The sequence below is a fragment of the Aquila chrysaetos genome, chromosome 15, assembly GCF_900496995.4.
Source record: "Aquila chrysaetos chrysaetos chromosome 15, bAquChr1.4, whole genome shotgun sequence".
Lineage (NCBI taxonomy): Eukaryota > Metazoa > Chordata > Aves > Accipitriformes > Accipitridae > Aquila > Aquila chrysaetos.
This window is the reverse complement of record NC_044018.1, coordinates 29,497,388-29,631,022: the sequence shown is the minus strand read 5'-3', so window position 1 is coordinate 29,631,022 and position 133,635 is coordinate 29,497,388. Positions and strand designations below refer to the sequence as shown.

Here is a 133,635-nt window from a genome sequence, read left to right as displayed (position 1 = left end):
TTCGTCAGCTCCCTCTCGGCTCTCTCGGTCAAGGAAGGTACGGGCTGCGTCCCCCCTGGCATGACCCTGGCACTGCCCGGGGACCCATATCCCCCCTGTCCCAGGAGCCCTGCAGCAATCCTGAGCCGTGCTGGGCACCCAGGCACGGGCTTGTGGGGCAACGGGGAGATGGCAGCTCCTGGGGATCCTGTGGAGTGGGCACTGCCACCCCAAGACTGGCACCCCCAAACTGGCACCCCCAGGACCAGTACCTCCAGATCAGCACCCCCAGACTGATAGTCCCCCCAGCCCCCTCCCCACAGCCATGTCTCCCCACGTTTCTATTTCCCCGCAGTTGATGACAAGGAGCAGTTCGATTTCACACCGCTCCGCCTGGACTGGTTCCGGCTGCAGGTGCTGTCGCTGTCCCTGTCCTTGTCCATGTCCCTGTCCCCATCGCAATCTCCATGCTTGTTCCCGTCCCTGTGCCAATCCCCTTCCTCTCTCCCCATCCCTGTCCCCATCCCCTTCCCTATTACCGTCCCCATCCCTGTCCTTGTCCTCGTCCTCTTCCCCTGCCCTGCCATGACCCTGAGCCCGCTGTGCCCCCAGGCCTACACCAGCGTGGCCAAGGCCTCGCTGCCGCTGGGCTCCAACCACGACGTGGGTCGCGTCATGAACCTCATCGTCTTCCACACCAAACTGCTCGACTCCCTGGAGGACCTGCTGGCCGAGGCGTCCGACCTCTCCGACCTGTGGTGAGCGCAGTCACCTGCTCTGCCTCAGTTTCCCCACAGTCACGGGGGGTGACCCTGGCTGGGGCTCTTTGAGCCGCATCCTGCACCCCAGCACACACGGAAAGGTGCCCATGTGTGCTGGGTGACGGGTGTGGGAAGGGACGGAGGTGGCTGTGGGGGACGTGTCACCCGTGGGAGAGGTTGGGCAAGGTTAGGTGACATACACATGGACGCGGGGACAAGGACGACACGCACGTGGCACAGGAACGGCGTGTCCAGGAGGACAAATCCCCTCTCCTGCCCTGCCTGCCCCCTCCTTCTGCCCCTCTACCCCCATCCTTGCAGTTTCTACCCTCGCCCCGTGGAGAAGATGTTCGTGGCAACGATGGAGGAGCCCTCGATGCTGCGCTACAGCATCGCCTTCCCTCTGCTCTGCAGCCACTTCTCCCGCTGCATCCACCCCATGTGCCCGGAGGAGGTGGGTCCTGCTGCCCAGGGGAGGGGGACACGGGGGTCCATGTGGAGCCAGCCATGGCTGGCTGCTGCCCTGCCACCTGCAGAGGGGACGATGGCAGCCCCGTGGCCTAGGGGCAGCTGGTGGCACGCTGCAGATGTGGCCATGGTCCGCAAGCTGTGCCGTGACAGTAACCGTGGCTTTCTCCCCACAGTATCCCCACCTGAAGGCCATAGCGCTGGGGCTGTGCAACAAATTCCTGGAGGAGATGGCCCGGCAGGCCAGCGCCTGCGTCATGGATGCCTGTGCCGAGCAGCACAACCTCAGCGAGCAGGTGAGGGTTACATCTCCAGGGCGTCAGAGGTCTTCGTGGCCTTTGGGGTTGCCGTGACTTTCAGGATCTCTGTGGCCTTTGGGGTCTCCAGGGCTTCTGAGGTCTCCGTGACCTTGAGGTCTCCATCACCTTCAGGATCTCTGTGACCTTAGGGGTCTCTATGCTCTCCAGGATCTCTGTAGTCTTTGGGGTCTCCAAGGCTTCTGGTGGCTTTTGGTGGCTTTTTGTGGCTTCCAGGGTCTCCATGGCGTCTGGGGTCTCTGTGGCCTCCTTGGCCTCCACGTTCTCCAAAGCCTTGGGACGGCTTTGCGGGGGAAGACCTGGGAGGGTGTCCCCCCCAGTTCAACCTTGGGGATGGTGGCCTCTGGTCCTGGAGGCCCTGCTTGGGCTGTCCTCGGTGCCACAGCTCGTGGTAACCCGCTGTCTGTCTCTGGCAGCTGCTGCCCAAGCACTGCGCCTCCACCGTCAGCAAAGCCCGCAACAAGAAGACCCTGAAGCAGCCGGCCAAGAAGGGGGAGCCCGAGCGGGACAAGCCGGGGGCTGAGAGCCAGAGGAAGGACCGGACCCTGACCACCAAGTGAGAGCCAGCGGGGGCCGGTGAGGGTGGGCAGGGGACTAGCAGGCGGTGGTGGCCACCAGCCGTTGGGTGTGGGCATGGCGTGACGCGGGGGCACGGCGTGACCGTGGGGTTGTCCCCACGGGTCCGCGGTGCGGCTGACCCTGCCTGTCACCCCGACGCCAGCATGGACAAGCTGCACCTGACGCTGGCTGAGCTGTCCCTGAGCCTTAACCACGTGCCCAACTTCACCGTCTTCGAGCACACGGTGACGCCGGCCGAGTACCTCAGCAGCCACCTGGAGACACGCTTCACCAAGTAGGGACCGCGCCAGGGACGTGGGACGCGGCAAGGGTGGGCTGTGGGCGCTGCCGGGGAGGGGACGCTTGGCCACGGCTCTCCAGACAGACCCCCTCCTGTCCCCGCAGGGCCATCGTGGCCATGGCGGGCTACAGCCAGGCCACGCAGGAGGTGGCCCGACCCTCGGAGGTGCTGGTGGGGCTGAGCGCCTACATGACCTTCATCCAGTCGCTGGGGCAGTTCGTGGGCTTGGACACGGGGCGCATCATCCGCAGCGTCCTCCTGCAGCAGACGCAGCCCCGCGACGCTGCCGGCGAGCAGACGCTCACCACCATCTACACCAACTGGTGGGTGCCGTGCCGGGACCGGCACCTTCCCTCCCTCGTGGGAGGTGGCCCTGCGGTGCCGTGGGTCGCGGTGCGGGACGGCGGCAGCAGCTCGGTGTCCACAGGTACCTGGAGGCCCTGCTGCGGCAGGCCAGCACGGGGGCCATCATCCTGGCCCCAGCCCTGCAGGCTTTTGCCACGGTGCCCCGGGAGGGCGAGCCCCACTTCAGCGCCGCCGAATTCTCCGATGTCTCAGGTGAGGGATGCGGGGACGCTGCGGGGAGGGGATCGTCACCCCCCCCTCGACCACGCTGATGTCCCTGTCCTTGTCCCCCCTCCCCGCAGAGATGCGGGCGCTGGCCGAGCTCATCGGGCCGTACGGCATGAAGTTCCTGAGCGACAACCTCATGTGGCACGTGGGCTCCCAGGTCACCGAGCTGAAGGTAGGGCTGGGGGCTGGGACCAGGGTCGGGGGACTGAGACCAGGATCAGGAGACTGGGACCAGGGTCGGGAGACTGAGACCAGGATCAGGAGACTGGGACCAGGGTCGGGGGACTGAGACCAGGATCAGGAGACTGGGACCAGGGTCGGGCTGCTGGGACCGGGCTCTGGAGCATGGTTTGACAGGGCAGGCAGGGACACCCTGGGGACCATCCCAGTCTCCTGCCGTGTCCCTTGGGCTCGCTGGCCAGTGTGGAGAGCGGGCAGAGGGGGCCAAGACACCTCTGTCCCTCCCTGGCCGGCTGTGGGCTCGCCGTGTCCCTGGTGCCACCAGCTCCACGTCCCCTGCAGAAGCTGGTCAACGAGAACATGGACACGCTGGTCCAGCTGCGCTCCAGCTCCTGCAAGCCCGAGCAGATGGCGGCTCTGCTGCCCCGACTGACCTGTGAGTCTGGGGTGGCACTGGGCACGTCGAGGGGGGAGCCTGGGGCTGGCACACATGGGTGTGCGCACACACGCGTGTCCCCGCTGACCCCTCTCCTGCAGCGGCCGAAAACGTCCTGAAGCGCATGACCATCATCGGGGAGATCCTGAGCTTCCGTGCCATGGCCCAGCAGGGCCTGCGGGAGGTGGGTGCCCCCCGCCCCATGGGTCCCCCAACCCCATGGGACCCCCACCCGCAGACCCCACAGCCCAAGAGGTCAGCAGGAGCCCTGTGAGCATCCACCTTCTCTCTGCAGGTCTTCTCCTACCACTGCCCCTTCCTGATGGGCCCCATCGAGTGTCTGACGGACCTTGTCACCCCCGACACCGACATCCAGGTGGGCACGGAGGGGGTCGCGGACGGGGTGGCACCTCCAGTGCTTGGGACAGCTGTCCCCAGGCAGGGCTGGTTGCTGCCGTCCCGTACCCTCCGCGTCGTGCGGCACTGCATGGTGCTACAGGGCACTGCCCGGCATCGCGTGGCACCGTGTGGCATTGCATGGTCCCCCGTGCCCGGCTGCACCCCATGTCCCCAGTCCTGACTCTGAACGTCCCCGTACCCCCAGATCACCCTGAGCATCTTTGAGCTGGCCTCGGCTGCGGGGATCCCCTGCGAGGTCGACCCCGCGTTGGTGAATGTCCTCGCTGGCAGCAAGACAGGTACCGTGGGGGTCTGCTGGGTTCGGGGGGGGGGCTGTCCCCGAGATCTGTGACCCTGCCAGCTTCCCCCACCCTGTGTCACCTCCCTGGGTCCTCTGGGGTCCCCTCTTGGACCCCTGTCTAGTGTCACCTCCCTCCCTGGCAGATGGCTCATCCCCGGAGGAGGACTACAAGGTGGCCTGCTTGCTCCTGGTCTTCGTGGCCGTGTCCCTGCCCCTGCTGGCCTCCGACCCGGCGTCCATCTACAACACCGAGGTGGACGGTGAGGCTTGGCCGTGACCCTGGCAGCTTTGTCCCTGCGTCCCCAGTCCTGGCTGTGTCCCCATGACCGTGATCCCACACTGCCCCAGTGTCGCACCTTGTGTGTGCTGGGATCCCCGAGGTTGTCGGTGCCCCATAACCGCAGCTGAGGGTCAGTGGGGACAGCGGGACCCCAGGACTGGCAGGGCTGGTGCCCCATAACTGCAGCCAAGGGAGGTGGGCACAGCTGAGACCCTGTGCTGTCCCCAACCTACCCGCGTCCCCAGGCTACAACAACAACATCCACTGCCTGGCCAAGGCCATCATCCACGTGTCGGCCGCCCTCTTCACCGTCCACAACAAGAACATCGAGACCCACCTCAAGGAGTTCCTGCTGGTGAGAGCGGCCGGGGGCCACAGCTGTGCCTGGCCGGGGCCACAGCTGTGCCTGGCCGGGGGTGGGCACCCTCCCTGGGGTGGGCACCGTCCCCAGTGCTGATCAGGGTCCGTCCCTCAGCTGGCCTCCGTCAGCCTCCTGCAGCTCGGCCAGGAGACGGACAAGGTGCGTGCCAGGAACCGCGACTCCATCTCCCTGCTGATGCAGCTGGTGAGTGACGGCAGACCCCCGGGTGCTGCTGCGTGGGCTCTGGGCTGTTTCTGGGTGGGCACATCCCAGCTCTGTATCTCTGCTGGGCTCCAGCTGTGTCCAGGCTGCTCCAGCCCCCAGACCGCAGCTGGCTCTGGGTGCTTAGCCCTTGCCCAGCTCTGGTTGGGGCAAGGTGGGGGGGCTGGATCCAGCTCTGACACCCCCAGGCAGAGGCTGGGCTGACTGGGTGGGGGCCACACACCCACCACCCAGGATTGGTATTCAGGGAACGCTTGTCCTCGCTGCAAAGCAATTTAAATGCAAATATTTCAATCTGGAGCTGGGGCACGGGAGCCATCTGGGGAGGGAGCACCCAGCTCTGGCAGGGAGGGGCTGGGGGCTGGCTCCCCGCTCTGGCAAGGGGGGAAACTGAGGCAGAGGCGGCTGCTGATGCTGTGTGTGTCCTCTGTTTCAGATCGTGGCAGAGTCGTCCTTCCTGACAGTGGACATGCTGGAGACCTGCTTCCCCTACGTCCTGCTCCGCAACGCCTACCGTGAGGTGTGCCGGGAAAACATGCTCAGCAGGGTCCCCTCGCATTGAGCCTGGCCCCATGTTGCCCCCTCCCCTCAAACCCCTGCAATTACCCCGCGTCGGGACCCCCAGGTCCTCCCTCAACTGCTGGATGCCACCACGGTGTCCCCAACCATCCCCATCCTATCCCCCAGCCATCGCCACCTTCACTAAACCATTTTTCCCCCAACGGCTGTGTCTGACTCGTGGCTGGGGGGGACTCGGGGAATATTTGGGGTTGGCTCAGCCCCAGCACCCTAGGGTGGGTGCCCAGCCTCGTGTCTCCAACAGGAATAACCTCCTGCGGGTCCCCCATGGGTATTTGGGAGAGTCTGGGGATGGCGGAGGCCTTGCGGGGCTGGGACATTAAGGGACTGGAGCTGCTGGCAGGATTTACCAGCTTTAATTAAAGCTGCCACTTCTCATGGCAATGATCCTGGCCGGCCTTGTGCCTCAGTTTCCCCTCGCCTGCCCAGCTGGGGACGTTTCAAGTCACGTTCCCCCCCCCCCGGGCCACCCCTTTCCCCCGTCTCAGGGTGTTTATTTTTCTCCCGTGCAGCATCTTGGGGGAAAATTAATGGGGCGAGGGAAGGAGGCGGCGGGGCGGCCGTTGCCATTCTGCTCACGGCCGGCTGCTCCGGGATGAGTCACCGGCCGTGCTGGGAGTTGGGGGGGGGGGCAACGGCGGCTGCCGTGGCCACAAGCCCCCCTCGGCAGAGCCCCCTTGGCAGGGCCTGGTGGTACCAGGGCTGGGGGGGAGGACGAGCGTGCGGGCCCCGGCAGCCAAACTGAACCGCAGCCGCGATGGCACGGTCGAGCACAAGCATGCGGCCGCTTCATCCGGCACTAATTGCTTTATTAATTCATCCGGGGGGGAAAAATTGCTCCGGAGCGGGCTGGACTCCCCCGCTGCCCCCCTCCGGCTGCGCTCCCGGGGGGCTGAACTCCCCCGAATTAACGCCCAGAACCTGCTGATTATTCCAGATTGCTGCAAAAGTCTATTTTCGCGCTCATCAATCACGATATTAAGTGGTAACGAGCTACCGAGGCTCCCCGCCGGCAGCACGGCTTTGTCTCGCGCGCATCTCTGCCCACGGCCTCTCCCGCGCCCGCCGCCCCCCGTGCCCCCCGCCTCGGGCTTCTCTGCGCCATGGGGTGCCCCCCTTTGTTCAAGACGCTGCCCCTAAGCTGGCTTTGAGCCCCCCAAAAGTTTGAGGACCCCAAAATGTCCCCAGCGGGGTATGGGAGCTCCCACGCCATGTGCTGGGGCTGGCAGCCCACTCTGCTGACCCCAGCATGCAGATGGGGGTCCCATGGGTGCCCCCCCTGCACCCACGGGGCACCCCACCGAAGTGGGGAACCCCCATGGGAGGGGGTACAGCCCCCTTTTTGGAGGCTAAACGGATGCATCCCTGGGCAGCACCCATGGGTGCTAGCCGTTGAAGGCCAGGAGGTGACATGGCCTGGCAGGCAGGGACCTGGCTGAGCCACTGGGGACAGCGGGCCAAGGTGGGGGCTTGGGGATGGCACCCTGGGGGGGGGGGGGGGGGGCCCACCTGGTCCCCCGGTGCCGTGGTGGTGGGTGCTGCACACACCTACGGCATTACATAAGGGCTTATTAATATTCCCCGGGGGCTGCAGCTCGGCGCGTGCCGCGGGAGGCAGCGCGGGTGCTGCTGTGCCCCCCCCAGCTCGCTGGGACCCACCCGGGGCTCTGGCACCCCGATATCCCCCCCCACCGTGTGTGCCCAGAGCCCCCTGAGCCCTCAGCACCGGTCCCTGCACCCCGAGGTTTCCCAGTGGGACACAGATGGCATGGGGGGGGGGGCACAGGGTGGGGGACAAGCTGTGTGTGGGGCAGGGGATGCAGGGGGGCCTTGGGGCAGGGATGGGGTCCCCTCGAGCTCAGGCTGCTCCCAAACCCCCCCACACCCCCCAGCCCAGGGGGGTGATGCCCTAATAGGCAAGAGGCCCAGCAGCCCCCCAGGTTTGGGTAGGTCCTACAATAAGTCGGGGGGCTGCCGCTGCCCCGTGGCCGGTGGGAGGGGATGGTCCCTGGTGTGCGTGTCACCGGCCGCGGTGACGTGTGACGAACGGGGCAGGTCTCGGCAGGGAGCAGGGGGCCTGGGGGAGGTGGGGGTCACGGTCCCCCCTGCCCCAGCCTGCTGCTCGGAGCAGACCCCCTGTGTGGCATGAGGGAGGAGGCCACGGCCCCTGCGTGGGGGGCACCGAGCCAGGGGTTCTGACTCCTTCCCGGGCTGCCAAACCCAGTGAGAGACCCCCAGAACCCCATGGGGGTCCCGGGGCATCTGCCCCCCCATAACTCCACAGGGATCCTGGGGCACCTGAGGTCCTGGGGGACCCCCCCATAGGGGTCCTGGGGTACCACCCCTATAGACCCATAGGGGTCCTGGGGGACCCCCCCATAGGGGTCCTGGGGTACCACCCCTGTAGCCCCATAGGGGTCCTGGGGGACCTTCCTCTCCCACAGCCCTTATGGGGGTCCTGGACACCTCCCTCCCCGTGGGGGGGTCCCGGGCCATCTCCCCCTCCCCAACATCGCCCCGTGGGGGTCCCGGGGCACCCGCCCCCGCCAGTGCCGGGGCTGAGCGGGGCGGCGGGGCTGGGCGGCCCCGGTTCCCGGCCCCCGCCCCCGGCTCCCCCCCGCCCCTCCCCGCCCTCCCGCCGGTGCCTGCTCGGGGAAAGTTGCGGCGAGCCCCGGTCGGCGGAGGCAGAACCGGCAGCAGCGGGAGGACCGGGGTACGGCGGTACCGACTGCACCGGCGGTACAGGCAGCACCGGAGCACGGTAGAACCGGCGCTTCCCGGCCGAGCATCCCCGGGTAGGAGCGCGCAGCATCCCCGGTCCCCCCTCCCACCGCGCCGCTACGCCGGTTCTCCCCATCCCCGGTGCTTCCCTTACCGCTTCTCCCCATCCCGGTTCTCCCCTTATCCCTTCTCCTCATCCCCGGTGCTAGCTTCCCCATCCCCGGTTCTCCCCATCCCCGGTTCTCCCCATCCCCCGTTCTCCCCATCCCCGCTGCTTCCCCATCCCCGGTTCTCCCCATCCCCGGTCCCCCCCCATCCCCGGTTCTCCCCACCCGCCGTGCTCCCCATCCCGCTGCTCCCACCCCCGGTACCCGGGATGCCATCTTAGCTCCGCCGCCCGGGCCGGTGCTGCCTGCGCAGCCGCCGGGTACCGGGCGGGGAGAGAGGCCGCTGCCGGGGCTGCGGGGTGAGACCGGCGGCTTCTCGGCCGCGGCCAGCCGGGCCCCGGGACCGGCCGAGGGACTGACGGTACGTCCCCGCCGCCGCAGGGGCCATGGAGCCGCCGCGGAGCCTCCCGGGGCTGGAGCCCGAACGTGAGGCGCTGGACCCGGCCGGCGGCTGCCCGTCCCCGTTGGAGATCAAGTCGGTCCCCAGCAAGAAGATCTGGGTCAAGCTCCGGGCGCTGTGAGTGACACCCCCCCCCCCCCCCAAAAAAAAAAAAACCAAAAAACGGGACCCCCCCACCAACAAACTGGGACCCCTCAGCCCCAAACTGGAACCCCCAAACTGGGAACCCCCAAATTGGGAACCCCCAAACCGGGAACCCGCAAACCAGGACCCCCGAGCCCACCTGAGCAGCACTGCCCCACCAAACACCCTGACACCTCCTCTAAGAGCCCCCCGGTGCCCCCCACCCTGCGTCCCCCCCACTCCAGGCGGGACCTCCTGGGACCTTCAGCTGCACCCAGGAGCCCTTTGCCCCTGGGACCGCCCCGAGTGCCCCGCATCCCATTCATGCGCTGCCCCCCCCCGCCATGTAGGACCCTCCAGTCACCCTCGTGACCCCCTTGCACCCATTGCAACCCTGTGGGGTGGGGGCACCGGGACCCCCTCAGGCTGGGGGCACCCACAAGGCCTGGGTGGGTCTGATGAGGCGCCTCTGGGGGTGCTGGGCGGGGGCCCCCCGATGCAGCCCCCAACACCCCTCGCCCCGGGTGGCACCGTGGGGTGGGCAGAAGGCTGGGGTGCCCCCAAATCTGGGGCAGCAAAGCGGGTGCCGGGGTGCCAGCCGGCCCCGGGATGGGGGTGACACCCTCTGACACCTCAGGGTGCCACCCTGTAGCCCCCCCCGCCTCGCCGGGGAGCTCTCGGTGGCCCCAGAGGTGCCACCCCCTCGCCCGCGTGCAGTTGTGCTCACGCGTGGGCTCACGTGCGCGCGTGCCCCCTCGCGAACCTGCGGCACGTGCGCTCGCGCGGGTCCTCGTGCGGTGGGCGCAGGCGTGGGCGTGCAAGGGGCGTGCACGGCCGCGCGCGCACACGTGCGCGAGGCCGACCCGCACGTGGCGGCCGGCGAAGGCGCGCTTGTGCACGGGTGCACGCTGGCAGGGGTGTGCACGGTGCCAGTGTGCGGGGGGGGGGGCACGGGGACAAGGACGGGGGCCGGGTGCCCGTGTTGCACGCTCGCTGGCAAGCCGAGCTGCTGAGCGTGTTTCACACGAGCCCAAGGCCGCGGCGGGACTCAGCCGGGGCGTGAAATGTTGGTGCCAGAGTTCTCAGGGTGCGCGCGCAAGCCTGAGCGTGCAACAGGCTGCGCGCATTGGTGTGGGCGTGCAAGCGCTCGGTGGGAGCGTGCACACGCGCGTGCAAAGGTGCGTGCGGGTGGGAGCAGGGGCGCGTGCGCGTGTGCGCACGCGGGAGCGGGCGAGCGTGCACGGGAGCGCGAGTGCACGCCCGTGTGCCGGAGCGCACCTGAGCGTGCACTGGGGAGCGTGTGCACGCGCAGGTGTGCGAGCGCGTGGGCTGCGCCGCGCTCCCGCTCCCCTCGCCTGTCTCCCCCTCCCTGAAATTGCCGGCGGCCGCCCCCGCTGCGGAGGCGTGCGAGGGGCTGGGGGGTCCCTGCCTGCACTGTGCCTGTGCCCCCCCGCCGGGTCCCCCCACCCGCTGCCAGCACCGAGGGGGCAGTGGGGACCCCAGCTTGGGGACGGTCCCCAGCTCCCAGCCAGGGTGACTGGGGTGGGGGGAGCAGTGGGGTGTCCCCAGGGTGCAGGATCCCGGACCCCCCGGAGTGTTGGGGACCGATGGGAGGTCCCCAGGGTGGGGATCAGCTGGGATGGGGACCCCCGGGGGAGGGAACTGGAGGGGTAACAGCACCCATGGGTGCTCGTGGGGTTGCAGTGTCAGTCCCGGGGGGGTCCCCAGTGCTGACTGAACCCTGAGGCTGACCCTGCAGCCCTGCTTGGGCACGGGGTGGCCCTGGGGGCACTGGTACCACTCCTGGGGACCGCGGGGTGCCAGCGGCTCTGCAGGCACCGTCATCCCTGCAGCAGGCCTGGGACACGGCGGTGGCGGTGGTGGGGGGGGGGGGCACGGGGGGGCTGGCAGCAGTGGGGGGCCGTGGGTGGTGACAGGCAGCCCGTGGGGACCGTGGGCGCGGGCATCACCCGCCCGGCAGTGTGACGCAGCGAGACCCCTGCTCCCGCTGCCGGCTGGTGGCCGTCCCTCGTCCCCGGGCTCCGCTCGGGGGTCCCAGCACCGTCCGTGATGGGCGAGTGACGCAGGGGTCCCCAGAGGGTGAGTGACCCCAGGGATAGGTGTCCCTGAGGACGGGTGTCGCCAGGGACGGGTGGCGGGGTGCGGGAAGGTGACAGCCACCTTTCCCAAGGTCACATTCCCCCGCAGCCCGCCAGGCTCGGGAGCTTCGCGCTGGCTTTGAACGTGACGTCTGGCCGCCCCCCGGCCCCCCTCGCTCGCTGGCAGCTGTCACCGTCGTCACCTTGGCCAGGGGACGCGATGGCCCCCACCCGCCGAGCTGGGTCTGATCGTCACGCCGGGGCGAGGCGTGGGGGTGCGCACCGGCCGCGCGCGTGTGCCCTTGCACGCTTGCACGGATCCGCGCTCGCTCGCCTGCCCTCTGGTTTACGGCCGCGCTCACGCGTGCGCTTGCGCACGCGTGCGGACCTGCACACGCGTGCAGACGTGCACAGGCGGGTGGGCTTGTGCCTCTATTTGCTCGCTTGCCCGCACACGTGTGCCAGCTCACGGGGGGTCTCCAACGCCTGCCCACGCGCACACGCGTGTGCACGGGTCGCTGCGCGCTGTGCAGCCAGGCCGGGGCGATGCTAACGAGGCTTGGGAGGTCGTTAGGTGCTGAGAGGGGTGGGGAGGAGTGCGGGGGCCGTGGGACACAGAGGGGGACCCTGTGGGGGACCTGGGGACGCTTTTGGGGCGTGAGCCCTGCTGCGGTGCGGGTCCCCTGGCGCGGGGCGGCGGCCGCTAATTAAAACAAATTGGAATCATCAGCCCGCAGGAAATCCCGCGGGAGCCGAGGCGGATGCCAGCGCTTGCCAGCTCTCCTCACCCTCCCCGCTGCCAGCACCCCGTGTCACCCAGCCGTGGGGACCTGGCGGCTTCGTCCTCCCACCGGAGCGGTGGCGGGGTCCCCTTGTCCCCCCCGTGACCAGGAACGCTGTCCCCACGCGGTCCCACGGCCCCGCTGGCCCCTGCGGTCCCAGCGCTGGTGCCGGTTCCTCCCGGGCCGGCCGGAGTCACGGCACTGTCCCCTCCTGGGGACTGTCCCCCGTGTCGGGGACGAGCGCCGGCATCTCCTGTGTCACTGCCGGTCACGTCCTTCCTGTGGGATTTGGAGCCGCGGGTGGCTGTCCCCAACGCTGGGGGACAGGGGACACGGCGTCTGTTCTCGGCTGGTGACCTGCGGGTTTTGGGGCTCGTCCCCGAGGAGCCAGCGTGGTGGGGACCCCGTGGCCCCGGTTGGGACCATTCCCGTGACCCCCATCCCCCTGCGCCTCAGCCCCTGCTCGCGCCGTGCCTCAGTTTCCCCAAGGGACCGGGCTGGTGGGGACAGCGTGGCTGGGGGCTGGCTGGCCGGGATGTGCACGGCCACGTGCGGTGTTGGACGAGCGCGTGTGACCTCGCGCAGCCTTGCACGAGCGTGTGTGACCTCGCACAGCCTTGCACGAGCGTGTACAGGTCTGTGGGGTCTCGCCTGGCAGGTCCCTCACGCCCGCTGCCAGATCTCGTTAGCCCTAACGAGGCACAGGGCTGCCGGAGCAGCCGTCTGGAAGCCACCGTCGTGTTGCTCCCCCCCGAGGTTTTCACTCGGGGCTGTGACTGGGGTGACGTCCCCACCGCGGGGACACGGGGTGACGGTGCCGGGGATGCCACGTCCCGCCGCGGGGGTCGGCGCAGGCGGGGGGCTGGCCTCTGCCCCGCGGCCACGTGTCCCCGTCCCGTGGGACTGTCACCGCATGCTGTCCCCCTCCCCACGGCCGGGTTTCTGGGTCACCCCGAGGCGCCCCCCGAGCTGCGGGCTGGGCTGGCAGCGTCACGGGAAACTGCTGGCAGCGGGGACAGATGCCACCAGCCTTGGGGACTGTGCACCCGGGTGGTGGGGACTCAGTGGGGGCCAGGTGGGCAGTGATGGGGACCCAGTAGATACCAGTGGGGACCTGCTGGGTGCCAGGTGGGCAGTGATGGGGACCCAGTAGATACCAGTGGGGACCTGTTGGGTGCCAGGTGGGCAGCAATGGGGACCAGTGGGTCCTGATGGAGACCCAGTGGGTGCTGTGTGGCAGCGATGGGGACCAGCGGGTATCGATGGGGACCTGTTGGGTGCTGGTGGCAGTGATGGGGACCTGCTGGGTGCCAGGTGGGCAGTGATGGGGACCCAGTAGATACCAGTGGGGACCTGTTGGGTGCTGGTGGCAGTGATGGGGACCTGCTGGGTGCCAGGTGGGCAGTGATGGGGACCCAGTAGATACCAGTGGGGACCTGTTGGGTGCTGGGTAGCAGTGACAGCGAGGCCTCTGCGAGGGGATAGGGTGGCTGGAGGGCTCAGCCGGACCGGGACAGGGACCAGCGTCCCACCAGGGGCCAGCCGCTGCCCTGTCCCCCCCCCCCCCCCCACCATCCCTCGTCCCAGCCTGGGAGGGAGCTGGCAGAGCCCTGGGGGGCCGTGCCAGCCGTGCCAGCCGGTGTGCGAGCAAGGCGGCTGCAGCGGGAGACATGGCTGCGGGGGCGACGCTTTCCCGGGCAGCCAGATGGGATTCCCCCTCCCCTCCCCGCCACCGCCTCCGCTCCCCCCGCGCCACGACAGACACACGGACACACAGACAGATGGCCGGGGGCCGGCCGGCTGCAGGCACATGCGTGTTCAGGCGTGTGTCAGACGGGGAGGGCTTGCCCCGGGGCAGGGGGGGGGGAACTGGGGAAAGGAGCGTACCCCCGTGTGCACGTGTGTGCTGCGTGCACGCGTCCGCATTGGGGGAAAGCTGTGCACCCGTGTGCTGGTGTGCACGCGTGTGTGCGCGCGCGTGTGTGCGTACTGTGGGTGGGTATTTGCAGGTGTGGGCACATGCGGTGCGCGTGTGGCTGTGCCAAGTGTGCATATGTGTGCTTGTGTGCACCATATGTGTGCGTGTGTGTGCATTGTTGGGCAAGCGCGTGTGTGCATGCCTGTGTGCACACACGTTGTACGTGTGCATTCAGGCATGTACGTGTGCGTGCACATACGTGTGCACGCTTGCTGTGCGCGCAGATCTGGGTGCTCTCTCTGCCAGGGTTTGTCCCCGTGCCACCCCAGGGCCCTGCGCTGGGACGCTGCCATGTCCCCGTGTCCCCCCCATCCCCCTGTCCCATGCAGGTGTTGCAAGTTGGCAGGGGGGAAGGCGGCGGCCACAATGGGCTCCTGTCCCCACATCCCCATGCTGCTGGGGCACCCGTGGGTGCTGCTGCCGTCCCCCCCCCATGGCAGAGCCCGTGACCCTGCGCAGGGCCCACCTGCGGGGCCCCATCCTGCGGTGAGTCCCCGGGGACCCCTGGACCCTCGGCACTCAACGTGGGGGAGGCTTCTGGGGGAGGGAAACTGAGGCACGGCAGGGCCTGGGGGGTGCTGAGCACCCTGACCCCGCTGTGGGTCCCCAGAGTGCAAAGCCACCCCACCACGGAGTCCCCCCCACCCCAGGCTGTGTGTGTCCCCCCCCTTTCTGGGTTTGTCCCTGTCCCCACAGACGTCCCAGCTGCCACCGTGGTCCCACTGACCCAGTGGGCTGGTGAGGACTTTGTGCCCGGTGTCACCCGGGGCTCCAGGGTGGGTGACGTGGTGGGGGCAGCCACCCTCCGGGCTGGGGACAGGGTGACCCCCGAGCTCGGGGTGCTGGGGGGAGCCCTGTGGCCTTTTGGGCTTCTCCAGTGTGTGGGGGGAAACCTGCCACCCCCTGCCTGCACCCCTGCCCGCACCCTTGCCCTTGCCCCTGCCCAGTTCCCACGGGGGGGGGGGGGTGCCCCCTCCCCAGCGCTGGGTGCTGAGCTCCAGATGCTGAGTGCAGGATGAGCCGTGGGTGCTGATCTCTGGGTGCTGGGTGCAGGAGAAGCTCTAGGTGCTGGATGCTGAGCTCCGGCTGCTGCGTGCAGGATGAGCTTTGGGTGCTGTGTGGGTGCAAGCTGAAGGGTTTTCGGTGCAGGCTGAGCTCTGGGTGCAGGATGCTGGGTACTGGGTGCAGGACACTTTTTGGACACAGGGTGCTGGGTGCTCTGGCTGCCCCCCGCATCCCCCCCCCAGCCGTGCCATGGCCGCGCTCCCACCTCGACCCTCCCCTTGCTGCCACCATCGCTTTGGGGGGTCCCCTGGGCGGGTGCCCACCACCCCGCACTGACACGGGACACGTGCACACACGTGCACGCCTACCTATAGGTGCCGCCCACGCGTGTCAGGGCGTGTGCGTGGGCACATCCACTTGCAGGGCAGCTGGGGACCCCTGCCGCTGCCCCCCGCTGCCACCTCCATCCCCGGGGTGTGGGGGGGGCCGGTAACGGGGTGCCCGGCTGCCCGCAGGCTGCGTTACATGGTGAAGCAGCTGGAGACGGGTGAAGTGAACGTGGAGGAGCTGAAGAGGAATTTGGAATACGCCGCCTCGCTGCTGGAGGCCGTCTACATCGACGAGACGAGGTGCGGGCGAGGGGCCGTGGGGCGACAGGGGGACACGGGGCGGGGGGGGGATGATGCCCGCCCCGATGCCACCCCCCCCCACCCCGTTGCCATCCCGTAGGCAGATGCTGGACACAGAGGATGAGCTGCGGGAGATGGGCTCGGACGCGGCGGTGCCCTCGGAGGTGCGGGACTGGTTGGCGGCCACCTTCACCCAGCAGGCGCGGGCCAAGGGGCGCCGGGCAGAGGAGAAACCCAAATTTCGCAGCATCGTTCACGCCGTCCAGGCTGGCATCTTCGTGGAGAGGTGGGTGCTGGGTGGCACACCCCCCCGGGTGGATGGGGAAGTTGAGGAGGGGGGGGGCATGGCTGGGATGGAGATGGTGATGGGGGGGTGGGAGTGCGGTCCCCAGCTGTCCCATGGCAGCCAGGGGCTGTGCCCAGCACCCAGGTGGGTCCCCAAGCACCCGGACTGTCCTCAGCAGCCAGGTTTGTCCCCAGCACCCAGCTGAGTCCCTGAGCACCCAAGTCTGTCTCCTGCCCCCCAGGGTTTGTCCCCTGGCACCCAAAGTCTGTCCCTGACCACCCAGGTGGGTCTCCAAGCACCCAGCTCTGTCCCCCAGCACCCACATCAGCCCTGACTTACCCCCCCCTTGCAGGATGTTTCGGCGGACGTACACGGCCGTGGGGCCCAGCTACTCCACCTCCGTCCTGAACTGCCTGAAGGTACCGGGGGGGTGGTGGTGGTGGGGGGGGCACCCCAATACCCCACGGGGATGCTGCCCCGCTGGCACATTGCCCTGGCCTGGCAGCGCCTGGGCACGGCTGCCCCATCCGCATCACTGGCTTTGCAGGATATGGCCCGGGTTGCCCAGGGGAGATGGCACCCGGCGCTGTGGGGCATGGCTGGGCATTGCCTGGCACGGCTGGGTGTCACTGGGCATCACTGGGTGTCACTGGGCATTGCGCTTGCCCCGCTGCTGGGGTAATGCCCCCATCTGCCCCCAGAGCCTCGACCTGTGGTGCTTCGATGTCTTTGCGCTGAACCGGGTGACGGACGATCACTCCCTGAGGACCATCGTCTTCGAGCTCTTCACCCGACACAACCTCAACAGCCGCTTCAAGGTGCGCCCATGCCCGTGCCCCCCCCACCCCCCGGGCCGGGTGCCTGGGACGTGCCGGTGGCTTTGCACGCGCGAGTGCATCCGCGAGCGCGTGTGCCCGTACCGCAGATCCCCACCGTCTTCCTGACGACGCTGCTGGATGCGCTGGAGGCCGGCTACGGGAAGTACCGGAACCCTTATCACAACCAGGTCCACGCCGCCGACGTCACCCAGACCGTCCACTGCTTCCTTCTCCGCACCGGCATGCTGGTACGGGGGCGTGGGGGGACCCACGGGGGTCCCACGGGGGTCCCGGGCCGTGGCTGGGCCCTGGGCTAGTGGCCGGTGCTGGGTGCTGGTCCAGGCGATGCTTGTTGCCACGGAGACGGTGCCACCTAGTGACTGTGCTGTCACCATGGAAATGTCACCGGGCTGATGGAGGGGACAGGGTGACCCCCGGCTTGGGGGGGACGGGTGGGCACACGTGGGGTAACACCTGGCACACGCGTGTGCCCTGTCGTCCCCGCACGGCTATCACGCTTGTCACAGGCGCATGCACACGCTCGTGGTGTGTCCCACGCGTGTCCCGGACAGGTGTGCGTGGCCGTGCACGCGTGTAGTCACACGCAGTTCTGCAAACACACACGCACACGGAGGACCCCACAACCGTTCAGCCCCATGCCCCTCGCGGGGGGGCACTGGAGCAGCCGGTCCCCGTCCCCCTGACGCCCGCGTCCCCCCAGCACTACCTGACGGAGATCGAGGTCCTGGCCATCATCTTCGCTGCCGCTATCCACGACTACGAGCACACGGGCACCACCAACAGCTTCCACATCCAGACCAAGTGAGGGCGGGTGGCACGGCGCGGGTGGCACGGCACGGCGCGGGTGGCATGGCGTGGGTAGCATGGCATAGCATGGACAGAACAGGCAGGGCTGGGGACCCTCTTGTGGGGACACTTGGGACGCTGTGGGGCATGGAAAGGACTGAATAGCACCCTGGGGACACCCAGGACACCTGGTGTCACCTAGATGGCTGGAATACAGATGTGCTGGCACCTTGGGGACACTCGGTGCCAGCGATACGGCCAGGATACAGCTGTGCTGGCACCCTGGGGACGCCCAGGGCCACTGATACAGCTGGGATACAGCTGTGCTGGCACCCTGGGGACATCCCTCTCCCCGGGGCGGGGGTCAGCCCGTCCGCCACCGTGCCGGGGTCCCACCGTCCCCTGCGTCCCCAGGTCGGACTGCGCCATCCTCTACAACGACCGCTCGGTGCTGGAGAACCACCACATCAGCGCCGTCTTCCGCATGATGCAGGACGATGAGATGAACATCTTTGTCAACCTCACCAAGGACGAGTTTGTGTAAGGTCCCCGTCCCTGTCCCCGGGACTGTCCCCAGCTGGGACGCGGGACCCTGACAGCGTTTCCCCCCTTCCCTGGGGCGCAGGGAGCTGCGGGCGCTGGTGATCGAGATGGTCCTGGCCACCGACATGTCCTGCCACTTCCAGCAGGTGAAGTCCATGAAGACGTCCCTGCAGCAGCTGGAGAGGTGAGTGCAGGTGCCCACCCGGGTTGTGGGGGGGTTGTGTGTGTGTCCCAGAGGTTTTGGGGACAAACCTCAGCACCGGGGTCCCCTCCCCAGGATCGATAAGTCCAAGGTGCTGTCGCTGCTGCTGCACGCGGCCGACATCAGCCACCCCACCAAGCAGTGGTCGGTGCACAGCCGCTGGACCAAAGCCCTGATGGAGGAGTTCTTCAGGCAGGTAGGGCGCCCGCGTCCCCCAGGATGGGCGGTGGGACGTGGGGACCACCCCTTGGGGACATGTCTCCCTTGCCTTGCCAGGGGGACAAGGAGGCTGAGCTGGGGCTGCCCTTCTCGCCCCTCTGCGACCGCACCTCCACGCTGGTGGCCCAGTCCCAGATCGGTGAGTGGTGGTGGGTCCCCGTCCCCACCCTGTCCCCAGCCACCAGCCTCGCCGTGGGGCGGCGGGGGGGTGTCCCCATTGACTCCGTGTCCCTTCCCCACCGCAGGCTTCATCGACTTCATCGTGGAGCCCACCTTCTCCGTGCTGACCGATGTGGCTGAGAAGATGGTGCTGCCCAACGCCGAGGACGGCACCAAAGCCAAGGGCAATCCGGTGGCCGGCCAGCAGGCCAGGTCAGCCGCGCCGGCCTGCCTCAGTTTTCCCCTTCCCCACGGGGAGGTGGTGGGGTTCAGCCTGGGGGTGGGGGACAGCCGCTTATTTTGGGACCTGGGAGGTGGCAGTGGTGGCTCTGCCCTGCTCTCAGCCGTCCCCGTCCCCGCAGCTCGCAGTGGCGGCAGCCGTCCCTGGACGAGCACCTGGAGCTGGGGGATATCAAAGCCGACCTGGCTGGGTTCCGCTCCACCTGGACCAAGTACATCCAGGAGAACAAGCAGAAGTGGAAGGAGCGGGCGGCCAGCGGTAGGTGACGGCCACCACGGCCATCGGGGAGGGGATGGGCACCATCCCGGGGATACGTGGGACCAGGTCTGTGCCGAGCATCCCTGGGTGGGGAGGTGGCCCAAGCACAGAGTGGGTGACCCCCCCCCCCCCCCCGGGTGGGGAGATGAGTTGGGGGGGGGGTCGCAGCCCCCGTGGGTGGTTGGAGCGACCCCCCCCCAGCCCCACGTCCCGCCGCAGGCATCACCAACCAGGCGTCCATCGAGGAGCTGTCGCCCTGCGAGGAGCAGTCGCCCGCGGCCCCCAGCCGGCACAGGCAGAACGGGGACGTGGAATAGCACCGGGAGGAGCGAGGTGGGCACGGGGCGGGGGGGGGGGGGGGCAAACTGTAGAAGGTGTGTGTGTGGGGCGATTGGTGGCATTGCCGTGACCGTCCCTCCCGACAGCAGGTCCTCGTCCAGCTGAGTGACGCCGTCTCGCCCAAAGTCTTCGACGCCATCGAGTTCAGCACCATTTGCAGGGAAGGAGCCGCCCGGGGCCGCAGGAGGATCAGTGCCAACCTCCGCGCCAGGAGCATCCCCGGGGCCGGCAGCCCCCCAGCCCGGCCAGCTCCGGGTGCCTGTGCCAAATCGGCCACCGAGCCGCGTGGCCTTGGGCCACGGGTGACGGTGACGCCGCTCCTCTCACTGCCACGCCAGCGGCTGCCCGGCGCCTCCCCCCACCGGGTTTTGTCCTTACGGCTTTTTAAAAAAGCTTCTTTTTGCCCCACTGGGGAGCTGGGGGAGGCGGGGGGGGGGGGGGGCTGGGGACAATGATGGTGGCCCTGGGGATAGCAGGGGACCAAGGGATGGAGGAGCCATGTCAGACACGCTGTCACCCTGAGAGCACCGCAGTCCCCTCTGTGCCTGCTGGGGCTGTCCGGTGACACCGTGATGGGTGGCCCTTAATGTCCCCCTGTGCCCCCCCCCCACCTGTCCCAAGCATCCCTATCCTGGGATATGTGTCTTTTTGTCACCTGGGCTGGGGACACATCCCTGTAGGTCCTGTCCCCAGGTCCGCTGGCCGCAACGGCACCTCAGAGTTTCCCCTCGGGGTCCTGCCCTACGCGGTGTGGGCAAGGCTGGGAGCTGGGGGGGGGCGGGCAGCGAGGCGGTGGTGGGGCAGCATGTGTGGGGCAGGAGTAGCGGTGGGAGCTGGGGCTGGGGCACAGCAGGAGGGCAGAATTGGGCCAGCCCCTGGCTCCGGCATCCCCCAGCTCCAGGGTGCCTCTAGCAGCTTCTGGCTCCGGTGTGCTTCCAGCATCGCTGGCTCCAGCGTGTCTCCAGCATCCTTCAGTTCCAGCATGCCCCCCCAGTATCCCTCCCCTGCTTGCTCTGGCTTTGCTGTGCCTCCGGCATCCCAGCTCCAGTGTGCCTTGAGCATCCTCTGGCATCCCAGCTCCCGGTGTGCCTCGAGCATCCTCCAGCATCTCGGCTCTGGTGTGCCTCACGCATCCTCCGGCATCCCAGCTCCGGCGTGCTTCGAGCATCCTCTGGCATCCCTGGCTCCAGCGTGCCTCGAGCATCCTCCGGCATCTTGGCTCTGGTGTGCCTCGAGCATCCTCCGGCATCTTGGCTCTGGTGTGCCTCACGCATCCTCCGGCATCCCTGGCTCCGGCGTGCCTCGAGCATCTTCCAGCTCCGGCATCCTCCTGCTCCGGCATCCCAGCTCCGGCCGCCCTGCCCCGCCGCGTCCATCGCCCAGCCGCCGTGGCACGGCCCGTCTGTGTTTGTACTTTTCTACCCTGCGGTAACGCGTCGTGTCCCCACCCGGTCACCGCTGGCAGAGCTACACCTCGCGCCCACCCACACACGCATGTGAAACCAAGCGTCGCCGCTAACGAGCAATTAATAAACAGTACACCACCACCAGCCCGGCTCCTGCACCCTCAGCCCGGGGGACCTGGCTTGACCCCAGTGCTGGGGGGGGTGATGGGGGGCCAGGATGCCCTCCTGGGGGGACAGTGGCCGGGGCCTGGGGACGGCTGGGAGGGGGACAGAGGGGGTGGCACGGCTGGATTGGACCCCTGGGGGGGGGGGCTGAAGCCCGGAGGCGGGTGCTGCCCCCCAGCACCCAAAGGGGGGGTCCCATGCCCCCCCCCGGCGCGAAGGCAAGGAGGACGCGGTGGGGAGAAGGGATCCCTTTAATACCGGCTGAAGCGGGGGGGGTCCCCGCGCCCGCCCAGGCGTGTGCACGCGTGCTCTGTGTGTACGCACATGGGCGTGCATGCAAATCACATGTGCAAAGTGCGCGGGCTTGCCCCCCCCGCCCCCCGTGTCCATATGTGCACACGTGTGTGCGTGCAAACGCCCGGGTTTCCCCCGCGGGTGCATGCATGTGCACCCCCCCGCCACACGTGTGCAAGCGTGCACACCTTACCAGCGTGTACATGCACACATGCGTGTGCATGGGAAGGATGGAGCGCCCCGTGTCCCTGGGAGCAGCGGGGCCACACGTCCCCCAGCCTGGGGGGGGGTGGTGGTGGTGACAGCGGGGTGGCCGGGGGGGGGCCCTGGGGACACCCCGGGGCTGGCAGTGAGGGGGGGGGCGGCATGAGCCGTGCTGCAGGGGTGCTGCTCGGTGTCCCCAGCGTCACCTGCCCTGGGGACCTGGGAAGGGCGAGGGGACAGGGTGGGCAGCCCGGCTTGCCAGCGTCCCCAGAGCCCCCCCAGGGGGGACCTGCCCGCGGCAGTAAAAAAAAAAAAAAAAAAAAAAAAAAAAATCCTCCGGAAGCCCCAAAGCAGCCGTCGAAATCTTAGAAAACGATCAGATAAAAAAAATAATGCAGCGTTTGGCTCCTTCGGCCCGGCCGTGGCCTCGTTCCTGCCGCCGCTGGCACCTGGGGACAGAGGGGAGCCGTGCTGGGGGACGGGCACCCTGCGGTCGAAGACCCCCCCCAGCCCTGCCCCATCCCCAGCAATGCCAGAGCCACGTCCCCGGTGCCACCCGCGCCCCGTGTCACTGTCCCCTTCCCTGGCATGCTGCCCAGGATACCTCCATAGTGTCCCAGTACCTTCCCCAGTGCCCAGTATCCCCTGCAGTGTCCCAGCAGAGTATCCCTGTACACCCCCAGTGCCCCCAGTACCCCACCAGTGCCCCAGTACAGTGTCCCAGTACCTCCCCAGTGCTCCAGCAGAGTGTCCCTGTACACCCCCAGTGTCCCAGTACCCCCCCAGTGCCCCAGTACAGTGTCCCAGTACCCCCCAGTGCCCTAGTACAGTGTCCCAGTACCTCCCCAGTGCTCCAGCAGTGTCCCTGTACACCCCCAGTGTCCCAGTACCTCCCCAGTGCCCCAGCAGAGTGTCCCAGTACCCCAGTACAGCATCCCAGTTACCCCCCCCAGTGCCCCAGTACGTACCTACTGGCTGCTGGCAGCACCCTTGCCGCTGGCCTCCTTCGGTGCTATATGGGTGCCCTCCTCGGCCAGGCTTTGCCGCTCGTCTCCGTGGGTCCCTGCGGGTGCCGTGGGGCAGGGGGTGAGCTCAGCGCCCCCCCCACCCCCCCCGCTGCACCCCACAAACCATCCCAGCACCCCCAAACCCCCCAATTCCGGGTGCGTGGAGGCTCGCGGGGCTGGGAAGGAGAGGTACTCACGCTCGCCGGGACCGGGGCCACCCTCGTGCGTGGCCAGCGGGCAGGTGCCACCGGGACTGTGGCTGTGCTCGGTGTCACTGTGGTGGCAGCGGCCAGGGCCACGCTCCTGGCCGGCGGCGGCGGCGGCTGCCTCCTCTTCCTCGTCGCCCTGCGCCTGCTTGCACAGGTGATGCTCCACCATCATCTGCAGCTCTGCCAGGCAGGGAGCGGTGCTGGGGTGGTGGTGGCGGTGGTGGCGGTGGGGGGGACGACGACGACGCGGTGACCGTCCCCACGCTCCCGGTGACACCGGGGAGATGTAGCCCGGCAAGCTTGGTGGCCTCCTGTCCCCTCTGGTGGCATTTGCCACGGCTGGACCCCGTGTGCCCACGGGCACAGCCACGCTCCTGACCTGGGCACGGCTGAGCAGGTCCAAGGCCAGCGCAAAGGTGGTGGCATCCCTCCCGCTCGTCACCGGGGGGGGGGACACACACCGTCACCCCCTGTGTCGCCCCCCCCCCCCCCCCCAAAATACCTTTCATGGTCGGGGTGGTGCGGGAAACTTTCTTCCTCTGCCTGGGTGACATGGCCAGACCCGACTGCGAGGGAAGGGGAGGTGCGTGAGTGGGGGGCACCCTGGGGGCACCCCGAGGGGCTGGGGGCTTCCCCGCAGCCCCCCACCATGGCAGCAGCACCTACCTTCAGCAGGGGGTTAGGCAGTCGGTCCTCGTCAATCTCTGGGGGGGACAGCCGGGGGGGTGGGGGGGGGGGGGCAGAAGGACCAGAGGTCAGCGGCGGGAGCGGGGTGCTGGGCTCCATCCTGCACCCCCAACGTGAACCCGGCCCCGCTGGGTCGGCCCATCACCCGTGGGTGCTCGGCGTGGCTGTGGGTGCCATTGGGACAGTCCCGCTCCCCCCCCCCCCCAGCATCGCCATGCCCCCCACGTTGCCACGGGAACCAGCATCCCGTCCCCTGCTGTGTCCCTGTCCCCACCAGGCTGGCAGCCCCCCCCCCCGGCAGCATCCTGACACACCCCCCCCCCCCCCTTCCCCGGGATGATGCTCAACCCCGTGGAGCTGATTTATTCCCAGCCGGAGCCTGCTGCCCCGAGTGGGTACGGGGTTTGGAGGTGGCACTTGGGGACAGAGTCTCCCAGCCACCGGGGTGTCCCCAAAGCAGGGGACAGATAATACCACCCCCAGCTGGGGGGGGGGGGGGGGGGCAGGGAGGCCATGACACAGCTGCCAGCCGGGTCAGACCCCGTCCCCAAAGGCCACATGCCTGGTCGGGCCAGTGACCGAGAAGATCTTAAATGTCACAGCTGGTGTCCCCTGCTCCCCGTGCCAGCAGGGGTGGCCCCGTGCCGTTGTCCCCAGTGTCCCTGGCACGGTGTCGCGGGCAGCTGCTTCTCCCAGAGATGGATGGGCTGAGCGAGACCCGGGGCCGGATCCTGGAAACGCAGCCCTGGAGCAGGGAGGGCAGGGGCTGAGCCGGGCTGGGTGACACACAGGGACAGTCCCAGGGTGGGGGACACAGGGTCCTGTTGTGGCAGGGTGCAGGATGAGTCCCGCTGCAACCAGTGTGCTGTGGACCTCAGCATCATGTATGGGGGTCCCTGAGCATCATGTATGGGGGTCCCTGAGCACCCCCGGGTGGGCTGCAGCCTGGGGTGACAGGGTGACACGCGCAAGGACCCACCTGGGGACGACTGGTCGCTGCTCAGGACCAGGTTGGCAGGAGTTGGTCGGCGCCTCCGGATCTGGGGGGGGGGACGGACGGGAAAGAGTCGGGACCTGCGGCTGTACCCCGAATCCCATCGCGCCCACCCGGACCCCCACCAGCACCGAGACACCCCCCCCCCCCCCCGATGTCCTCGTCCCTGGGGCAGTGGTGGCCCCATGGGGATGGAGGATGCCGGCCAGGGCCCCGAGCCCAGCGGCTCCCGTGGCCGGACACATGTGTCTTTTAAATCACCATCTCCCGGCCAGCCCTAATGACAGCCGGGAGCTAATTATACCCCAGCCCCAGGAAGCGCTCGGGGACATCGGTGTGGTGACACTGCCGGGGCCCTGCCCTTCCTTTGCGGGCACAGTGTCCTTGCCCAAGGTCACCTGGAGCATCCCGGGCTGCTCCCACCCCACGTCCCCCGCTCAGCGCCTTCAGGGGGATTTTGTGGCCCCGTTGGAGGATTCGGTGGCCGTGGCGTGGCCGTGTCCAGTGGCAGGAGTGGCAGCGGTGACAGCGGTGACACGGTGCCCTGCGGGTGCTCCCTCGCCCCCTTTCCCCGCTGACCCACTAACTGAGTTGCTCCGAAAAAATGAATTTCCCAGCGAGGATTCCCTAATGAGGCGGAATGCCTAATGAAATGCTGATGAGATGCTAATGAGGCGGGTGAGCGGCTGGGCGGGCGGAGGAAGCCCCCTCCCCACCTCCCCCGGCCCCAGCCCACCCCCGGCCCCCCGCAGCATCTTCTCCGTGTCGGCCCCGTTGCCATAGAAACCCGCGATCTGGATTTTAAACGGAGATTAGAGGGAGCCGGGAATTGCCGGGAATTGCCCGGAATCGCCCTCTCCCCGTCAGGGACCTGCTGACGAGCCCCCCACTCCGGGGCTGGGGTCCAACCACCGCCCCCCCCAGACACCCAGCGATGGGGCTGGGATGGGTCAGGCAACCCCCAGAGCTGGATCCGGCCCTGCAGCCCCTACTGATGGACCCCGGGGAAGCCAGAGCCACCTCCGGGCTGCTCTAGCACCTCCAAAGTCTCCCCTAGGTGTGGGGCAGGGCTGTGCCCCACAGACTAGCCCCCCGGCTTGGGGATGGAGTGGGGGACAACGGTGCCACCCACTCAAGGTCACCCAGATAGAGCTGAGCACCCCAAGCTGCACTCCCCTTCCCGCTCCGGACTGGGTGGGGGACCCAGGCATCTGGGCGGCTCCCGCCCCGACGCCCTGGGGAGGGATGCTCCGGTCCTCCCTCCGTCCTTCCCTCCCTCCCTCCCTCCCTTCCCAGCTTGGCCAGGGCATCGCGCTCTCCCGCTGCCGCTATTTTTAGATCAATCTCCACCATCGATTAAGAAGCGCCACGGCCGAGAGCGGCAGGAGCCCGGCCCTGGCAGCCTGCGGCGGGCACAGCATCGCTGGGGGGCTGCTCCCACCGGGCCTGGGGTGGGGGCTGATCCCAGGGCGGAGCTGGGATGGGAACGGGATTGGAGACCAGAATGGGATCAGGGATGGAAACGGGATGGGCCCAGCTCATCTCTAAGCGTGATGGAGCAAACACCCCTGGATCGTCCCCTCCAGCCTTGGGGACACACTGTGCTGAGGGTGGAGTTGGGCACCCAGGCAGAGATGCAGGACAAAGCCCTGGGCCAGGCCTGGCACCCATGGGTGGCATCCAGGAGGGCCAGGGCAGATGGATGCTCTTGGCAGAGATGGGGGTCAAGGAGCCACAGGGCCTGTGGGCACACAGGGGACTCCAGAAGGTCCGTGGGGACGAGGTCCTTTTGGAGGGTGGGGCTGGACAGGCTTGGGGACAACCCTGCAGGACACAGGGACACCGTGCCACAGCCTGGCAAGGGGCTGACACAGCCAAGCCCTCCAACAGTGTGAGCCCCCGATGAGGGGAACCCCCATCAGGTCTTCCCCTGCAGGGACACCCCAAAAAAGGGGAGCTGTAAACGCAGGGAGGGGACATCAGCATCGTCACCTGCTGCCACCGCCCGAGGCTGGCTGTCGGGGCCCTGCCACACCACCAAGTGCTCCCGAACTGGGGCTCCGACAGGCGCCGAGAAGTGGCTGAACTCCCCTGGGAGGGGAAACTGAGGCAGGGATGGGCAGGGGACTCCCCAGAGCAGGGTCATGCCCAAGCCCCCCTGTAACCCGGCCATGACGGGAGGTGGGATGCGGGCACCCGTACTCCTCACTGCAGCCGAGGCGGGTGCTGGGGGTCTCACGCCCACCACCCAGCAGCCCCCCCCCCGGCTCTCGCCCTCGCTCCTGGGGGGGCCGCGCTGCAAATGAGCCGTGCGGCAGCCCCAGATGGTGCGTGGCCGTATTTAGCGACAGTGAGATGCTCGCCGGGGAGGCGGCCCACGCTCGCCTCCGTGCCGCTGGCATGCAGGGGCTCCTCGGCCAGGAGCCACCCGCCTGCCGGGGACCCCCAGCCTGGTGGGGGGACGGCTGGGACCCCCCCCCCACCATCAGCATCCTCAAGCCCCCACAGAGCTTCTCACGCCTGGTGATGATGGGGACCGTGGTGTGGCCGGGTGGTCCTTTCAAAACCCCTCTTGTCCCCTGCAGCCCCCAGGGTTGGGGGGCACAGCCAGAGTGGGGTGAAGTGGGCAAGGAGAGGGGGTCGGGCTGCCCGGGGCGGGGGGTGTCCCCGGCTGCCTGTGGGCATTTCTGCCGTGTCCCCCGGCCGGGCCGTCCCGTCCCCGCTGCTATTCTGGGATCCCCTCCAGCGGGAACAGGGGTTGAGCAAGGGCTGGAGGGCCCCGGGGGGGGCCCGTAACCCTACACCCCCCCCCCCCTCCCCGGGATGGCCCAGGAGGCATCGTGCTGAGCCAGCACATGGCCCTGGCACTGCCACCCCGGTCCCCACGGCCACCCCGGTCCCCACGGCCACCCCGTCCTGCCCACGGCATCAGGCAGCCCCGAGCCCACGGAGGTGCTTGGGGTGCAGCGGGGGCTCCTCCGCGGGGGCGGTGGGGGGGGGTGGCACCGGGGGTGTCCCCGGTACCGGGGGCGGTGTGGGGGGGCTGCACCCACCTGGCAGCAGCCAGGCGCGTCCTTCCACGCCGCAGCCGTCCCCGTGTCACCCACCGCACCCAGGGGTGCCCCCACCGCCCCAACACCGGGGAGGTCGCACCGGGGCTGCTCGGTTGTCGTCCCCCCCCCGCCCCGGTCCGTGCCCTTCCCGTGTCCGCAGCCTCCCACACCGCCCGGTACACCCCCCCCGCGCCCCGGCCCGGTCCCCGGCAGGACCACCCGGCTCTCCCCCAGCCGCGCAGCCCCGGTGTCGTCCCCGGTCCCCGGTCCCCGGTCCCCCCCTCACCTGCTCGGCCGCCTCCGGGTCGAGGTGCGGCTCCAGCAGCGGCACCGTGAACTGGATCTTGCGGGGGCTGTTGGGTTCCATGGCGGGCGGCGGCTCCGGCGGCTCCCGGCGGCTCCCGGCGGCTCCCGGCCCTGCCCGGGCCGCCCCGCCCCGGCCCCGCCCCGGCCCCGCCCAGCCCCGACCCCGCCCCCGGTCCCCCGGTCCCCTCCCGGTCCCCGGTCCCCGCCGCGGCGCGCGCGGACGGACGGTGGGACCTCCCCGGGAGAGACGCAGGGACACGGGGATGGACACTGGGACCATGCGCTGGGAGACTGGGATGGACACATGGACGCAAGGACGGACACGCGGACAGACCCTGGGCACAGGGACAGACACGCAGACACATGGACGGACACACAGAGACACACGGGTGCACCCAGGGCACAGGGACAGACACACGGACAGACCTTGGACACAGGGACGGACACGCAAACGCAAGGATGGACACACGGACAGACCCTGGGCACAGGGACAGACACGCAGACACATGGACGGACACACAGACAGACCGCAGGACAAAGGGACAGACATGCAGACGCAAGGATGGACACATGGACAGACCCTGGGCACAGGGACAGACACACAGACACATGGACAGACACACGGACAGACCCCAGGACACAGGGACACACAGACACAAGGATGGACACAGGGACAGACCCTGGACACAGGGACAGACATGCAGACACAAGGACAGACACATGGATGCACCCAGGGCACAGGGACAGACACACGGACAGACCTTGGACACAGGGACAGACACACAGACACAAGGATGAACACACAGACAGGCCCTGGGCACAGGGACAGACACGCGGACACAAGGACAGACACACGGACAGACCCCAGGACACAGGGACAGACACACGGACACAAGGATGGACACACGGATGGGCCCTGTGACACAGGAACAGGCACATGGACACAAGGACGGACACAGGGACAGATCCCAGGACACGGGGACAGACACGTGGGCACAAGGACAGACACATGGACAAACCCCGGGACAAAGGGACAGACACACAGGCACAAGGACAGAGTCCAGGACACAGGGACAGACACAAGGATGGACACACAGACAGACCCTGGGACAAGGGGACAGGACACACGGACACAAGGATAAACTCCAGGACATGGGGACAGAAGGGAAACAAGGACGGGCACACAGGCAGGCCCTGGGACAGACAGAGAGACAGCAGGACAGACACTGGGACAGACACCGGGGCGCAGAGGCACATGGACAAAGGGACACCAGGACAGACCCGTGGGTGACACACGGACACAGGGACGGACACACAGACAGGGACATGGACACAGGGGCACACACCTGGACTGCCAGACACCAGGACACGCACCCGGACATGGGCATCGGGACTCGGTGACACGTGGGGACAAACACACGAGCAGCGGGACAGTCGGACACAGGCAGATGGACACCGGGACAGACGGACACAGGGACAGACGCCGACAGGCGGGCGCAGGCTCTTGCACACTCGGACACGCACACGTGCAGACACGCGTGCGTGCACACGCGTGCACCCCCGTGCCCGCACACGTGTCGCAGCCTGGCAGGGACGAGGCAGAGCCACCTCCCCGGGGTGGGTGACAAGGACAGGGACAGGCACCCACCGAGGGGGGGGGGGAGACACACACGGGACTTTCCGTCAGCCCCCGGTGGGTGCAGGCAGGGCGCGGGCAAAGTCCGGCAGCGCCCGTTTCGACATGGGGCGGCTTTCGCATCGATCGCCCGCGCTCGGCCTCCCGGGGTTGGGGACACGGCCAGCGGCTCTCGGGGACTGTGTGTCCGGCCAGCCCTGCGCCCCTTTGTCCGTCTGTCTGTCCTAATGAGGCCGTTAATCGCAGGATAACGGGGCGGGGGGGCTTGATGCGGTGTTGGCCCCCCCCGCCGGCTGCGTCTGAGGAGGGATGGCGGTGGGGTGACGGTGGTTTGGCCCCGATGGCCCGGGAGGGGACGTGGGTCGGCCCCTGTGCTGGTGGCCGGGACAGACAGACGGACAGACAGAGGGACAACACGGACGCTGGGGCTTGGGCATCCCGGGGATATGGATGCTGTGGGCAGCGAGCTGGCGGGGACGCCCTAAAAAAGAGGATATTTAAGGGCAGGGTGGGGGTGGGCAGCATCCCTGGGGGGGGCACAGGGTGGGGGAGGTCCGCGGGGTGGGGGTCTGCGGGGTGCCCCCACCCACACGGGGGGCTGCCGCCACCCACCCTGCCCCAGGTCTCCGGCATAGGGCTGCATCCCCAGGCGTGATGCACCCCCATCCCCTAAGAACCCCCCAACCCCAACAAAGCCCCCAAGACTTGGGGCAGGGAAGGGAGAGCCCCAGGGGATGCGGGGGGGGTCGGGGAGGGCCCCCCCCCCCCCGCAACAGCCATAAATGCGTGTCCCATCACTTATTCATGCAGGCAGGAGGCCCGGGCGGCTGCTGCCGGGATCTGGCAGGAGGAATTTGCTAACTAGGTCAGGCAGGAGGGGCGGGGGGGGGGGGGGGCAGCGGCAAGGGCTGCTTGATCCCCTGGGTGCCCCGGCTGTGCCCCCCACCATGCACAGAGTGGGTGCTGGGGGGGGGGGTCCCCATGGAGGGGGGCACCGGGGCATCGTGGAAAGGGGATGCTGGCAGCAGCGTGTGGCCTCAGGGTGCTGAGTGTCTGGGCAAGGGTGCTGCTGCTGTTGGAGGAGCGGGGTGCTCCCTGGCCTGGTCCAGGGGGTGAAAAGGCAGCGGGACCCCCCCAAACCCCCCATGACCCCCCTCTGCACCCCCCTATCCCGGTGGCTCCCCAGGGCCGTGTCCTGGTGTCCTGCTGCGCCGTGATGCAGCCGCTGTTAATTATTGATATAAAAAGCACTCGCTGAAGAGCTGCTTCGTGCCACCGTGCCCACCCCTGGATCCCCGCACCAGCAGCCCCCCCGGTCTCCCCCCGCTCCTCCGGCTCTGCTTGGTGACCCCCCCCCCCCCATGGGCTGTCCCTGCTCCCAGGGTTTAATCCTGCCCGGTCCTGGGTGTCTCCCCGCAGGGATGCTCCGTGCAGCGGCCAACCCTCTCCTCCACCCTGAGGGTCAAAGCCCCTTCGGCTGCTTTGCCTTTGGGGTCCTTGCTCCTCTGGGTGGGGGGTCCCCCTCCTCCCCAGGGACCCCTATGGTGAACGATGAGGGGGGGTCCCCATCCCTGCGCATCCCTCTGCCCGCCCGTGCTCTGCCCGTAGCCATTTCGCTCCTCGATGGGCTTTTACGGGAAAACCCTTCCCGGCTTCGATCCAGCCTAAGCATCCCGGCTCCCCACGGCTGGGGCTGCTGCTGCGGGGGGGGTGGGGAAAGGCTGGGGCGGGCCGGCGGGGAGGTAAAAGCATCTTCAGAGCATTGCATGCACCCAGCGAAGGCGTTTGCGGGGGGGGAATAACTGGTCGAGATGGAGGATGGTCCATGGGCCGACTCCTGCTTGGGGTTTGGATGCCATCAGCACCAGAAATATCAATATTCAGACCCTGGTGGCATCCTGGGTCCCTTGGCCATTAAACGAAATGTCCCCTGGCCCTTGGGGTCTGTGCCCCCCCCCCCCAGGCATCCCTGCTTGGTCGTGGGCGCTGGATGTGACCAGGGAGCAGAACGAGGTCTTTTTCCCGCTCCCACCCCGGAGCGGAGCCAGACGAGGGGCGATGCTGAGCAGGCATGTGGCCCATCCTTCGCAGGGGATGTGCTGGGCGAAGCGACTCCCGAGTCATCCGGGCTCCCCCCTCCCCGAAACCCTGGGCAGGCTGAAGGAACGGTTAATTCAGGGCTTTATCCGCAAACACTCGCGGGCTAAAAATATCCCTCCCGCGGGCAGCACCATTCCCAGCCAGCGCCGTGCCGGGTGCTTCCTTGCCTTTTTTGACGGGATTGTGGCTCACGACGGGGCAGTGCCCGGGCTCCCGGCTGAGATTAGCACAGAAACCCGGCTGCCGGGGGACCCGGAGGGACGGATGAGGGACCAGGGATGTCACCTCGGTGGCTGTGATGTCCCCGCTGGAGGTGAGTGCTGTCCCTGCATCAGGGATGTCCTCGGTGGGGCCGTCCTTGTCACCGGGTGCTTTTATCCCGGTGCTGGAGGAGATGCTGGAGGGTGGGATTGGAGGTGCCATCCTGACTTGGCAAACAACCCATGGGGACAACTGCCTCCATCACCCCCTTGTCACCCTTCAAACCTGGGGTGGCTTCACCCGTCACCCCAAGAGCCACCCCATCAGCCCAACCCTGGGCAGTGCTGCTTTGGGTCCCCTTATCGGGGCCGCGCTGGGCTAGCCTGGCCAGCGGGCAATAAGCCACGCGTGCCACACGCCCGTCCAGCGCTCCTTTAACGGAGCGGTGGCATCGGCAGCTTGGCACGGCGTGCTGGACCCTGGGATGCTCGGCCGGGAGGGAGCCGGGCGCTGCAGGGTGTGAAGCAGAGCACCCTCCTCCTCCTCACACCCCCCGTGCAAAGCCCACCCGGCACCTTGTGCTGTTTGGGGACCCGGTGCCGGCCACCGAGGAGACCTCGGGGCCTCGGGACTCCCCATTGGGGTGTCCCAGCCACCCTTGGAGCAGGCGGGGTGCAGGGGACCCCTCTAGAAGGTGGGTGCCCTCTCGCCCACGGCAAGGGCGACCTGGGTGGCTTGCTTGGCACCGGGGCTATTATTAGCCACCCTCGCCCACGTCGGCAGCTCATTAAGTTTTTCCCGTTGTGGTAGCGGATGTGGGTCAACGTTTGAGGTTTCGCTGTTGATTTTTTTAATTTCCTCTTCAAAACAGATGAGTTTCCTCCCTCCTTGCTGACGACAGATGCCGCCGGGGGCCGGGCGCGGCGGTGGGGCGGCGGGATGCCACGGCTGATGGCCCCTCGCCGGAGATAGGCAGCGCTCGGTGGGGCTGCCCGGCTGCCCCCCGCGCTGGTAAGTGCCGGAGCCACACGGAGGGATTTGGGGGTGGTTATTGCCCCACGAGGGGTTGCAGGGGAGGGGGGAGGGCCTGGGGGGCTGTGGGGATGGAAGGCGGAAGAGCAGGAGGTGGATGGACCCGGGTTTGGGGGGGAAGAGATAGGGCCATGGGGGTGATGGGGACTCCAGGCGTCCGGGAGAGACAATTCCTGTACCTGGAGCAAATGGAAAACTCTTTCGTGGCAGCAAAGGGACAAGGAGCGGAGTGGGGACCAGAGGGGCCGAGGGGGACGGGGCTGGGGGCGGCAGGGGACGGGGCTGGGATGCTCCAGGACGCGGCAGGACAAACAAGCCCTGGCGTCCCAGCCCCCGGCCACGTGCCCTGGGTGAGCTGGATGTGGCCTCAATGAAGAGCTTGGCTACAAGGCCACTGTTCCCTGAGCCCCCCCCCAGCCCCCCCCCCCCCCCGGCCTGATTCCCGGAGGTGACATCCCAGCCCTGAGCATCACAGGGGTCCGGGGTGGCCCAGATGGGTGCTGCTGCTGGGTCCTGCCCGGGGCTTCACCCCGTCCCGCACCCTGCCCGGCAAGAGGTGAAATGGGGAAATGGTGACAAGGTGCCCTCCCTCCGCCGGGGACTTTCGGCGCAGCTGCGGCACGGTGCCGTGGGGTGGGGGATGAACCGCGCTGGCCTTGGGGCTGAGGGGCCGGCACCGTGGTGGCTCTGCAAAGGGTTTCCCTTCCCATCGGTGAGGTGGGTGATGGCTGGACCAGGATGCTCCTGCTCCAGTAGCGTTTGGGTGATGGCTGGACCGGGATGCTCCCGCTCCAGCAGCGCTTAGGTGATGGCTGGACCGGGATGCTCCCGCTCCGGCAGTGCTCAACCGTGGGGACGCGTGGCTGGAGCAGGCGGGTGGCTCAAGTAACCTGTCCCCTGTGGCTGCAGGGGTGCGGTGGGGGTCTGCCCAGGCTGGGGGGGGTCCTTGTCCCCAGGCAGAACCTGTGCTGGGGAGGGCAGAGGACGAGGGACCAGGTGTCCTCAGTGGGTGCCATGGAGCCATGGAGGAGCTGGATGCCGGGAGCTTGGAATCCTTCAGGTCCTTCAGGAACAGGGGACTCCCTGGGGACATGGTCCCTCACTTTGCTCGGAGGGTGTGGGATGAGGATGGGATGTGAATCAGCTCCCTAAGGGAGCCAGGGGGGAGAGGTGCCAGTTGCCCAGCAGGGAATCTCCGGGTTCTGGAGATCTGCATCATCTGCCCCAAAGCGTGCCAAGCCGTGGTGCAGCTCCGTGTGCCTTATCTCAGCCCCGGCAGCTCTTCCGTTCGCTCCAGCAGCTCCGTCCCTGTCCCCCTCCAGCCCCTGGGTGCAGCAGGCACCCATCGGCACCCAGGGCAATACCTGGGCAGGGGCAGAGCATCCCTGGGATGCCCAGAGCCCACCCTGCACCTGCCCGTGGAGCACCCAATGGTCCCACCCCATGGGCAGGAGGTGGAGGAGACCCCCCCCCCCATCTTCACGGCTCTCCTGTCCCCTGCAGGGAGACCCCCGGCCCAGCCGGTGCTGCGGCCATGGAGGGCTCGTCGGTGCTCAGCCCTTCCTCATGGGAGAAGCGGCGTGCGTGGGCCAGGCAGAGCCGGTGCTGGCGGACCACCGTGGTGGAGGAGGAGGCGGCCGCCGCCATGCAGGACGTCCCCGAGCTGCAGCCACCCCACTTGGATGACGTCTTCCTCGAAGGTCAGGGGGACCCCAGGGTTGCACATGGGACAGGGGTCCCCACGAGCTGGGGGTCATCTCACGGGTGTTTCTGTCCCCCCCCCCCCAGGAAGCCCCTCCAGCAAGATAGAGACGTGGCTGCAGGAGTGCGGGTGAGCCGGGGGGGGCAGGCGAGGGCAGATCTGGGGGTCCCTCTGCCGCGATGCCATTCCCACGGGGATTTCAGTGTCACCGCGGGGGTGGTGAGGGTGGTGGGACAATGCTCACAGTTGGTCTCCAGGGTCTCCCGGGGGTTTGGGTTCCTTGGGATTGGGGGTCTGCCAAGGGGACCCCCCTTTCCGAGCATCCCACCGTGGCGCACCCACCTGCAAGCCCGGCCGCTGTCCCTTTGCTCTCACCCTGCACTCCATCATCTGCGTCCCTGTCCCCACTGCCTGCCCCACTGCACTCAGGTCTCCTGTCCCACCACCAGCCCCCCTGGTACGGGGACAGGGGGATGTGACCGGGGTTTTGCTCTGGCACAGGTCATCGGTGGAGGTCCCACCGGAGGAGCTGGGCTTGCCGGGCCCCTACGGTACGTCAGCTTTGCCCCCGTGGGTCTCCCAGAGTGCTGAGGCTGGTGGTCCCTGTGTGGACCACTACCCACAGGGTGTGTGTGAGGTGCAGGGCGACGAGCAGGGACGTCTTTGAGGACCTTGAGACCTGTCCCCAACTCTGGATGTCCCTGCACCTCACAAGGCTTTGCTCTCTTGCAGTGTGTGGCAGCAACGGGACCAGCTTTGAGGATGACTTGACCCTGGGAGCTGAAGGTACCAACCACCTCCGGGCACGCTGGGGTGTCCCCTCCTGCGGTGTCACTGTCACCCCACGGGCAGAGCTGACCCGGCGGAGACCGGGGAGCTGGGGACAGTCGGGAGCAGACCCAGAGGGGACTGTCCCCACGCTCTCCATCCCCTGGGGCTGCGGGCTGTGGCTGCAGGGGAGAACATCTCCCAGGGTGGCGAGTGTGGGACCAGTCCCCAAAACACCCCGTCTCACTCCCTGCCGCCTCTCTGCTCCCTTTTCCCAGCTCTTTTGCTACCGGGCAGCGACAAGGCCACGGGCAGGTGAGGTTTGGGGGCCTGGGGGAGGCTGGCGGGGGGCCTGGGGGCACCGTCCCCGTGCATCCCGCTGGCAGCATCCCCTTCGCTCAGCCTCGTCCCCCCTCCCTGCCCGCAGAGCTCTGCGGGACAAGCACCTCAACCTGGGGCACAGCATGGCGTCCAGTGCCCTCTCCAGCCTCACCACTAAGACCAGCTCCAGGTAGGAGCTGGGAGGGTCTCTGAGGGGGTTGTCGGGTCACCCCCTCATGAGACCGGTCCCTGTGGGGCTGAGCTGGGGCTACCCCCCCCCCCCCACCCCGCAGCATCTCCGAGGTCCTGGACTGGTGGCAGGCGGACGCCGAGGAGATCCTCTACAACCTGGGCTTCGTGCAGAGCGAGCCGGAGGCCGTGGCCCGCATCCCCGCACGCTTCTTCTCGGCTCCTTCCCGTGCCAAAGGCATCGACTTCCAGCTCTTCCTCAAGGCCCAAGTGCGGCGCATGGAGATGGAGGATCCCTGCCTGATGCTGGCCAGTGAGTGACACCCGCGTCCCCAGGCCCCCCGCCCGGGGAGACACCGACACATGGGGTGGGATCCACCGTGCTGGTCGGGCTTTGCTCTTTTGAGGTGGTGGGAAAGACGCTCCCGTGCCTCAGTTTCCCCATGCATGAGCTGGGAGAACACACCCAGCCCACCCTGCCCCTGCTGCAGCCCCCTGCCTCACCGAGCGTCCCTCACCCCACAGCCCCCCCCCGACACCCCCCCCCCCCCCAACTCCTTCTGGCCCCTCCAGGTCGCTTCCAGCAGGTCCAGGCTCTGGCTGCGACGGCCGACGCTTTCTTCTGCCTCTACTCCTACGTCTCGCGGACCCCCGTGCAGCGCATCTCCCCCTCCCGCCTCGCCTGGGCTTGTACCGACGTCCCCGCTATCCGCGTCGCTCCCACCCAGCCCAGCACCCTTTCGCCCGTGGAGCGCCTGAAGAAGGCTGTGTCCACCATGTGCCTCTACACGTCCCCGCGGGACGAGGACAGCCCACGGGGGACCAGCCGGCTGCCCACCGTGCCCACCAGCCAGCCCAGTGCCATGGGGAAGGTGGTGCAGGAGGTGCTGGAGCGGGCGAGGGAGGAGAGGTTTCGGTTCGATCCGGCCGATGTCCTCGAGGGCTGGGGAAGGGATGGGGGTGCCGGGATGGCGCAGCACCAGCGGGGAGCAGAGGGGACCCCCCCGGTGCCACCGTCACTGCGGCCGGTGCAGGGCGTCCCTGCGTGTCCCCGTCACGGTGGTGTGGATGCCCTGGCGTGCTGCGGAGGGGAGCGGGAGCCATCCCCGAGGCCAGCCCCAGCGGGGACACCGGTGGGTGCTGCACGGGGACACCTGGAGCGGTCCTGTCCCCATGGCGGGGGGAGCGGTGACAGCCCTGCGGGGCTGGCTCAGGGGGCCGGGGATGCTCCGTGCCCCGTGGGAGCAGGACGGATCAGCACGGAGGAGAACCAGCCAGACGCCGCTGCGAATGTCACCTCGTCCGCAACGCCGGCTCCCGTGGCCCCCCACTCCGGCCAGATGTGGGTCACCCCTGAGCACCCAGAGGGGCTGGGATCCGAGGGGGACTCCGGCTTCGGCTCCGGCTCCTGGGGGACCTCTCCCAGGAGGAAGGCAGGGTACCGTGGGTGCCATCCGGATGACCCCCTGGACCCCGCTGGGGCACGTTCCCCCGGCTCAGAAACACCAAGAGCTGGAGGTCACCGGGCTCGGCGGAGCAGGGGCTGGCGCCGGGGGGGACCCCTGAGGGACGCCGGGTGGCAACAAGGCGACGCATCGGGGCTGCAGACCCTTGGGAAGGGCCCCTCGCCCCACCGTCCCAGCCGGCAGGAACCTGTGGACTCCTTCGAGATGGAGGAGGTGAGGGTGCGATGCCCAGGTGATGGGCGCAGAGGGGTGGGGGGCAGGAGGGGGCTGGGAGAGGGGGGCAGCAGCACAGGGGGTCCCTTCGGCTGGCAGGTGACGCTGGCTGAGCCAGCGTGCGGTGGGAAGGAGCTGGAGCGGGAAATGTCCCCGGAGTGTTCTCAGGCTTTTAAGGTTTGAATGATTTAGAGCTTCAAATGGAGCCTCTTGCAGGGGGGAGCTGGGGTCACGGGCGCAATGGCCGGCTCTTGTGCACGCACGCACGCACACACGCCTGCGTGGGCTCGCACACACACACAAGCATCCTCGCACACATGCACAAGCATCCTTGCACGCACACACACGCACACAGAGGGATGCATGGGTGTACACACGCGTGCTGATGCACTTTTGCACGTGCATACTTGTGCACTGACATGCTCACCCGGTGCAGCTCCTCACCCAGCCCCGCCGTGTCCTGCCTTGCAGGTGCTGAGCGCCAGTGAGGAGGAGGATGATGATGACGGCGATGCCCGCGAGGAAGCCGTCCGGTCCCTCCATCCCTCCATCGGGATCCGAAGAAGTAAGTTGTGGGGGTTTCCCACCCTCTTGGGGGGCACCAAGGGCAGTAGTGCTGCCAGCCCAGCGGGTGCCCGGTGCCAGTGTGTGTGTCCCCCACCGTGTCCCCCCTGTCCCCCTGCTCCAGGCTTCATGCTGCACACCAGCAGCGGGCAGTCCGACAGCAGCGGCTTCGTGGAGGAGCCGGTGTCCGGCCAGCCGCCTGCTGCCCGGCTCCATGGCACTGACCAGACGGCCTGAGGCCACCGCAGAGGGACCTGAGTTTGTCCCGGCTCCGGCAGGAGCCACGGCTGCGTGCCGGATGGACCGTGCCGTACCGCTGCGTTTCGGACACAGAGACCATCCTCAGCTGAGGGCTGAGCACTGCGTGTACACGTGTGGGTGTGCGTGCACGTGTGGGTGTGTGGGTGCACATGTGGGTGTTTGGCACAGAAAACCTTTTGACTCAGGACTTTTGCCCCAAGGGGCACATGCGTCCCCCCTCCACCCAGCCTGCCGGCGCTGGGGCTGCGGCTGCACCGGAGAAGCGCCGGGGACATCTCGCCCGTGCCTTGCTCTTGGGGACATCGCTCGCACTTTGGTCACGGTCGGTCGCTCGTGCTGCAGTGCCTGTAACACTAGGACGGGGGTTTGCTGGGCAGAGCCAGCAGCACGCTGGAAATAAAGTTCCCAAAGGGATGATGGTGGCTGTGTCCCTGCCTGGAACTGCTGGGGGGGGGTGTGGAATCCAGCCCTGCCCACCCCCTCTGGGGTGGAAACCCCCAGCACAAGCCCTCCCAGTGCCCCAAAGGGGCCTGAGCTGGGGGGCTCTGCTCAGCTCTGGGTCTTCCCAGGGGACAGAGGAGCTGCCACCGAGGCTGGGGCGTTCCTGCCCTACAGACCCCGCGTACCATCCCACCCCTGCTCAAGGGCTCACGGTGGGGCTGGGGACCTGCGGTGCCTCCCACGGACACGTGTGCCCCGGCTGGGGTGCAAGCCCGGGGGTAGGACTGGAGTGGCGGGTGCTGCTCGGGACTTTTTTGGCCTCTCCATCTTCTCTCTCCCTTGCTGAGCCTCCCTTCTGTCTCCTTATCGGGGTACTTCATGGCTCCAAGCCTGCTCTTCATCTTCCTGCCACTTTATCTTTCTGGCTCGATGTTCTTCCCCTCCGCACGATCTGGGCATCTGAAGGAAACCGCACTGAGATGATGCTGGGTCTGTGCCGGCAGCTCCTTAACCCCTCCGGCGCCACTGCCGCTGCACGCCCAGGCAGGACACGGGCAGATTTATTGGTGGCTTTTGCCCTAGGTGATGTGGGCATCGAGCACGGGCACGGCCCTGAATTGGGTGGTGGAGGGTGGTGGGTCCTGGCTGGGCACCCCAGCAGCCTTCCGCGGGGCTCGTCCCAAAGTGGCCACAAGCCACAAATTCAGGGTCCGGCTCTGCTCCTGCCCCTCCAGATCTACCCAGGGGACAGGGACAGGTCACAGGTCACCCCAGGCCAGTGCTCCATGAGGTTAGGAAGGAGCCACCATGGTTCCCCTCCTTCCTGGACTCTCACGGTCCCCATCCCGGCTGCCCACCACAGCGGTGGTCCATGACCCTCCGCTGTCGGGTGCAAGGATGACACCAGCCCCAGGGCATCAGCGCTGGAGTTACTGGAAAAGAAAAGTCCTGTTGGATAAACAAACCCCAGGGCTTCCCCATGGAGAGCAGCCAAAGACGGGATTATCCTGGATTAGCTCCACGGCCCCTCCGGCACCAAGGCTGGCTCCCACAGCCCGTCCTGGCTGTGCTGTGGGTCCCGTGGGGGGGGGGTGGGGGGAACGGTCCCAACCTGCCAGGGCTGCTCCATGCTGGTTTGAGCTGCTCAGGGCTGCGCTTTATCCTCCTCCTTGGTCTCTGCAGAGGGGTCCACAGGGGACCCTCTAAACCTGGAGCTGTGGCAGTCACCCCCAGGCACCTTCCTGGTCCCCTGGCTCTGCCCGTCCCCAGCTCATCCGAGGAATAAACCCACCTCAGTCCGTGGACTTGCCGGGCAGGTCCTGCATGGGGCTGTCTGAAGCCTCCTGAGAAAGCCTTGGTGGAGCACAGCTGGAGCTCAGGGCCGGGTTCCCCATCCCTGGGGACACCCGAGGCCAGCCCCATCCCGACCAGGAACCAGACCGGGACCTGGCTGAAAACCAGTGCAGTGAATGGAAGAACCACTGGAAACAAGTAGCTGGTGATGGGGCTGGGGACACGGTGTGACATTTTCATCCAGCTTTGCTGCCAAATCCAGGGAAATGAGAGCAACAGTTTCATCACGTTTCATGCAAATGTTGAAGTCTTTGGTGCTTCTGAGACCAGAACTGGGGGTTTTTAGGGCGGTGATGAATTAATCCAGTGGGATGGAGTACCTTGTAAACGGTACGAAATGAAGTTACACTTGTGAGCACACGTGCTCCCTGGCCTCCCCACGTCGGGGTATTTGGGTATTGTCTCCCTGAGCCAGGATCCCAGCTGTGACCTGCTCCCCCCCGGGAGGGTTTGGCTCTGCATCCTGCTTCTGGGTGCCTGAAATCCCACCCCAGGGCAGAGCTGGGCACTCCCACGTTCTCCTCTCCCCACTGGGAATGAACAGGGTGCCCTGAGAAGCCGGGTAAGTGGCACAGATCCTCCCTCGGGCACTGGGCAGGAGAAATGCATGGAAAATACCGAGGATTTATCCCCCATCTCTGAAGCCAAGAGGCAGCGAAAGCTCTGCCTGGGACCAGGGACAGTGATTTATGGGTGCAAATGGATAAGTATCCTCTTGTCTGAGCTCTGGGCTCTTGCAAAGATGCCACGCAATTTCTGAGACACCACCTGAGCAGGGACAATGCGATTTTCCAGGTTTTAGACTGAAAATAAAAGACTTGAGACTGTGCAGAGCATTTAAATTCAGGGATGAACAACCCACAGCCTGATGCAAAAAGAGCTGGGAGCATTTGCTTGCCCAAGGGCTGAAGGAATGATGCGGCCAAGCCGTGGGAGCACCTTCCCACGGGGAGCATGAGCTGTTTGAGATGGCAGGGGAGAGGGCAGGAGCTGCAAGCATCGACCATGTCCTACATCTGGGTACGCTACGGAACCCCACCACCCCCGCAGTAGCACCCCATCCACCCCCCATCCAGGACCCAGCATCTCCTGCTGGAGCATCTCCTGGGGTACACCCCCGGTACCCCCCCTGCCAGCCCAGGGACCTGCTGTCGGTGCCTCCGTAAAGCTTTCCCTAAAGTTTCACCTAAACCTTTTCCCTGCGTTTTCAGCCTGGAGGTCTGAAACCACCCAGGCGAATCCCTCCCGGCCGTGCCGTCAGCGCTGTCTGTGCCGGCATCGCGGCAGGTCATGCTCGGCTGCTCCATCCGTCCGGGCCGTGGTGCGATGCTGACGCAGGGCTGTCGAGCCGGGCTGTGCCGGCACCGTGCTTCCCTCCTGCCTTACATGTCTTGAAAGACATGACATGGCTCCCTCCCTCCCCGCCTCACGTACGCTCCGGATGGGGTTTGTTTGCTAAGCAGTGCCAGGGAGATTATTCATCCAGGTTTTTTGCAGTTCACGGCAGCCTCGGCTCTCCCCGCAGAACCATGGCTTGTCCTCATCTCGTGCGGCTCGTGGTCCCTCCCGTGCTCCGGCCCATGCCCTTAGCCTCAAAGCACCAACCCCCTTTGGCTCAGCTAATCCCTTTAATCAGTAAAGAGGTTCTGACCTCAGCCCACATCCCCAAAAGGGGAGAGAGATGCTCTGGCCCACTCATCCCCAAAATGAGGAGGAGCTGGGGCCAGACTGGACCACCAGGATGCTCCCGCAGCATCCTTGTCCCACTGCCACCCAGCGAGCACAGCTCTGCCCCAATTCCCGAGCGGAGCCATCCTCCCCTCGTGTTATCTCTGTGTTTCAGAGGCTGCCGTGTATCAGCGTGATGATCCCCATCATCACCTGCCCTGTGCATCCCCACTCCCTGCCTGGGGCTGGGACCGGGCTGCCTTCATGTGCCCCCCCCGACTGCACTGCTCCCGAACATCCCCTCCCTGTCTGTTATCTGTCAAGTGGTGAGAAATAAAGTGCTGGAGCCGAAAAAGTGCTCTGTGATGAGCAGGAAAGGTCTGCGGCTGGGGGGCTGGCAGTCGAGGAGCGTATAGGGGCTGGGGAGTGAGCAGGGGGCTATGGAGTGAGCTGGGGGGGGCTTGGAGAGTATGGGGTGTGTGGGAGGGCATGGGAGGCTTGTGGGGTGAACAGGAGTGTACTGGGGGACTATGGAGTGTACTGGGGTGGTATGGAGTGCACTGGGATGATGTGGAGTGGGAGCCATGGAGCCACACGAGCTGTTGGGGCTTTGAGGACTCGGGAATTGCTTGGAACATAGAGGGCTGGGAGTCCTGGGAATGGGGCTGGGGCTGGTTTGGGTGCTCTTGGGGCTGGCAGCAGGACCGGCTGTGCTGCCCGGAGGGGCTGCGGGGCTAATCCGGGCTAATCCTGCCCCTGGCGGGGCGCCCGGGCACGGGCATCTTCCCACACCTGGAAAATCCCATGCACCTCCGAGCCCTCCCAGTCCAGGCCGATTGGTGCCTGCTGCCTTTATAAGGGACAGACCCCAGCCCGGCTCATCCCTGGGTGGCCCCCGGCTGTGGTCGTCACCTGAAATCCTCCGGGATGATGAAGCTCTGGGTCACCTTGCTGCTGGCCGGGCTCGTCTGCAGCCTGGCTGCTGGCCGTGAGTCGGGCATGTCCCCGCGGGAATGCGGGGTGACACTGGGGTGGTCGCCGATGGGGTGCAGGAGGGGGGGGGGTCAGGCCATCCAGATGTGTGCAAGGGGCTGGGTGCAGAGTGGGGGGTGTCCTGTGTGCGGTGGGGGGTCCTGACACCCCACCGAGGTGGGTGATGCCGTCTCTCTCTTCCTCCTGCAGTTCCTCTTGATGAGACGTCTTCAGGAAGCTCCGGTGAGTTAGGGGTCCTGCATGTGAATCCTGCTCACCCAGGGGGTCCGGTGGCCAGGCTGCAAGGCAGAGCTTTGGGACCCCCCCTCAAAGACCCCGAGCGCTCCAAAAAATGGCAAATCTTTGGTTTTTTTCTCTTGTTCTGAAGGTGGGGTTGTTCCTGGAGGGTGAGGATGCTCCTGCATCCCTCTCTTCCCTCCTAGGCAGGTGGGGAAACGTGTGGGTCGGACCCGCATGGCACAGATGGGGTCTGAGCAGCTCCGGCTCCCTGCAGACCCCGCAGCGAGAGGCAGCTCCCTTGGGGCTGGTGGCCTTGGCCAGGGTGTCAGCGCAAGGGTCAAGACGCGCCGGGCGTCAGGGCCACCGGTTTCGGTGGGTGGGTGGGAGGTACCGTGGAGGGGAGGAGGAGCGCCCTGTTCGTGGCACATCGGGGTGCTCGGGTAACCCCGATTCTTCCCGCAGATGTCGAGGCAGCCAAGGAGGGTGAAGGAGGAGTGCTGGCCCTAACCGTTGACCTGCTGGACACACTGGTGAAGGGTCTGAGTTCCAGCCTCATCGGGTGAGTGGGGAAGGGGGAGCAATGGGGGACGGGAGGGCTCTGCCGCAGTCAGCGGGGACGGCGATGCTGCCGCCCCGAGAGGCGTCCCTGGCTCCTTCCCACCCCGCTGCACTGGGTGCTGGTGGGGGTTGTAGCGGGGTGGGTGCTGGGGGGCCGGCTGGGTGCTCCCATGAGGGTGGGATGGTGGGACTGGGCCAGGTCTTACCTCTTAGGTGTTTCCTCTCTTAGGTGTTTCCTCTCTTCCAGGTGACCAGCAAGCCAGCACAGTAAGTCCCTTCCTTCCCGGGGGAGTCTGGGGACACGGCGTGTCCTGTCACTGGCAGGGATGCAGCTCCAGGGCTGGGGGTTGGGTGGGGGGATGCTCTCCTGGGGGCACTGGGAGCCCCCACCACCTCCCATGGCTGCCCAGGACCGTGCCCAGCTCCTTCTCTGCTCCTGCCCTGAGCACTGAGCATCTAAATCTCCCTGCCATCCCACCAAACCTCCCTGCCATCCCACCAAGCCACCCTGCCATCCCACCAAACCTCCCTGCCATCCCACCAAACCTCCCTGCCATCCCACCAGACCTCCCTGCCATCCCACCAAACTCCCTGCCATCCCACCAAACCTCCCTGCCATCCCACCAAACCTCCCTGCCATCCCACCAAACCACCCTGCCATCCCACCAGACATCCCAGCTATCCCACCAACCCTCCCCTGATCCCACACCAGGGACCTCCACGTCTCTGTGTGTCACGGCAGCTCGTCTGGAGTCAGCGCTGGGCTGGGAGGGCTGACTCAGAGCAGGTTTTGGGGCAGTGGAGGACCCAGGACTGGCTCCCCCTCCATTGTGCAATTTGGGCTCCCTCCCAGGGTTGGCCCCGGGTGCCAGCGTGCTCCCTGGGGAGCAGGATGCGTCCCTCTCCTCCCTCCCAGCATCCCTGGCTCTGCACAAGCATCGCGCAGCTCCCTGACGCCAGGTCTGGTTGCCTCCCAGCTCATCCCACGGCTCTTCTTGCACCACATGCATGCATCGCTCCAGACCAAAGCTACCAATAAAGCAAACCCCTAATTGCTGCCTGTCTCATCCTGCCTGGTGTTTGCCTGTAACCTGTGGCCGTGAGGGATTGAAAGCCAGCCCAGCTGTGGTCTAGTCCAGGGTACGATCCTGCTGCCAGATGGAAGCAGCTGCTTTAAATGAACCGAGTCTCCCTCGACTCGGTTCAGGTGCCCGTGGCGGGGACTGGTGCCAGCTGAGCCCCAGGGACCCATCCCACACGTGGTGGTCCCAGGACACCCACCAGCCCTATGGTCACGGTCTTCAGTCCGTATCTGGCATGGAGACCACCCCGCTGCTTCCCAGGCCTCCTGGGACCCCTCCAACTGCAGGGGCTCAGCTGGATCCAGCTGTGCCCAGCTGTGCCTTTAGCCTGTCCTGCAAAAAACAGACCCCAAGACCCCAACCCACAAGATTTCTCTGTCCCCAAGCTCTCATTCCCCTTACAGGGCTTGAGTGCCAGGCGCTCTGTCCCTCATTAGCAGAGTTCGTTAGCTCCCGGGGCTCTTCCCTCCCCCTTCCCGACTGACACCTGCCACTCAGGCTGCTGGTGGTCCCCAGCTCGGTGTCCCCACTTCTGGTGCAGGGGATGATGATGACGCTCTGGGGAGGTCCTGGTGCTCTGGGTATGAGTAGGGCTGGGACACAAGGTGACATTGGGTGGCTGGGGCGTGCATGGGGACAGGCTGGCCACCCCTGCCACATCCAGCATCTTCTGTCCTCCTTGGGGCTAACGGCTTTCACCCCTTTCCCGTCACTCATCATCGAGGGGGTGGTCACCAGCCCTGGGGAGGGGGGTTCTCCTGCCCAGGGTCTCCTTGTCCCCAGCTGTGGACCACCCTGGCCATGGCCCCGGGTCCAAAATGCAGCTGTGTCTGCCCACCCCCCCACCCCGCATGGAGGTCCTGTGGGGACCGGCGTGTTGGATTTACAGCTCTGACATCCCCCCCTGCTCTGCCAAAAACCTGCCTGTGGCGGGGCTGGGGGGGGGGGGGGGGGGGCTGCCTGGTTGCCATGGCAATGAGGATGATGCTGGCAGCTCCGTGGGAAGCGGGTGATCTTCCCGGGGACATGGGGGAGGAAGAAGCTCTGTGTCTTTTCGGAGTCGTGGGATGCTTCGGAGAGACACGGCTCCATTCGGGATAAGCCTGGAGCGGTCCTGAGAAGGTCTCAGCTCCATGGGGTGCAGCTTGTAGTTGTACCCCCAAATCTGCATGCAACCAGGGCATGCTGCTGAACCAGTGCTTACTGGTTTCCACCTTGGCAGACCAGTGGGAAAAGTCTCATGTCTTTGCTTCTGCTTGGAGGACAGACAAAACCTGGTTGCCCATGACCACCCCATCTTACCTCTCCACCGGTGGTGGGATGTCCTAAATGAATGATTTCCCCCCCAATAAACTCCTTCTAGGAATAAACCCAGCACCTCCTGGAGCAGGCAAATGCCTCATCCCCGTGCGAAGAGCTGCCTCCTCCTCCTCCTCTTGGCTGGCAGCTCTTCCTCCAGTTGGGCTCAGGGGTGCGTGCTGCTGCGCACATCTCACCACCACCTCCCCCCTGGCATTTCTGGGCAGCTTTTTGAGTAAATAAAACTTTTTTTTTTTTTTTTTTTTTGACGGTTTCGCAGGGGAAAGGTGTGTTGTGCAAGCGCATAGGAGCTTTCAGATGGCAAAGTCCACCTCCGAGCTGGCCAAGGGAAGCGTTGGGGGTGGATAAATGTATGCAGTGACAACTCCAGCAGCCACCTCCAGTTTCCCACCGCAGGTGAGATAAATCTCAGCTTAAAAAACAGCTTTTTTTTTTTTTTTTTCCCCAGGAAAAGGCTCCTGACGGGGACGCCGAAAGCTGGGACGTGGCGGCGCTGCCACTCTCCGCAGAGTGGGATGTCCCTGGGGAGACAGCACAAGTTATTCCTGACAGCTCCTCGCCCTGTAATTGTTCCCCGAGGTGGGTTAGTGCGTTATTAGCGATGGATTTGCTGGGGATGGAGTGGAGCTTCAATGAGACTCCGGCTGACAGAGCCCTCCTGGGTTTGTGCTGGGCGGTGTAATTCGGCGTGAAAGGCTCGCTCGTGTTTGCCTATCGCACAAAGCGAGGTGTGGCGTTGTCCCTAAACCTCGAGGATTGACCTTAAAAAGGGACTGGTTTTTCGCTGAGCAGAAAACCTCTGCGCAAAGATGCTCAGGGCTGTAAGGGCCCGGCTGGATGTCACCTCCCGGGAGGTGGTGGCTCCAAAAGACTGAGGGGTTCCCAGTAACTGGAGTGGGGGGCACTGGGAGGGTACTGGATCTGGAGGCCAATGTCCATCCAACAGCTCTGAGGCTTCAGGGCATCTTTTTTTTCTGGATCTGAAGCAGCTGGAGGTGGGAGATGGGTATGGATGTGGTCCCGGGGCGCAGCTCGCAGAGGGTCTTTGGCTCTCCATCCTTTTGAGGAGCAGGCAGATGGCATCAGGAGACACCGCAGTGTCCCAGGACGTCGCCTCCTGCTCCGGTCCCCTCAGAAGAACCCGTGGCCGCAGCCTCCATGTGCAGTTTGAATTTGGAGCTCGGAGCCGTGCTGCGCCTGGAGCCAACCCAGCTGGCTGAGAGACGTCACCGCGATTATTTCAGTTAACTCGATTTACTGCTATTACTGTCAGCCGGACCTAACGACCCGACACGGAGCAGCAGCCCTTAGAGGACCCATTTCTAATTAATTTTAGCTCATAAACTAATTAATGGATTTACTTGTAAATTCTCAGAAAATCCATGTTCCCCGCGAAGAGCAACCCTTGCTCCCCAGGGAGGCCGGGCATCCTTGGGGATGCTCTGCCCTGACCCTGGCGAACATTCCCCTCTGTTCTTCCTCCAGCAAAGTCACCCCTTGGCTGGATCCTGGCGTCCGTAGAGGTGCCCGGACTCCTCTTCCCTAGGGATGCTTTCCCTGAGCCGGCGCAGATCCATACAGCCCTCCCGGGGATGCTAGCAAATCTCTACGTCTGGGTCGGGGCCAAGCTGGACCAGGTGCCGCGGCAGCTCCTCGCCCGTCGTCGGTCCCGAGGGATGGTCCAGGGATGCTCCGGGGGGGACGGCAGCCGGAGGAGAGGGGGCGGCAGCTGGGCGAGGAGGTTGCCAAACGGGCAGAGACGGCGGCTCCCGGCAAAGCCGTGCCCGCAGCTCAACATCTGGGGCCCGTGGTCGCCGTCCAGGCAGCAGTGTCACCGCCTGTGCCAAGGCATCTTCCTCCTCCTCCTCCTCCTCCTCCTCCTCCTCCTGCAGAGCCTGCCCAGGGCCAGGGGGACCCAAGACAAACCGCCAGCCTCTGGGGACTTTGGGGCAGGCTCTGGACAGACCCCAGGAGGGTTTTTGCTGGGATGAATCTGGTCCCAAGAGGCCAGGACCACCGTGCCGATGCCCACACGGGGTCCTTTTGTCCCCACCCTGAGGGTTTAAGGGGTGGAAGTGGCCGCAGGCAGCTGCGGGGGGGGGGTGTCTCTGGGGATGCTGCAGGGGGGCACGCAGGGATGGGGGGGCTGTGCGGTGCACAGGGCAATGCCCATCCCAAAGTCCTGGGCCCTGGGGCTGTGCTGTACCCCATGTTCTGGAACCCCAAATCTCTCCTGTGACCCCAGAACTGTGCTGTACCCCATGTCCTCATCCCCCAAATCAGTCCTGTGACCCCAGAACTGTGCTGTACCCCATGTTCTGGAACCCCAAATCTCTCCTGTGACCCCAGAGCTGTGCTGTACCCCATGTCCTGGCCCCCCAAATCACTCCTGTGACCCCAGGGCTGTGCTGTACCCCATGTCCTGGAACCTTAAATTAGTCCTGTGACCCCGGGGCTGTGCTGTACCCCATGTCCTGGAAACCCAAATCTGTCCTGTGACAACAGGACTGTGCTGTACCCCATGTCCTGGCCCCCCAAATCTGTCCTGTGACCCCAGAACTGTGCTGTACCCCAGGTCCTGGAACCCCAAATCAGTCCTGTGACCCCAGAACTGTGCTGTACCCCACGTCCTGGAACCCCAAATCTGTCCTGTGACCCCAGAACTGTGCTGTACCCCATGTCCTGACCCCCAGATCTGCCCAGCACCCCCAGGACTGTGCTGCCTCCAACCCTACATGCTGGGGGACGCAGAGGTTTGCACAAGCCCTCCCGCTCGAGGATCTCTGCGTGGCCAGGCTCTCATTTCCCCCAAATTTGTGGCGACGCCTGGACGCGGGCCCGGCTCGCACCCCGAGCGGGACGTGGGGTACCCCACGGGGCTGTGGGCTGCTGAGGTTTCTTACCAGCAGATGTCAGCTCCCGCCCGGGGATGCGCAGCCGGCGTTCTCCCAGCTCCACTTCTGGCTCTGCACCCTCACACACGCGTGTGACGGAGCTGCAGCCTTCCCCGGGTGGGAGGTCACGGTCCCCAGGGGCAAGGGGGGGGGGGTCACGCAGCGGCCCCAGGGCCGTGTGTGCCATCACCGCTGCAGCGACCTGCGACAGTCCGTGGCTTTTCCTCTGGGAGCTGGGCAGCTCCCGCTCGTGACTCGGGCCTGTTTGGGGCTGCTCTGCAGACGTCATATAAGAAAATATCTCGTTATTAAAATGACAGCCTGCAGGGGAGGGGCTGGGCGCTGAGCTGAGCATCCCAGGGAGCAGAGTTTTGGAGCAAGCAGAGGAGCAAGGGGAAAATGATGGTGCTGCTTGCAGGCAGCCTGGGAGGGCGAAGGGCTGCCCGGGGCTGGAGACCCCCCCCCACCCCGAGCTGTCGAGGAGTGATGGAGCGGGGCTGGACCAGCACCCCCAGACCATGAGCAGCCCCCGGCCCATGAGCAGATGTCGCCTGAACCCCCGCACGCCCAGCGTCCCCTCCGCCGAATTATGCCAACCTGGGAGCCTTCATTGAGATGCAAAGCAGGGGCTGGGGACGACACGCCGACTGCTCGTCCCAGACACCTGCACCCCGGCAGCGGGTCGGGGTGCTTCGCCTGCACCCCCAGTTTGACGGTGCCCTCCGGGGCACCTCTGTGCAGGAACCGCTGTGCCACGCTGGCTGCCCTCGGCGTGGGGACCCCCAGGACCCTGCCTGGCACGTGCATGCGTGGGGCAGGGGGACTGGGACGTGGTGGGTTGGATCCTGCTCCTCAGCAGCCAGGTTCATGTGTCCCCCAGCCCACCCAGGACACCCCCACTATGAACCTGCTGGTGCGGCCCCGCTCCCAGCAGGAAAAGCCCGTCTCGGGGCTGAGCCTTAGGGGGTTTCTGCCCCAGCAGGGCTGGGGAAAAGGTTCTTTCCCTGCTCTGGTAAACCGTTTTCTGGAGAAGGTGCTGGGCATCGCACCCCTCTCTTTTCCAGAGACCTCTGGCAATGGGGTCCCCACTGAGCCGTGGGGACGTCCTGGCTTCACCCATACTGATGCACCCGGTGATGGCACGGCTGGGGTGTCACTCGCTGTCCCCTGCGTGCGATGGAGATGTCTTCCCTAAATAGGGACCATCCCCAGCATCCCCCAGCTCCGGGGTGTGCCCAGCCCTGCTCTCGGGAGGAGGATGCCTGGGCATCCCTGCCAGCTCCATGGGGCCGGAGGCAACCGGGAATGAATCTGGGCTTTCCCAGCTGTGCCCGCAGCCGCCGCGTCCTGCGGGCAGCCAGGAGCCCAGCGAGCCAGCAGCCGCTCTGGGAACAGCTCCCACGCTTGCTCCTGGGGGGGAACAGCGGGGTAGTGACCCTTCCCTCCCCTCTTGCTGGGGGTACTTGAGCCCCTCTCTGCCTCCCGGTCCATCTGGGCATTCAGCATCCCTCCCACACCTGCCTCCTCGACGGGGGACCAGCCCTGGGCTGGGCAGGGGAAACTGAGGCAGGGAGCCGTGTGAGAGGCTCAGCCCCGTACATCTCCAGAGCACCCTGAAGCATCGGGACACACTACGTGCCCTGTACTCTGTGCCCCATGTCTGGGGGTTTTTGGTGGGGGGGGGGGGAGGAGGCAGCCAGCAGGCAGGAGGAGGGCTGGGGACACGGCTGGTCCCCACAGCGTGTCCCCAACCCCTGACATGTCCCTTCTCCAGTGCCAACAGCCACCAGGATGGTGAAACACCCTCTGCAGCCAACTGGACCCCATGGTTGGGCCACCAGGACAGTGCTCGTGGGGCTTGGGAGACCCCCAAAACGGAGCTGCCGGGGGACCCCAGGGACAGTGTCCCTTTGTCACAGCCCCCCCCCGCCACCTCTCCCCAGTGCCACCATCGCTCAAGTTGACAAACACGGGTCAGCGAGCGCTGGCCGCATCTTCCCCGGCCCCTCGCTGCCCCGCCGGGCCCCCCAGCCCCTGATTTCTCTTTAATTGCATTCCCCAGTGTCATGCAAATCAGCCGTCCCGGGCGCAGCTGCTGGGATTAAATTAGACCCCGTTAATACGCGGTAATTGCGTTTCCGCACAGGCCCAGGAATGCCAGCCCGGGCGTGGGGGCGGTGGGCGGCCGGCACCGGGGCGGCAATCGGCTTTCACAATATTTACTCTGGCAATTACCCTCCCTTCCAGGCCGTGGCCTCTCCGAGGCCAGGGGCTGGCAAGTGGGTTAGGGGACGGAGAGAAATGCTGGGGTGGGCGGCTGTGGCCTGGGGTGCTGGTGGGACACGGGGACAGGGTTGGGATGTATCTCCCCCCTTCTCATCATCCCCAAATTTTGCCCGTTGTATGTGCAGGTTTGTGCCCTGCCCGGAGCATCTGAGTGGTGGCTTCATTTGCTTTCCAGGTGGAGCATCATCGAGGTGGAACATCTCAGGATGGAGCATCATCAAGGTGGAGCATCCTAAGGTGGAGCATCGAGGTGGAGCATCCTAGGGTAGAGCATCGTCAAGGTGGAGCATCATCAACATGGAGCATCCTAGGGTGGAGCATCATCAAGGTGGAGCACTCCAAATCTAGCTCCTTTTGGCAAGTCCTGCAGCCATTGGGACAACCTGCTCCAGGTCCCCCCGAGTCCCCCCCATAGTGCCAGCCCCACCGGGATTGCAGCTTGCCCCCCTCTGTGATCGCAGCCCCAGGATGTGGAGCATCTGAGAAGGATGATGCTTTCAAGGGAGATTTCCTTGCACAGTGCCAGGGAAGGGCGACAGGGTGAGGGACATCTTGCGTGTGACCAACAGATGGGGGTAACGTGGACAAGCTCAGGACCTGCCACATCTTCTCTAGGTGTCACGGGGACAGTGCAGTCTGTTCCTCATGGTCTGCACTGCTCGGAGCCCCACAGCAGAGAGGGAAACTGAGGCTCAGGATGAGCAGGCATGGGTGGGAATATGCTGGGTGATGGGGACCCAAGCCGTGCCCCTGAGCTGAGATGGGTGTGGGGTAATGAGCCGGTGTCCGGAGCCACCAGTGCCTGGGGAATGGAGAGCTGGGGAGGGATGTGGGACGGTGTGAAGGTGATGGGGGGGTGGGATGAGATGTGGGGGACCTGCAGGGCATGGGAGACCTGAGGGGATGACCCCTGAGAGGTGGGAGGGTTAAATGAGGGATGGAGGATGTCTGGGAGGGATGGAAAGACATGGAGGGGGATGAAAGGGCTACGCGGGGGGGCGTTGGGGAGGGGGGGACACAAGGAAAGGACACATGGGGGCGGGAGGCTCGTGGGGTGGACACAGCTTGGGGTTTGGGGTTCACCAGCGTGGCCCTGGTTTGCCGGGGGCTGGATGTGGGGCTGAGCCCAGCTGGTAAACGGTAACGCCTGGCTGCGCTTCCCTCCCGTCCACCTCAGAGACCCCCAGCACCCACCTGGGATGACACCTCCACCCCAGCCGCAGCCCCCCATCCTCTGCCCACCCAGGTCCCCATCCCGGGTTTGCGGTGCCCACCCCAGAGCTGGCGACGGAGGCGGGAACGGGAAGGTTGAACATCTTGCGAGAGCGGTCCCGGGGGGCCAGAACCGCCCGTAACCCCAACAGATGCAAAACCCCCGCACAATGGGATTAGCGAGCGGCACGTGGCCGGGCGCTGAAAAGCGGCGAGGCCGGCAGACAATACACCCGCCATCGCCCCGCTCGCTCCCGGGGGTCATTCCTGCTCCCGGCATCTGAGGGCCACCGCCAACCCCGGGGGAGGTTTCGTCGTGTCTTCCCCCCCCCCTCCTTCGGGCGCCCACCGGCCTCTTTGTGCGGGTGCCCGGACCTGTTGGAGCCATCTGTCAGGGAGGGGACGAAGCCGTCGCCGAGCCGGGCAGTGTGGCAACAGGCAGATTTATTGGCCGCAATCTGTTCCTGCCTGCCCTGCCCGTCCCAGCCTGGCGGTGGGAAGTAAGCCATGAATCCACTAATGAATTAATTAGTATTCCCTGTAATCCCAGGCTGCCAAAGACATGATTGCAAGCGCTCTAAATTAATGTGAAGGGTCCTGCGGGCTGGCGCGTGCGGGGAGGCTCCCACGCAGCGATGCTGAGCTCTGGGATCAGAGTCCGGGCAGGGATGGAGGCGGGGGGGGGACAAGACTTTTGGGGTGCCACCGCTGTCCCCCGCTTCCAGCCCTGCTGTTGCAGAGGGTCCCAGCCCAGCCCCTTCCCCAGGCCAGGGGGCAGAGCATGGCAACCCGTAATGCCCGTCCCTTAATTAATGGGGGGGTCTTTTTCCATCGCCCCCTCTCATCGGCCGGGGGCTGTGGAGCCTGGGGCCCCTTCTCTTGTCTGAGCGGCAGAGAGCTCAGCCGGGCCCCTTCTGGCCCTACCAGCCACTAATTACTCCCCCTTGCACTCTCATTACAGCTGGGAGGGAGCTACGGCCCCCGCACCCACCCCCAGCACCTGGGCCGGAGCCAGCATTGCCCAGGGCCTGCCCCCCCCGGCTCTCCCCGGCACCGGCATCGCCACGGCAGTGCCCGGCCAAGGGGGGTGGTGGGTGATGATGCCCGAGTCTGAGACCCCGGCAGCCCCGTGTCACTGTCACATCATGCTTGGCCGTGCCCTGTCGGATGGGGACCCCCTGGGGGACTCCCCCCGTGGAGGGAGCTGTGTTGGCAGGGTCTGTCCTGGTGCTGGGCAAGCTGGGGTGCTCATCCAGGGGTGCCCATCCATGGGTGCCCATCCAGGGGTGCTCATCTAGAGATGCCCATCTTAAGGTGTTCATCCCAGGGTGCTCATCCAAGGGTGCTGGTCCAGGGATGCTGATCCACAGATGCTCACCCAAGGGTGCCCATCTAGGGTTGCCCATCAAGGGGCACCCATCCAGAGGCACCCATCTAGGAGTGTCCATCCAGGGGTGCCCATCGGGGGGTGCTCATTGAGGATGTTCATCTAGGGATGCCCATCCTAGGGTGCTCATGCAAGGGTGCTGATCCAGGGACACTCACCCAAGGGTGCTCCTCCAGGGGTGCTCATCGAGGGATGCCTATCCTAGGGTGTTCATCCCAGGGTGCTCATCCAAGGGTGCTGGTCCAGGGATGCTCATCCAGGGATGCTGATCCAGGGATGCTCACCCAAGGGTGCCCATCAAGGGTCACCCATCTAGGAGCGTCCATCCAGGGGTGCTCATCTAGAGATGCCCATCCTAGGGTGTTCATCTGCTCATCCAAGGGTGCTGCTCCAGGGGTGCCGATCCAGGGATACTCACCCAAGGGTGCCGATCCAGGGGACCCGGCCAGCGTACCCGCTCGAGGATGCTTGTCTAGGGACACCCATCCAAGGTTGCCCAGGGACCGGGGGTGCCCACCGGGGGGGGGGGGACACGCATCCAGGGGTGCCCGGGGTTGCCGTCGGGGCCCCGGTGGGGTGGCGGGAGGAGCCGGGCTCGGCCACCTCCCCCCCGTGGGAGGAGCCACGCGTGGTCCGCGACCGGGCAGGAGCCGCCGGCAGAGCGGAGCTCTCAAAACCGGCCGACAGCGGAGCTGCCCCGCTCCCGGTGCCGCTCCCGGTGCCGCTCCCGGTACCGCCACCGCCGCGGGAGCTGCCCGCGCCCCCGGGGCTGGAGGCACCATGCGTCCGGGCAAGTGACAACGGGGACTCGCTCCGGTACCCAGGTAAGGGCGGACCGGGACCCCCGGGGGTGTTTGGGGACCCGAAGGGACGTGTCGACCCCTTCGACGGGGCTCCCGGTTCCCCGGGCCACCCTCCGGGACGGTGGAAGGGGCGGGGGGGGGGTCTGCCCCGACGGCGGAGCAGTGGGACCCCGTCCCGGGGGGACTCTGCGCCTTTCGAGGGGTGCGGGGCGACGGGTGGGATGGAGCCGGTGGTCCCGAGCTCCAGCCGCCCTCCCCGCCCCGGTTCCCCGCAGCCGTCGGGGATGGAGCCGTAGCCCCGGGGCCGGGGGGGGGGACACCCCGGTGCTGGGGGGGGGTCTTCCCTGCCTCGGAACTGGGCACTGGCTGGCAGCGGGGCCGGCCACCCTTGGCCACGTCGGGGCTAGGTTTTTGCTGGGGCTGGAGGTGATGAAGGTGAAGGAGGTGATGAAGGAGCTGCCCCAAATCCCGGCTTTTGTTAATCCGCTCCTGGGGGGGGGGGCAGCCCGGGGAGGGCAGCCCGGTCAGGGTACCCGGTGGTCTGCAAGCACAGCCCCTTCCCCAGCTAGTCCTGCCCGGGGCTGGGACCCCAGCAGGGAGGAAAGCAGCATCCCTCACCTTCCTCCTCCTTTTCCAGGTCTGTGTGGTTGCTGCAGGACTGCCCTTCAGCAGATTCCCCCCCTCCGAAAAAATGTCAGCCCATCCTCTCTCCCCTGCCCCAGTTGGCTGAGGGTGGGACTGGGACCATGAGTGGGACTGGGAGCTCTGGGCATCCCCTGGTTCAGGACTCAGCTGACACCGTGTCCCCAAAGCCACCTCGTTGGCTGTGCTGGAGCTGATGGAGCAGCTGTAGGGTTTTAATCCGCCCTGCAGCCAGAGCCCACTGGCTCCACGTACAGCTGGGCCACATCCTGCTGCGTTCCCAGGCAGGATACGGTGCAGAGGTCTCAAGTAAATCCTAATTTTCATGGTCTGCTTGGGGGTGTCTTGATCCGCTTGCCCCTCTCCATGATGAATTCCGAGCCCCAGCTGCCCACTTTGACCCTGGCTCTCATGCCAGCACCTTTCCTGCATCCCCGTCCCCAGCCCTCTGTGTTTCTTCGGCTTTGGGTGGCCGTGTCTGGGGTCAGGGTCTACGTGCCAGGGGCTGTGCAGGGCTGGAGTTGGTGAGTCTTTGTCCTGAACCAACTGTCCTCCTTTGGGGGATTGAGTCCATTGGAAGGAAACCAGTGGAGGGCTAAAACCCAGTTCCTGGTCCTACAGGAAAGGAGAGGGAATTGAACCCACTTGTTTCGGGATGGGAGCTCGGTGCCTGGTGACACAAAGGGAAAGAGAGCATCTGCCTCTGCTCTGAGCTGAGCCATCCCTACTTGAGAATTAAATTTTCAAGCCTGCTACGGCAGGCTTTTTCCTGCAATGGGTTTTTTGTGGTTCTTTTAGACAATGTGGGCTGGAGATGTTTGAAAATGAAAGGTATCCAAAATAATGGGCTGGATAAACTTCCCATTCCACAGTGGGTTCCCACCGTCTCCTTACTTGGGAAACTGGGAAACTACCAGAGTGACTTCATCAGGCAATTCCCTCTCTTTCTACTCCCCCCCCCCCCCCCCCCCCCCCCCTTTTAAAATATCAGTATTCTGGAGAAAGAGAGCAAAATCCCTACAAATTCAAACTGGATTTTCAAAAAGACAACCTCTGGAAACATTTCCATGGGAATACTGCACCACAAAGTGCAGGGAAGGGGGGAAGACACTGAGCTCGCTCCTTGAACAGAGCCCCAAACCTGGTGATTTTCTTCTGGGATGGATTCTGGTGGACAAGACCAGCAAGGGATGAGAGCTGCAGGCAGGGATGCTGCATTTGGGACAGGTCCCCAAGGGTGGAGTGAAAGTAACCCTCAGACTGCAGCCTGGAGGGGTTTTGGAGCAGATCTGAAGCTGTTTCTGGGCTGCTCTCAGCACACAAGGTAGGTGCAGCCCTGCGGTCCCACCAGGATGCTGGCAGAAAGTATTTGGACCCGCTCCATCCCCGCTTAGCCAAACCCATCCATTCGTCCCAAAGATGGTCCTTCACCACCTTCGCCCACCAGATTTCCCAGCATCTGACAGACCCCTATTACTCTGCCGAAGAGCTAATTGGGGCCACATGGTCCTCTGGGGATACGATGGCTGTGCGCAGCAATTAACACCCTAATCCAGCCCTCAAGCCCCATCACGCATATTAAAAGTGGGATTTTCCAATGGGGTGGACAGGGGCAGTGGAGCCAGGGCTTGGGCAGCACACTTTCAGCAAAGCTGCTTAGATGCTAAGCTTTATTAAATGAGTCAGGCACGATGACAGGATTTGGGGAGCTGATTAACATGAAACCTAGGCTGGTTTGTGCGGTGTGACTGCATTCGTTATGGCAGAGGGAAACGAAGGTTCAAGCAAATGTGCTCGGGTTAGAAGAGCTCAGGCAGGAAAATCTCCAGAGGCAGCTCAGCAGAGGACCTTTAGTTTCAGGCTCCCTTTTGCAACCCACAATGTGACAATCAGGGTTGAAGCCATGAGGGGAGGGACTCATGACTGGGAATAATCCCAAAATTGAATTGCTGGAGACCCTGAGCCCTGGAAAAGAGCTGATGGGCCCCAGGGAGAGGCTTCAGTGGCTCCCCCAAAAATTCAGCAGAAATTATTGTAGATAGCTAAATAGGTAGATGATGGATAAATAGATTCTGTAGGTACCACTGGTGGACAGAAAGCAGTTGATGCTTCTGGAAGATGATTTTGACGTCAGTTCTTAATGCCCTCAGTTCTTAATGCCCTCAACATGTTGAGCAACTCTCCTGCTGGAATTCGTTAACGTCTCCTTGTCCCTTTGTTGCAGAGATCAGAGATGACCAAGACGTATGCCAAGCCCAAAGAGATGGCGGAGCTTGTGAGCACCCAAGCCTGGATGGACGAAACGTTGAGCTCCAAAGATGAGCTGAAGGAAGAGGACAGCAGGCAAGGTCCTTTTGGATTGATGTCTGGCTTGAATGAAGAGCATGACAGCATTGAGGAAGAAGAGGAGGAAGAGGATGATGGGGAAAAGCCGAAGAGAAGAGGACCAAAGAAGAAGAAAATGACCAAGGCGAGGCTGGAGCGGTTCAGGGCCCGGCGGGTGAAGGCCAATGCCCGGGAGCGCACACGGATGCACGGTCTGAATGATGCTCTTGACAACCTGAGGAGGGTGATGCCCTGCTACTCCAAGACTCAGAAATTGTCCAAGATTGAGACACTGAGGCTTGCAAGGAACTACATCTGGGCTCTGTCTGAGGTGCTCGAAACGGGGCAGACTCCTGAAGGGAAGAGCTTTGTGGAGATGCTCTGCAAGGGCTTGTCCCAGCCCACCAGCAACCTGGTGGCTGGCTGTCTGCAGCTGGGACCGCAGACCTTGTTCCTGGAGAAGCATGAAGAAAAGTCCCCGGTGTGTGAATCGGCCATATCCAGCCACTCCTTCACCTACCAGTCCCCGGGGCTCCCAAGCCCACCCTATGGGACCATGGAAACACATCTGCTGCATTTAAAGCCTCCGACCTTCAAGAGCTTGGTGGATGCTTCCTTTGGAAACCATCCCTCTGACTGCACCACTCCCCCCTATGAGGGTCCCCTGACGCCGCCCCTGAGCATCAGCGGGAACTTCTCCTTGAAGCAAGATGGGTCTCCAGACCTGGATAAATCCTACACCTTCATGGCCCACTATCCCTCAGTCAGCCTGGCTGGAGCACATGGACATGCCTCTCACTTCCAAAACACAGTGCCCCGCTACGAGATCCCCATAGACATGAGCTATGAGTCCTACCCACACCACGTGGCCGGGCCTCAGCTCAACGCCATCTTCAACGAATAGCAAAGCAGAGTTAGACCCAAATTCTTGATGCAGAGAGAAGTTCAGCTGCATCGTGGAACTGTTTCTAGAACGGACACAACTGGAGTGAGGATATCACCACTACGGGGTGAGAGACTTCTGAGCATCTCTGCAGGACATCGCTGTGGAAGGTTCAGCTGGCCCTCCTGTCCTCTCCCAACACGTCTGCACTGGTGCCACCTTGCTGATTTCTGAGCTGTCCCCAGGAGCCACGTGAACCCTTCCCGACAGCTGAACTCTGAGCAGCCACCGCTGAAAGCTGAGCTGTTGCCTCCCGCTCCCTCTCCCCCAGAGATGCTCATGAAGGTGGCTTCACCCTGCAGGACTTTCTGCCCGAACGCACTCCAGCACTTGGGATCCGCCATTGCCAAGATGTTACGGCTTCTTTTCCTCCCTCCTTGGGGTGGTGGGGCATGGGCACACCTCTGTCTCGCATCACGTGGAGACAAGCCCCTCCTGCCCCTTGGGATGACCAGTTCTCCTTCCACACGGTCTGATGGGGTCGTGGTTTTCCCAGTCCAGCCATGCCCAGGCAGGCTGGCAGAGGTGGGAATGATCTGGACCGCTCGCAGAAGACCAACACGGTTGCTCCTCCTTGAAGCTTCCCACCCAACGGAGAACCTTATCCTTGCTGCCACCGTATCATCCAGGGATGGCATGGTCCAGCCAGGCTCAGAGCTTCTCCGTGATGATCCCTCCACCGCTCTGCTCCTGTGCTGAGCCCTGCTGCCCGTCCTCTCCTCAGCCTCAGACCTTGCCTGTGCCCTACAATCAGCATGAGATTATCAGCACACAGATCTTGAAACCTCGTTAAGGGACTGTTGATCTTTCAGAGCACAAATATCCCGGCTGGATGAGGAGCTCTCAGCTGAACCCTTGCCCCCGACCAGGGCCACATCTTCTTACGGTTTGTAGTGTTATTTATCATGATCTGTGTCCTGAAGACATCCTGCCAAAGGAAGTGTGTCTTAATTTCCTGTTTTATTTATTATTTACTGTGTGTGGGGGGGTCTAATTTATTTCCTTCCATTTTACATGAAATGTGGAATGTGCTAAATAACCTCCTCATTTTCCAATTGACTTCCAAGTGCTTAGTTGGAGTTAGCTTTGTGGAGACGTGTGGTTTTTGCAGTGCTGTTGCTCCAGGATTATTTATTAGCCATTATTTATTTAATTTATTTTCTTCCTGCCCTCACGGTCTATTTTCTGTTGATGAAACCAAGTATTTAACCAAGGGGTTACATATTTAATGTTGAAGTACATATTTAACATGGCCATTTCTTGGATTTCGGAGGCTGATTGTGCCCAGCAGCTCCCAACTCATCCCTTGTATTTCTATATGAGCAATAACTTTTAAAGGCTATGCAACTATTTTTGTTTTCAAGAAAATCCAGGCAACTATTTTTGATGTCCCACTGGCCTTGCGAGCCCGGCTGGCCAAACCTCCCTGTTTTGCAGAGGTGTTTTGTATAGAGTTGGGAATTTGGAGATGACTTGAGCTCCAGGGGTCCCTCCCAGCCCCTGGGTCCTGGGGCTTCTTCCCTTTTGTACTGAGAGCAAATGTTTATCCTTTTGTAAAGAAAGCAGAATTGGGTTTTTAGCTCAAATAAAGTTGTGGTCTTGTTTCAAGCAGCATCGCCCCAGGGCTGTCGTCTCCTTTTCTGTGGTCTTGAGCATGGTGGTGGTGGTGAGGGGTTGCTTGGGGGGAAGCAGATGACCCGTGCTGGGGTCCAGCTGGGATCCCTGACCCGAGGGCTTGGCTGCTGGTGGCTAGTGCTGGCCATGGGACCAGCACTGGCCAATGGGACTCCCTGGGAAGGGACTCCCTGGGAAGGTCATCTCCAGAGGCATGGGGGGTGATGGGTGGCGGTGGGCTCAGCTGCGGGGCGAGGGTGGGTGCGTTTTAACATGGAGCTGCTGCTGGCTCTGCCCCGGGGCTCTGCCTGTCTGGCCCCGGCTTTCATGGGATGCACGTCAAGAACACATGCTCACACAGGCATAGACACACACGCAAACATGCACCGTCACACACACGTGCTGCCCCAGACACGCACACATGTGTGCACCTACATGGATGTGCCCATACAGGCACGCACACACGAACGTGACGCGCACACGCACAGACGCGTGCAGGCAACCCTTTGCACGTGTGCACGCTGACGCACCGCGCACATACATGCCGACGCGTTGTCCTGTGCAGGTCTGCGTGTGCGCACGCTCTTGTGAGCAATGCCTAAATGCGCACGTGGAGACGTGCACGTGCAAGCACACGCGGGTCGGCTCCGCGCCGTGCAGAGACATTGGGACGCGTCCCGCCTGCTCCGTGAAAGCAAGGCACAGGGGACGTGGGCGTCCTGACTTCACCCCCTCTACGCCGTCCCCCCGACCGAGAGCGGGGGTGTGCGTGACTCTGCCCCAACAGCACCCATGAGTCCTCATTTCCCAGCTGCGCTAAAAACCCCAAACAGCTTCTGGCTGCCATCGAAACCTCTCCTCCCCGCGGCCCCTCGCACGGGGACCCCACGCTCCACGTGTCCTCGCACAGCTCAGTGCCTCTCCGTCCCCCCAGCCTCGCACGCCGGCTGCTGCCGGGAGTCCGGTGGGAACTGCCGAGTGCCTCGTCCCCGCAAGCTGTGCCCGGCACGTGGCTGGCCCGTGCGGGGCGAGGGGCTCTCTGGGGGGACCCGCAGCTGCAGCCGTGCTGCAAAGGGCTGGGGGAGATGCTGCGGCTCCGAGCTGGGACAGGGTTGAGCCGCACGGGAGGTGTGAGCAGGGCAGGGGGCTGGCGAGGAGAGGGGATCTCGTATATTTTGGATATTAGGAAAAATTTCTTTACTGAGAGGGTTGTCAGGCATTGGAACAGGCTGCCCAGGGAAGTGGTTGAGTCACCGTCCCTGGAGGTGTTCAAAAAGCGCGTAGACGGGGTACTCCAGAACACGGTTTAGTGGGCATGGATGATGGTTGGACTCGATGATCATGAAGGTCTTTTCCAACCTAAATGATTCTATGATTCTATTCTATGATTCTACGTGTGTGTCCCCCAGCAAGCGGGGAGTGGGCTGGAGATGCACCTACCTGGGGATGGGTCTTATCCTGCCCCGGTCTGTGCCGTGGGCTGGGAGTTATTGCAGCCTGTGGAAGCAGGGAGACCCTTGCCAGCACGTATGCACGACATATATATGCACACGCACATCCAAAACACTCCAACGCTTACACACGTATGCGCGCAGGGACAGCTGCACGCACAAATAAATGAGTACAACATCTGTGTGGGCACACACAGGCTCACGACCCTCCTGCACGGCGCTGTGCTGGATACCTACGGCCGTGCACAAACGCGCGCGCGTGCACGCAAACCCACACGCCTCCCTTACACCCACACCCCGGGCACCTCCGGACACGCACGCGTGTGCGAGCACCCACAAACACATCCCCGATGGCAGCGTGACCCTTACACCGATGCTCCGGGAGCAGCGGGATAAGGACAGCGGCTGGCTGCCCGCTGGTGCCAGGGTCCAGCTGTGCCCCCGGGCCCCCCCCTTCCCAGTCCGCCCCCCCCGGCCCTTTGCTTGCTGGCCAGTGGCCAAGCCCTGCTCTGTGCCAGGTCCCCCAGGCGCGTGTGTGCCCGACAGCAGGGGAATCGCCCCTTCCAGCAGCCCCAGCCTGTGCCAAGAGGGCAGGGAATTGTGCCAGGCTGGGGCAAACACTGCCCCGCTCCTGCTCTGCCACCCCCCCCCGCCCCGCCTGGGGGGGCTGCGTGTGTGCACGGGCGTGCGAGAGCACAGCTGGCCCCCCCCGGTACGTGTGCGGGGGGCGAGGGAATACCCCAGTGTGTGTGCACGCAGGGTGAGCAGTCCATGAGGAGCCCCGGGGTTGTGGCTCCGCTGGCTGGCACTTGGGCTTGTTTAAATCCCCCGTGTCTCTGCAGGACGCGGGGGCTTGGCACTGGTGAGGCTGCTGGGATGGTGTGGAGCTGAGAACTGACGTGCTCGCTGCACCACACGCTCCCCACCACTGGCATAGCCTGGGAGCCGATGGTGGCCCAGGTGAGGTCCCTCTCCACCCCATGCCTCGGTGGGTTCCTGCAGCTCCCCCCCCCCCCCCACCTCCTCCCAGTGTGGGGGGAGGCTGGGAGAGATCCCACAGCTGGGGCAGGGGGACGGGGCAGGCAGGGTCTGGGTGCTGGGAAGGGCACCTGGGACAGTAACCCCACTTCTCACCAGCCCTAGTGAAGACCCACAGAAACACTGTGGTGCCCAGGAGCTGAGTCCGTCAGCTGCACTTAGGTAGCCTTGATGACTAATTAGCATCTAGGACAAAGGAGCCCTTGTTAAAGACTCTCCCCTTCCTACAAGATGACACAGATGGGATTAGAGGATGCTCTTTCTCCTGGAAGAAGGACCAGGGAGGCTGGAGCAGCTATTGGGAACCTCTGATGGTCCATCGTCTTCTCATGCTCCAGCTCCTGCATCTCCAATAGCTGGGTGAGCATCGGTTTTGGATGCAGAGCAGAGACAGCTCCGGACATCTCTTGGACTTCTAAAGCTTTGCTTTAACTCCACCAAGGTCTCCATCTGGGTCCATGTGGAGGTCGGCTTGGATGGCAGAGCCAGACCCTCTCTGGCACCCCAGCAGCCAGCCCCATCCTTGGGGGACCTGGCCGAAAACCAGGACTCTTTTTTTTAAGGATACTGGAAGGAGAAAGCTGTCTGGGGAACGTGCAAGCTGAAGGATGACCATCAGATCTGAAAAGGCCAGCTGGGAACAACCTCCTACACCGTCCCTCCCTTGGCAGGTGGAGAAGACCCCAAGGGAGGGATGCTTCATCCCCCATCCCACATGAGGTATTGCCATGGCAGCGGTTGGGGCATCCAGCACCAGTTGGACACATGGCTTGGTCAACAGTGGTGGTGTCCATGGAATGGGTCTCCCCACCTTTGGGAAAACCACAGTTGGGAGCAACACTTTGCTCCGAGGGTCCTGACTCCAAGTCGCCCTGGTTTCCACAGTGGGGTGGGAGTGCCCAGAGCTCTATAATTGCTAAGTCTTTTTAAACCCCAGATTTAAAAGCTGTAATTCTGATATTGTTTGTAATCTGATAACACTGTGAGCCACTGAGCTCCTAATGTGCCCAGCTTGGGAAACCACAAGGATTTTCCCACTAAGCCGAAATATCAGACTGTTGATTCTTGAGTTAATCGTCTTTTCCCCCTTGGGGACATCAGATTTTGGCAACTAACTTTCTTGCTGATTAGTGTGGGACAGTGGGAGAGGAGCCATGCGTGGCCCCAAGAGGATCAACGTGGTAGCACCATGCTTGACCCTGGGGAAAATGGGATGTGCCAGGACGCAGCTTGTCTGCACCCAGCAGGCATCGAGGGTTAAATTGGGCTTGTGCAAAGCCGTGACCCCCAGGCTCACGCTGTGTGTTGGAAACCAACCCACCATTTACATGTTTGCAGCCTTCAGGACCAGTCTCTTCTTTCCATGAGTCCAAGCTGTTGCTCCTGGACATGGTTGTGCAGGTGGGTAACTCCTGTGCATGGGCTGTCCCCATCCCTGCAGCATCCAGCATCCTCCAGTCCATCCTCCCAGCATCCCACCAAGCCCTGGAGCGGTGTGCTTGCAGCTCCGGCCACCCGGGTCCTTGGAGCATGGGACCAGGCAATGCCACAGCACAGGAGATTGATCCCCTTGGATGTGCTGTGGGGATGGATGCCTGGGAGAAGAGCCTGGCCAGCCTTAGCTGCAGTGCAGCACATCCCAAGCTGTGGTGTCCTGTGAGCTTTCCAAGGCTGAACCTCACCCATCTAACCGGGGATCCGTGGCTGCCCCACCACCCTGCTACACCCCCTGCACCCTACCCGGGCCAGGGGACCCAGGGGACGGCAAGGTCCCCTTCCCACATCCAGCCTGGTGGAGATGGGACCAGGCTCCCCATCCTGCCGGCTCCTCCGGAGCCTCCCACCAGTGCGGGGCGGGTAATTCGTACAAATCCTGGCGCTGGCTCCGCCGAGCCCCTAAGCTCTTTGCTGCGCTCCAGATCAGCCGCGGTTCAATCTGTTTGCAAAGCTGTACAGAGTGTTTACGCAGCGGGGACCGGTCCAGGGGATTAGGGGAAACGCTCCCCCGGCATCTGCTCGGTCCAGCCGCAGCCAGTGCCGGAGCATCCTTTGCCTGGGGGAGCCATCCCGGCTCTCCCAGCCTTCCCCCACCCTGCCATGGGATCCAGGGAGCGTGCTGGCTCCATAGGTGCTGCGTGTCCTCCTGGCACCCAAAGGGATTTCGCTGCTGGCAAAGGGTCCTGCTCGTAGTGGAGGACCTCATGGTCTTACCCCAGGGCTGGCATAGGTCCTGGTGGGCTGGCTGACCCCGAGGGGAGCTCAGGGTGATAAAGAGGGACTGTCATGCAGCTGGGAGAGGTGTCACCCCTTCCCCTGGACTCTGGGGGGTCTCAGGACATCCCTGACTGATGAACCCATGGATACCTGGGCAATACTAACCCTGTGCCAGCTTCCAGCAGCAGAAGGACCCTCTCACAGAGTCCTCTCCTTCCTGAGCCCCTCTTCGGTGTCCAGAGCGGAACCAGAGTGCCGTGACCATGCAGAGAGAAGGGGATGCAGATGTCACCATGAACTGAGTCTTACCCCGGCTGGGCTCGCAGGGAGCGGTGGCCGGGATGAGGGAGGACCACGAGGTCCCTTCAGAGGATGCCACACGTGGCACTTCAATCTTCTCCCCCCTCTCCCACCATCTGCTCTGGTCTGGAAGCTTCAGAGATCGTGTTTGAGGGGTGTTCCTGGGGTGTCACTTGGACCTGAGCCCTGACGCGCCAGCACAGGGGATAGAAAAACCCTGGCCCACCAGAAGAGCTCGTGGGAACGCGGCTGCTCATCCCGGAGCTGTGCCAGCCCGCAGCCATCCCCCAGCCCGCTCTGCTGAGGGCTGCGGTCACCGGCCGGGCTGCTGTTGGGGTGGTAAATCATGTCCTGCAAGACCGGAGCACATCGCTGTCCTGCACGGAAGGATCTGGGCTCCCGGCAAGGGCTGGCAGCCTGGAACATCCCAAAGTCAGCCTGCGGGATGGGACCAGGGCTGCACGCCCCGTCCCAGTGGCTGAGCAGCTCCGTCGGGACTGGCAGCAGCGCAGGCAGGGACAGGCAGGGACAGGCAGCCCTGGGCAATCCCCGGAGCCCGCGCTGGCATCTGGGTGGCACCGGGCGTTTCATTCAACCCCTTCCCTGGCTGAGACGTGGGAGATGGCAGCTGTCATGCACTGGCCAGCACACACACACACAGGGTTGGGTTTTTTTTTTTATATTATAATACAAGTTCAGGAACCTCCCAGCTTAATCCCCACCAGATAAACTAACAGCGGAGAGATTTGGAGTTATTGACGAAGTCTTGCTGCTCGGGTGAGATTAGAGCTCGGCTTAATCTTGTAGCAGGAGGGTTTGGGGATGGTTTAATCAGAATTTGTACAGGAATAATCCCGTCTTTAAACTCGTCCCTGGCCCAATCCCTCCCAAGTTGTAATCAGGCAGGAGCCTCTCAGATGAAGAGGCCTCGGGGGGTATTTCCAGCCCAAATGATGCAGGGGGAGTCCCAGAGATGTGAGCCAAGGGCAGGCAGGTGCCGAAGACCCCACATGCACCCCCCCAGGGCACTGCCACCCTCTCCAGCCCTTCCCAGAGGGGAAACTGGGGCAAGGACCCCAGTGAGCCCTGAGGCTCCGATTCTTGCTGTCCTCCTGCGTGGTGACTCGAGACCAGTTTCTGCAAAGGATTAAGCTTGCTGGATTCGGCCACGTGCCCACAAGATGCCCAAGCCAGCATCAGCCCTGGAGGTACCTGCAGGCTGGGGGACACTGAGATGTCACCTGGCCAGAAAAGCTTGAATTTCCCCCCCCCAGGCCAGAGGATAGGCACTGAAAGGCAGGTGGCACCAGGACCAGCCCAGCCCTGAGAACTAACCCAAAGCTCGGGGGCTCATCCTGCTGCCCACAGCCCCCCCAGATGAGGCCCTGAGCAAGCAGCCAGGCTGGGCTATTCAAAGGAGGTCTCCTGTGCAAGCAGCCCTGCACAAAACCCACTTAACTGACAAGGAAAAAATTAAATCACCTGCAAATGAGGTTACAGCCAGCATCGAGAGAGCTGGCTGCACGCTTTTGCCCTCCAACCCCTGCCCTGCGTGCCATAAGCTGCTCCCTTAATCGTGGCGTGCCTCAGTTTCCCCCGCAGGGCTGCCGGACTCACCGGACCCTGATGCAGCGCCAGCGCCCGGCGGGGACGCGGCCGCTTTTGTGCCACGCCGGCTCTTTCAGGGAGCACAAAGACGGGACACGGCGGCACAGATGGACCCTTTCAGAGGGGAGCGGGCTCCTTTCTCCGTCTGCCGCCGGGCTTTGCCTTCCGTCGCAATCCCCCTTAATTGAATCCGCACTTTCATAGCTCATTACCCCCCTGATGGATTGGATTAGCCCGAGCTGCAGCCCGCCAGCCTCTGCGGGGAACAGTTGGCTGCTCGGCGTCCCTGCGGGGAGCAAAGAGAAAGGTGCGGAGGGGGCCCAGCGGGCTCCCGGCCGTTAGCCGAAGCTCAGGGGCAACGGACGCGACCCTCGGCTTGCCTCTCCAACGGCCGGACCCAGCTGTGGTCCGGCAGCACAGGCATCCCTGCCCGCTCGCCGTGCCGTGGCCAGGGTGGACGGCCAGTCCTCACCGTGCTCCCACCGTGGTCCTGGTTTTCCCCGGTGGCATTTATTTGATCATAGGAAGAGCATCCCTGGGATGGGAGGGATGCAGGAGGGATGCGGGAGGGATGCGGGAGGGATGCGGGAGGGATGCAGGAGGGATGCAGGAGGGATGGGGGGGACCAGCTCCGGCTGGGGGCATCAATGACCTAACCCTGCATCTCGCGTGACTTGTGGCAGCGCAAGAGGAGAGGGGGGCCCTGCCACCCCAAACGCGGGGCAGGACGCCGGCACGTGCCGATCCCCCCCCCCGCTGCCGCCAGCGCTCGCGTGTCCATATGGGCTAACGGCCGCTGCCGCGGCGGCTCCCAGCCCCACTCGCTCATTAACCTCTGCTCCGGGGGTGGACCCCCAGCCCAGCTGCCAGCGATGCTCCATGCACCCTCCCTGGCTGCTCGGGGGGGGGGTCAGGGGGGGCTCTGCTCTCCCCTACCCCTTTCGTCCACAGGATGAATCGGTGTAAAAGGAGGATTTACCATACCTAAACCCTGGCTGGCCTCTTACACCAACCGTGGCAGGATTTGACCCCTCTCCACTGCATTCCCCGTGGGCTGGGGGAGAATGGGGATGCTGCCCAGGGGTCCCTTCCAGCCCGTTGCTCACAGACCCTGCCGTGCACGCAAGGGCTGGGTTGTTTTGGGTCATTTTCTCAGTTAACTTGTGTTCAAGGCTGGGACAGAGGGTTTCTGAGCCACCTCGGAGTTTCCCATATGCAGGACAGCATCTCCCTCACCATACAGCTGAGTATCACAGCTGTGCGCCGAGCTGTGCCAGGGATGGGGCAGAGCACGGGGCTCATCGGTGGGGGGCATTTCTGCCCCCGCTTAAGGTGCTGAGCCCTGGAAAAGGGAGGTGGCTGCATCCACACTGGGCTTTTTGCAGGAGTAGCCCAGCGGTGCTTCTCCAGCGGCCGGCAGCGAGGAGGGATGCTGCCCAGGCTGCGGGAGCAAGCTGAGGGCTGGGGCCGTACATCCAGATGGAGATCCCGTCCTGCCAGCTCAGACATCTGATCGCAGTGGATAAAAAAGTGCCCGCGGCATAAATGGTTTAGTATATTCCCCTCTGCATCCTCATCCTCTTAGCAAAAGGTATAGCCGGGCACTCCCGGCAGGCTCTCCTACCAGATGCGGCCAGAGTCCCATCGGGGTAGTTAGTGCCGTATCGTTTACGGGAGGGGATTAGAGAGCCTCCACTTAGAGTCACGGTCCCCAAGGCCTCTCGGATTAGGATATAATGCAGCAAGCTTTGCCTTACGGGGGCTCAGATGGAGCTGTAACCCTCTTCATCCTCACTTTGCAAAAGCTCTAATGGCCTGGAGCTGGTGGGGGTACCCAGGGCTGTGGCTGTCCAGAGCCCTCAGTTGTAACGCCTGGGCTGCCATGGTCCTTGCCAGGATAAATCCTGGAGGGATCCCTTCAGAAAGCTCAGCTATTTCCAAGGGTGAGACCCAGCAGATGAGCTGGGGCAAGGACCTGTGGGTGATGGAGCATCCCTCTGCTCAGGACCTCAAATTTTCAGCATCTTTCCTTCAAAACATGAGGGACCTCTCCCACCTCTCCCCAGGGCAGTTCACCTTACCCAGAGGTAGGGGAATGATTTGGGAACACACACACAGATGTCCTGGGAGATGCTCGGGGTGTCCTGCCTGGCCTCCAGCAGCCTGGCACTGCAAGCCCTGTGGATGCCTCCCAGCACCCCGGGCATCTCAAAGGGAAGCCCTCCTTGCCCTGGTGTCTGCACACCGGCTCATCCAGGTGTGCTTCATCTTGGCTTTGCATAAACCTTGATGTAGGGAGCACAAACTAGGCTCCAGGGATGGATGGAGTACTGCTGCCCCTGTGCTGGCAGGGCAGGGAAGGGATGCTGCGATGGCCAGCCTCTCATTTCTTCTCCTCCCGGTTCCCTGTGCCCAGCACAGCATGGGAAAAACAGAAAATATGGGAAAAACACCCTCCTTGTGCTAGTGGCTCAAAAATCTCACTTGCAGAGCTGTGCCCGGGGTCCAGCTGTCCTAATATTGGTGTAAGTCAGGAGTGTCTCCACTGCAGGGCCAAAGTGATGCTGCCTGGAGGTTTTTGGTCCCAGCTGGCCCAGATCAGGTGAAGGGGCCCAAGCCCTGGCCCTGGTTTGCAGGCGGTCGCTGTACCCACCTCTCCCATGTGCAAGGAGGGGGTACATCTGGCCAGACAGTTTTAGGGGGAGCCGAGGGGATACTCCAATATTCCCTCCACGCAGGGAGTGGGGGGGACATCAGTCACTCAAGCCTCCCCATGAGCTCAGCTGCGGCGAAGGCACCCAGGCAGTCCACGAGCCCCACGGCGGGAGGGCCAGCATCCCCCTCCGAAACTCTTCTACGCGGCTGCGCTCAGGTGGGGGATGCGACCGCGCGGTGTGTCCCCCCCCCCCGAGAGCGAGCGTTGTCCCTGTCAGGCACAGAGCTGGGGGGGCCCCGGAGTCCCTGAGCTGGCAACAGATGGCTGGAGGCAGCTTGCTGACACCTGCCCCTCCTCTCCACCCCTCTCCTGGCCTTCCCTTTCTTCTCCGCTCGTTTTGTTTGATTTCCTGACACTTTGGGTGAAGCCGGAGGGTCCCGCCGTGCTGCTCCACTTGGCCATAGGGAGCCTGTCCCGGGAGCTGGACCCGAGGGCAGAAAGATGCGGAGGGATGTGCTGGCCCCAGGGAGGACCAGGAGGTCCTTCGGATGGAGGGTGATGCTGCGGAGGATGCTGTGGTATCCCTGCCAGCAGCGGGCAGGGAGTTTGGGGTATGGGGAGCCTTGCTGATGGCTAGTTTTCCTTTGCTCCGCCTGGCCTGGCTGGCTGGATATGACCTGAAGCCTCCTGCCTTTGGCAGGCTGCTGCCTCACACCCTACAGCATGAAGGGATGCAGGCAGGGGATCCATCGGACCAGCAGACACCCAGAAAGTGCCCACCTTGGCCCTCCTTGCTCTCCCCACGGCTTGCGGCAACCAAAGATGCAGACAAAGTGCAGAGCAGCTCCCCAGCATCACCTGAGCATCTCCAAGCACTGGCCAGTCCCCCAACGCTACACCCACCACCACGGCAGCAACCTGGGCCAGGGTGGGCGACCTTTCTCTGTGTGATTTTGTCTCCAGAACTGGGTGCTGGAAAAGCAGCTTCTGAGCCCTGGGCATGGGGCTGGCAGTGACTGTGGGGCACAGGCGACCTGTGAGCAGGGGACCGGCACTGTCTGTGATGCCCGGGAGCATCAGAATCCTTCTAGATGGAGAGGTTTGGCATCAAGGAGGCTGGCAGCGATGCAGACAGGTGGGCAGGAACGGGAGTGGGCTGAGAGATGGAGAACCAGCAGGAGAAACTGGGTCCTGTGCCAGTGCAGCCCTGCAGCGAGCAGCAACCACCCGCTGCCTCTTGATAGCTCTGGTGCAAACCTTCAGGACAGTCTCTAGCAAGGATGAAGGTGCCTGGAGCATCCTCATCGCACAGCCCGGCTGTGCCCTGCCCTGTGCAATCTGCCCCTTGCAAACCGCCTTGCCATGAGACCATCTACCAGCTGGCACAAGCCGCCTTGGCCGGGGCCCGGAGCTGCCCCGCAGCGTTTGAACCCACAGCTTAACCCCCCCCATGGCTCCTGCAATCAAACCCTGCTGCGCCCCGGCTCCCGGGCATGGGAGAAGAGCGATGCCCACGCTGCTGAGAAGGGAGCTGACCCGCACCCATCCCGGGTCCTCCCGAACTGCCTCTTCCCCAGTTTCCCAGTGCATTTCTATAAATCAAGCTCTGGCATGCCCCCCTCCCCTGCGGCGGGGTTTGGGGGGGTCACCTGTGACCCCTGGCAGATGGTGCGGGGACTCCCACCCCTTCCCCAGGAACTGTTGCAGCCGGCCATCTGTCAGGCAGCTCAAATCTCCCCGGTCCTGCCTGGGAGCTGCCGCGCAGCATCTTCACCCTGGGACCCCGGCTGCTGCCCGCTCTGCCAATACGGGGGGTACAGGCAGGATCGGGGGGGGGGCTGGGGGGCAAGCAACAGCCCGGAGCTGGTGGCTGTCCTGCCTGCTGCCTACCCAAATCATGCCTGAGCATGGGGGGGCTGAGGGGATCCCAGTGCCTCAGGGAGCTCTTGGGTAGGGCTGGCATCGTCAGGCAGCGATGGGGCTGGCAGGGGTCTTCTCCCGAGCGTGGGGCATCGTTTGCCTGGACCAGCCTGGGGGGCGGTGAATGGAGTTATGGTGGGGGTCATTCTGGGGGTCCTGCCGCCAAGCTGTCTGTCCCGCTGCCCAAGGGGGGTCTGGATTTGTCCCCCAGAGCGCGGTGCTGGGAAAAGCACCTGGAGCCCTGAGCGGTCCCAGCTTGGGGTGCGGGGTTGGGGGGGTCTCTGGGGACCCGCAGCCCCCAGAGAGAGCACAGCTGGGCGAGGATGGAGGATGCACCTACCACAAACCCTAATTTCCTTGTGATGGTCCCCAGGGAAAGGCTGCCTCTGGGACAGAGACCCCAGGGGCCCAGCAGCTCAGCCATCTCCTCAGTCCCCGAATTGGGCAATTCCTTGGGGCAGGACCCATGAGCAGCACCCCAGGGCTCAGAGGCAGCAGGGAGTGAGGCCGAGCCTGCAGCATCCGGAGAAGCTGGGTGCAGGGGTGGATAAAGGAAGGTAGGGGACAAATTTTGGGTGCCACACTGGAGGAGTAAGTGGCACAGATGTTGGCACTGACTCTGGCTGGCAGGACCTCACTTTGCCCACCCCTCCAATGTCCCACACCAGCAGACCCACAGCAATGAGGAGCTGCTCCCTGGAAGCAGTGGAGATAAATGAGGATGAGGGTCCTGTCTGTTAACGTGCCCAGCCCTGGGGAGTCTCAGCCATCCCCTGTCCCCGGGATCCCCAAAAGAGCCAGCTCCCCAGTGGGGTGCCCTCCTGTCAGGCAGGCTGCAGTGCCGCTGCAAGCTGCAAGCACGATCTTACGGCTGCAGGACCAGCTGCCTGCAGGGAATGGGGGGATTGCAGCCCTGCAGCCCCCCCACCCGCTCCCCCCACCCCAGGCAGGACTCCTGGAGGGGTGGTGGGATCATCACTGCAGGCACAGGCTTTGCTCCATGTCCTTCGCTGCATCAGCCTTACTGGGGAGCACTGGAGGCTGCAGCAAGAGGGGAAGGACATGCAGCCCATCCTGCTACACTCCATGGGCTGGATGCGGCCCTGGAAGCACCCAGGGGTCCCAACACCCACCCTGGGTCAGTACCTGCCCTGTCCCTGGCACAGAAGTGGTGGGGAGGGAGAGCTTCTGATGGGGCAGAGGGCAGGCTGCATGGCGAGCCACAGCTCCTGCACCGAGGAATTAAACCCTTCTCCATCCAGGGTCAGTATTTATTTTGCTCGGGTGTGCTACTTTCCACTGCAAGTCCCCCCCTTCTCCCTGTTCTTCTGCTGCGACTGGGGAACACGACATTTGATGGGACTTGGGGGTGCTGAGGCTGCTGCCTCCATCCCCTCGCTGCCTCCATGCAGGGCACGGCCACCACCATCCTGCCCAGCTCCCTCCGGTACTCTGCACTGGTCCTGCAGCACGGCCATCCACCTCCCACAGCAGGACCAGTCCTGACCAGTGCCACGAGCTCCTGGCGTGGGGCAGCCCAGGGCCCCAGAGCGGGGCTGCAGTCACCCCTCGCCTCCCAGCCTCAGGGCGAGATCACATAGGCGGTGGCGATGTACTTCTTGCCGTTGCCGTAGGTGGTTTTGGTCCAGGGGTAGGTCTGGATGCTGAGGCTGTAGCTGCCCAGGCTCAGGTGACATCTGTGGGGACACAGCCTGTGTCATAGCCTTGCTCCATCCTGGAGCCCCGCAATCACATCTTTGGGGTGCTCTTGGTGTCTGCACACCAGTGCTGCTCCATCCCTGAGCCCCAAAATCACATCTCCAAAATGCTCTCAGCATCCCCACACCAGCGCTGCTCCACCCCTGAGCCCCAAAATCACATCTCCAAAATGCTCTCAGCATCCCCACACCAGCGCTGCTCCATCCCCAGCTCTCCCCACCTGCAATGCCCCAAAGCTGTGCCGGGCTCAGGGTCTGACCCTGCTGTTGATCGGGATCAGGAGGGCACTGCTGGCTCCACGGCCAGAGGACAGACAGACGGATGCAGACGGGTGCGGTACTTACGCCCTCCCGGGACGCGCAATGAAGCACAACGTGTAGAGGCCAAATTCAAACTCGGGGCTGCAGCCGATGAAGGCAGAGCCCACCTCCTTGTAAAAGCCGTCCCAGCTGAACTGCAGCCCCAGCACATCGGGGTAGGTGTCCCACTAAAGAAAGGGGGTTCAGGGATCAGATCTCCAGTTCCGCTTGGCTCTGGGTGCAGCAGGGCAGGGAATTCAAGGAAAGCCCATCTGCATACAAAGCCAGGCATCCTCGTGCCCTCTCCAGGGACAGATCCGGAGCAGCTTTCAGCTGGTCTGAGGGGCTGCCAGACAGAGCCCCCAGTCTCAAATCTCTCGCTTGTGGTTTGGGAGCCCCTTTTGCCCATTGCATCATCTTTTCTGGACCTTCCCACCCTGCCTCCATCCCAGGGTCCACACAGGGAGGCAGAGGGGATGCGGCAGGGTGAGCATCTCTGATGCTACCGATTCGCCCCATTTGGGATGAGGCCAATTTGGGATGCTGCCAGCTGGTGCAGCACCACCAGCTGTGCACCCCACAGGATCACTTACCGGCCCGTTGAAGTTGTGGCTGAAGTAGTTGACAATGCCCTGCTTTTCAAGGAGGTAGAAGCGAATCCAGTTGTGAAATCCAGACACTTTCCCTTTTTTTACCTCCCCTAAACAAAAATGAGACCCTGGGGTGAGGCCCCCAGCCCGGCACTGCCCAGCACCCCCCGTCCCACCGGTGCGCGCTCTACCTGAGAAGACGTGCTCGAAGCCACTGGAGTCCTGCTCGCCATCGCCTCTGGAATAGAGGCCGAACCACATCTCCTTCAAATCGGCGACAAACTCCTGCTCGGAGCCGTAGCGGTCTGCAGGCAAGGCAGCGTGGAGAGGTGGAGAGGTGGGAGCAGCATCCCAGGATGGGAGCATGGGGAGAGGCAGAGCCAGGACTGCCCCCCCATCCCAGACCCACTCCTCTCCCTCAGGAACAATTGAGCTTTGCCCTGCTCAATTCTCCCATGTCCTGGCAGCTCTGGTGAGCCCACTCCCGTGCTCCTCCAGTCTGCATCCTCCCAGGTCATCTCCCACCCAGCTGGGGCTTTCCTTTTAGATGCCCAACATCCATGGGCCCCATTCCTCCCTGTCAGCCCTGCCCTGCTCCACACTCACTTTTTTTGTGGAGGAAGGCGAAGAGTTTCTTCATCAGCTCGGTTTTCATCACCTCCTTGAGGAAGTTGTCCTGCTCCCTCAGCTCCTCCGCTGTCACGTCCTCCTCCCTGCCAGTCACCCTCTGGTAGTTGTCCAGCAGTTTAATGAAGCTTGCGTAGGTGGGTTTGGAGAAGAGCTCCTCATTGACGTATTTGTAGAGCCTAGGAGAGAATGGATCCTGCGCTCAGCGGGGAAGCAGAGGTCCCCTCCAAAAACCAGCCCTGCACCCTGCCTGGCTGGTTGGTCTTGGCCGTGGTGGCCCTTGGCCACCTCCTGAGGATGCTGGTGCACACTCACGGCTGCGGGGAGCGGTCCTCCTGGTCATCCGTCTCGTCGGGGGAGGCCTCGTACTGGGGGTTAATGGCGATGTCGGTCGGCCGGGCTTTGTTGTGATCCGCCCTGTAAAGCTGCTCCGAGATGCGCAGGAGGTCCTCGTCGGTGATGGCATCCCGGCTGCTGGAGAAACCCTCTGCAAGGAGAGGCAGGAGGCTGGCAAGAGCAGGCAGCAGCTCCCGGGGCTGCAGATTAGCTGCCCATGAGAAGTGAGGGTGATGCAGCACCCGGTGCTGCATCGATGCACGGGTGTCATGATCCTGGGGTGCCGTGAGAGCCGGGTGCTCAGCATGGAGGGTTAAGGGGTGCAGGGGTGGCAGGGGGGTCCCAACCCTCACCAACCCCATCTCCTGGGGACAAGAGCTGGCCACGGGGCTGCAGGCACAGCAGCCTTTCATTAAGCATGGGGTGAGCTGGGAAGCACTGGTCCCCATCTCCCAGGCACTCTTTGCAACATGTCCGCTGGGATCAGCACCATCTCGATCTCCCACATTTTAGGTGCGCGGTGACCAGGGGATGCAAACGGCAGCTCGCCCCTGCCCCGGCTGCTTTGCGCCTGCCTGCTTCACCTGGCTCTGGTGAAGGGAGATAATGCTGCTGGTAAACAGGCAGGCGATGCTGGGGCTCTCGCTGCACCGTCTGCTCAGCAACGACACGCAGTGGCTTGGAGCGGCTGGCGATGGGGTGGTACGGGCACGGACACGGCCAGAAACCAGCACGACACCCCAATGCCATCAATCCCCAAAGAGCCGCGGGTGGCAGAGGAGCGAGCCGCCCCGAGGTGCGCGGAGTGAAACCGGGGTGGTGGTTTATTGCCCTTGCTCAGAAGCGGAGCTACTCACCGCGGGTGTGAGCTGCTTCCCTGGTCCATTCTCCACCTGCACAGAGCCAAAGGAAAAGGCGCTCAAGGTGATGGAGATGCGGGCTGGGGGCTGCCCAGGACCACACACACAAATCCACATCAACACGGGTGGACGCATGCTTGCAACCAACCCCTTTGCACCCCACAGCTGGGCTCTGGGAGCTTCAGGGGGAGAGCAGCCCCCCCGAACCCCATCCCGTTACCCAGGGATGCTCACCGGGTTGGCAGTGCCTGTAGTAATCCTCGCAGCAGTTGCGGTACCTCTCGCACTCGGCGTTGCAGTGGCACTCGTCCTCCTCGCTGTAGGGCTCCTCGCAGCGTCCCTCGCAGGAGTCAGGAGCTGTGTACAGGTCTTTGGGAGAAAGAAACAACAGCGTGGTCCTCAGGATGGACCGACCACCCTGCCCTAGCCAGTCTACGACCTGGGAGCATCCTTCCTTCTGTCCTCGTTCCCCTCCTGGGACGGCCTGAAGGAACAAGCTCCTACCCCAGAGCTATTTGGGATCCTTTGTCAGCCTTTAGGGATGGCATTTTGGCCGGCTGAATCCTCAGGATGCACATCTCCATGGGTCACCCCTCTTTGGCCATGGTCATCCACCACGTCAGGGCCATTTCACACCAGGAAACATGTTCTTGGCTCCCCACTATTAATTGCTCCTTCTGATTCACCCTTTTAATGCCAGGCTTAGCAGGAGTGCCCCAGGTCCCACCGTCTCTGGGCCAGAGGAGGACTGCCACATTCCAGACACCCTTATTTGCAATATCACCATTGCTCTTTCTGTAATGCTGGGAAAACTGGGAACTCCTTCCTGAGCTATTTATATGACAAATGTGTCGTCAAGCATGTGCTTTATTACAGATGGTGGCAAAGCTAAAAATAACGCAGCAACTCAAGCTGTGCTTTGAATAGCATGTCTCAGATGGATGATGGACACTTGCCATCAAGCAAAGAAGGGCCATAGGGGACCAAGATGTTGGGTTTGTACTAAGAGACAGCGTGCTTAGGGAAGGTGCCTTATCCTCTGTGCTGCCCATCAGCTTCTGATGGGAGGAACGGGACAGCAGGCAGCCAGGGCATGGCTTTCTTGGCATCCCTTTGCTCCAGCCAGGAAGGTGACCATCTCCAAGGACGTGCTGAGAAGCCATGTCCCAACCAAGCTGCCAGCCTGCAAAGCGATCCCTGGAGGAAAGGGTGGTGCTTTCCCTTGCAACCCTGCAATCACGCAACGTCTTAAACACCTCTGGGTTGCCTGCCTCAAACTCCAGCAGGCAAAATGTGCCCTCAGGGCAAATCCTGATACAGCAGCAATGAGAATGACCTCCAAGTGTCATGATTGCTGGCTTCTCTCTGCACCTATGTTGCTCTGTTGTCTGGCATTTCACCCAAATTATTTATGCTTTTCAGAGTCACATAATCAAGGTCCCACACGTGCCAATGAGAGAGGAAGAACCTTTTTGCCCCACCAGCCAACCCAGCCCAGGCTGGTTGACAGTGTTGCAAGGGCACACTGCTCGCTCCCATTTGGCTTCTCACCACCAGGTCCTTTTCTGCAAATCCACTTTATAGCAAGAGGGGAGTTAGTAGGAAGGGGTTGCTTGAGATGCTCCTGGAGGTGACATGCCTGTGGTGCTACTTTATTCCCACCTTTGCTCATACTGATGCAAGGAGAACTGGGAAGGGCTGCAGAGGGAAGGGGTGTCCCATGGTTTGGGTGGTGAGTGATGCTCATGGTGTCCAGACACCCCAGTCTCACCAGTCCACGCAGCAGAGCAGCCAGGTCTGGATCTCTGATGGGGTTGGCAGCTGAGATCCCCATCCCTAGGACAGCATCCCTCTCTACTCCCAAAGTGGCAGTCGGGATAAGTCACCCTGAATCACGCATCCAGGCTCATTTTCCCGCAGCAGTCCCAGAGGGATTGTGCAAGGCAGGAACTGCTTGCACATAAGTCACCACTGAGACGTTCCCAGTCCTGGGGCATGTGCTGCCGGAGCGTGTCGCAGCAAAGCACCAATATTGGGGTGTGCAATGACTCAGCCAAAACCCAGAGCCTTGCAGAGTCCTTGGAGGAGCGAGCTCAGCATCACCCCATTTCCCGCAGGGCTCGGCTGCAGGGAGCGTGAGCAGGGCAGGGGGGAATGGCTGCAGGAGGGTGTTTGCTCCTCTTCATGCAGGCATGAACCTAAATAGCTGCGGAGCAGTTAGCGACCCATGATGATCAAGTTTAGAGGGGCTGCTGGAGCTTTTGGGGAGAGAAGGGCTGCTGGGAGAGCTGGCAACACTGCAGCCAAGGGACGGTGGCTGGAGCAGAAGAACATGGCCAGCAGTGCACAGCACAGCGCATCCGCACTCGAATACTCAGTCGATATTTGGCTGGTCCAGCCAGTAGATATTTTCTGGCTGCAAAAAGCCAGACAAATATTTCTTTCTCATTTTTAGCCCTTCAGCCAGATCCATCCCTCCCTGAGCACAGCATTTTGGACAAGAACAAACTCATTTTCATTTCCGCCAAAAAAGATTTGCTCGAGAAAACGTGGGCTGTTTCCTGAGCAGGTCCATTCACCAAGGTGTAGGGAAATGTCTGAGACATGACGGAGCCTTCCTAGTGGCTCTCAGCTTGGGTTAGTACGTGAACATGACTTACAGCTCGTGTCAGAGCAGCATCCGCGAGTCCCTGGCCTGACTCAAGACCTCACTGCGCTGTGCAAACACAGACCGAAGATCAACCCTGCCTCTAAAAGGGCCCATTTGCAGGACAAATCAACTTGCAACAAAAGAGCTATTGATAGTCTGAGCTCCCCAAATATTTAGTTACATGCTCCCGGCTCCCCAAACCACATATAACCCTGGGTGCAAGCTGTCTGTGAGATAATCAGGCAAAATCTCCCACCGCTGTCCTGCCTAGCTGAGGATAAGCGATGGTGGAGGTGTTACAGCTCAGACAGGTCCGTCAGGGTGATGCTCTGATAGCTCTGGTCCGAACCGTGTGCCCAGGACAGACCACAACACAAGCCAGCAAAGCTGCCCAGCTTCCCAGCCACGGTAAACCCAGTTATTCCTTCAAGCAAGAATAACTTCGCACTTGCATTAAACAAGATGAGACCATGGCAAATCCTCCTGCTTTCATGGCAACCCAAAGGTTGGTTTGCAGCAGCAGAAGCTCCTCTTCTGCAGTGGCCTTGCAAAACTCCTCACCATTAATCCTGAGGGGAGTCAGCTGCTTCTGAAACATCAGATACAGCCTGCTGGCAGTGTCAGAAGTGACGAAACTCCCTTCTTGCAAATAGATCACATTTCGTGCAAGAACATGGCAATGAAGGTACCTAGTCACATGCAGGATCCTGGTCAACTGCGAGCCAAAACCTGATGCCCACAAACCACTCCTTGTTGCAGCATCTGCCTTAAAGACAGAGCTGTTCTTTATCATCTCTCCAAGCCTGTCTCCTCTCATAACAACCGCAGAGTCATGAAGAGCGAAATACCTGAGTTCATGTTGCATATTCCATTGCATCTGACTGGCTCCTCTGCTCACCTCCAGCAGCCACAGAGGGATCGTGGGTAAGGTATTAGAAAAATATTTCCCTTTGTCCTCCCCCAGCGTAGGAGGCTGGAGGAGCCAGAGGAAGGCAGGCTCGCACGATGAAAGCACAGCAAGATGTACCAGGAAGCAACTGGTGGACAAGGATAAAGACCGGGGGAAGTCTCCACCCATCAAAGAGAACGACAAACCACCCTCGCCACCAGCCGAGTTCCCCAGAGCTCAAGGAAGCCCTCCAGCATGAAAACATCCCTCACCCTTTCCCCTGTGAAGCTCTGCTGGATCCAACCTCGCAAGGAACCAGCTGCCCCAGTACAGCCGAGCTCCTGGCTTACGGCAGCGCCCTCAGCACCGTCTGCTTTCAACCTAACGCTGGCCCCTTCCCATCGGATGCACTGGCTGGTTTAGCCCCTCTGCCAAAGCAAAGCTCCATTACTCACTGCCAGACACGCAGCCCAGGGCTATTCCTGCCCCGACAAGGAGGATCCAGGTCTTCATCATCCCGTAGACGGCGGGCTGGGCGTTTCAGAGCGTCCCGGAGAGCAGGTTGGGAATGATGGTGCTCCCTGGCACTCCCTGCTATATGTGGGTTCCCTGGGGGTGCGGAGGGGAGGGAGGAGCGTGGTGCCACTGAGGGCTTCATGGGCAGGCTGCACCCGAACTTTGCCAAAACTCATTATGTGCATGGCTTAATTATAGGCTGCTCGGAGTGGGAGGAGGGCTGGTAAATCCAGTATCCCTGTATTGCTCCACTCCTCGCTTGCATAACCCCTGGGGGTGATTGAGGAGCACGGGGGAAGCTTCTCAGTGGGGTCTTTGCCCATCCAGAGCCCAGCAGGTCCATTAGAGATGCGAGCTGTGACCAGTGCCACAGCTTGGTCCCTTGATGTGCCACATGCTCCTGTGCAACTGGTGCTAACTGGGGGCAACTTTCTGCTCCCCAGTTAATTGGAGGTAATGATTTCTCCTTCCTCAGCTACTGTCTCTGGAGGCTGTGCCCCACTTACAGCACAGACCAGCCTCGGTTGAAGCCTCCAGGTCTTCCAGCAGCACAATGAAACCCTCAGACATAACCACAAGCCAGACTTCAGCGTCGAGGCTGCTCAGGGAGTAGGTTTTGTGGGCTATCCCAGTGTGGTCTCACTCCTGGAGCAAGCCCAGAGCTGGGGCATCCCCACCCTGTGTGGGGCTGCCCTTCTCCAGGGAGCCTCCACAGCCACGGGTAATGCTGAGGGGGAGCTGAGCCCATGCCTGGCACGGTCATCAACCTCTTCGCTGGCCACAGCGGGGCCAGCCCAGGCTCAATTCAGTGCATCCCAGTGGAAGATGTTCCCAGATGGTGGGTGTTTTGGTGTATCTGGCAGGAGAGACAGCTTTCCATGCTACCACAGCCTAGCAGGGGGCCTGGCTCCCACTGGTTCCCAGTCCTGGAGTGTGTCATATGTGCTGACCAGTACACCCAAAGGCATGGGAGTGACCAGACTAGAATAGGTCAGCGCCCATCCTGCCTCCAAGGGCATCTTCATGCTGCCTCTGAACCGTGGCACAGCCTCCCTGTTTTCAAAGGGGCACCGCAATTGTCCCTGAGCCGATCTCCATCCACATCCCTCCACTGCCCAGCTCAGCCGCTCACGGAGCTGCGCTCAAAACCGCATCAGGAGAATAATCCAGACCTAACTCACCATCCTTCTGGAGGTTGGTTTAAAAACTGCTGGTTTTCCCACTCTGGTTTGGAAAGCAGTGCACCGAGGCAAGCAGGAAGGAACCTCCTCAACCTGTTTTGCTGCTGAAGGATGTTGGGGAAATTCAGCTCTTCCATACATCTCCCCATCTCTTCCTAGCCATGGTGCCTCAAGAGCTGGCATGGGCTGACTTCAACTCATCCATCAGGGAGCACGGTTGTATTGTCCGCAAGCATCGACCTTCCTTTTCTTTCCAGGAAAATAACGAAGAGACCAACAGAACGTGTTGGTGCTGCACCTGAGGGTCCATCACAGGCACCGGCTGGTTTCCAGCTTCTCCTCACACGATTACATGGTTTCTCAGGAAGCCTTATCACAAGCCTTGCCCAAAGCCCAAATGATTTATAGCAGCCACTTCTCTGCCTCCTCGCCCATGCACTGCGACAGACCTCCAAAGGATGGTCCAATACTGACTGGTCCCCTGTGGTCCACGTTCCTCTGGTTTGGCCAGGCGTTTGCAATGATGCAAAGCCAGGAAGAGTCCCCAGCCGGAGGCTCCTGGAGCTTCTCTAAACAGTCCCGGGCTCTCCTGGGCTGCTTGCCACGGTGGCTGCCAGATGGCCACGCTCCCAATGCTTTCATCACCAGAAGCAGCAGGTCCAGGACAAGCTCTCCCCACCAAGGAGGGGTTCACTCCCTGGGCACCTCCACCTCGGCCGGTGATAACCGACCTCCAAACACCATCTGAGCCAAGGGGAGACAATTTCTAACTTCCATCAGCAAAGCAGGCAGCAGCCGCCTGCAATTCATCCTGCCGACACAGCAGCATTGCAACAGCCTTAATTCCTCGGGGTGCGTTAGCTGGCACAGGAGACCAGCATTTGGTGTAATAAGGACCAGGTTTGGCTTCTTTCTCACCCCTCAGTCATTTCCTACTCTCCGCCTTGGGATGGTGACTCTGCTGACCCGTCCTCCCTGACAGCACCCTTGTTTTTTCTGACATCTTTGTGTCACTCTGTGCTGAGGCTGCTCTTTGAGTCCATCAACTGGTTCATGTGCAAGCCAACCTTTCCCCAACTTTGGGCTGTGCCTCAAGCCCTGCTGGGGGTGAGGAGCTCACGTCGGTGGGGTCGGATATTGGATGGATGGCTGCAGCCATCGTGCATCCGTCTTGCATCTCTGAGATGCCCAGGAGGAGCAGGAGCTGCAGTGCCTGGAGATGGAGCGAGTCCCGCAGCTCTCGGTGAGGGAGCTGGATGCCCACCATGGAGCAGGAAGGAGGTGGAGCCCGTCTCTTCTTGCAGAAGGTTGCTTTCCCAACCTCACCGTGGAAGATGATGCCTTTTGTCTTGGGCTTAACTGGGAGTGTCAGCTCCACCAGCAAAGACGTGGGAACAGCATGTTTGTCCCTGTTTCTCAGCCACACCTTCCAGAAGCTGGTGGCCTGGTGTGAGCATTCCTCGCCTGCCGTCCTTGCATACCCCTGTGGTCCAACGCATCTTATTCCTTCCACTACTTTCCAGCAGTGCTGGACCTGCAAACACCAAAGCCCTCCGAGCTTCTGGGGACAACCTGCCTCTCCTCACCCACTCTCAAGGTTCGCAGGTCCAGGAACAAGAGTGGGTAGGTGTGTGCTGGGCCACGGTCCAGTGTCAGTCACTGGTGACAGAATGACAGCGTTGCCGGCTGTCACCGAACCCTGTGACCCTGTTCGGGGTGCTCGCCCATGAGGTGTCTTGCAGCAGGGCGGTGAGTCAAGCACCCCGGGGCTGGCTTCGTGTTGTTCTCGCATTAGAGCTGAGGAGAGGAGAAGGGAATTGCCAAGACGCAAGCCCCGGACTTGGGGATGCAGGAGTGGAAGCTGGGCAGCCATGCTTGCTCCTGTGCCCAACAATGCCTTTAGCTCTCGCCCCTTGCATTACACCCTCGTCCAGACCCTGGCTTTACCTTGCTCAAGGAGGCAGGCATCCAGCCTCTTATTTTTGCACAGTCCGGTGTTTCTATGAGCAGGGCTGCCCGACACTGAGCTTCATCCCTATCCCCTGCTGCCATCCTCCTCTCTGCACCCTCCTGGACTCGTTGCCCTTTTCCAGAATATCTCTCCAGGTTTTCCCTCACCCTCCAGGATATCACGGGGCTTTTGCAGCTCCATGGGAATTGCTGGTGGGGCTGGACCTTCGTGCTCGTGCTCCTAGGGAAAACACAGCTTGTGGAGGATACAGGCTTGTGGGTTGTGGACGTGCACGGGCCGCGGTGAGCTCCCCAACGGGATGCTCTTCACAGCCTGCACTGGAAAAACCAGACAAGGGTCAACTTTTCCATTCGACTGGAGATTTCTCCAGCCAAGCCAGCTGACCGGGCCAGCATCCCACCGGCAGCCAAGGAAGGGAAAGCCCCAAGACACATCCATTGACCCGGCCAGCCAACCTGCAGACTGAAAGTAATCTGCAGGCCCAGAAACACCCAGAAAATGTGCAACTCTGGTTTAACCCTTCCTTCCCCATGCACGAGCTCTTTCATTTCAAGGATCCTTTGGTCTTTCGGGGAAACATCCTGGGAAAGGTGACTGTGGGTAGTCTGGGCTGCTGGGTCCAGATGCCAAGGAATCGCCGTCGCCTCTCTGCTTTGCCCTGGCTTGCCTGGACACGCGTGCTGCTGGGACCATGCATGGGGCTAGAGTTAGAAACCTGGGAGATGCCAGGTGTCAAAAAGTGGTCCCCATCGAGCACGGTCACCCACTGCCTTGCAGGGAACCACAAAGCCAGGCTTCGCATTGCGGGGCAACTGGTGGTCCTGGGATGGATGTGGTGCTGGGAGCTGCAAGGAGCCCGCATCCCATCTCGTAGCTGGCTGCATGGCTTGAAACATTATTTAGGTATGATGGGGACTTTTATTTTAAGCAACCCATTCATCTGCATGGCGAGACTGAAAAGAGCAATTAATGCAGCAGTGCTCTGGCCCCTCGTAGCCCAGCCGTACCTGGGGCAAGGCTGGGGGGGCTTTGGCTTGCGGCTCCGTGCTGTGGCTCCGTGGTGTCCCAGCTGGGGCATGGACCTGCCAGGGGCTGCGAGCCTCCCCCACATTGGTACCCTCCAAACGTGGGAGCTTTTAGGGGCTGCAATCTCCTCTGCACCCCGTAGCTTCATGCAGGCCTGCTCAGAGCGTTGGGAAGGTCATTGCTAAAACTGTTCTGTGCGCATACAGAGATGCTCTGGGTGGAGGGATGGGGCTCCTCACCCCTGGGGTCTGTCAGCTCTGACTCCTTCAAAGACATCGCCCCCAAACCCCTGCTCGCGGCCCAGCAGCAACTGGGCATGGGTTGGGAACCGCCAGAGCAGATCACCATCTCCATCACGAGGCCACCACAGCTTCCTTCCATGAGGGATGCTGTCCTGCTTCTGCGTCACGGCTGTACGTGGCTAGTCCTGCCCCCATCCATGTGGGGAAACTGAGGCACGGAGAAGGTTATGATTAGCCCAAGGTTTGGCAGCATGGGCTGGTTTAAGCCCCAACAGTCCTGGGGAAGATCAAGATACCTCCCCTGTGGCTGCTGGGGTCATGCAGCTCCCAGAGGCCAGGACAGGGGACACAGCCAGCACGTCCCATGGGACACATAGGACAGAGGGAAGGGCAGGTCCCCTCTGGGGCTGCCGGCAGGATCCGTGGGGCAGCATGAGCCAGACCCTGAGCTCAGCCTGGGTGTCTGCACCCCGTTGGAGACAGACGTGGCGTTCCCTGCTCATAGGGATGCTCTGGCTTGCGTCCCTCCAGGAGGAAGGGGCATCTTCCAGCCTGGCACCTCCAGGGTGGGCAGCATCGGGGGGCAGCCAGGGCTCCTTCCTCCCCCTGGGGCCAGTGCAGGGAGTGAATCCAGGCTGCTGCATGGAGAAGAAAAGGGAGTGCAGCCTTGCATACAAAAATACCTCTATTGCTCACTCTGCTGTCCGTGGCCCTCGCCTGCCCGCAGCCGACATGGGCTGCCGGCTGCCTTGCGGTGCCAGACCTGGTGCCCGCAGCCGGCGGCACGGCCGAGCAGAGGCTGCTCTTGGCCGGCTCCAACACAGCCCTGTGCCCAGTGCTACCGGGAGCAGAGCCACGGGGCTGCCCCCGCCACCGGCAGACAGGCTGCCGCATCCCTGCTCCGGTCCCCCTCCGGCCCTCCGGCCGTCCATCCCAGTCAGGACTCCAGGTCGTGGGAAAGCCGCAGCAGCTCTTTCTGGCTGTCGATGGCTTTCAGGTGCTGCAGGTATGCCCAGGTGGAGACGGGGCTTCGCACGCTCAGGGACTGCTCCGAGCCTGCCAGGGAGAGCTGAGATCAGGGCTGGGCTCCTGCCTCCAGCTGGGCTCACCGATCCCCCTCCATCACCTCCGGCTCAACTTGCCCACCCTCTCCATCACCGCTGGCTCATTTCATGGATCCCCCTTCACTGCCTCTTGCTTGACGCACTGATCCGCTTCCACTGCTGCTGGCTTGGCTCAATCCCCTCCATCACCTCTAGCTCAGCTCATCGAACCTATCACCTCCAGCTTGGAGGATCCCTCTTTATCGCCTCTTGCTCAGCTCATTGAAATTCCTTCCACCGCCTCTCCCCCAGCTCATGGATCCCCTCCATCACCTCTCCCCTGGCTCACAAATCCCCTTCCATCCCGCCTCCGCTGGCTGATGGATCCCCTCCATCCCTTCTCCCTCAGCTCACGGATCCCTTCCATCACCTCCAGGAACCCACTGGAGCTGAAGGAGCAGGAGCAAGCGGGGACAGACTTGCTCCATGGGGCAAAGCGATGCCCCAGCCTGCTGCCTAACAACTAGAGTGCTTCAGACATGCTGGAAGCACTCCGTGACTCTCTTCAGGACAAGGAGATGCTGACTGGTGCCTCCAGCCAGCAGCGTGCCACCCACGGGCTTGCACCACTCAGCAGAGGGAGCTCAGCCTCCATCCCTGGGTACTCCGAGGCATCGACAGCATCTGGACCAGTTTTCACCCGCTGTAGCCAGGCTGATGCCCACAGGATGTCCCCCCCTCATCCAGCCCCACGTAGCCCCGAGGGGTGGGGGTCTCCCAGCGCAGGAGTGGGGGACGGATGGGCAAACCCCAGACATACATGTGGAGATCCTGACGGCCTTGGGGTCCTCTGGCCGGTGCGGGGAGCGATTTCGCAGCGGGGAGAGCGGAGCTGGGTGCAGACAGAGAGCAGGAGCTCAGCCCCATCCCAAAGGAGCCCTGGTGCCCAGCCCCATCCTTGCCCCCACCCGGGAACACTCACCATGTGCGTGGCCCCGGCAGCGCTGCAGGACACGCACGGTCTTTGCCATCATGTGCTGTGGGCAATGCACAAAGGTCACTTGCTGTCACCTGGCCCCACTTTGCTCCCAGGCTGGTAAAACACAGTCCCCTCTGGCTTCAGCGGCGGCTGCGGCTGCCCCGTGCCCCCCAGGGATCCTGGCTGCCGGGGGGTCTGCGCTAATGCCGCGGGGATGCTCTGGATCTGCATCCCAGGGGATGCGGGGACAGCAGGTCCCCTAAGGTGGGGGTCCGTGGGGAGCCAACCCGCCCCACTCACCATCTTCTCGAAGTTGATGAGGTTCTCGGCCAGCGTGCGATTGCCCTCGTGGATGAACGTCATGTCTGGGGAGGGGGATTTAGGGATCAGATTTGGCTTCCTGCTCCCTGGCGAGGGCTGGATGTATCCAAAGGGGTCCCCGCCACCCCAGCCCAACCCATTCCCACCGGCACCCCCAGCAAAGGCCCGCCGGCTTCCAAGCTGAGGTACCCACCTTTGAGGAGAAGGGGCACGAAGGGGATGATGGGGGGGCTCAGCTTGGCGACGGCCAGGCGATAGACCCTGTGGTTCCACGACGGGTCCTGGGGACGGAGCGGGACCTCAGCGCGGGGCAGGCAGGGGACACAGCCCTGGCTGCTGCCTGCCACGGGTGCAGGGGAAAAAAGTGGGGGGGGGGCAGCACTTCCACGGCACCCCTGTGACTTTGCAACTTTTGGGAAGCAGGGGCAAACCCTGCTGGGAAGGGGGATGTGGAGAGGGAAGGGGCTGCGCTCACCAGCATCCGCTCCAGCGCCGAATGCAGCTTTCGGATCTTGTGGGGCAACCTCTGCGCAGAGAGAGGGTCAGTGGTGCCGGCACCCCGGCTTTCCCACCCCCAGAGACCCCCCCAGCTCTCCCAGAACCTCCTGCTCTCCACCCGCCTCATTCCACCTCCGTGGGCTCTGCAACACCGCCTGCTCCGGGTGCTCGTGAGCAACATGTTCGGAGCCCGTTGCCGTTCCAGTATGGGGTATTTTGGCCCCTGGCTGGGTCTAACCAGACCCAGGGGCTGATCCTGGCCCCCCGCCCGGTGGGAAATGCGCTCCCTGCCCTTAGCAGCTCCCTTGCTCAGAGCTTATGGGTGCAGGCTCTGCCTGGACCCCAGCACCCGGGCCACCCTTGCCCGCTGCCCAAGCCAGGGGACCCCGATCCATCACTGCAGACCACGGGGGACCTCGCAGGGCTGGCAGCAGCCCGAAGGTGGTTACCTCCCAGGTCTTGGCCAGGCGGCTGACGGCCGTGTTGCTCACACCAAACATCACCGCGAAGAAGGAATTCAGGTTCTTCTGCTCCTTGAGGCTGCAGGCGGGGACAGAGTCAGGCGAGAAGGTCACCACCGGCTCCGTCCTCGCAGGACCGGGGTGCAGGCGGTGAGGCACTCACTGTGCAGCCAGCTTGATGAACTTGCGGAGGAGCTGGGCTCGCCTGCCCACCTCGGGGCAGAGGCACAGCTCCGTGGCCACCCAGTACTGCAGCTCGTTGAAGCGCCGCATGACCCGCTCCAGGTTGGCCGTGGTCACGTCGTGAAACTTCTGCGGCCCGACGATGTAGTGGATCATTTCCACCTGCGAAGCCCAAGGCGGCAGCTGAGGGGTATCCCGAAAGCCACCCCGGAGGTGTCTCCTGCTGCAGTCTGGGCGCTGGCCCTACCTGGTGGATGCTCTTGAAGAGGTTCCAGTCGTAGTCGGTGAGGTGGCTGGCCAGGTCCTTGGAGCTGATGAGGTCCAGGGTCTCCGAGGAGCCGACATGGGGTCCCAGCTGCTCGGGGTGGGGGGTCTGTGCGCAGGAGAGGACGCCTGACCCCTCCTGCCATTAGCCACCGCGGCGGGGAGGGCAACGCCAGCCCCTTCTCCGGGGGGGAGAGGAGCAGGGAGGGATGGACACCCCCAACCCTGAGCTGCTACGGAGGCACTGCAGCCCCAAACCCCGCTCAGGGGGCCAGCCTGGTGCTGCCCATCCTGGGGACCCCCCCCACCCGGTGCTCACCAGGCTGCCCAGCTCCTCCACGCTCACGGCGAAGAGCCTCTCATTGAGCCCCAGCGCTGTGAACACCCCCACGGCATCCAGCTGCAGCCCCACTTTATCTGCGGGAGAGAGGACGGTCGGTGCCGGGATGGAGAAGGGGCCAGATCCTGGCTGGGCACGGGGCAACCGTTACCATGGCGCAGTGGCAGCCCACGCACGGTGGCATCCCTGGGAGAGCCCACTCACCTCCGGCCGAATTCACCTTCACCAGGATGTGCTCCCCATCCCGGCCGAGCCGGGGGGCGAGGGACCGCAAGATGTCCCGCACCGAGGCGTTGACGGGCAGCACCGTGATCAGGCACGAATGGTCCGGTCTGTAGATCTCGTAGGGCACTACGGCGGGGGGGGAGAGGGCTTTAGTGTCCCAGCCGCCGGGGAGGGGACAGTCCCCACCGTGAGCGGCCGTACCTTTGTCCTGGGCTCTTAAGGCACAGCTGCTGTTCAAAATTGCCTCCTCCTGGCTTGTGAGCCAGTTCCCCGAGCTCCGAGCCTGCGGCCAAGGTGGAAGAGAGCAGGGAGGATGCCTCCCCACCGGCCACCCCTCCTGCCGGGGGTCCCCAGACGGCAGGGGTGACCCAGCTTTCCACTACCCCCCCCACCCCTCCAGGGCCACCCCTACCTTGGGCTGGGGAGAAACGCTGCCGTCTCCGTTCTCCAGCCTGCAGAGAGAGGAGCAAGGCAGTGTTAGAGCCCCGCAGCCCACATCTGCGCTGGAGACAGAACCGCGTCCTGCAGCCCCCAAGCCCCCCCGAGCATCCCTGCCCCACAGGGGAGTCCTGGCAGCGTTTGACACCCTCCCTGTGGCTGGGAAAATCCCATGCTGGGGACAAGGTGGCCTGAGAGCTGCTGGCATCCCCCCAGTCTTGGCAATCATTGCTTTGTTGGCTGAAAGCTCAGCCCCGTGAAAAGTACAACCCCCCCCCACCCCGGGTACGAGGGGTGCAGGACCCAGGGACATGGGCATCAGCAGTGGCGTGGGGGGACAGAGCCAGGCTCTGTTTCGGATGGGGACGTCCCTCCTTCCCCCGGGGGACTCACGCTCGGGGCCGCCGGCGGTCCTGCGCTTGCTCCTGGACCAGTCCACCCAGGCGAGGGTCCCGGCTCGCCAGGTCCGCGAGGTTCTGCGGGACGAAGATGCCCAGCGGTCAGCGTGGGGTGGTCACAGCCAGACCCCTCCGGGGACATTTCCCCCCACCTCTCCGCCCCACTCCTGGTACCTGCAGCAGAGCCGTGGTGCTGCGGTCGCCCTGCAGCAGCCGCCCGTAGAGCAGCACCCACTGGCTCACCAGCCTCAGGATCTTCCGCCGCTTGTGCAGGGAGTAGGTGGCCTTCTCCTGCTCCGAGCCCTCCAGCGGCTCCGCACGGAAACTGGGACCAGTCAAGGGCACCAACGCGGTTGGTGGGGAGCAGGTGGGGACCCCCGTACGTGTGCAGCCAGGGTAGGATGGGAGATAGGGATATATGCCCTGTGCCCAAGAGCCTGGGGGATTTGGGGGTCCCCTGGCCAACCCCCGAGGTCCCACCAGGGTGACAGGGACCAAGCTGAACGTTCTGGTCCCTGGCAGGGGGGGATGCATCGCGTAGGATGGAGCCCAGTCCCCCCCCAAATCCAGCCGCAGAAGGATATTGGTGCAGCAGAGCTCTGCAGAGCTGCGAGGTCGGCATGAACACGGTGTAAGTCAGCAGGAAATCCCCCAGCAGTGTATCTGCAAGAGATCGGGCCACCATCATTCACCCTTCGTGGTGTCCAGCAGGTTGGGGACATGGTGATCACAGCCAGGCAGTGCGGCTGACCGGGAAAGGGTCACCGGTGCTCTGTGTGGGGTTGCCCTGTGGTCTCCCCCACCACAGTGACCATGCTCATTGCAGGTAATTTTTTGCTCCTAAACACCACGGAGAGGGCTGGCGAGGTTGCAGGCTTTGGAGGATGAAAGAAAATTAAATCACTTTTAGTGCAGCCCTCGCAGTGAGTTAACTCCAACGCAGCAGGTGATGAGGGCAGCACGGCAGCTCTGATTTTTTACCCACTGGGGACATCTCCTGGTTCCCGTCTCACCCGGTTTTGCTCCTCTCCAAAGGCAGAGGGAGATGGCGGGATGTGGGAGAGGAGACGCTCTCAGCCCTGGAGCTCCCTCCCTCTCCCAGTCCCAACAGGGGATTTTAGGGTGAGAGGAGAAGCTTTTTGGGGTTGAACGCTGGGAATAAGGCAGCCCCACTCGGTGCTGGTCCCTCCACCGGCACCCTGTCCGCAGCCCCCTGCCCATCTCAGAGTGGCTCTGGGACATGGTCCCCGAAGCAGGGAGGACATTCCCCACCTACCCACGGGGTCATAGAGCGTGGCGTCGAGCCTCATGAACTCCAGCAGATGCTCCAGGATTTTCTCCGGCGTCCCAGCCATCACAAAGTACCTGGTGGGCAGAGCACCGGGCACATCAGGGAAGCGGCACCCCAGCTCTGGGCTTGGCCACCATGCTGGGCCACCCAACACAAGTGGTCAGCATGGCCTGGCATCCCTGTTCCCCCTCCAGGGACACGGTCCTCCCAGTAGACTCCTCCAAGGGAAGGCAGAGAGCAGCAGAGGAGTCAGGGGGACAGGCAGCATCGGCTGGCAGCGCTGCCGGCATGGCTGCAAGGAGGGATGGGGACAGGCTGCTGTCACCTGCTGCTCCGTGCCGTGGCTGGCTGGCTGCTGCCACCCTGCAGGTTCTTCTGCAGGACGAGCACCACCTTCCCGTGCTCCTTCAGGCGCATGGTGTTGGCCTCCACATCCTAGAGAGAAAAACCAGCCATCAGCCCAGCTCGGATCCATCACGCAATGCCTGGCTGGCTGGTTGCACCCCAAAACCCCATACTGGCACGCAGAAAAGCGTCCTCCCCTGCAAACACCATGGAGAGGGTGCGTGGTGCGTCCCGGCTCGGAGCCGGCACCGCGTGAGCCCCCTGCTCGCCTTGAGGATGTGGTTGAAGTCCTGCTTGTCCACGCGGAGGAAATGGCAGTTGTCCTCCCGCAGGATGATGGTGGCCGCGCGGGGCGCGTCGTTCACCAGCGCCAGCTGCCCGAAGTCATCCCCCTCGTGCAGGGTGGCCACCAAACCCTGGGTCGGGGGGGGGGCAAGGATGGTAAGGGATGGGGTGGGAGCCCCCGTCCCTGCTGGGGGACAGTGACACGGGGTGTCTGGAGACCCTCGCTGCGCAGGGACGCACCTACCTTGCCATGGGTGACCACGTTCACCGAGCCCTTCCAGATGATGTACCACGATGTGCCTTTGTCTCCTTGGCTGAACACTGCAGGGGAAACGGCGGCATCCAGCAGTTGAAGAGGGGGAGCCCCAAGCATCCCTCTTCAGCCCCCCCCCCCCCATCCTGAGCTCCCAGCCCAGGCGAACGCAGCGAGTGCTCCGGTCCCCTCCATCCCTAGTCCACGAAGAGACATCAGGAGCATCCACACTGATGGAAAAGGCTCCAGCCATCCTCCCCGGTCTGGGGACCTTTTCCTGGGGGACCGGCCAGCCCTGCACAGCTCCTGGGGCACACGATACTCACACACGGTGCCTGCTCTCTGGTGCGACTCGAACATCAGCACGGACGCCAGCTCCCTCTTCACCTGCGGCAAGAGGGTCACCTGCCATTAGGGTCACCCCAGCCCGGAGCTGAGAGAGGAGGGGACACGCATGGGCACTGGGGACAAGGTGGGAAGGGTGCCCAGGGATGCTCAGAGAGGGCCGGGAGAGGATGCCCAGATGGGAAGCGATGGGATGCAGGAGGATTTTGGGACCAGGAGCAGGTTAGGGAGGACACACAGGCTGTGGGGGAAGCAGGGCATAGCCACACTCACCGAGTTGGAGAGATGAGCCACAGCTTTGATGTGGAGGAGCTCCTCAAATATGAGCTCCAGCTCATCCTCTGTGCGCTGGGCAGGCCTGGGAGGGGAGCGGGGGGTGAGCAGCCATCTGTACCCCCTCTGCCCACCCCGTCCCGGGGCACAGACACCCCTCTCCAGGCATGGACACCCCTGCCCTGGCCGGGCAGCCTCTTTCTCCACCCCATATGACAGTCGTGGAAGACATTCTCAGGTCACCCCATCCACAGCAGCCCCTTTGGTGCTCCAGACCCCCACGGAGCGGGGTCAAAATGAGCCCCATGTCCCACCCCCGGCCCCTGGGGAGCACCCAGTCACTCACGGCTTGCGCAGGGCCATGGTGAGCAGCGCGTCGGGACCCAGCTGGGCCAGGAAGGCCAGCGCCTCCAGCAGCTCCTCCGCATCCCGAAGCCCAGCGCTGGGCTCGGGGCTCAGCTCCAGCTCGGCAAAACGGTAAAACTGGGTATCCTTGTCCTGAAAATGCCACTCCTGCTTCACTGCGGGGAGGGGAGAGCGCCATGAGCTCGGCCGTGCACCCACGGGAGACCCACGGGGTACCACGTGCACCCATGGGAGACCCCAGCATCCCCCAGCGCGCCCATCTCGCCTTGCGAGACCCCGCCGCCGCGCAGGGGGCCGCCACCGCCCACCCTCACCGTGTGTCAGGACACCTCCATCCACCAGCACCTGGCAGATGCCGATGGCTTGGCTGCGCGTCTGGACGGCGAGCCCGGCGCTCAGCAGCCAGTCCACCAGCTCTTTCCCGGAGCAGCACTGCCTGCAAGGGGAGAGGGCGTGAGAATCGCCCCCGAAACGGAGCTGCGGCACCCGGCACCCCGGGCGAACCCCTCCCTGGGATGGGCAGGAGAAGTCCTGCTGTCCTCGGAGGGCTGCCGGGGTGCTCGGCAGCCCGCGGTGCCCCCCAGCGTGGCAGGGGTGCTGGCCGTCCCACCTGTGATGCCGCAGGTGATGCTTGTGGTCCCGGATGAGGCCAGGGCGGGTGCTGGTGAGGTGGGTGAAGAGGAGCTTCCCGGCTCGCCAGATCTTCTCCGAGGATGCCTGGGGATGGAAAGGGATTATACGGCTTGCAGGGGAAGCGGGGACGGTGTGGGTGACATACCTCGCACGGTCAACTGTGCCCCCAACACCTTGCCAAGGTGCGATACACCCGCACGCCCACCCCAGCACCCCGGGATCTCCATCACCCACCCCTGGGAACGACTGAGCCCAAGGGAGCGAGCAGCCCAGAGCCGAGCCGAGGACTCCATGGAATGGGGGTGCTCTGGCCCCCCACCCCTCACAGCCTTCAAGGTATGTTTCTCCACCCCCCACCCTCCCCAAACTCATGTCCTTGTGGGTTTTCCCAGCCCACCCACCTGGGTAAGGCTGTGTCCGTAGTCCAGGGTGGATTCAGTGTCCAAAAGTGGGGTCTGGAAAACCAAAAAGAAGGGGGTTGGTGGCCGGGTGGGCTCTGCCATGCCCCCCCCTCACCCCACACACCCTAGGGGAGCTCCTGCCTCCCCCAAGGCACAGTTCATCCTCAGCTCTTTACCAGGCAAGGAGGCAAGCATCCCTGCATGCTCACCAGCACCGATCTCCTAAAACCATGGCAAAGCCTTTACTCTGCCCCATGCTTGCTGAAAACACACGTGTGTACCAGGGACCGAACCCCCAGCAACCCCCCGCGGTTATGTTTAACTTCAGAAAGGGAAGTGCATTCAAATAAGGGAGCTGGGAGATAAAAGGAGGAAGTGAAAAGTAAAATCTTTGCAAACAGGGATCAAAGACATCGGATTTGAGACATGGAGCTTGCCACTGGAGGAGAAGGACTTCAGAAGGACCTGGGGAAGCTGGCACAGCCTCAGGGGAGGGAGATGTCCAAAGCCTGGGGGTTTTCCTCCAGCTTTGAAGCTGGGACCAAACAAAGAGGACAGAAAAGATCCCAAATTCTGTCAGGTTACAGGAACGACCCAAGAAAGCCTTGGAGAGCTGGAGGATCAGCTTGCGGAGGACAAGGACAGGACCCATGGCCAGCCTGTCCCACGGCAGACGATGGGGAGCACGAGTTCTTGCAGAGGACGAGGGTGGCAGAGAGCCAGGGAGCACGTGCCCAAACCCTTCCCTGCAGGCAATGTGTCCGGGGACTGGTCTCAAATCACAGCACAGCCAGAAAAACTTATGCAATAAATCCTGAAAAATCAGCTGTAATAAACCACGGGGACATGAGGTCCCTGGTGCCCAGAGGAGCACGGCAGCGAAAGAGCCGAATTGCTATGGGTGATGTGTAACCTCGTGCTTCCCTTGGTACTGAAGGGCTAGTGAATATGAAGCTGTTCTTCCAAAGGATTTTAGGGGAGATCCTGGAAACAATGGATCAGCAAGGCAAAAAGTCACTGAGCACATGCTGGGTATGGGGAAACAGCAGTGGGTAAAATTCAATAGAGACATGCCTAAAATAAAGCTTATTAGAAGAAAACAAGCCCAAATTTCCCTCGCTTGTGGTCAGAGGCTCTGAGCTCAAGCAGGAGCCCGTGGTGGTGACTGAAAATGTGAACTCAGGCCTCAACAGCTGTAAAAAAATGCAAATAGTGGGATGGGTGTCAGTAGGAAGAGAGCAAAATAGGAAACCTCACTGATCCACAGCACAGCTGGTTCACCGGCAATTCAGTACTCCCTTAGCCTAAAGTACAAAACCACTCCCTTTGGGGATGGAAAACCCCCATCACCCACCAAGTTTTTGCTCTATTTAACTTAAATCCGCACGTGGTGAGTTGATCCAATGCTGTTTTCTAAACTGGCTCCTCTTTAATGTCTTCACTGTTTACCGATCCTAAAATAGCATCCCCCTTTTTGGCTCGGGGAGTCCCTCCAGAGCGATCTGTCATCAGAGCATCAGGAATAGCCGGGGACCGTCTCCATCAGCAGCACACGCTGCGGTCTGAGCCGCGGCCCCGCAGCGGGTCCCCGCTCTCCGGGACGGACCGGCAGCCAACAACCCCGGCACAACCCGGCATCAGGTTCAGCTCCGCCGGGAGCGATGCCGATCCCTGCCAGGCTACGCTTGAGCCCTCAGCTTCTCCACGACCACTCATCCCTTTGGATATTCCCCATCAGCAGGTGCTTTTTAGTCCTTGTGTACATTTTTTCTCCCAGGTTTTTTCCCCTGGGGAGGGGTTGCTCCAGGGAAAAGCAGAGCAACGAAGGGATGAGCCATTACCCACCCCAGCTGCAGCCCTAATCCCCGTGCAAAGCCGGCCACGCTCCCATCCAGGTGCTGCCCAGAGGGATGAGGGCTTCCGCATGGCCATGGCCCTGAATAAACAACCTTTCATCTCGGCTTCTCTGCTGCATAAATCATGGGCTGGGGGAAGCTGAGAGCACCCGTCAGACCTGTTCTCCACGCGCTGCCCTGGCCGAGGCAGTTAATGCACTTTGAGCATTAACCCCGAGACGGGGTGAGGGCCGTCCTTCCTTGGGGTGTCTTCACCTGCACGGGGGTCATCTTGAGGGGAAGTTTTTGTGGTCGCCCCTGTTTATTTCTGGCTGTAAGGGGTCTGCAGCACTCCGGGCTGGCCGTGGAGCTGGTGGGCACTCGAAACACGGTGTCTTCTGGGCCAGATCCTCCTCAGATCTGCTGGCTCTGGGCTGGCTGGGAAGGTTTGAACAACTCCAGCAAGAGGGACGGTCCGGATGAAAGCCTCAATTAAGGAAGCCAAGGGGAGGAGTAATTAGCTGCAGAAACCTTCCTTACAAATGAATTCAAGGACAAACCCACCTACCAGGAGCTGAGGGGAAACCAAAGAGCCCTGGCACCTCCTGGCCCAGGCAGGAGGGTGATGAAGGTGGAAACCCAGTGGGTGCTCAGGTGGGTGCTCTGCCCTGCGCTGCCTGGTTGCCTGTCCCAAACCCTGCCTGCTTACACCCTGCCCGGTTCAGGCTGCTCCCTCATTTCCTCCAGCCCTTTCCATACCCCCAGGGCTTCCCCATCCTCCTCTGGCCAGCCCGGATGGCTCGAGCAACCAACCTGCCCCCAGCAGTTTGCAGCTGGCGTAGGAGAGATTTGGGGAGCGGACGGAAAACAAGCGGCTCGGCGAACGCAGCAGGTCCCTGGGGACGCTCCCGACCCGGCCACGCTGCCGCTGAGGCTGGGACACCGTGACTTACTCATTCTGCAAACTTTCCTGAGCCTCGTGACCGCCCCGTGGAACAGGAAACGCACTGGCAATTGTAGAGCAAATGTTTGCAAATAGGAGCCAGGCTGTGGCCAGAGCGTGGAGCTACCTCCCGTGGGACCTGGAGGTCCATGTCACCCCCTTGGGTGCAAGCAAAATCTGCTCCAGTCCCCAAACAGCCTTTTCTGTCATCCTGTAAGTGAGGTCTGTCCTTGAGGCAGAGAGCCAGGACGTGCCATGGTCCTGCTCCAAGCTGCGCTCACAAGGACACTGAAGGAGACTGAGAAAAACCCTGCCCAAGGATGAGTGCTCGGAGCGATTTCTCCCTCCTGGGGTTTTCTCATTGCCAGACCAGGTCTGAACCACACGCAAAAATCTCATGGCTGGCCGCAAAAGCCTCTTCCTGAAGCATCCTTGCTCCCCAGCTCCTGGGTCCAGACCCACAGGATGCCCTCCCCGCCCTCACCCCTTGCCTAATTGTCACAGCAACACGGCTGCCATCTCCAAACAGCTTCCTAAGGAGTTGCCTCTTTCCATCTTCCTGCTTATGGGACACGCGGCTACTGAGATCCTGCCTGTCTCCAGAAATCCGGCAGCGGCGGGCGGCCGGCCAAGGTCGGCAGCGACCGTTCCGCGCTCGCGCGCCGCTTTTGTTTGGAATCCCAAGGAAAACAACAGGAGTTATTTCAGGCTTTACGGCTCCGGAGAAAGTCCTCGCCCATCCGCAGCCTCAAAAGACACGGCAGCCAGCCAGGGGCTTGCTGTCCCCCCGGGAGCCTCGTCGGGGAGGGGGGCTTGGGGGACCCGCTCTGTCCCATCCATCCTCTCCAGGGACGCAGTGACAGCCGGCACGATGGCACTTGTACTCTGGGAAGGGGGAAGGACGGAGCTGCTTGGGGACACCGGGCTGCGATGTCCCGCCGATGCCAGCGAACGGGAGCCTGGGCTGGAGCCTCGTAGCAAGGAGCAGAGCTGGAAGGGATTTGCTGGCACTGGGATCAGGCAAACAGGTCCCCAGGAGGGATGAGATGGAGCCAGGATGCGAGGAGGAGTTTCCAGGAGCCGTAGGCTTGCAGCGACGGGGACAAGGGACAATATTGCTGCTCCAAGGCACGGCCAGACGGTTCCCTGCCATTCACCTCTCCCATACGTGCCCCGAGGAGTGGTGCGCTGGGAGTACCTGCAAAAAGTGGGGAAAACACCCCCTTTCCCTGCAAAGATCACATCCACTCCCCTCAAATGGCCCGTGGTTGTCCCCATGCACAGGGGAGCTACCTGGGGAGGGGACACTCCTGCCACACTGCACGTGCCACTGTGCTGCCAGATTTTGCCAGATTTATCCTAGTCTGGCAGTTTAGCACAGTAATGCTCCAGCCTGCTGCTCTCCCGAGTTCCCTGGCTTTTTGCCACTTAAAAAATCCTCCCAAAAATTAAGTTCCTAAGAGTACTGGGGAGAAAAAATCAGGAAAAAGGGGAAAAGAGAGGAAAGCTTTCTTATTTGTGAAGGAGCTTGCATGCTTCATAGAAATGCTGAAAGGGGGGTTGTTGCCTTTAAGTAATTTCACGTTTTTCCTTAAAAATGTTTGTTTCGGGTCAAGCAGTGTGGGAAGCGGAAAGTCACGAAGCTCAGCTGGAGCAGGTGAACAGGCTCCAGGGTCATCTCCCAGCCCAAAGGGGACAGAGAAGAGACCCAGAGCGGGGACCGGGTGCCTTTTGCACCCCAGGGACCCCCAAGAGACCAGCAGCTCCTGGCCAGGGGACAGCACGGACCCAGGGAGGGAGGACGTGATGCCGAGCATCGTCCCGCTGCCAAGCGATAAGTTCCTCTTGTCGAAACACCGTGACCTGGCTGGGAGGGAACGTTTTGAACCCCGTGCGTTGCAGGGCCGCAGGGAAGATCTTTCCTGTTCACACGCTCGGGGTTGGGGTGCGCTGCCCGACCGCCGTTGTGCCGGAGCACAATAGCACCGGGCTCATTTCATGCCTGGTTGCCAGCTCTGCCTAGAGAAGGGGTTAGGGCAGGCGGCGGCAAAAATATGCTCCCTGCACGCCTCGCCTCGCTCCCTGCACGCTTCGCCTCGCAGGCAGCAAACACGAGGGGGGAGCAGGGCTCGGGTCACAGATCACAACCCGCTGCCAGGCCAGCTGGGAAAGCAGGGAAGGGCCCAGCCCTGCCCTGCAAAGTCCTGCTTAGGAAACGGGGCTGGAGGCAGCGATAAACCCGGGGGACCCCGCTTGGCCCTTGCAGCGGCTTTCACCGAACCCCCCCTCCGTCCCCCGAAACCCCGCGGCAGGCTAAGCGCAGACCCCCAGTGCAAGGAGGGATGCTGAGAGGGGCGGAGGGGACAGCTGGCCGTAAAGGGGGTTCCTCGGCTTGGGGACCGTCCCCCGGGGGCTCCCGGGGTTTGGGGGGGTTCCGTCCCCCTCCCGCCCAGCCCTCACTCACCCAGCGGATGCCCTGGATGCGGGGCAGGCTGCTCCCCTCGCCCTCCAGCCGGATCTCGTAGCTTGAGCTCCGGAATAAGTGCATCTTCTTGAGGAGCACCGAAAGCCGGTTACCGTCAGTCCCGGGTCCCCCGGGGGGCGGCGGTGATGAAGGCGGGGGAGGACGAGAGGACGAAGGCGGGGGGGGACGAACGGCACCGGTCCCAGGCTCCAGCCCGGTTCGTCGTGTTCTTTGCCGGCTCCGGGCTACCGGCACCAATCCCGGGCCCCTCCTCGCCGCCTCCCCGCCCGCTCCGGTTCCGCGCACCTTCATGCGGCGGCGGCGGCGGCGGTGAGGGGGGGCGAAGCCATCGCGGCCGCAGCCCGGTGCTGCTCCGGCTGCGGCGGAGGCTCCGCGGGGGCCGTTCGGGACGGGACGGGACGGGACGGGACGAGCCGGGACGGGCTCGGTGCCGCCGCCGCCGCCGCCGCCGCCGCGCCGGGCTGGGCGCGCCCCGCCCCCGAGCGGGCTGGGACCGGGAACGGGGCCGGGGCACAGGGCGCACCCCGCCCGCAACCCCTCCCCGGGGTCCCACGGTCCGACATCCCACCACCCCCCCGGCCTCCGGATCGGGACCCTCTGTCCTTTTGGGGACACCCTCCCTCCGGATCGGGCCCCTCTGTCCTTTTGGGGACACCCTCCCTCTGGATCGGGCCCCTCTGTCCTTTTGGGGACACCCCCCCAACCCCCCGCCCTCCAGATTGGGATCCTCTGTCCTTCTGGGGACACTCCGCCTCCGGATCGGGCCCCTCTGTCCTTTTGGGGACACTCCGCCTCCGGATCGGGCCCCTCTGTCCTTTTGGGGACACCCTGCCCTCCGGATCGGGACTCTCTGTCCTTTTGGGCACACCACCACCACCCACCCCCCCGCCCTCCGGATCAAGACCCTCTGTCCTTTTGGGGACACCCTCCCTCCGGATCGGGACCCTCTGTCCTTTTGGGGACACCCTGCCCTCCGGATCGGGACCCTCTGTCCTTTTGGGGACATCCACCCTCTGGATCGGGACCCTCTGTCCTTTTGGGGACACCCCCCCAACCCCCCGCCCTCCAGATTGGGATCCTCTGTCCTTCTGGGGACACTCCGCCTCCGGATCGGGCCCCTCTGTCCTTTTGGGGACACCCTCCCTCCGGATCGGGACCCTCTGTCCTTTTGGGGACACTCTGCCCTCCGGATCGGGACCCTCTGTCCTTTTGGGGACACCCACCCTCTGGATCAGGACCCTCTGTCCTTTTGGGGACACCGCCCCAACCCCCTGCCCTCCAGATTGGGATCCTCTGTCCTTCTGGGGACACTCCGCCTCCGGATCGGGCCCCTCTGTCCTTTTGGGGACACCCTCCCTCTGGATCGGGACCCTCTGTCCATTTGGGGACACCCCCCCTCTGGATCGGGACTCTCTGTCCTTTTGGGGACACCACCACCCACTCCCCCGCCCTCCGGATTGAGATCCTCTGTCCTTCTGGGGACACCTCCCCCAGCGCCCCGCCCCCCCAGATCGGGACCCTCTGTCCATGTGGGGACACCCCGCTCTCTGGATCGGGCCCCTCTGTCCTTTTGGGGACACCACCTCCACCCCCACTGTGACCTTCTGTCCTTTTGGGGACACCCCCCCCCCCTCCCAGCCATCCGGATCGTGACCCTCTGTCCTTTTGGGTACACACACACCCCCCCGCCCTCCAGATGGGGACCCTCTGTCCTTTTGGGGACACCCCCCTCCTCCCCATCCTGACCATCTTTGGGGGGGACAGCCCGGAGGCCCACCCGTGGGAGCCCCCATCCAGCCTGAGCCCTGCATGTCCCCCTGGGACCCCAGACCCTGGGCATCGGGGGTGCCTCCAGGAGCCCCTGCCCTTCCCCTGAGCACCCCACCAAGACCCCAGGGATCAGGGGGTCCCTAGGAAGCCCCTGCCTTTCCCTGGCACCCCCCACCAAGACCCTGGGTGTCAGGGGTGTCTCCAAGAGCCCCTGCCCCTCCCCTGAGCACCCCACCGAGACCCCAGGGATTGGGGAATCGCAGGGAACCCCCTGCTCTGGCCAGTCCTGCAGGGCCCAGCCTGGTGGGGGGAGAACGGGGCGCAGAGGTGCTGGAAAGTGGGAGGCGTTTTGTACTGGGGAGGTGGCCCCAAGCCTCGGACCAGGGAGGGCAGAGGAGCGGACCTGGAGCGTGGCCCAGCGGTCCTGGGAGGGCTTTTGGCTAAAAAGAAAGGGTTTTCTGCCAAAAGGAGCTTTTACTTTTGAAATAAATCCTATTTTTTGAATTTAAAAAAAAAAAAGATTTAAAAATGTATATATTTAAATAAGCCCCCACCCCAACCAGCAAAGTGATGAGAAATGTCAGCTGGATACAAGTACTTTGGATAGGCATCCCTGATGTATCCCTGCTTCCTTTCTTGATCAGGCACCCCAGGGACTTTGGGGGTCACACCAGGCTCCCCAGGACTGTCACCCCTCAGGGCCACCCCACGTGGGCCTGGGGAGATAGGATCTCTCAGCGTGGCCTTGGGCAAATCCTTGAGCAGCCGTGCAGGCCGGGGACAGCAATCCTTCCTCCCACCGTCTGCTTCGCCCACGAGCACTCGGAGGCAGAAAAGGCATTTTTCCTGGAGACCTTGAGGCTTCGGGCTCCGCTGCAGCCGGGGATCACAACAACCACCCACGCACAATTACGGCGCTGAAGAGTCTCCCGCCGAGATCTGTCACCGCTTCCACCGTGCCCGGAGCCTGCTCTCGTGTGTGGTTATTTGGTCCAGGATCTCCAAGCCAAAGCAGGGGAGCTGCTGCATAACCATCCTCTGTGCAAATCCCTCCCAGGATCTTGCTAAAAGTCTCCCAGCCCCTTTCACCGGTAACCCAGTACGGCCACTGGTCCCAGCTGGGCAGGGAGAGACGGAGCAATGCAGGGGCTGGATGAGGCCGGGCACTGCCTGGAAAACACTTCAACAAGTGGCATTTAAAACGCACGGTGGAGGAGCTCCCCATCCTGTAGCGCTGCTGGTCCAGTTTCCCAGCTGAGGCCCCACAGACAAAGCTAGACGTGGGTGGGTTGGATGGAGGCGGCATGACCCGGGGACTTGGGATGCTGTAGAAACGGGCGCAAAAGTTCCCCTTTGATTATTCTGCTGCAAAAGATGCATCTTCTGCACCCCTGTCTTGAAGCCTGGCACGGTGGGGTGCATGCGCAGAACGTGCCCGGGAGGTGCAGGCTCCTCCTGGCCCTTCTCACGGGGTGTTTTCTGTATTTACAACTTTAAATATATTCCCCTTTCCCAGGAAACCACCAGTGCCAAAAGCTTTTCCCCTCTCAGCCCTGGACCGAGCCCCATGCTGCAGGCACAGACGGTAGAGGGGACGTGATGTAGAGGCGGTGGGATGGGGTCACCCCAAAATACGGCTGCGAGTGCTGTGCCAGCGCCTTGTCCCAGCGAGCCGGGGCTTCTCGCTTCGAGTCCCAGCTTGTCCTTTGGAGTTTTGTGCGCAGCTCCGCTGCCTGCGTGTGCATCTGCCTGCGTGTGCATCTCCTCCACCCACGTGTGCATCTCTCCTGGGCCGCACCGAGGGCCCTGGGAGGGCTCCCAAGCTGTCATTTCCCAGGCATCCATCCGCTCTGGGTGGCATTGGGTTTGCGACATGCACAAACTTCACACTAAATGAAACTGGGCTCCCAGCGCGGTGTTTTGCAGCCCCTCCCAACCCCCGCAGCCCATTATAAAGGAAACCTCCCTGGCCGCAGCCAGCTCCTGCCGCAGCCCGAAGCGGGTCGTGGAAAGAGAGTTTCACACCGGCAAATGCAGCTTGGAGTTCAAGCAAACTCCCTCCTGCTCGGCTGCCTGTCGCTGGCTGGCAAAGCCCATCTGGGATCAAGTCTTGAGAGCTGCTCCTGCTCTCAAGGAGCTGGTGCTGTGATAGAAACGCTCCCGGGGCAGCGGGCCAGGATACGGCCTCACCGCCGCGCCGAGGGAGGATGCTGGCTCGGCTGCTGCAGGGAGGAACCTTTGGAAAGTTCCCCGGCCTGATGGAAAGTGCTCTGGGCTGCCTTGCGCTTTGCATATCAAGGATTCGCTCACCTTTGACAGGCCCCTGGATCTCTGCTGACATGGGCGAGGGATCCCTGCCTTGCACAGACATGCCCCCCCCATGCAAATTAGAGCCAATTAAGAGAAGGAGGAAGAGGTCTGAGGAAGGCAGGAGGCTCTTGGAGCGGCGTTTCCCCAGGGGAGCCCCACCCGAGCGGCTGCGTGCGGATGCAGCACAACACGCCAAGGACGTGACACCTGCCTTGGCCCCACCAAGGACCACGGGTGGTTCCTCTCCCTCTCCCTGCATCTTGGCTGATGCTTCCACCACCCCATCCCACCTCATGCCACCCCATCCCACCCCATGCCATCCCATCCCACCCCATCCCACCCCATCCCACCCCACCCCATCCCACCCCATCCCATCCCATCCCACCCCACCCCATCCCACCCCATCCCACCCCATCCCATCCCCCCCCATCCCCCCCCATCCCACCCCATCCCACCCCATCCCATCCCAGTTTAGACCCAGAGATGAAGGGTGCCCTGTCACCCTTGCCAAAGAGCTCTGCCTGCCCCTTTGCCACCGCCTCCTTGCTTCCTCCCACCCTGCATTCCTGGGAACGGCTCCCAGCCCCGGTGGAGCTTAGAAAACTTTCCAAGATCGTGGCTGGTGCAGCTGTTCTGGCAGGGAATGGTGCGGAGCGGCCCCGCTCGCTCGGCAAGCAGGATGGTGCATGAGGAGCCGGGGTGGCAATCCTCCGCACGGACCCCACAGCCGCTGTGTGCTGTGGGTGTTGCTGGAAGTCTGAATCCCCCGGGAAATCAGGCATTAGCATCCCACCACAGGCCAGTGCGTGGTCCAGCATCTCCAGGGATGGCAGCTCTGGAAACCCTGAACTGGCTCCATCCAGCTCAGTGTCCTGTCTGTACCGGCCCAGTAAGATGCTTTAGGGATGGGGTGTGAGAGCATCACGCAGCAGTGCTGTATAATATAGCCCACCGGAGCCAGCGACGTACGGCACAGGGGTATCGCTGAGCTATGCGGGATGTCACTCATCCGATGGCAGAGCTCTCTGGACCAGTGATGACCAGCGTGGGATCCCAATTGTGGAGAAACCCAGCATCCAACAACCCCGTGCACTTCCCCTGCAGCTTTTCCAGGTTCAAACTAGGTGCAGGAATGCCGGAGGATTGCTGCCGTGCAGCAACCGCGTGCCCAGCCGGCGTGCTGGGTCACCGGCTCCGGCCGCAGGGACACGTTTCCAACAGGCTGCACCAGCTGCCCGAGTCTGGTTAGCTCCGAGCAGAGAGCTCCTGCCTTGCCATAAAATGCAAACAGAGCAGCTCTGCTTTATCTAACTCTTTATCGCTGTATTTAACTTGCTCATTTTATCTGCACTTGAATAATAATTAATCTCCCGGAGAAGGCAGGCCTGGCCCCGTGGAAATGCGCCTTTCGTGCGGAGCGTGTTCGGCTTATGGGACCTGCTGGAGCCAGGTGACTTTGCTAAGGGAGACTTTTCAGCTGCTGCTCCCAGATCTTTCCCAGTGAGACTGGTAGTGCTGGCGTCAGTGCAAATGGCTGTTTGACCCCTCAAATCTCATCAGTGCTCAGGTCTTCAGTGGCATGGGCTGGGACTGATGCACGCCCCTTAACAAAATCCTGCAGGCTTTGATCTATGCGTTTAAGGACTCAGATAATTCATAAGAACAGCTGTTATCGCCCACGTTTTGGCCAAAAAAAAAAAAAAAGATTCCCATTTTCATGGGGAGTTCAAGGCACAAATGATTTAGTGTTGCTTTGTCACCTCCCGTCTCCCCGTGATTTACTGCCCGGCAGCGGTGCCCCCGGCGCGGGTACCTCAGCCCTGACGGGCAGGCTGAGTCCCCCCTCGCAATGCTGGAGCCAAGGGCTCGCGGCTGCCGGTCGCCTCCCCATTGTTCGTTAGCACAAATCACTAATTTCAAGGCTGCTCTGACACGCACCCGCCTCCCCCGATCACCAAGGGACCGCGGTGGCAGCTACCCGGAGCCAAGTCTCCAGCAAGATGTGTTTGTTCCCTGGGAGATGAGAAGCTCTCCGAGGTCTGGGAGTTCGCGGACAGCATTCCCGCTCGGCATCCCTACAATAAACCCCATCAGCGGGATTGGGAAACCTTTCCTGGCCCCTTCCCAGGGGCTGTAAATCAGAGCAGGGTTTGCAAGGTGACGGACAGGGCTGGCGTTTGCTCCCCGGGGCTCGCTGCAGCCCCGGTTACCCATCTCGGGGCCCACGGCAAAGCTCCCTCCCTTCGGTGGTGGAATCGGCAGCGGGGCTGGAGGCAGCGGCCGTATTTTGTGGTCGTTTCCCTGGTTGAGGGACTCGGCATTCCCAGGGCGAGCGCCCAGACGTTGCCTACAGCCTGAAGCTTTAAATAGCTGAGTATAAATAAAGGTGGCAGCAGAAATAGGCTGTCCTGGGGCGATGCTGAGGACTGGGCGAAAGTAATGGGCGGGGGGTAAAATCGGGGGGGTGGTGGGGGTGCTGCCGTGGGGCTGGGGTGCAGCTCTGCCAAGGGGAAGGGTCCCCGCTGAGCCCCCAACCGTGCCTGCACCGGGGGCTGCTGCTTCGGACCCCTCAAGCCCACCCCAAAAACCTCGCCAGGCGTTTTCTGGGGCGTTTTCCCAGCTTTTCCCCTTCTGCCTGCAAGATCTCTGAAGCCAATTGAAAGCCCTCTCCATCTCCAGGCTCCTCTCGGGCTCTTTCGTAAATCAAATTGGGGATAAAATAGCATTCCAGGAACGCAGCGGGCCGGCCCCGGCTTTCTGTGGGAAAAGCAGCAAATGCACAGTGTCAGCACTGAATAAAGCTCGTGAGATGTCAGGCTAATGCTCTTTATAGCTCCAGGGCTGGCCTTTCCCACCGAGGACCGGGTGCCCACGCCGGCCGGCGGCTCCCGGGGGGACTCCCCCTGCCCCGCGTGCGGTGGAACGGTGCCAGCCCGGCACCGCGGCGGGCGGCTGTCGGCGTTCGGGTGTTCGCAGGACCGGGGCGACGGGTTTGCACGTGCAAACGTGTGACGGCGTGGGCAGAAAGCCGCGCGCAGGGCTGTGTTGCAACCTCGACGGGCAGGTGCCGTGGCTTTGGGTTGACCAGTCAACTTTGCCGCCTTGTCGGCCGTGCAAGGATGGGGTTTATTTCCCCTGGATGAAAAAATGGTCACGGGTTTAGGTTAGATTTCCTGACTGTGCTGCACGCCTCCTCCATCTCTGTATCCTGCACCGTCCCCTGCCCAGCCGCGGGACGAGGACCCGTCGAGGTCCCTCCTGCTGTCCCCAAGCACATACGGGATGGCAGGACCCTGTGTCCTCACCTTTTGGACACAGCTTTGTGCTGGCTGACAAACAGAAGTTAATTCTGCAGCAATTAAGGGCTAAGCTACAGACCCAGAATTGCTTATTAAATTACAGACGGTGATGCTCGTCCCAAGATTATTTGATTGCAAGTGGTTTAGTGATGTTCCCGCAAACCAGGGTCACATCTCATTAACAACGCTCTCATCTCTCACTCGCCCTGAAACGATGGGCACAGGTTTGCAGAGCTGCTATTTCAGCCTCTTTGCAAACTCAGGGCATTCGGTTGCCTCCATGCCCGGCATGCCGGGCTGTCGCTGCAGCAAACCGGAGCCTGGCATTAAAACCCGAAGGGGCTTCGGCAGATGAGATAAGGAGCTGCGAGGGCCGGGTTGTTTAAGGAAACGCCCGACGGAGCTCGGAAATGCTGAATCGCAGCATCGGCGGAGATGGCGAGATGCGTCGGGGCTGTTAATAACCCCGGGGCTGTCCTAAAGAGGAACCGCAGATACACGGGGCAGCAAAATGCTGAAACCTGCTTCCCCTCCTGTGACCGGTCCCCAAAGGCAGAAAGAGTTAAGTGCTGCTATTTCCATTATACCACCTATTTTGGCATCGTTTCATAAAGATTAGTGCTAGGGTCTAGTGCATTTGCACAGAAGAAACTCAAGAAGAAATGGCTGAACTCTTTGTATTACTGATGAGTGTATTTGCTGGCAGATGGTTATAGAAGAAATCTTTTATATTTATCATCTCTTTGGCTTACCAGGACAAGATAACAAATCAGTGTTGAAAATACGATTCTAGGGAAAATGGTTCTAAATTACTGCACTCTAAGCATGTTGTTTTATTCTTTAATGTAGCTACTTTATGTATTTCTTTTCCTCAAACTATATATATTTCCTTTTTATTGGCTAAGCCTTTCCTAATTTATATTTTCATTACTTTGATTAATACTACTTCCACAGTGACATTATTATTCCAACGCAGTTTTGCAAGTGTCTTACTGAAACACTTGGCGTTAAATAATCTTCGGATTTAGTCTGCATGATTTGTAATTTAATAAGCAGTTCCGCTTCTGCGTTTTATCTCCTAATTGGTACAGAATTAGCAGCTATTCTGGAATTAACACAAGCTATCGTATGCTTTTTTTTTTGTTGAAAATAAAACAGCTATAGGTATTATTTTAGCCATAGTCATTTAGCCATAACTATAGCCATATTAGCCATTTTAGGATCATTGATTGGATTCTAACTTGAGCAGGAATATGCTGTCATGGAAGTGATGCTGCTCTTTTAGGAAGGAAGATTTCAGTTTCCCAGGCAGTTGCATTTGCTACTCCTTTAATTATCATTTGGTGAGCATGATGCATCTTGTTCTCCCAGTATTTCCATACCCAGTTTGCTTCTTACAATTCTTCCTGAAACATGATTCCCAGATTTGCGTCTCCGAAGAGCTGTAAACACTTCAGATCTGAGTCCAGCAAGGGCTTATCATCAGCCCTCCAGAAAAAGATGGCTTTCACCTCCCTTCGCAGACAAAATATCTCTAAATCACGAACAATTAGCGTTACGGTTGCTCTAGAAGTGGCAGATTTCACTTGGGAAAAGCAAGATTAAAGGAAATCCTCGGCCGTGTTGCGTTTTGCAGGCAGGCGGGTGCCGGGGCGATGCTGGGGAGGGCAGGCAGGGGTGCGTGGGCAGCAGTGCCCATCAGGTCTGCAGAGCTGCAAGGTGTGTGTCTGCCTGGCACAGGCGGCAAAGGGGCATTTGCTAATCCAAATCCAGCCCTAAACCCAACCCTAACCCTTCTCCTAGCCCTAAACCTAAACCTAAGCTTAAGCCTAAGCCTAAGCCTAAGCCTAAACCTAATCCAGTTCATCACACGTGGATGTCAGCACCCCTGCACCAGCGGGTCTCAGTGCACAGGATGGTCCCAGGCAGGTCTCATTTTTGTACGCAAACCAACCTAAGGAAGAAAACCAGACTCAGGGCCTGTCACATCTCAGCCTGGCTGAGCTCATGTGACGGCTGCAGCCCCTTGGAAATGTTCAAATTAAGAAGCTTTGCCTTACAAAGTCCTTTAGACCCATGGAGGAGACACCAAAACAGAGACACTGAGTCACCGAGACACCAAATCACCAGGACAGACACCGAATCACCAGGACAGACACCAAATCACTGGGAAACTGAAATTTTTCAGGGGGCTTGGTGGCATCTGAAGGACCATGTCCCCGAGAGCCAGCACCCGCAAATTGAATGACAGACCACTGTGGGTTTCACAGTGACCAGAGTTGGGTGGGAGCCCATGAGGAACTGGTAGGTACCTGCGGCAGGGGTTTAAGGAAGGATTAATGAGAGGAGAAGGAAAAACAATAGTTTTTTCCCAAAGGGCCATTTTCAGGCAGCATTTGTAACCCTCCCTTGAACCAGGAAGGGCTGGGACCTCCCCATTTCCTTAACTTTTCCTTCTTCCTTTTGCCTTTGAGTCTTTAATATTCACAAGGTCTAAATCATTATTTTTTCCAGTTACTCCCATATGTGAAATGCTTCTTTAAAGGACGAAAAAAAAAAAAAAAGCCTCAAGGACAAATTCTCAAGAGATGAGCGGGATAAAATACCAGCCTGTTTCCAGCTCTCTGAAAACAAACAGGGCTACCCCCATCTCGAATGATTTTCCTCCTTTTGTTCCCAGATCCAGCCACCATCCAGCTTTCCCACCTACGGCGTGCGGGGCGGAGGGAGGAGGAGGAAGGCAATCCCTCATCCGGTAAATCCGGCTGTTTCCCAGCTGTTGCTGTGACTTTGCAGGCAGGAGCAATAACCAGGAGAAAGACTCTGCTCTGGGCAACCTGGCAACCAGGTGCTGGTGGTGGAGAAAAGGGCCAAGGTCCAAATCTCTGCAAAATTAAGATGCCATCCGGGGTTTCCCGCTGTTGTGGGCAATGCCAAGGAGCCGGGAAGCCCATTTTGGGTCGAGAGGTGAAAAAAATATCATTAGGCTGAGAAATGCAAGCAGGCCAAATTTGAGCTGTTGAACAGGAACATCTGTATTCGCATCTGAGGAGGTTACTCCTCCTTTTCCCCCGCTTGCTCATTTCCATCTTATCCGCCTTCGCTTGCTGGAGGTTTCCACCCCTCGGAGCATGGCCACCCACGGCCGCTCAGGGTGGGGGTGTCCTGGGGTGGGGATGTCCCAGAGTGGGCAGCAGCCGCTGCCGTGGGCTCCTGCTAATGCGGAGCGGCCATAAACTGCTCGGGAAAGGTCTCTGCCGGCTGCAGAGGGGCTGGCGGCCATCCCTCCCCTGTCTCCAGCTCTCCCTGCGGTCAGCCAGGATGCAAAGCTGGGTTTAACTCAGCCTCGGACGGCTTGCAAGGCAAAATGAACAGCTCTGCCGTAAGCTGGGCATTAAAACACCCGGCTGTCCCCTTCTCCGGGGCTATTGTGTCCCTACGTGCCTGGAGGACACAGCTCCCACCCGGTCCCGTGAGAGCAGGGATTTCCTAATGATGTGATGTGAATCTTGCCCTGAAATATGACCCAGAGCAGCCCATGGGGAAACACGGAGCGAGCGCCGGGCTAGCTGCTACAGCTCTGGCTCATTGTGTCTGCTCAGTGAATCTTTAATTAGGCCATGCAAATTCCAGCAGCTTCTAATCATCTTAATCCTAGGGCCAGTCTGAGGTTGCTATTGCTTCCAATGTGTGGGTGACTGCCTCCCCCTCTGCTTGGCTGAGGATGCGCCAAACTCATCTTGTCCAAGAACAGACACAGTCGTGGACAAGGGTGATGCAGGGGCTCAGGGAATCATGGAAGCCACATCTCCGCTAGCTTAGCATCCTAAAAAAGCCTGGTGGTCAGCTGGACACAGTGCAGGACTCTCGTCCGGTGATCGCATATGTCTCCTGGGCAAGACAGGAGGACCTATAGACTGATCACCCCCGAGCACCTCCATGCACACTCAGCTTCTTGTTACCTCCTGCAGATTTGGGGTTGTTCTGTGGATGGAGAGAATCCCATTTGCTGAGGGGGTGTTGGGGGGGGATGCTAATCCACGTAGCACTGCCTTTCCACCTGGGGATCAACGTGCTTTTGCATTGTAACACCAAACTGGTCAAAAAACCGATTGCTGCCCAAACCCAGACTCTGCAGGCATCGAGGCGCACGCTCCTTGGCAGCTGCCAGACCTGCCTTCACGGTACTGGCAGGGATTTAAGGTGCAATCGCTTCTTGGGTGCGATTCTCCTGAGCTGGCTGAGATCTTTACCTCGGGACGAGGTGACTCATGCCCCGAAGTGCCTGTTTCTCTCACTGCCTGCTGGTCCGGACACGTACATCTGCACGGCAGCAGCCTTCCGAGGGTGATGTCAACCCCGCCGGGTGCCTATCGCAAACAGCATCGCCGCTCTCATCCTGTTTCTGATGAAGGGATGCACGCACCGCTCTCTTCTTCATCGGCTTTTGGTGGGTATCAGCTGCAGCCCAACGTATTTCTGCGTGTCGATTCTGCTCCTGAGTCCTATCACACATCAGAGCTGGTACCTGCACCCTTGAGCCGAGCTCCTCAACGGACCCATCCTCCAAACCTGCCCCGTATCTCAGCACCTCTTCATGACCTCCTCGTGCCTCCCCGTGCCCGGCACAGAGCTGGGATGCACCGACAGACGTAGGTGCGTGGGGAGAGCCGGCAGCCGATCTCCCACCAGCTCTTGAGTCTCATCTGGTGGATGGTTACTAATGCAGGAGAGCGCTTCCTTCCCATCAGCAAAGGTGAAGGAGCACAACAGAATGGATTTCTTTAGAAATTGATGTAGATCACGTCCACGAGACCACTTTATTCCACTTTCCAAAGCAGCATTTACTCTTTCCCAGTATTTACCCGCGTTGACGTCCTGTTTTCTATGGGAAAAGCCCAAGGTCTCCCGAACCCATCACCCAGCCTGGAGACAGATCTACCCACCTGTGATCTCCAGATCCCTCCTGCATCCTTTTAAAAGACACATTGACCATCTCTGAGGTTGGTCTAAGTGATAGACCTGCTCCCCAAAACCTGCTCCCCTTATTAGATCACCCCAAATCCTTCTGGATGATTTTCTGCTGTGGCTTAATCTTCCCTAAATGATCTATTTGAACCTTAATCATCTGCAAAAAAACAGACTTTCTTGTTTCTGATCAAGTCAGAGAGGTTTTCTACCCGTAAAAAAATTATTCCACAAAATCTTTTTGTCTTTGGCACCAGCCGTTCAGGCAGACTCAGCAGAGTTGGCATGACACTATAGAAGTCATCTCCAAATTTCTGCTGGGTAATTGGCGGAAAGTAGGTGTGAGAAAAGTCTGGGCAGAGAGAATGGAGATGGAGCTGATTTTACCTGTTTTGACACAGAATAGCTGACTGGCGTTTGCTGACGCCGCTTATTCTGCTTTCAGGTATGTGCACGCAGCATCTGAATTCCTGCAGCGGCTGCAGGAGGCATCAGGAAAGAGGGGTTTTTGCAGGTCTCAAGGTTTTTATGCTAAAAAACCACTAACAGCATGTCCTTCCCCCAGCCAAAGGCACCCAGAACAAGCAGATCTTTGCAGCCATCCATCCCAAGGGCACCTGATATTTTATTAATGTCACCGAGTCTTTGAGGACTGTGCTCAGCCCTGGGATGCGTCAGGCTGAGACTCGGCATTGCTGAACCCAAACGAGCTGCAAGATTATCCATGTTTTCCCCAGTGACCGTGACCGATGCGCGTTCAGCATCTCAGGCATGAGGTGTGCACAGAATAACATCCCATGGCGCGGTCCAAGAAATGCCGTTCTCCTCCAAGCCCTGCGGTGAGCTCCCCCGTGAATTTTTCCGATTCTTCAGCCAAGAATGTGATAAGGCTTCACGGGTCGGTCACACTGCATAAACATTTTCTCCGCTCTCAGATCCCATGACCTGCTCTTGAACTGGCAGAGCTGAATCCTCAGCCACATCTCTCGGCCCCAATGAACGTCAACATTTGCAGACCTGCCATGACTGTCCTCATCATCATGTCCTCCAAAAAAAGAGTGTCCTCCACATCCTCCCCACGTTCTCCAATGGTTTGTCACTTGTTCCCCTCCACTCAGCACTCGTTGCACCACACCTGGATGCTGTGACCAGTTTTGGTCCACCAGTATGAGATAGATGTCAATGAACTGGAGTGAATTCAATGGATGGCCACCAAGATGGTTGGAGGCTGGAGCATGGTTGGAAGCTGGAGGTTGTCCATGAGGAGAAGCTGAGGAAAAGGCATTTGTTCAACCTAAAGAACGGAAAAGTCTTGGGGTCACATAACAGCAGCCTTGAGCAACTACAAGTTGGTTGTTGAGAAGATGGAACCAGGTTCTCCGTGGTGGTTCACAGCAGGAGGCTGAAGTCAGAGACGTTCACATGGGATGTACAGAGAAACTCCATCCTTGGTGGTTTTCAAGACCTCGCTGGATAAAGTGAAAGAGGGAAGGGGAGATGTTGTTTCAGGGATGTCTCAGACTGAAAGGGAAGGAGGCTGCTGCCATCTAGAGCAGGGACTCCTCTGCGTGCGGTCACAGCAGCCAAGCTGCAATTTCCCAGGCCTGGAAAGATCATCTTGGTAGAGACTAAACCCGGAAAATTAAGGAAAAAACATTATGAGCTGGAACAGAGCAAGTAATGGATTCCCAGGCTCTGGGCAGAGCATCCGTCCCTGCCGTCCTTGAGCAGCAGACGATGCACCGTTTACACAAGTGCAATTAATAATTGATTCGAAATAGGTAGAAAAAGCCCATTCTTGTCTCCACCCCCACTCCAAGTTTCTGCCTCCTGGGTTTAAGCGCAGCCAAACCCAGCTGGCAGCTCAGAAAATGAAAAAACGGTTTAAAAAAAAAAGGGGGGGGGGAGAAAAAGAGAACAGAAAAGCCCCAAAACTATTTAAGAACTTTTATTAGGTGCCCCCAAAGCCACAATGCCACAACCGAGCAGGACGGTGCTGGTTAAAGAAGGGAAACTGCCCGAGAGGAAGCGAAAGCTGCGCAGAGAACGTCCCCAACCCCATGTGCTCCCCCACCTCCCAGTGTCCCCGTGTCCTCACGCCTCCTGCGTCCCCCCACCTAACCCCATGCCCCCCACGTCCCCTCCCATGCCTCCATGTGCCCACCTTCCCGCCCTCGTGTCCCCAACCCCCCATGTCCCCATGCCCTCCGCGTCTCCCTCGTGTCCCCCCATGTCCCTGCGTCCCCACCCACCCATGCCTCCATGTCCCCTGTGTCCACCTGTGTCCCCCACGCCCCCCATGCCCTCCAGTGTCCCCCCGTGTCCCCACACCCTCCATGTCTCTTTTGTGTCCCCCCCCATGTCCCCATAGCCCAACCTCCCCATGCCTCCATGTCCCCTGTGTCCTCCTGCGTCCCCCACGTTCCCCCACGCCCCCCCGTGTCCCCACACCCTCATGCACCCCGTGTCCCCCATGTCCCCCTGTGTCCCCACCCCTCCATGTCCCCAATGTCCCCACGCCCCCCATGCCCTCCGCTGTGTCCCCATGTCCCCACACCCTCACGCACCCCCCCGTGTCCCCCTGCGTCCCCACCCACCCATGCCTCCGTGTCCCCTGTGTCCTCCTGTGTCCCCCATGTCCCCACCCCGGTGTCCCCCACGCCCCCCCGTGTCCCCACACCCTCATGCACCCCCCGTGTCCCCCATGTCCCCCCGTGTCCCCCATGTCCCCCCGTGTCCGTCCCCCCTTCCATGTCCCCTCCCGTGTCCCCCACGTCCCCCATGTCCCCACGCCCCCCATGCCCTCCGCTGTCCCCCCGTGTCCCCACACCCTCATGCACACCCCGTGTCCCCCATGTCCCCCGTGTCCGTCCCCCCCCATGTCCCCTCCCGTGTCCCCCACGTCCCCAATGTCCCCACGCCCCCCATACCCTCCGCTGTCCCCCCGTGTCCCCACACCCTCATGCACACCCCGTGTCCCCCATGTCCCCCGTGTCCGTCCCCCCCTCCATGTCCCCTCCCCAATGTCCCCACGCCCCCATACCCTCCGCTGTCCCCCCGTGTCCCCACGCCCCCCACGTCCACCCCGTGTCCCCCCGTGTCCCCACGACCCCCCCCGCCCCCCAACCATGTCCCCGCCCCGCGCCTCCCCTCGGTCCTCCCGGCCGCCAGGGGGTGCGCGAGCACGGGGCGGGGCCGGGTGTCGGCGGGGCGGGGCGGGGCGGCGGCGCAGCAGTGCTCCGATGGCGGTGAGCCGGGCGCTCGCCATCCGCTTGGCCTACGCGGCGGTCGGTGCCCTCATGGGCTTTTCGGTCTTTTTCACCTGGAGCCTGGCACCGACCTTCCGACAACCCGCTACGGCGGCGGCGGGGGGGCTCTCGGGTACGAGGTAGCGGGGGGAAGGCGGCGGGGCGGGGCGCTGCCGCCCCCTGAGGGAACTCTCGCAGCGGGGCCCGCCGGTGGGTGCTGAGGGAGGGTGTGGGGGGTGTGTGTGTGAAAGGCCGTGGGGTGCCTTCCCTTGGGGTGACGGGCAGTGGGGTGCCTTCCCTTAGGGGTGACGGGCCATGGGGTGCCTTCCCTTAGGGGTGACAGGCCGTGGGGTGCCTTCCCTTGGGGGTGAAGGGCCGTGGGGTGCCTTCCCTTGGGGTGACGGGCAGTGGGGTGCCTTCCCTTGGGGGTGAAAGGCCGTGGGGTGCCTTCCCTTAGGGGTGACGGGCAGTGGGGTGCCTTCCCTTGGGGTGACGGGCAGTGGGGTGCCTTCCCTTGGGGGTGAAAGGCCGTGGGGTGCCTTCCCTTAGGGGTGACGGGCAGTGGGGTGCCTTCCCTTGGGGTGACGGGCAGTGGGGTGCCTTCCCTTAGGGGTGAAAGGCCGTGGGGTGCCTTCCCTTAGGGGTGACGGGCAGTGGGGTGCCTTCCCTTGGGGGGTGACAGGCCATGGGGTGCCTTCCCTTGGGGTGACGGGCAGTGGGGTGCCTTCCCTTAGGGGTGAAAGGCCGTGGGGTGCCTTCCCTTAGGGGTGACGGGCAGTGGGGTGCCTTCCCTTGGGGGTGACAGGCCGTGGGGTGCCTTCCCTTGGGGTGACGGGCAGTGGGGTGCCTTCCCTTAGGGGTGAAAGGCCGTGGGGTGCCTTCCCTTAGGGGTGACGGGCAGTGGGGTGCCTTCCCTTGGGGGTGACGGGCCATGGGGTGCCTTCCCTTAGGGGTGAAAGGCCGTGGGGTGCCTTCCCTTAGGGGTGACGGGCAGTGGGGTGCCTTCCCTTGGGGGTGACGGGCCATGGGGTGCCTTCCCTTGGGGTGACGGGCAGTGGGGTGCCTTCCCTTGGGGGTGAAAGGCCGTGGGGTGCCTTCCCTTGGGGGTGACAGGCCGTGGGGTGCCTTCCCTTGGGGTGACGGGCAGTGGGGTGCCTTCCCTTAGGGGTGAAAGGCCGTGGGGTGCCTTCCCTTAGGGGTGACGGGCAGTGGGGTGCCTTCCCTTGGGGTGACGGGCAGTGGGGGTGCCTTCCCTTAGGGGTGAAAGGCCGTGGGGTGCCTTCCCTTAGGGGTGACGGGCAGTGGGGTGCCTTCCCTTCGGGGTGACGGGCCATGGGGTGCCTTCCCTTAGGGGTGAAAGGCCATGGGGTGCCTTCCCTTGGGGGTGAAGGGCCATGGGGTGCCTTCCCTTGGGGTGACGGGCAGTGGGGTGCCTTCCCTTGGGGTGACGGGCAGTGGGGTGCCTTCCCTTGGGGTGACGGGCAGTGGGGTGCCTTCCCTTAGGGGTGAAAGGCCGTGGGGTGCCTTCCCTTGGGGTGACGGGCAGTGGGGTGCCTTCCCTTAGGGGTGAAAGGCTGTGGGGTGCCTTCCCTTAGGGGTGACGGGCAGTGGGGTGCCTTCCCTTGGGGGTGACGGGCCGTGGGGTGCCTTCCCTTGGGGGTGAAAGGCCGTGGGGTGCCTTCCCTTGGGGGTGACGGGCAGTGGGGTGCCTTCCCTTGGGGGTGAAAGGCCGTGGGGTGCCTTCCCTTGGGGGTGACGGGCAGTGGGGTGCCTTCCCTTGGGGGTGAAAGGCCGTGGGGTGCCTTCCCTTGGGGGTGACGGGCAGTGGGGTGGGTGCCTTCGCCTCAGTGCTGCTGCGGGTGATCCCTGAGGTGAGGGGAGATGGCGGGGGGGGGGGGTGAGTAGCGCTGCCCCGGGAGTGCAGACCCCCTCAGGAAGCACCTGTGAGGGTGGGTGAGCCCAGAGCCCCCCCATCACCTCATCCCGGGTGTGTGGTCTTACCTGGCCAAAAATGACCAAGCAGCCTGAAAATGGAAGGAAGCGATAGCTGGTGGTTGGGGATGGCGTTGAGGCCAGGCCGCTGGTGTGTGGCAGCTCCCTTGCCTTCATGATGTGTGCATTGGTTTTCTTGGCATGTTGGTGGTGAAGGTGGCAAAACTGGGCTTGTGGTGTGTGGGGGGAAAAAAGCTCTATCTGGTGGCTAGAGCAGATGACAACAGGATGTGGTTTTGGGACTTGGGTGGGCTGTGCTCTGTTTTGGAAAGCCTGCAGGTGACGCTTTCCCAATTTGCCCAGGAATTCCTGACCTGGAGGGGCTTGTTGTGCCCGCAAGGGAGTGACTTTTAATAAAAACTGTTTGCGAGACTTTAGCTCACAGTGTCTGGCTGTATTTCCAACTTGAGATGCAAACCCATGGTTTGTGGGACACGTTAACTGCATCTGTTGATAGTCATCCCTGGGGGAAAAAAAGGAAGTTAATTTATGTATTTTATAACCTCTTTGCTGGTAAAGAGGGAATTGTTCTAGTCTTCCCCTTGGTCCCAAGAAGATTTTTGCAATGACACCTAGCAAACTTGCTGTTTGTGGTGGAATAGCTTTAGTTAATAATGGTGTACAACTTGCTATGTTATGGAGGGAAAACTTCTAAAAGTTTGAGGCTTAAGTTGTGTGTGGCCATCAGAGTAGGTATATCCACATCCACAGGCTAGCCAGCATTGTTACAGAAAAGAGGATTTTATTTCAAAGTTATAGTTGAAAGCTTTGTTGACTTTCCTAGTAAAATTTTGGTCTGGCAACCTGTGTTTGTGTGCTCTGTATTTTCAGGAAAGAAAACCCCCAGCCTCCTGACATTTATACCCCCTGTAAGCATTTGTGCCAGGTGCTCTGAAACAGGTGTTTGGGCTACTTGTCATACAGGCCAGAAGCTGTAAACTGCATCTTAATGTCCACTGGAATCAGTGAGATTCAGATGCCTACGTCGGTTGTGGACCTTAGTTAATTATTGGATTGGAGCAGAACATTGTCCTCTCTTGGTTTGTCAGCTCAGCAACTCATGGCTTTCTCTGGCCGAGTACCTGGAGGAAGAATAGAAAGTGAAGTTAAACCTTGTAAAGAATCTGGCTTACTTCTGCTGCGTGAGCAACACCAGTGCTCCGGTGTACCTCTTGGTATTTGCTGTGCTGTCCGCAGCTGTGAGGTGTAGGGTTGTGGTTGTCTCTCTGCTTCCTCTCCCTCCAAAAAGCATGAATTCCAGCTGGAATTGGAATTAAGCAGAGAACTTCCAACACCTCGCTTTACTAGGTGGCACAAGGAAAGTTGGAGTGCTGTAACCCAGAAATGCACAAGAAAATAACAAGTAATATTTTATGCTGCATGCACGTGCTGTCTTTGTGTTCACAGAGGAATTTTGGAAGTCTGCATTCTAGAAGGAGGTTGGTGAGAAAGCAGAGAGAGAAGCCATCCTGTACTTTCTGTGCTGAAGTTATTTAGATTATTGTCTGCCAGAAGAAGGAGGTTTGTGTGCTGGTTAATTACCAGGTAATTCAAGCTAGTTAAGGTAATGAGGAGCAAGGTAAGCAAGAAACAAAATTAAAAAAAAAAAAAAAGGTCATTTGTTAGGTTGGACTCTGAATTTGTGTGCTCTCAAACATCTGTTGAAATGTATATAGGTAGAGTCACAGTAGGATCACAAAGCCTCAGAAAAAGATTAAGAAATGTGTGTTCTGGTGTGAGATAAAGCTGATTTAAGGGGTTCCTGTCATCTTAAATTCATGGCTGCTTTTTCCTGCCCTTCTGCTTTGCTTTTCTACCCCCTCAATGTCTCAATAGGTGAAGTGTGCTCCAGACATTTGAGATGATACTTTATTTTAGGCTGCCACCCCTGAACTGAGCATATTCAGTGAGCTGTCTCACAAACGTTGTTATCCCTGCGACGGAGGGGTCAGAAAGGAGTTGGGAATAAAACCCCTTGTGTATGGGGAGGACCTTTTACATTCATTCTGCTGCTAGACAAATGTTAAAGTCAAGTTGTGCCCTCAGTTCACTTCTAGCCTTTACAAATCGACATTTCATGTCCTGCACATTGGAGCCTGCATGGGTAGAGAGCTAAGTGTTGCTTGTTTAGTTGTGGAGGAGCCAAAAAAAAAAAAAAGAAAAGCTATGTTTTTTTCTGTGCGTTGAAGCTAAGGCTACTTGCTGAAGTAAGATTGTTCTTGGAAAAAAAATCATGGTGTGTAGGTGGTTTGCATTATGCTTAGACACTGTGGATACTTCAGTTTCAGGTAAGCAGGGCGTTCACTTGGTTTGTTTCTGGCATGCTTCATTATATCACCCGGTTTTTATCGTAACATGCTAACTAGTACTTACTTCTACTGGCAGAGAATGGCAGGAAAGGAAGTGGGCGAGCTTCTGAAATTTTCCGCCAAGTAGACATTTCAAAGTTAATTGTCAGGCATTGTTTTGTGCCCTTCAGTCTACTAATAAATCTGTTGCAACTTTCTGCATGTTGCACAGGATAACATAATGCGGAAAGATGGCTTCTCCCCCAAAATGTGTGACCCAGCTTGAGTGCTGGGGTGCAGCGTGTGCGCTGCTGCGGCTGGTGTCATTGTGAAATCAAACCCCTGTGCTGGAGGTGCGTTTGCTGTGCTGGGTGGGTTCGGTGTCTTTAGCACAAACAGGGGGTTTTTGGCCCATATGTGCCTTTTTCATTCAGAAGCTTCAAAAAGCGATCTGAGCACCTGCGAGTGAGTTGTAGGTTGGGCTGCTGTGGCTGGGAGCTCTGACATTGTGTGTGGGGGGCAGAAAATTGTTCAGGCTGGTGTATTTGGCAGCTTTGCAGCAGTTCCTTGTTAATATGCCTCTGATTAAGCTGAGGCTTTGCCTGCCAGCCTTCTCTGTGAGTGTGTGTTTGTACATGTTTATCTAGTTTTAACTATCTTTCTGGTTTTCTCATCACCTCCTGTGTGTTTGTCATTGCTTTTCTCTTGCCTGTGTTGGTGAGATGGATTGCAGCCTGCTGCAGCTTTTGTTGATGTGCCGTTGGTTTGTCAGAGACCTGTGTTTTAGGATGTTTATCCATATACTTCCTCTCTGTAAGAAGTCCTGCTGATTCCTGTCTCATTAGGAGTCTGTATCTGTCTCTCTGTAATCGGTTTATTTATCTTTTGCTTATCTTCTAGAGAACCTTTCCTGCTACATTTTGCATTGAAATCTGCTCTCCACTGCTGCTTGTACACTTGCTCTGATACATTTCCTATAATTTGAAATAAAGACTTAGATACTTATTTACTCCAAGTTCTAGTATTAAAGTTCTGTGGAGGGAAAATTGCCACATACTGATGAGTCTGTAACTAGAGCCCTCAGTTACCTCTCATTATGAAACCAGAAGCATGTAATTTAAGGTGCTGAGCAAACTACCTTTCCAGTCTTTCCGGTTGGCTTTCATAATAATAAACCCCACACACAATGCCTAGTAAAATCAACTCACTAATCCTCAAAATCTTAAATATGCCTCTGGGCATGCATACTTGGGAATTTTGGGATCATCTTAAATCAGATACAGACCTTCTGTATCATATCCTTCTTTTAAAGAGAAACACCCCATTGAGTGCTTCTGATAACCTGAGGGACAGCAACTTAATCGACTAATCACAGGACCCAGAAAGTCATTCCTGAGTTAATACTGGCTGTCTCGGTGGTTTGCTATTTAATTTTGAGCTAGTCACAGTGGCTTTTATAATTTACTGCTTGTTTGTATGTTTGACCTTCTCCCCTCACTGTCTTAAATTAATATTTTTCTTTTTTTTTTTTAAGTAGGCCATGAATCTCTAAGCATCTCTGCTGTTTTCATTCTGCCAGAGGCAGTTTAAAAGAGAAGAAAGCAATTAAATGTTTTCAGGATGTATCCAGCCCTTTCCTGAGTGGCTTTTAATGTTCTTGTGTATGTATCTTCTCTTTTTAAATTTAATAGAAAGAGAGGGGGGTTTTTTCCGCTCCAAAGAGACTTTATTGGCTGTTTCCAAGCTGCTCAGATATTTCTGGCAAAATATAGAGCTTGTGCTTTGCAAATATAATGTGGACCAGATATTAAAGCAGCTGCAAAGAAGATGAAACACAAAATGTACTTTTCAGACACTTGAAACTTTAAAAATATCTGATAAGTGAAAGTAGTAGAAGCTAGTTTATGCTGAACACAGTATCTGTTGTGTACGAAAGTAGTGATTCTCTGATAACTAATCTACCTTGCATATTTATGCAAATTGGCTTGTTCCCTATCCAGGGCTGGAATAGCATGGCCCAAAAGCATTGCAGCGATGGAGGAAAGCATTTTTAAATATTTGGCTTTGCATATAAAATACTACATATTGTTTGATTAAGGTTTGGCTCGTGACTGCTTTAGTCCATCGTCTTAGGGAATGGAGAAAAGGGAGGGAAGCATGCTAAAAGCAAATGCAGAAAAGACTGCACATGGCTTATGCTTAATCGTAATTTAGTTAAGTTGTGAGGAGAGAATGAGTCCCTCCTAACTGCTGCTGATGTGCTGGAAAATGTGATGATTTCATCTTAAATGTGAATGGTACAGGCACAGAGCGTCTGAAATCTGTACATCTTGTTTCCTGCTTCTGAAAATGGCTGAGCAGACTGACTCGGGTGCTGAACAACAAGCTGAAACGCCAGGTTTTTCTTCTTGCACGTGTGCGGCCCAATCTGCTTTCCTCCGAACCAAAACGTCCTGTAATATTAAGCACTCAATTGCACGTGTCCAGAGGGAAATTTTGCCAAGTGAAAACCAGTTTTCACTAGAATACTCCAAAGACTTCTCTCCTTTGAGAGCTGTTTTCCTAAAATATTTCAGTGTTGATCCCCAGCTATTTTGGCAGAAGAGCTGTTCAAGAAAACCCATTTTTAACCTCTTCCAAAAACAGCTGAGGCTGAGCTAGCTTGGCTTTAGCTCCCGGAAGAAAACATTTTACCCTTTCTGGGAGTTAACCAGACAAAGCAAAGTTTTCGAAACTTAGAAATGGCAAAACGAACTTAGGTTGGCAAAGCTCAGGCTCCTTTTGGAGTAGGTATTTCTAATGCTCCAGCTAGGGTAATAGAGCGTATAAAAGAAGATTGTTTAGACAGAAAATGACTGAAGGCTTTGTAAGTACTCTGAAAGAAAGTCTTCTAATTGATGACCATAGGCTTCATATTTTCCAGAACTATGCAAGTAGTTTTTAATATTGTTTTTCATTTTTATTGTCATTTTGTTTGCCATCCATCATCTTGGTCTGCCATTATCAACATTCATTTTGAGTTTCAGAAGGTGGGAATAAGAATGCTCTTGCATAATAGCTTCTGTGTGAATGTGTGTGCTTGGTTTTTTGGCCCCTGTTGCACATTTGTTGTTTTTTCCTAGAATCTGTAACGCCCATTAGTGTTGTACACAGTGTCCTGCCACAGCATGGAAACGTGGCCTGACATGTTTGGCCTCTGGCTGCTCTGACCTCAGGGAAGGCAGCTGTGCTGTTATTCCCTGTCAACAATGCAACTTGTTTTGCTGGGACTGAAGAATTGGTCAGTGATGAGCAGGGGTCTGAGAAAACCTTTTGTTTGTCACAGTTTTTGTTTTTATGTTTGGAGAAAGGGAAAGTTTGTTTCACTTGAGCTAAAGTATGCCAAACTTTCGAAAGGGCTTATCAAAATATTTAGATATTGGTGTGTTTCTGTACGAGGTTACAGATTGAGGGATTGCTTTTGAACTTGCCTTTAGAATTTATTTAAACTTGTTCCAAGTATGCTGTAAGTTTTTGTATTTTAAATAGGAATTAATCTTGTCAAAATACCTGTTAACTTATGTTTAAAAAAACCTGCCTCTGTCACTGTTGTTTCAGATGTACTCATGGTTGTTTGATAGGCCAGTTTCCTTTTCCTGCAGCTTTGTGTACTTGGGATAATTAGTTTTTGATTTAGAGGTAACTTTCCCGTTGCTCAATGTCGGAAATCCCTTGATTGTGTCTTACTGAGCCACTCTCAATTTAGGGTCATTCCAACCATGATGTGTGGGGTAAATCCACCAAGACAAATGTTTCTCTGAAAGGGGTGTGTAAGATTTTTGATGTTATTTTGAGCAGGCGACGTAACTGGAGCTGACAACCACCAACGCTACTCCAGGGCTGCATCTGCAGGTTCAGGTATTGCTTCTGTGTCTGAATGCAAAGTGCATTTGAGAAGGAGGAAGGGATCTGGGGGAATCACCTGAAGTAAAAAAGAAAACCTGAAGACCCTACAGTTAATCATTCCACGCTTTAATGAGGCAAAACTTTTATTTCCTATTCCAGTAAAAACTGTTTCAAAAACTGTTTTTTTGAAATTGTACAGCTGAATGAATTAGCTGTTCTTGTATTACCTACATGTAGCTAATGAGTTGGTGTTAAACCTGCAAACCTTTTGCTCTCAAGGTCTGCAAAGTGAGAGTTTTCACATTAATTAAAAATACTAGTATGGTTTTCGTTTCTCTGTGTGATAATGAAAGTCTTTTCTGTAAATCAGTACACCTAATTTGTTCTTCTCACCACTTAGCTTATGTATATTGGTGAATAGGAGCTGATGTTTCTTTTCCTGAAGCCAATTTCAGCTGAATTAAACATGAATCAAATGCTCCATTCCAGCATTCATGGACACTTTTCCTCTGGAGTTAGTTAGAAATAGTGTGGGTTTTTTTTCCTGCTGAATGCTGTATGTAGATAAGCAATTAGTTTAAAGAAGGCTTTTAGAAAAGGTACGTGTTTTCCTGTATTTAAGCGTTTGGTTAGTGATAACTGTATTTAGCAATAGATTCTGCTTAAATTAGATTCCCTGCAATAATTGTATTTTCTTCGTGTATTCAGGCTCTAAGCTGGATTTGCCATGCCCTACTATTACATAGCTTCATCCCACTTGGTATGCCCCTTCTATTCACATGTGTTTGTTGACATCTGGATGGTGGTTTTGCTTTCTTTTGTGGCTGTTCCCTAGTTCTGAGCAGCACTGGTGAGGTTCAGGTGCTGGCCCAAGTATGATCTCACAAGCTCAGGATGAGCAGATTAAGCAATTGAAAAAAGCAAGTCCTGTTCTCATTTCTCCTACCTGTCCCTGAATGCATGCCACCAATATTTCTTATGCCAGTGCTGATGTTTTTCAGACAGTGTTGTGAGCTGATTTAACGTGTTGGAATGCTTTTCTACCACTTTAGGAAAAAAAAGAAAGATCAACCGCTCTGCAAGCTGGATAGCCTCACCAATGGTTCTGAGTGGTGTAGCATTCTAAGGGAGAGGAGGCAAATATGCAGCTGGAGCTGGAAGAGACTCCTTTCCCCTCTATTTCACGTGGTAAAGAACATGATGTTGGCTGAGCTGCCTGTAAAAGGATACCCCGTCTATAATGACCGTGTGACCAAACTCGGTCCTTCAGCACGTGGTGAAGTTGTCATGAGGCTTTTTTGCTTAGTCATGTGTGAGGCAGTTACTCTAGATGTTAAGAATTAACCGAACACAACACTTTGCCAAATAGCTTCCTTTCAAGTACTGTGTCAGCTTTTAGGGTCAGGGGAGGGTGCAGGGTCAGGCCTGGCAGTGGGGGCAAGATCAAGTGACAGCTCACGTGCTGGCCTCTGCTCTCCCCGCGCAGAGCTTCAGAGCATCGGCAGCAGTTTTGGTGCGGAAACACCAGCAACTTGACTCAGGAGTTCAAATAAATTGTGCCAAGTCATCTGAAAGCACTGGGAGGGGGAAGCAGCTTGTTTTGCTGACTGAAAACCACAAGTTGCCCATTTTTTAAAAAAAATGTGTGTTGAACTTGCTAGAGCACAAGCTTAAAGGTAATATGAAGTCGAGGAAGTGGTGATTTAGCAAGCTGAGTGATAGGGTTTTCCACCAAATCCCATGGCAGGCTTTTTGAACAGCGTTGCCAACGCAATTATGGTCTTCTGCATCTGCAGAGCTCCGAAATATCTTCCGCCAGCTTTGTGATCTCTAGCACGCGTGCGTAGTGGTAGCCTGTGTGGAATCAGACATGGAAAAGCAATATCTGTAGCTGACTTGACGAGAGTCTCTGAATTAAAATCCTGACTGCCTGGAGCCAGAAAATATGCTTATATACCACTTAGGTACAGCGGGTCCAACCAGATAAAGTAATGGACTGATTCTGCCTTTTGTGTTCACTCTCATAAAAAGTCTGTGAGCTCCATCTGTCCTGGATATCAGCACTTCACCATTGGGTTTTTAGTTCACCCTGCGTGCTTTTGCTTTCACTTTTATGGTTTTGGGGGTTTTTTTGAAGGTTGTCCTTTTTCCACCCACCTCTTTTGTGGGCCACCACTGAAGGTATTTTAACTTTCTGTGCCCCATCCCAAGACATTGAAGAGGCAAAAAGCATTGCCAGGATTCTCCTGTATAGCCTGGAACTGACTTTGTGTATATTCAGCTTCATTTGATGTGCACCTGCAGTGCATCTGTTGTCCATGTGGGCGGTGAGCTCAGAAAACCTGCTAGAAATGAGCTGAAAGCTGCCTGGGAGCTGAAAAGCGAGTCCAGTGGGTTTGTACAGCAAGTCTCGACTGTGCTCATCTATGAGTTTTGACGCAGTTCTTTTTCTCTGTGCTATAATACGTTCTTTTAAGCCTTGGGAAGCTTTGGGTATAATGACCGTATCCAATAACAAATGAGCTCTGGCAAGACTTGTGGCTGTCCTTAGTATTAAAATGTTTATCTTGTAGCGGGCAAGGCTGGTTTTCGCTTCCTTTGATGTTGAGAAGTAGCCACAGAGGGAGGTCTGTGTTATTGCAGGATACCATATAAAGCAGCCTGGTATTTTAGCAGTGGTGTCATTTTTTTTTTTTATTATTATTTTTTTTTTCCCCTGCTGCCCTTAAAATAAAATCTGGAAAGGAGGTGGCAGCAAAGGAGAAATACAAGCCAGTTAGTTGCACCACTGGAGGTTCAAATTTCAGAAGTGCCGCCGAGGTCTTTGCCAAAATGAGTCAAATGTTTGAAGTCTGTAAAGTGGCTCTAACTATAGGTTGAGTTAGCGGCTTAAAGAGATTTAGTCATACTCTTCAGCGCTGAGACTTAAACAGAGGAACAGCTTGCTATAATTGGAGTTGGTGATGTTGCTTGTAGTTGGGATTGTATAATGGGGAATGACAGGCAGCCTTGTTCTGGCAGGTTATAAAACTTTGACAGGCTTTAAGCATGTGAACGGACAGTTCTTGTATTGGGTGTCTCTTCTCATTTTTTTTTCTGAAGTGTGGTGAAAAGGTAGCAGTTTTTAGAACAAGATTAGGGAAGGATGCATTGTTTTTCCCTGTGTCAGAAACTGTTTACAGCTGATACTTGAATGCTTTCATCCCTTTTTTTTCCTTCTGTTTCTTCCCTTTTGACAAGGGAGTTGAAACTTGGTTATGGACTAGTCACCCTAAGCTTAGGGAAATGCCTTTTGCTGTTCCTATTAAAGCCATAGTGATATTGGCTGCTTACTTAAACAAAAAAATATATATAACTATACGTGCTCAGGTATTTGTCTGGTTACGTAATCCAGACGTTTTGGGCCAGACCCAAAAGCATGGAGTTAGATTTAGGCCACCTTAAACACTTAGTGAGCATGCTTTGCCATAACTAGGAATTGTATGTACGAATCATCTGGGAGCTGAACTTCTACATCCCTTTACTTGAAACACTTGAAGTGTTTGGAGGGGATTTGTATAAATGGACTCTTTATGAAGTTAACTAGAGATAGGTTGGAGCTAAAGGACATGATGTGAAATGCTGAGTACTGAACAGGTCCTGTATATCTTGATTTAGGTGTCTAAAATCAGTGGTCATGTAGTGCTGCTCTTCATCATCGTTTCCATATGTAAAAGGAGCTGCCTGGCCTTTGTGAAAAGGTGCACTAATTTTTGCCAAGTGCTTGGCTTGCTATGTGTAATGTCACGAAAGCTGTATGGAGGATTAAATAAAACTGCACTGAGTATGCATTAAATGGGTCTATTCCAAACAGGAGAACAAACAAGTTATTTAGGGGAATCCATTCAGTGAATGAAGTCCTTTCTGTGCCAGCCTGTAATCAAGATCTGTATCTTAAAGCCTGTGCGGAATGCAGGGGGTCTGGGGTGGTCTTGGGGAGTGATGCTTGCATAGGCAGCCGTTTATTCTGATATTTCCCCTCTCTTTTTGGGGGGGGACATGGCCATGAAGCATTAGTGTTCCTTGGTGTTTCATATGGGGTTTAACGAGATGTATATTTATTAGACACCTTTCTGTGTTGCAGTGTGATGCATGGAACTGATTCCCCTTGCTGTCTAATTGAGCAGGTGTTCTGGCGCTCTGGGCCCTAATCACGCATGTGATGTATGTGCAGGATTACTGGAGGACCTGGTTAAAAGGGCTGAGGTTCTTCCTCTTCATCGGGATCCTCTTCTCAGCTCTCTCAGTGGTGGGATTCTGCACATTCCTTGTTCTGGCCATCACCAAGCACCAGTGTAAGTACTTTGTTGCAGTAGGCAACTGGGAGAGAAATGACTAGCCATGCTGGGATACTGGGATGGGATGTGAAGGAACAGAAGAGCATGCCAAAGCAGAGCTGAGGTGTGGAATCTGGAAGTGCTCCTGCCATCTCTTCTGAGAAGTGTTAAGACAATTTTGTGGAGGGGCTGCAAGAATGCCGTTGCATTTCATTTTTCTGCTGTGATAGCTTGATGCCATGAGTAATTCTGCTGCCCGATGAGTGCCACTCCCTTAGGGCATGATAGCTGCCTTGATAGGCATGGTCTATAGGACTGCTGGCAGGCAGTCCACGTTTTCCATCATTGTTTCCTATAGGAACTGGAATTTACTTATTTCTATGACAAATGAAGGGAGTGCTCTTAAACGTTGTCTCTTCAGCACTTATAAAACAGGTGGGTGAGGATATTGAAATCCAAACACAAGTCAGCAGGGTAAAAATGCCTTCTACACTTAGTCAGCATATAAAGCTGTGTTGCTATAAAATATTTAACATTGTCTAAGGAGGGTTCACGTAATCACTCCCAGTATTTGCTTGGCAGTAGACCAAAGAGAGAAAGTTTGGGGTTTGTTTTTTTTAGAAGTTGTCTGTGTTTGTTGCTTGCTGCATTTGGGCTGATAGCCACTAAGAGTCCTGTTGTTATTATACTCATGGTGGTGGGCAAGCTGCGTTGGGGTCATAACTCATCAAAAGCACTTGGCTTAGCCTAAACACATTCCCTGTGGAGATTCGAGTGCTTCAGCCTAGTGGAAGGATATGAAAATACTCGTATGCAATTGTTAGAAATACAAATGTAAAAAGAAAACCAAATATTTTTCATCACCTCCTTTCTTGGAGACATGAGGAAAAACTGGTTTTGGGAAAATTTGGGGGTTTTTAGGGAAATGGAGGTTTTTAAGGGAAATGGAGGTATTTTAGGGAAAGCCCTAATTTTGGGGGAAAGTAGCACATCTGCAATGGTTATTATGTATGGAAAGTTTAGGACTGTTACATTTAATGAGTGAGTTTTACTGAGTAAGTATTGCTTTGTGTATTCTTAAAAAAAAATCTATCTTTATTTTTTAATAATGGCCAAGCAGCTTGCACTTAGAGGTGGAATTGCTTTACTCATTAGGTTATGTAAGTGTATTTCAAAACTGTTGACATCTCTAGAACAAAAAAACTTAAACATTGAAAATAAGCATGAAGACCACTGACATGCACTCAAAAAGCAGAACCATACCCACTTGACTTCAAAGTAATCCCTAAGTAGAGGTGGTTTTATAATAGATAAAGAAGAAAGGTGTTAATTTGCAAAGATTCTCTAAAAATAGGCTGTTCATGTCATTCACTAATGTGTGATTATCGCAGCACTGTATTGAAGACCTGCAGTACAGGTTGAAGCGCACTAATATATTAAATGTTGGTCACAACAATTGGTAAAAGCATTTTTAGAAGGAAGGTATATTTTCTTTCCTGTTTTCCCCCAAGATGTGCAGATTTCCTCTCTCCCTGCCATGGTGGGGGAGAAGGGAGTAGTAGTAAGGTAGGGTGGGAGAAATTAAGAATTGCAGGTTGAGGTTGTTTTCTGGAGCCACGTGTTTTTGCCATCCAGGAATTCGCACAAACTCCATCCTTTGGGCCCTAAGCAAGGAGAGTTTGGGGTGGCTGAGTGGGTGACCTTACAGCTCTGAGGATCTGCCTCTCAAGAGATACTAATGACCTTCTTCAGACTGTGACCAGAGTACTCTCCTGTGGCAGAGATGAGGAAATTTTACAATCTGAGTCAGGAGAGCTGGGAATAAGGCACTGATTAAGTCTTGCTTGCAGAACAAGATCTTTAGATGCAGGCTGAAAATCTCCCAGGAACTAGGGGGCTGAGTTGGGTTCTTCCTGGCCAGACTGCATGAGGGATAAATGGATTTTTAAATGTATCTGTATCCTTTTCTCTCCTAGCCCTGACTGATCCCAGAAGTTACTACCTGTCATGCGTCTGGAGTTTCATCTCCTTGAAATGGGCCTTCCTGCTCAGTTTGTACGCTTACCGGTACAGGAATGAGTTTGCAGACATCAGTATCCTCAGTGACTTCTAACGCTTGGACTTCCAATCCTGTCTGAAGGTGCTGGATGTTTGAATTGCCCCCCAAAGGCATGGTAGATGCAAGAGATGTATGAGAGGCGGAGAAGGAACCCACCCAGTGCTGCTTGGTTTGTCTGTCTGCAGTAGGGGTTTTTCCTAATTGCTTTTACTCAACCATTTAAAGTTTGGCTAATGATGTCAATCTAGTCTTTCTGTAACTTCCCTGGGAGTCCCTGTGTCTGGTAGTGAGGTGAAAGACTCTACGTGCTTACACACAGCAGGCCTAGATCCACTCTTTGTGTTGCCCCGAAGTCCAGGGGAGTTTTCAAGTGGGGAGAAAGTCCTGGGCCCTCCAGGAGCTGCAGGTTCATACCTCATGGATGCAGCACCCCGACATCTTGTCCTCGTGAGTGCATCATCAGCTTGCTTCAGGTGGGTGCCCCACATGTGTGTAGCAAAGAATGCTGCTGGTGAAAGTCAGCTCCTTTTGCACTGCTCTGCTCCTCAAAGAGAAAGGGAGAGATGAGCCTTCCTTTGTGGCAGGAAGTCCCTGCGTACCTTCCAGCCAGTACCCCACATCTTCCAGTATTTTCTTTTTACACATTGTACACAAGGTCAGCTCTCTCCTGTGGTCTGGATGTGCCTGAAGGGATGGGTCAGCAGCAGAGAAACACTAGTCATCTCAAGGCACTGTCAGAGGTGGAGAATGCTGTTTCTGGCTGCTATCCAGGATCATTTTAAAAAGGAACTTAATACCATATTTAACACTCACATTTATAGCATGTAGAATCAGGTGTTTGGCTGAAAGATGTGCTGGGCAAAGGCTTACCTACCTGAACCTCTGGAGAATCATGAATATGATTCTTCTACAATAAAAAAAAATTCTTTTTGTAGGCAGTACTGTGTTTCCTTTTCTTTATTCTTTACTCAGCTTCCCTGTAACAGTCAGTAGGATGAGAGAGGGGAGGAGGCATGGTACTCAAAACCAAGAAATGTATCCAGAGTCAGCTTCCAGCAAGCCTCTGTAACGAGTGCCACCGGTATAATGCAACCAGAGGTAAATTGTTGGCCTTTCGTGCAGTGAGTTAAGAGGTAACAGGTCTACGTTCATGGGCTGGTGTGCCAGATAGAGCTGGGCTTGGCTGGCACGTCTTTTGCTGGATGGCAGTGAAGCTTTCTCTGCATTTCAGCCATGCGTGGCACTGCTCTGTCAAACCTAAAACCTGAGTGGATTTAGTGACCTCTTTAATCCCTGTGTTTTGCTCCCTGCCAGCAGCTACCCTGAGAAGCTTGAAACCTTCAAGCGTTTACATCTTTCCTTGTTAACTGTATGTACTTCAGACCAGCTAAAGGTTTTGGGCTGCTGCTCTGGCAGAATCCAGGTGGAATTTTGCCATGTCAGGCAGCCGGTGCTGGCTGCTACAAAGTGGAAATGGCAACTTCCATGAATAATTCTATAGGTGGGTGAGAACAGATCCAGGAAAAGCTCCCTTCCCCGGCAGACTGATGGAAGATGAAGAAGACAGATGTTTGAAGGAGTCTCCCAGACATGGTTGTCCTGGCCACTTCTCTAGGTGCTTATGGAGCCTTCCCTGAAGTGCCTTTTCGGCAGTCTCTGGCAGAGGGTGGGTGACGGGACCTGCTCAGGGTCTTGTGACAAGTGAGGTGCGAGTGGAAGGTCCTGCGTGCTCTGTCGTCAGCCCAGCTTTCTCATGCCGCACAAAACTCCCAGTCTGGTTTTGCTTAGCTGTCTGCTGGGGAGTATCTTGGACTGTCCTTTCTGTGTGCTTGCTTTCGGTGTGCTCTGACTGAGCTGTGTTTGAATCCCTCTCCACACTCAAAGGCTCCATCCAGACCTTTGCTGGTCTGTGTTTTGCTTTGGAAGATGAGTGGTTCAAGCACACAGTAATTCATTTGAGCTATTGAGGGGATTTTGGAAGTGTTTGACACCACCTGTTGATTAGAGTTCTCCTGTTTCTTGGGTAGGAAGATCCTCAAGTGACTTAACTAGATCGAGGAACGTGTAAACCTAGGTTATAGCCAGCTTTTGCCAGGGGACCTGCTGGAGTCACTAAACTCAGACAAAGGCTGGGAATGTGAAATGTGCTTACTTATGAGATTAATACTCAGGCTTTTAACTACTAAAATCTCCCTTACTGCTGACGTCGGGCTGCCAGCATGCCTGGCAGGGAATGGAATAGCTCATCTCGCTTCTCTGCCCAAAGCCGTGGTACCCACTGTGGAGTTTGCCAGTGGTTTTAGCATCGGTCATTTCAATAAGCCATCTCTTGTCTTACGTTTCCCCAACTCAACACCGCCCACACATTTGCTGTGCCGGTGCAAGCCCTAGCTCTGATAACCAGATTGTGGTGTGCTTGGGACGCAGAAATCCCGACACTGGTCAGGCTGATGGAGCTCTGCTACTGCCTTACAGCAAACCACTGTCCATGTCTGTCACTAAATTACAGAGCCCTCCTGTCTGCACGCCACTGGCATCTCGTAGCAGCACATCAGGGGCTCCTTTCTTGGGCACGTGTCCCAAAGTCCTATCAGCTTACCCTGGAGTTTTTTAAAGTTTATTTTTGTGACTGTAAATTTGCCTACAAACAGCTCACTGAATCTAATCCCTGTTTTCTCCCTGACATGTTTTAGCTCTGGAATTTATACTTGCATCTCAGCTTTTTAAAAGATTGTGTATGTAAATATATAATATATTTTTACATTGTTTATGCTTTGTTTGCACGCTTGGTGTAAGATTTGGTCCTGCGGTGGGATGGTGTAATTCACAGTGGGGTTCATTTGTGTGTATCCCAGTGTCTCCTTGTACTAAACCACACTATAACTTGTATGTGACACCACAGTAAGAGCAGAAATACAGTTGTCTTTCTCACCAAATCAGTGTCTGGAGTGATTTTCTCTTAAGTTGTTAAATTCTGTCTCTCTCCCTCCCTTGGTGACCACCAGCAGGAGCATCACTCTTTGTGGGAAGGATGCGGGTGAATTGTACAAAACATTTTGCTTTTGGGGGTGATGTGGAGCCCCAGCATTTAACCCTGTCATGCTCTGTCCCTTGCATCTTTATCAGCACCCTCAACATCTAGCTCCACAGGCAGTGATACCTAATGTGGTTCCCCCCCCGCCCAAATCCCTTTGCATTTTGGGACTTCAGCACAAAGGAATTTTTGAGCAAGTGATATTGTTTCCAGCCCCTTTCTACTTGAACTACAACGTGCGTGTAGTCTGTACCCGCAGCAGACGGGCGAGGGGAAGAGATGTGGCTGGATAACCTGCTGTGATGGGAGCGCTCCTGACGGCTGAGCCATTGTCATCCTCATCTCAGGCATGCCACCACTACTGTCTGCAGAAGCCAAAACTTGGCCACCTTTTTAGCAAACCTGGCTGCAACTTCAAAATAGAGAATATTTCATCTTCCTGTGAAAAACCATATGCTGACTGCCTGGGGACAGGGTGCTGACTTTTTTTTGTTTGTTTGTTTTTCTCTTTGGGACTTACAGATTTTATTTTTGCTGTTGGAATGAGACAGTCCTGGGCCTGGAGCACAAGTCTTATGAGGAGCGGCTGAGGAAACTGGGGTGGTTTAGTCTGGAGAAAAGGAGGCTGAGGGCAGACCTTATCGCTCTCTACAGCTCCCTGAAAGGAGGTTGTGGGGAGGTGGGTACTGGTCTCTTCTATCAAGTAACTAGAGATAGGATGAGAGGAAATTGCCTCAGGTTGTGTCAGGGGAGGTTTAGATTGGATATTAGAAAAAATTTCTTTACTGAAAGGGTTGTCAGGCATTGGAACAGGCTGCCCAGGGAAGTGGTCGAGTCACCGTCCCTGGAGGTGTTCAAAAAACCACGTAGATGAGGCACTTCAGGACATGGTTTAGTGGGCATGGTGGTGTTGGGTTGATGGTTGGACTCGATCTTAAAGGTCTTTTCCAACCTAAACAATTCTATGATTCTTTTAGCTGTCTCAGTCCCTTTTACCCTCCCAGCAGCTTGGCCAGAACTTGCTGTCAGCATGTGCTAATTCACCTGGTGGTGATCCCAGCTGTCTGAGGCAGCTCTTTGTTTTATTTTCCCCTCTTGGCCTCAGATTTCTCTTGCCTTGTCCGCAGCCTGAAGAGAGACAGCGCGGGCAATTGCTTATCTAATCTTGTAGGTGGATCAGACACGTTTCATCCAGGCTGTGTCCATCTGAATGCAGAGGAGTTTGGATTAAGCCATTGGTTTCCTAAAGGATGGAGGAAAAAAAGGACACTGTAGCGTATGAAGACCCTTTTTGCGGGATTTCAGGTGTCACTGGCTGCGGTGAGAGCTTGGTGCCCATCTAGGAATGGGCCGAGAGAGATGAGTAGGATCATTCCTTTGCAAATGAGTCCTGGTAATAGGCACATGTGTGCGCCTGGGCTGGACAGAGGATAAACAGCCTGCTGCTTCTGCCAAGCAGCAGATTTGGTCCCACGGACGGGGCAAGGGTTAGTGCTTTGGTAATACCTAACCAGGCTCAATCGGGTGGGGATGATGGTATTTGCTCTTGCCATCTCCAAGCGTGAATAAGCACTGCCCAGCCTCCTGCTGCACCGTGAGCATCTCCTGCACAGCCCTTGGCAGAGAAATCCGCCCTTGCCCCGGGGAGCAGGGAAGAAGCAGAGGGCTAATGTCCTGTGTGGAGGCACCCATCCTGCGTGGAGGCACCCGTCCTGCAGCCCCAACCACGGATGAGCAACCTCGCCTGGCTTCACATGG

The 133,635-nt window shown here is 60.3% G+C and overlaps 9 protein-coding genes and 1 long non-coding RNA gene across 21 annotated transcripts in view; 7 read left to right on the top strand and 3 right to left on the bottom strand.

Annotated features, from left to right (window-relative positions):
- NCKAP1L (NCK associated protein 1 like) overlaps nucleotides 1-5,858 on the top strand; it is a 9,794-nt gene extending 3,936 nt beyond the window's left edge. Inside the window, exons 14-31 of the mRNA XM_030037113.1 lie at nucleotides 1-37; nucleotides 335-393; nucleotides 592-737; nucleotides 1,062-1,194; nucleotides 1,385-1,504; nucleotides 1,942-2,081; nucleotides 2,247-2,378; nucleotides 2,489-2,707; nucleotides 2,812-2,942; nucleotides 3,032-3,129; nucleotides 3,480-3,573; nucleotides 3,675-3,757; nucleotides 3,869-3,949; nucleotides 4,178-4,271; nucleotides 4,417-4,533; nucleotides 4,799-4,908; nucleotides 5,029-5,118; nucleotides 5,573-5,858. The exon at nucleotides 1-37 is cut by the window's left edge and continues 45 nt beyond it. Of these exons, the coding sequence (XP_029892973.1) occupies nucleotides 1-37; nucleotides 335-393; nucleotides 592-737; nucleotides 1,062-1,194; nucleotides 1,385-1,504; nucleotides 1,942-2,081; nucleotides 2,247-2,378; nucleotides 2,489-2,707; nucleotides 2,812-2,942; nucleotides 3,032-3,129; nucleotides 3,480-3,573; nucleotides 3,675-3,757; nucleotides 3,869-3,949; nucleotides 4,178-4,271; nucleotides 4,417-4,533; nucleotides 4,799-4,908; nucleotides 5,029-5,118; nucleotides 5,573-5,698 (2,010 nt within the window). The 3' untranslated portion in view covers nucleotides 5,699-5,858. The remainder of the gene's footprint in view (nucleotides 38-334; nucleotides 394-591; nucleotides 738-1,061; nucleotides 1,195-1,384; nucleotides 1,505-1,941; nucleotides 2,082-2,246; nucleotides 2,379-2,488; nucleotides 2,708-2,811; nucleotides 2,943-3,031; nucleotides 3,130-3,479; nucleotides 3,574-3,674; nucleotides 3,758-3,868; nucleotides 3,950-4,177; nucleotides 4,272-4,416; nucleotides 4,534-4,798; nucleotides 4,909-5,028; nucleotides 5,119-5,572) is intronic.
- Nucleotides 5,859-7,510: 1,652 nt separating this feature from the next.
- Nucleotides 7,511-19,917, top strand: PDE1B (phosphodiesterase 1B). Of its 2 annotated transcripts, none has more exons than XM_030037927.2 (16): nucleotides 7,511-8,510; nucleotides 8,985-9,120; nucleotides 15,506-15,619; nucleotides 15,720-15,905; nucleotides 16,258-16,324; nucleotides 16,607-16,723; nucleotides 16,831-16,971; nucleotides 17,445-17,545; nucleotides 17,945-18,070; nucleotides 18,156-18,257; nucleotides 18,351-18,471; nucleotides 18,552-18,633; nucleotides 18,740-18,866; nucleotides 19,016-19,152; nucleotides 19,372-19,485; nucleotides 19,581-19,917. In XM_030037927.2, exons 1-15 carry the CDS (start codon nucleotides 8,165-8,167, stop codon nucleotides 19,467-19,469), a joined length of 2,001 nt encoding a protein of 666 aa, XP_029893787.2. In that variant the 5' UTR covers nucleotides 7,511-8,164; the 3' UTR covers nucleotides 19,470-19,485; nucleotides 19,581-19,917. The 2 variants fall into 2 exon arrangements, with proteins under 2 accessions (XP_029893787.2, XP_029893788.2); XM_030037928.2 differs by having other exon boundaries at nucleotides 19,578-19,917.
- On the top strand, nucleotides 9,310-13,420 carry LOC121233814. The gene is made up of 2 exons (XM_041128795.1): nucleotides 9,310-13,212; nucleotides 13,347-13,420. Exon 1 carries the CDS (start codon nucleotides 9,736-9,738, stop codon nucleotides 10,798-10,800), a length of 1,065 nt encoding a protein of 354 aa, XP_040984729.1. The 5' UTR covers nucleotides 9,310-9,735; the 3' UTR covers nucleotides 10,801-13,212; nucleotides 13,347-13,420.
- A 1,382-nt stretch (nucleotides 19,918-21,299) lies between the features above and the next one.
- PPP1R1A (protein phosphatase 1 regulatory inhibitor subunit 1A) lies at nucleotides 21,300-27,946 on the bottom strand. Its single transcript, XM_030037973.2, has 7 exons — nucleotides 27,797-27,946; nucleotides 24,443-24,503; nucleotides 23,443-23,480; nucleotides 23,279-23,342; nucleotides 22,765-22,956; nucleotides 22,529-22,623; nucleotides 21,300-22,009 (listed from the first exon to the last, which is right to left on the bottom strand). Exons 1-6 carry the CDS (start codon nucleotides 27,875-27,877, stop codon nucleotides 22,529-22,531), a joined length of 531 nt encoding a protein of 176 aa, XP_029893833.1. The 5' UTR covers nucleotides 27,878-27,946; the 3' UTR covers nucleotides 21,300-22,009.
- Nucleotides 27,947-31,522: 3,576 nt separating this feature from the next.
- On the top strand, nucleotides 31,523-38,683 carry TESPA1 (thymocyte expressed, positive selection associated 1). The gene is made up of 12 exons (XM_030037960.2): nucleotides 31,523-31,865; nucleotides 32,625-32,764; nucleotides 34,289-34,485; nucleotides 34,574-34,616; nucleotides 34,989-35,038; nucleotides 35,220-35,273; nucleotides 35,534-35,570; nucleotides 35,683-35,766; nucleotides 35,870-36,078; nucleotides 36,339-37,444; nucleotides 37,916-38,009; nucleotides 38,133-38,683. The coding sequence occupies exons 3-12, from the start codon at nucleotides 34,320-34,322 to the stop codon at nucleotides 38,243-38,245; spliced, it is 1,956 nt and encodes a 651-aa protein (XP_029893820.1). The 5' UTR covers nucleotides 31,523-31,865; nucleotides 32,625-32,764; nucleotides 34,289-34,319; the 3' UTR covers nucleotides 38,246-38,683.
- A 7,481-nt stretch (nucleotides 38,684-46,164) lies between these two features.
- On the top strand, nucleotides 46,165-47,259 carry LOC115351409. 2 transcript variants are annotated; one of them, XR_003926786.2, is made up of 3 exons: nucleotides 46,165-46,253; nucleotides 46,352-46,482; nucleotides 46,973-47,259. It is a non-coding gene; the product is annotated as an uncharacterized LOC115351409 (long non-coding RNA). The 2 variants fall into 2 exon arrangements; XR_005934041.1 differs by lacking the exon at nucleotides 46,165-46,253 and having other exon boundaries at nucleotides 46,267-46,482.
- A 7,055-nt stretch (nucleotides 47,260-54,314) lies between these two features.
- NEUROD4 (neuronal differentiation 4) lies at nucleotides 54,315-60,006 on the top strand. Of its 3 annotated transcripts, none has more exons than XM_030037941.2 (2): nucleotides 54,315-54,506; nucleotides 57,352-60,006. In XM_030037941.2, exon 2 carries the CDS (start codon nucleotides 57,361-57,363, stop codon nucleotides 58,354-58,356), a length of 996 nt encoding a protein of 331 aa, XP_029893801.1. In that variant the 5' UTR covers nucleotides 54,315-54,506; nucleotides 57,352-57,360; the 3' UTR covers nucleotides 58,357-60,006. The 3 variants fall into 3 exon arrangements, with proteins under 3 accessions (XP_029893801.1, XP_029893800.1, XP_029893802.1); XM_030037940.2 differs by lacking the exon at nucleotides 54,315-54,506 and adding an exon at nucleotides 56,768-56,925; XM_030037942.2 differs by lacking the exon at nucleotides 54,315-54,506 and adding an exon at nucleotides 56,781-56,905.
- A 12,447-nt stretch (nucleotides 60,007-72,453) lies between these two features.
- ENDOU (endonuclease, poly(U) specific) lies at nucleotides 72,454-82,459 on the bottom strand. Of its 7 annotated transcripts, none has more exons than XM_030037738.2 (9): nucleotides 79,622-82,459; nucleotides 75,862-75,996; nucleotides 75,625-75,660; nucleotides 74,747-74,918; nucleotides 74,411-74,610; nucleotides 73,996-74,109; nucleotides 73,808-73,914; nucleotides 73,260-73,402; nucleotides 72,454-72,893 (listed from the first exon to the last, which is right to left on the bottom strand). In XM_030037738.2, exons 1-9 carry the CDS (start codon nucleotides 79,680-79,682, stop codon nucleotides 72,779-72,781), a joined length of 1,083 nt encoding a protein of 360 aa, XP_029893598.1. In that variant the 5' UTR covers nucleotides 79,683-82,459; the 3' UTR covers nucleotides 72,454-72,778. The 7 variants fall into 7 exon arrangements, 6 of the variants coding, with proteins under 6 accessions (XP_029893598.1, XP_029893599.1, XP_040984820.1 ...); XM_030037739.2 differs by lacking the exon at nucleotides 79,622-82,459 and adding an exon at nucleotides 79,126-79,531; XM_041128886.1 differs by lacking the exon at nucleotides 79,622-82,459 and adding an exon at nucleotides 78,839-79,100.
- A 1,274-nt stretch (nucleotides 82,460-83,733) lies between these two features.
- Nucleotides 83,734-99,166, bottom strand: RAPGEF3 (Rap guanine nucleotide exchange factor 3). Of its 2 annotated transcripts, XM_030037734.1 has the most exons (27): nucleotides 98,688-99,163; nucleotides 93,446-93,499; nucleotides 93,022-93,128; nucleotides 92,726-92,847; nucleotides 92,392-92,566; nucleotides 92,046-92,130; nucleotides 91,754-91,814; nucleotides 91,419-91,495; nucleotides 91,159-91,305; nucleotides 90,870-90,979; nucleotides 90,530-90,618; nucleotides 89,838-89,916; nucleotides 89,428-89,578; nucleotides 89,249-89,331; nucleotides 88,830-88,869; nucleotides 88,619-88,700; nucleotides 88,397-88,543; nucleotides 88,172-88,269; nucleotides 87,836-87,961; nucleotides 87,569-87,750; nucleotides 87,394-87,484; nucleotides 86,922-86,972; nucleotides 86,640-86,727; nucleotides 86,426-86,490; nucleotides 86,129-86,183; nucleotides 85,967-86,038; nucleotides 83,734-85,159 (listed from the first exon to the last, which is right to left on the bottom strand). In XM_030037734.1, exons 1-27 carry the CDS (start codon nucleotides 98,997-98,999, stop codon nucleotides 85,041-85,043), a joined length of 2,868 nt encoding a protein of 955 aa, XP_029893594.1. In that variant the 5' UTR covers nucleotides 99,000-99,163; the 3' UTR covers nucleotides 83,734-85,040. The 2 variants fall into 2 exon arrangements, with proteins under 2 accessions (XP_029893594.1, XP_029893596.1); XM_030037736.1 differs by lacking the exons at nucleotides 83,734-85,159; nucleotides 85,967-86,038 and having other exon boundaries at nucleotides 86,129-86,239; nucleotides 98,688-99,166.
- A 15,089-nt stretch (nucleotides 99,167-114,255) lies between these two features.
- LOC115351141 (heme transporter HRG1) lies at nucleotides 114,256-131,779 on the top strand. Its single transcript, XM_030037571.1, has 3 exons — nucleotides 114,256-114,436; nucleotides 126,635-126,802; nucleotides 128,761-131,779. Exons 1-3 carry the CDS (start codon nucleotides 114,298-114,300, stop codon nucleotides 128,895-128,897), a joined length of 444 nt encoding a protein of 147 aa, XP_029893431.1. The 5' UTR covers nucleotides 114,256-114,297; the 3' UTR covers nucleotides 128,898-131,779.
- The last annotated feature ends 1,856 nt before the right edge of the window (nucleotides 131,780-133,635 follow it).

Excerpts from the sequence above, each read along its gene's own strand:
- PDE1B (XM_030037927.2), top strand. The coding sequence starts at position 8,165 with ATGGGGGTCCTGGACACCTCCCTCCCCGTGGGGGGGTCCCGGGCCATC. Across the intron at positions 15,620-15,719 it reads GTCTACATCGACGAGACGAG|GCAGATGCTGGACACAGAGG; the intron begins GTGCGGGCGAGG and ends GCCATCCCGTAG. Across the intron at positions 16,724-16,830 it reads ACCTCAACAGCCGCTTCAAG|ATCCCCACCGTCTTCCTGAC; the intron begins GTGCGCCCATGC and ends CCCGTACCGCAG.
- LOC121233814 (XM_041128795.1), top strand. The coding sequence starts at position 9,736 with ATGGGGGTGACACCCTCTGACACCTCAGGGTGCCACCCTGTAGCCCCC.
- PPP1R1A (XM_030037973.2), bottom strand. The coding sequence starts at position 27,877 with ATGGAACCCAACAGCCCCCGCAAGATCCAGTTCACGGTGCCGCTGCTG. Across the intron at positions 23,481-24,442 it reads CAGCGACCAGTCGTCCCCAG|AGATTGACGAGGACCGACTG; the intron begins GTGGGTCCTTGC and ends TGTCCCCCCCAG. Across the intron at positions 22,624-22,764 it reads TGGCCCCGGTCCCGGCGAGC|GGACCCACGGAGACGAGCGG; the intron begins GTGAGTACCTCT and ends CGGCACCCGCAG.
- TESPA1 (XM_030037960.2), top strand. The coding sequence starts at position 34,320 with ATGGAGGGCTCGTCGGTGCTCAGCCCTTCCTCATGGGAGAAGCGGCGT. Across the intron at positions 34,486-34,573 it reads GGATGACGTCTTCCTCGAAG|GAAGCCCCTCCAGCAAGATA; the intron begins GTCAGGGGGACC and ends CCCCCCCCCCAG. Across the intron at positions 37,445-37,915 it reads ACTCCTTCGAGATGGAGGAG|GTGCTGAGCGCCAGTGAGGA; the intron begins GTGAGGGTGCGA and ends CCTGCCTTGCAG.
- NEUROD4 (XM_030037940.2), top strand. The coding sequence starts at position 56,887 with ATGGCAGAGGGAAACGAAGGTTCAAGCAAATGTGCTCGG. Across the intron at positions 56,926-57,351 it reads GTTCAAGCAAATGTGCTCGG|AGATCAGAGATGACCAAGAC; the intron begins GTTAGAAGAGCT and ends CCTTTGTTGCAG.
- ENDOU (XM_041128886.1), bottom strand. The coding sequence starts at position 79,094 with ATGAGAGGAGACAGGCTTGGAGAGATGATAAAGAACAGCTCTGTCTTT. Across the intron at positions 74,110-74,410 it reads CGCCTTCCTCCACAAAAAAA|ACCGCTACGGCTCCGAGCAG; the intron begins GTGAGTGTGGAG and ends CCTTGCCTGCAG. Across the intron at positions 73,915-73,995 it reads CTTCGAGCACGTCTTCTCAG|GGGAGGTAAAAAAAGGGAAA; the intron begins GTAGAGCGCGCA and ends ATTTTTGTTTAG.
- RAPGEF3 (XM_030037734.1), bottom strand. The coding sequence starts at position 98,999 with ATGAAGGTGCGCGGAACCGGAGCGGGCGGGGAGGCGGCGAGGAGGGGC. Across the intron at positions 90,980-91,158 it reads ACTTCAACCACATCCTCAAG|GATGTGGAGGCCAACACCAT; the intron begins GCGAGCAGGGGG and ends TTTTCTCTCTAG. Across the intron at positions 88,701-88,829 it reads GCGTTTCTCCCCAGCCCAAG|GCTCGGAGCTCGGGGAACTG; the intron begins GTAGGGGTGGCC and ends CCTTGGCCGCAG.
- LOC115351141 (XM_030037571.1), top strand. The coding sequence starts at position 114,298 with ATGGCGGTGAGCCGGGCGCTCGCCATCCGCTTGGCCTACGCGGCGGTC. Across the intron at positions 114,437-126,634 it reads GGCGGCGGGGGGGCTCTCGG|GTGTTCTGGCGCTCTGGGCC; the intron begins GTACGAGGTAGC and ends CTAATTGAGCAG. Across the intron at positions 126,803-128,760 it reads GGCCATCACCAAGCACCAGT|CCCTGACTGATCCCAGAAGT; the intron begins GTAAGTACTTTG and ends TTTCTCTCCTAG.